Below are 144,179 nucleotides of genomic sequence, written 5' to 3'. Positions count from 1 at the left end.
AAACTCATAGTCATTTGTATAAGATTCTAATGGGAGATCAATTAGCCGATTTATTTCCTAACACAGAAATAGCTCTTCGGAGCACAAATTGTTCTGCCGAACGATCCTTCTCGCAATTAAAAAGAATCAAAGCTGCTGAGAAGAGCTACAACGCTACAAGAGCGACTCGAGTTGTTAGATATACTTTGCATTGAGTCAGATTAATTGAACAAAATCGATATTGATGATATAATTGATTAATTTGCCGAAAACAAATGTAGAAAACGACATTTTTAAAATGTAGATAGTAATTTTATTGATATTATTACATTGTGACAATAAAATTTGTATCAAAGATATAAGTTTGTATTTTTTAATCGAAAAAAGAAAGAAACGGCCGCGAAAAAAGGGCCCCCAATTGATGGTTGCCTGGGGCCCCGTTGAGGGTTACTCCGACCCGGTTTATGAGGAAGTTTGCCCAAAAACTTCCTAAAGCTATAATGGGCCGAGTGAATAACATAATTAGCATTTATTTCAATTCTTATTTCTGAGAACTAGAGGAAAAAGCTTTTGTTTGTTTTTTATGCACAAAACAAAATTTTGTATAAATAGCGCCCAGAAAATTTAACTTGCTTCATTTTAAACTCAATAATCGACGAAAAGTCTAAATTAAAATGTATTTACGCAATTTTTTCTCAATCGTGTTTGTCGTCTTTAGCTTTCTTCTGAATAATACGAATTGCCAATATCGCTTTGTGGGTAGCAGGGATGCGAATATGGAGGATAACAAACATGTGGTATCAATAAATGATACCATGTCATATAAATGCACTGGTGCATTAATCAGTATGCGGAGGGTGCTTTCAATTGCGCATTGCCTGAAGAAGATAATAAGAAGTAGGATCTTTGTTGGAGCTGGTGTAACCGATTTACGTTATGTACGCCAATATGGACAATTTCGCGAGGCACAGCGGGTACATATTCCAGAGGATTTTGATGAAAAAACATGTCATCTGGATATAGCTTTGATTATACTGACTCAATCCTTCGAAAAGAGTGATAACATAAAAGTAATACCACTTTGTTGTACTGCATTAAACACGGACAAAGAAATGCAAGTTAGTGCATGGGGTTCGAAAACAGGTTCAGACATGGCGTCCGTATCATATATACCTTCGCCTATACTCCAATCTGCTGTCTTTAAAGTTACGTCAATGGTCGAATGTGTGGAACGTTATAAGAGCATAGGGGTGGTTTTTGGAGCATCATTGATTTGTGCTAAAAGTCCAGTAGCTTATACGTGTCAAGGAGATTCTGGTGGACCGGCCATTGTGGATGGACGACTTTGTGCTTTGGTATCAGCTAGGCAACGTTATTATACCCCCGATTTTCCAGCTTTATATACAGATATAAATAATGCAGATGTTCAAAATTTTTTAAATAAATATAAAATATAAATATAAAAATAAATGTTTATAATTGCGATTTAAAAAAATTTTGGTTGTATGCATTAAAGTGTGACGCATGCAAATGCCTTAGGTTGTGAGATCAAACTTTAATCATAGCTTTAAAGTTCCTTCGTTAATGAATAGAACATGAAAAAAAAAATAATATTACGAAATAAGGCGAACTTTACCGATCCATAACGGTACTAATCCAACCAAACTTATGGAAATCAATGTATTTGTTATTGTTATCATAGATACCGCTTTACCCTAGCCAATTAATTAGTTTTTGTTTTTCCGCCATATCGATCATCTATAAATTTTTGCTTTCGCTAATTACATGAATAGACGGGGACGAAAAAGCAAATGAACTAGCTAAAAATAGCGCATCCCTTGAAAATTGCTCCATAACGTCTAAATTAGATTGGGCGATATTAAGAGAAGGCGAGAGGTGCACATTATCGACCAAGCGGGGAAGGCGTGGGTTCAAGCGCGGAGCTGTAAAGTGTCGAAGATTATGTATAGGTCTTACAACCTTAGACTAATAAAGTTGCTTCTATCATTAAAAAGAGAGGACTGTAGACTCATGACGGGTATTCTGCTGGACACTGCCTTCTGGCGTCACATGCCTTTAAATTAGGCTTGGTCAGTGATAGCAGATGTAGAAAGTGCGGGTTGCAGGAGGAAACGATCGTGCACGTTTTGTGCTCGTGCCCTGCGCTTGCCAGGCTAAGAATCCAGCTATTAGGAGTGATACAGCTGTCGGATCTAGAAGCAGCAAATGACATAGGTCCTAGAAAGCTTCTGGTATTTGCCAAGAGGACGGAGTTGGATTACAACATAGGTCCTGGTTTTTGTCAGGGTTTTTCGGTTTGGTCGTTGAAATAAACTTCTGGTAGCACTACGGACTCGTTCAGTCTATGTGAGGTCCTCATGAACCGGCCAGTTCAACCTAACCTAACCGAACCTAACTAATGTAGGCAATAGGCTACCTCCATACCAAATTTCAGGCAAATCAAACCTTAATTAATAATAATTTATTCGAATAGATAATAATTTGTTGGAATAGATCGGTCCCTGGCCCAATCCGGGAAAAAATTGTTCGGAAACATTAATTTAGGCAAAGAGCTACCTAAAATGCAAACTTCAGTCAAATCGAACCATGAAAAGTGTTAGTTCTTCCTTTTCATAGGAAGGTCAAGAGGCCATAGATTTATCTACCGAATCATTTTCTGTAAGGATGTGGGCGGTTGTACCCATCCAGGTACAAAAAAGGATGGACCGTCTCGTTGAGAGATCTGCGGCATCAGTGATAGACTCTGTGTTGTCGACAAATGAGTCCATGTCCTTTAGTGTGGTCTGGCAGTCCGAGAAATTGATCACCCTTTTCCCGCCTTTAAGCACAGGTGCCTAATGATATACAGCACCGCGTATTGCTAACATTTCTGATTGATATGCGCTAGAATGACCGGGAAGGCGAAATGCGATCTCTAGTCTCAGGTCCGGTGAAAAGAGACCACCCTCACCTTCCCGTCAAGCTTAAAACCACCAGTAAATATATGTACATATCTGGCTTCTCGGCATAATCGAGAAAAGCAGCCTTAAAGCTTTTAAAGTAAACGTGATGTTGTTGTTGTTGTAGCAGTGCTTCGCCCCATCCAATAGGTGTGACCGATCACAATTGTCATCAATATCCTCTAACGGGAGTCAAAGGAAACTTGATGTTTCAACAGGGGTGGAGCATAATGAGAGAGGTGTTAGAGGCGTGGAACCATTACAATTAAAGAGAAGATGGTTGGTGTCATGTGGGGACACATTGCAGGCGGGGCATACATTTGGTATGTCGGGGTTGATTCTGGATAGGTAAGAGTTTAACCTGTTACAGTATCCAGATCGAAGTTGAGCTAAAGTGACTCCCGTTTCCCTAGGGAGAATGCGTTCCTCTTCCGCAAGTTTTGAGTACTGTTCTTTGAGTACTGGATTCACCGGGCAATTCCTGGCAAAAACTTGATCGCGCGGTTGTTTAGTCAGAAATGTCAATATTATGAACTGAGTGTTGGATATTACAGTGTAAATTAATATTTTCTGGAAAAACTAAGATTTACAAATATCCAATCGCGCGCTAACTTAATTTGGAGAAAAAAAGTGACTTTTTGGTCATGCCGGGAAGCCGCAGATATGTTGAAGGCACCCTGAATAGCATGTTGTCTATTTGACCATTCTTGTTGTTGTAGCATTCTTGTCGTGTGGGAATACTCACTGTACAATTGTTAGCAATAGTCAGTATGTACTGGTATTGAAACTGGGGCTTTCATGCTCAAGATAGTAGCATGACCACTTCCTCCATTCTTCCAACTCTCAAATTCTCGAATTCGCAGGGCCACGAATTAGGTTATTTCCTTCGCTTCCAAATCCAGTTGTGGTAGGTTCAGAATAGTGCTGAGTGCCACTTTGGGAAGGGAGATAACTGTCATCTCGAGCTTATGTAGAACTTCAATCTCTTCGGGATTCTGTTAGCGTTAAAGGTTCGTGGCCTCTTTGTAGCACCGGCAGCAAACCAGAACTACCATGCAGTATAATTGGGCATACAATGGCTATATGGATCCAACGTACTACTTTGGTAGAAAAAACCGACGAGACAACAACTGCTCTTTTACAGAAGAGCAACATAGTTGTTGCTTTCTTAACCCGGTGTGCTAAACTGCCACCCCAGGCAATCACCTTAAGGCCGTCCACCCCCATCAGTTGTAGTAGTCTGTTAATAGTGACCACCGAATGAAGCGGAGATAGAACAACCTCCTTGCAGGGTGCCTCTCTTTACTAGTCTAAGAAGCGTAGTTCCACCCAGCTCCATACTAATATTTTTGCGAGTAAGCAGTTTTGGCAGAACTCAACTAGACGTGCATCGACTTGCCGGTTCGTTAACCTCCTAAACAGTTATAATTAAATTTTCTCCAAATATGTACTACGTTTTGCACTTAACAGCCTTTTTGCCAAGGGTGGCAGAATAGGTAACACATTCACGCTGTCAACTCGTTTCTAGGAAATGAACCTGAACTAAAAGGTTTCAAGGGCCAGATAATACAGCCAAAACTTTCGTGAGAAATCGGAGCCTATGCAAAATAGTGTTGTGCCCAAACCTCCCTTTTTGGTTTATTTTAATGTTATTATCTTTTGACAGAAACCAAATTTTTGAATTTCCGCTTTCAGATTTTCGATACCAATGTTAAAAGCGTCTTTTGATACCCTCCCACCTTTTTTCGGACATGATTCAGCAGTCGTCTTCACCTCCTGTAAAATTTTACTTTATAATATTTTTGCAGCTTATTGCTCGCACCGAAAGTAAGGCTGAAATATTCTAGTGAGGTATCCAAGTACATCGATTTTAAAAAATAATTCCTGGCTGGCCCATTAATAAATAAATGTAAGACGCGATAACCTCCGAAGAGATTTTAGGACGCGCTTCTCTTCCAATCTGAGTCGTGCTCTTTTTAATTTTTCCTACAAATTGGCAGGACGGGACCTACTGCGCTATGCAATAAAATAAACGGCTACCTCCGTGATCTCTCCAGTTTTTTCGCCTCGCGAAACCTGGCACTATCACCGACTAAATCTTCCGCGACCTTATTTACAACATGGACGTCCCAAATGTCGACCATTTTGAACATCCACGCGATGGCACTACGCTATCGACTGTCCTACACCCCAAAATCTTGGGTGTGACGTTTGATCAGGATCTACATTTTGGTGAGCACGCAGCCGCAATTGTTCCGAGAATTCAGAGCCGTAACAAAATCCTCAAATCCCTCGCTGGCAGTACTTGGGGAAAAGATAAAGAAACGCTCATGACTACATACAAAGCAATTAGCCAGCCGATTACGTGCTACGCGTCACCCATATGGTCGCCTAGCCTAAAAATCACCCACTGGAAGAAACTACAGGCCTGCCAAAATACTGCTCTCAGAATCGCCACGGGCTGTCTTCTTTTGTCCCCAGAACACCATCTGCGTAATGAGGCGAGAATACTCCCCATCAGGGAGAGAAATGAGATGCTGACGAAACAGTTCCTGTTGAATACCCAGAAACCTGGGCATCCCAACAGACATATGTTTGATGAACCAGCACCGCCAAGGGGCTTAAGGAGTCATCTCCGTAAGCATTTTGAGGAAATACGGCGCCTGAGAACCCAGCCGTATGAAGTGAAAAAACACAAGCAGGTCCTTGGTGAACTCCATAAACAGGGGTCGGACCTTTATGCCGGGAATTGCCCGGTGAATCCAGTACTTAACGCATACTCCCCAGGGAAACGCGTGTCACTCTTGCTCAACTTCGTTCTGGATACTGTAACAGGTGAAACTCTTACCTATCCAGAATCAACCCCGACATACAAAATGTATGCCCCGCTTGCAATGTGTCCCCACATGACACCAACCATCTCTTCAATTGTAATGTGGAACCAACGCCTCTAACACCGCTTTCCTTATGGTCCACCCCTGTTGAAACGGCAAGTTTCCTTGGACTCCCGTTAGAGGATATTGATGACAATTTGTGATCGGTCGCGGCTATTAGGTGGGGCGAGCATTGCTACAACAACAACGGGACCTACTTGTTTTATGCCGATTGCGAACGGCATCTGCAAGCAGATGAGTTTTCACTGAGAGCTTTTCGTGGCAGAAATACACTCAGAGTTCTTGCCAAATACTGACGAGTGGCGACTCCGCTCGGAAACATGTTCTTCTAATTGAAAAACCATGTTTCTAAAATTTTGATGTTGCTTTGCCCAGGGCGTGAACCCAGGATCTTCAGTGTGGTAGGCGGAGCACGTTACCATCACATCACGGCGGCCGACAAGCTGGTCCATTAGCCAAGGTATTTTTGCACAGTGCCTCTTTCTGCTTCCGCCGCATTTTCGTGGATAACGTTTGAACATTTGAAAAACTTTTGGTTTACGCCTTCGAATCCTTTATCCTGACATTAGTATTCATCTTTGCATATCCCATTGGATCTCTCTCAGTGAGTCCAAAAAAGATTTTGATGATGGTTGCATCAAGGACCAGTATTATGAAAAATTAATAATTTCGAATGCTCTTAGATAGCCAGCGCCCTCGTATTTGTGCAACAGTGCTCCAGACAGGAGCACAATAACCAACCAACAATTGTAAATATGGCTGCGATTTCATACTCAACCACATACATACGCAAACATCCCGCGAGGACTAGTCTATGAATACTCTCAAGAGACAATACGACTACGTAAAAAATAGTTGATTACATACAATAGAACACATTTACATACATAACTTACCCGTCCATCCATTAATGCATAGTATACTTGTTAAGTTCAAACTTTTAGACTGTTCCAGATTTGTCACAGCACTTTGTCCACTAAATCGGGCTGCGGCTGCACCAACTATTGATGGAGTTATTCTCACGGATTTTGAGAGAAACATGTTTGCCGTGTTAAATTAAATATATTTGGCTATACAAAAATATCAAATGCTAATTATTCTTTTAGTGGAAATATTTCATGCAATAGAAAACATTTTACTTCTGAACCTCGTAATCCACAACCGGCAAAATTTGAGTTTGTATTACAGCGACGATTTGCGATGATGAAATCACTGATAGTGACAACCACTGTGGTGATCAGTGGTGAAAACGAAATTTTTCGCGCACTCTCTTGCTCAATGCAAATTTCACTCTTTTAATTGTGCGTTGGAATTTTTATTAATTGAAGCTTTATTTACTATGACTGCATTGGCTTTTGAGACGTTTTGTGTATATATTTTGTGCTTTTGACAAGTTTAAAATTTGAGTGCTTTTTATCTCAAGCTTTTGTCAATCGTATTTTCAGTTGATTTAAATTTCGATGGCTACTTTTTTCCTTGGTTTTAAAATTTTTTGGAGAAATAGGGTATTCAAATGAAAAAAAGGCGGGAGTACCAAATAATCGTGAAATTCGATGCGTAAACATACAGGCAAAGCGAATTCAACCAATTCGCCGTGCAGAAGAATGTCAACTAAAAAGAAAATTTTGATTGATTTCGATTAACTGACATATTAGCCGTCTTTTTTTTCACACGCGTATACGTTTACGTTTGCGCTTAAAAAAAAACGCCTATCCTCGCTTAGATAATGCTTAGGAGAGCCGTTTAGCGGCAGTGGTTAAATAATTACAGCTACAGCACAGGGTGTACCGAAAAGCGGAGACACAACCCTCTGATGGCCATAGGGTATAACTTATAGCTGAATCAGTTGCGATGAATTGTGGACACACATAGAATACATAGAATTAGTGTAGAGGGTGAAACAAAGACACATATTTCAGTTACATCTGAGTATAATGCGTATTGAAATTTAGTAGGACAAATTTTATGCGCAGCAATTTCAGAGGTGTATTTAAAGTTTGTCGCTTAGCAGTCCATATAAAGTTTAAGCGTAAACGTATACAGAAGTAAAAAAGAAAACACAGCTATTGTTGTACAAGGCTTTGTATGGAAAATAATCAAGAAGAAGCAATCAGCTGTTAGGAAAACACAACCTGGTACTGAATTCGCCTTGAATTCGTACGGAGAATTGGGTTGAATTCGCTTTTTCATCAACGTGTATCAAGCCGAATTCAGTACCAGGTGTTGTTATCCCAACAGCTGATTGCTTCTCCTTGATTATTTTCCATACAACGCCTTGTACAGCAATATGTCAGTTAATCGGAAACAATGAAAATTTTCCTTTAACTTGACATTCTTCTGCACGGCGAACTGGTTGAATTCGCTTTGCCACCACCTGGTATGGATTCGCCTTGACTTGTGTAGATTCGATGTGAGTTCAGTTACAGGTGTTGTTATTCCTAAATCTGATTGCTTCTTCTTGATAATTTTCCATACAACGCCTTGTACTACAATATGTCAGTTAATCGGAATCAATGAACATTTTCTTTTGATTTGACATTCTTCTGCACTGCGAATTGATTGAATTCGCTTTGCCACCACCTGGTATATATTCGGCTTGGGCCAAGTCAAAAGAAAATTTTCATTAATTTCGATTAACTGACATATTATTGTACAAGGCGTTGTATAGAAAATTATCAAGAAGAAGCAATCAGCTGTTGGGATAACAACACCTGTAGTGGAATTTTTTTGCCAGCGCTTTATTTGCTAATCGATAACTATAACGATTTCGTTATTCAGCAACTATTTTGTATCGATATTCGTTTATCGACGATCAGCTGGGTTGTTAAATAAACGGCAAGTAAATTGGCTGCGTTAAAAATCACTAAATTAACATTCATTGTAAATTTTACCAAGTAGCGCAACTAACAACTGATCGGTGAAAATTCGCACATTCACACGCACAGTTCTCGACTCAGTTTCAAAAAAAAAACTTTAGATTTATATTTAAGAATTCATGAGCTTAACACCGGCTTATAATAATTGAATTTCAATTATTATGTTTTTTCTAAGAGAAACTGAAAAGAAAGAAACATTTACTGGCATATTGCGATGAACCATTTCGAAAACCGACAACGTAATCATCATCAGGCAATTTTGTAATGTTATCAAAGGTTTCACCGGGATTCGAACCGTGAATCACATGGTGAAACTGCAGTAGCCTTTAACCACTAGGCCATCCTGCTGGAATTTGTTTTCTTGCTTAATTCAGGTTTTCTCATTTCTACACTAACAACACAATTGAGACATTTTGTCTCTATATTGATTTGTGTCCCATTCTTAAAGATAAGTATAAACTGAACACACCATTAAACAAACATACATAAATATGTACAACTGAGCCCGAGTTGACAAAGCTTCTCATTCGCAACGAAGAAGAACTTTACAAAAACAAATCTACATGGCACATTACGCTACAGCCTAGTTACTATACTTACGCTCTCATTCTTTGTTACTCTAAACAGCATGCCAATACCACACATTACGCCTACGGCAAATTCTCTAGTGCTCCATACAGTACAAATAGCAATATTACTCACTGTAGCTACATTTTCATTCTACATGTTTTGGTGGTTAACGAAATATTAAAAATATTTATTTTAGGTTTGAAGTATAAAATATTATTAATAAAAAATTTTCATTTTGATATATCCAAAATTTTCACTTACAAAACTAATTTTATAACAAAATATTTAAAATTTAAAGTATAAAATACAATGTTAATAATTTAAGAACAAATAATAAAGACTATACATGTATCCCCTCTCACAGAGACTAGGCTTGTGCATTCGCTTACACTTACATCTTACGCTTACATTTAGGATTCCGCTATACCGTGAGCAAAGATGTTTACACATCAATAACCAAATGATTATATAACATATTTATTACAACAAAGAGCGTATATCCATTCTCTTTGCCTATATATTGATCCGCAGAAAGTCTCGAAATGAATCAATCAAGGAAACAATCCCGAAATTGTTCCAAAACTGTACCTAAAAAAACGTTCCAAACCGATCCCGAAACCGTCACAAAAAATGCCCAAATTGATGGCGAAACAGTCCTCAAAACGGGTTCAATATTGTCCCGAAAACGATCCCGAAATAGTACTGATACAATGAAATTTTTCGGCTGTGACACTGTTCACCTTCCCACAATTGATCAGACTTTAATCTAAGTGACCTAGATACCAAAAATTTGTAGACCATATACCAGATGTTATTGGTAATTTAAAGTTATAGCAATTTCTAAAAATGCTAAAGGGGGAAGCAGGGAGGAAGAGGAGCGAGGCACTGCTTACTTTCCCAATATTGTTTTGACTTTTATCTGTATGGAATGCACTAGTTTGGGGCATCTAAATATTACCAAAGAGGATATATATTGTTACGAATATTAGCAAAACTAAGGAGTGCTGCCAGCTCTAAGCCGATCTAAGCAGTGACGTGAATGCACATCAATAATTCAATCATTATGTATCTACATAAACGAATCAATAATTGCGTCTACACATATGTACACATTCCGACGAGCAACATTTACATACAAGGCAGCGAGAGATGAGATGTCACACACCGATGAATTTACTTATACGCTTATGTGTGTGCGGGAGACTGTAAACTACAAACACATGCATATACCTTATCTGAGTTGTCACAAGAGAGAGCAATAATTTGTGCACGTAGTTGTGGCTGACGATTTTGTAGCCGAAACAACTAGTAACTTCTGGAAATCGAAGAGCCTAGAAGTATGCAGCGTAAACTATAAAAGCGATGCAGGCGAGTAAGAAGTAATTCAGTTTGATTTGAATTGTCAAGCAGTTACGAGTAAGACGATATCTAGCGAGCAATAGCACTATTATTTTGAAAGTCAGTTTCCTTTAAGCTATCAGTTTGGTTATTAAGCTATTCGTTGCACAGTTTGAGTGTTATTGTGAAGTATTTTAATAAAGGCCATTTTTCCATTATTCAATATTGGAGTTATTTATTCAACAGTTTAGCGATACGAACCTAGCAAAAGGGCAAATAAGAGGAATTTGCAGCAACTTCGTTACAATTGGTGTCAGAAGAGGAATTGTTGAATAAATTCCAGAGGACAACAACGACATGGCAAAGTTCAGTGAATTGAAGATCCAGCAACTAAAGAAGGAGTTGGAGAGCCGTGGATTGAATACAAGCGGCGTTAAACTTGAACTTCAGGCACGGCTACGAGAGGCAATGGAAGCGGAAGGAATTGATGTGGAAAAGTATGACTTTCATCTTGATGGCGAGGAAGTAACAAAAGTTGAAGAGAAAAACGAAACATCGCAGACAGTTACGAGCACAGACTTGAACATGATTTTGGCTGCAATATCTGCTCAAACATCGACAATGTCATCACAACTAGAATCGCAGGAGACACGCATAACATCCAAGATTGAAGCACAAGAAACGCGTATGTCAGAAATGTCGACACAGATTACATCGAAGATTGAAGCACAAGAAACGCGTATGTCAGAAATGTCGACACAGATTACATCGAAGATTGAAGCACAAGAAACGCGTATGGCAGAAATGTCGACACAGATTACATCAAAGATGGAGACACAATTGGAAGAACAGAAGACATATTTGGCATCTCAACTGGAAGCGCAAGAGGCACGTATATCTGAAATGTCGGCACAAATTTCGGAACAGGTATCAGCGCAGCTCTTTGTGAAACTGGAAGAGCAGGATGCAAAAATTTTACAACTCGAGGACAAAATTGATGACGAAATAGAAGCGTTAAAAGGTCGTATGGAGCAGTTACAACTAAACCACCCAGCTGTTTCAGCGAGTAATCCAAAGGTAAAGACACCATCCTTTGACGGTTCTGTTCCTTTTCAGGTCTTTAAGCTACAGTTTGAGAAGACCGCAGCAGTGAACCAATGGAATGCTGAAGATAAAGTTGCAGCTCTGTTCGTGGCACTGAAAGGGCCTGCCGCGGAAATCTTACAGACCATCCCAGAGTACGAGCGGAACCACTACGAAACATTGATGAGCGCTTTAGAGAGACGTTACGGAAGCGAGCATAGGAAACAGATATTCCAAATTGAGTTGCAAAACCGCTACCAAAAAGCAAATGAAACATTGCAGGAGTTTGCTTCAGATATTGAAAGATTGGCTCATCTTGCAAATGCGGACGCACCCGTGGAATACACTGAAAGGGTAAAAATCCAGAGTTTCATAAATGGCATACGGGACGTGGAAACGAAGCGAGCTACATACGCAAACCCAAAGCTGACATTTTCTGAAACGGTATCACATGCATTGACTCAGGAAACGGCCTCACTATTGAGTAAACCAGCATACAAAGCTCATCGTGTAGAAGTGGAAAGACCAGATTGGGTAGACACTATTTTGGAAGCACTGAAGGGATCACAACAGAAAAATGCAGGAGTTATTAAATGTTTCAAGTGCGGCAACCCAGGTCATATTGCACGACATTGCAGCAGCGGTCCCAATAGCTCCAACAATGTGGGTGGTCGTAAACGCAGAGCAGAAGGTGATGAGCAAATATCCAAGACCACTCAATCGTTAAACTAAATCGATTCAGCCGCAAGGGGCGACAGCTGGCTCCCGCAATTGAATGCCCCATAATCTCTATCTCGCAGATTGGAAGAAGATCGAGCAACCTTACTGTTGGAGGACATGTGGACGGAAAGGAACGGTTATTGACTGTAGATACGGGTGCATCTCATTCCATCATTCGAGCGGATTTAGTCAACAAAAAGATAAGACCATTGCTTGGAGCAAGATTACGTACAGCCACGGGAGAGGACACCCAGGTAATTGGAGAAGTAGAATGTGAAGTCGCAATTGGGAACGTCATGGTAGTACACAATTTTATAGTGGCAGAAATTGTTGATGAAATCATAATTGGAGTGGACTTCTTAATCGACCAGGGCATCAAGATCGACATGCAAAGCAAGACGATGCGATATAAAAACATGGATGTACCACTTAATTTCGGCTACGAGAGAGGCTACAGCAGTAAACGAGTGCTGGTGGAAGAGAGTCAGCAAATACCACCAAAATCCGAAGCAGTCATCTGGGCAAAGGTTGATGGAGATTGTGGGACAAACAAATTGTGGGTTGTCGAAGCAGCAAACAAATCAGCACTAAACATACTTGTAGGAAAAACCCTGGCTATGACAAAACAAGATGGACGTATTCCGGTAAGAGTACTCAATGAGTTCAAGTCACCACTCAAACTGACTAAAGGAGCTATTTTGGGAAGATGCCAAGAGGCTGAAGTGGTTATTAACTGTGAACAGCTCCAGGAACACGTTTCAGCTAGTAATACTGATCTTTCAAATGACATCACGGCATGGATGCAGGGACTAGAGGAAGCATATCAGAGTAAGGCAAAACAACTGCTCCTAAAGTACGCGAACATATTTGACCAGGATGATTCTAAACCAGGCCGCACCAACGTTGTGAAACATCAAATTGACACTGGAGATGCGAGACCGATCCGTCAAGCTCCACGTAGTGTTCCACTGGCGAAGCGGGAAGTTGTGAGTCAAATCATTCAAGAAATGAACGACAGCGGCGTCATCGAACCATCAGCTAGTCCATGGAGCTCACCGGTAGTACTTGTAAAAAAAAAGGATGGAAACATGAGGTTTTGCGTGGACTACCGGAAGTTGAATGACGTAACGAAAAAGGATAGCTACCCATTGCCAAGAATTGACGACACTCTGGACTCGCTATCTGGTACGAAATGGTTTTCCACGCTGGACTTGAAAAGCGGCTACTGGCAAGTGGAGGTGAAGGAGGAAGATAAAGAGAAAACAGCCTTCAGTGTCGGTGATGGTCTTTGGCAATTTACAGTGATGCCTTTTGGACTTTGTAATGCACCAGCTACTTTTGAGAGACTCATGGACCAGGTACTGAAAGGACTACATTGGAAAACATGCTTGGTGTACCTGGACGACATCATCGTATTGGGCAAGAACTTTGATGAACATCTTAAGAACTTGGAGGAAGTTTTCCAGAGAATAGCTGGCGCTGGTCTGAAGTTAAGTCCCAAAAAGTGTGCGCTGTTTAAAAAGGAAGTCAATTATTTGGGTCACAAGGTAACGACAGAGGGCATCTGCACTGCGAACGAAAAAATAGAGGCTGTACAGGATTGGCCAAGACCACAGAATCTACATGAATTGAGAAGTTTTCTTGGGCTGTGCACATATTACCGCCGATTTGTACCAAATTTTTCCAGCGTAGCCCATAGCCTCCATGAGCTTACAAGAAAAAACAAAGCTTTTGAATGGAAGAAGGAGCAAGAAGTGGCTTTCCAAACATTGAAGGAGCGTTTGTGCACTGCCCCAATGTTAGCATATCCGATTCCAGGAGCAACATTTATTCTAGATACAGATGCAAGTGGATATGCTATAGGAGGCGTTTTATCACAACTGGTCGATGGACAGGAGAAGGTAGTTGCATATTACAGCCGTTCGATTGGAAAACCAGAGAGGAACTACTGTGTTACGCGGAGAGAGCTGTTGGCATTGGTAGAGTGCATTAAACATTTTCACAAATACCTCTACGGCCAGCGATTCCATGTCAGGACAGATCACGCAGCATTGAAATGGCTTCTGCAGTTCCGTAATCCGGAAGGACAATTGGCACGGTGGATCGAGCGACTTCAAAGCTATGACTTTTCCATTGAGCATCGAAAAGGTAGTACCCATGGAAATGCCGATGCAATGTCACGAAGACCATGTAGTTTGGAATGCAAGCACTGTTCAAAGGCCGAGGCTAAAGAAGACATTATAGATGTCCGGCTAATGACTATAACGTGTACGGATGAATGGGACAAGGAACAACTAAGAAAGTGTCAGCTAGAAGATACAGATCTGTCACATGTTATGCAAGGGCTCGAACGAAACGAAAGACCAAGCAGAGAGGATATGTCAGCAGAGAGTCCCATTGCGAAGTCATATTGGGCACAGTGGAACAGTTTGGAATTGATATCCGGTTGCTTGCATCGAGTATGGGAGAGTGAGGATGGTCAGTGCAAGAAGAAACTTATAGTTGTTCCCAGAAAGAGGATTCCTGACGTGCTCAGCGAGTTGCACAATGGTCCAAGTGGAGGCCATCTTGGAATCACGAAGACACTCGAGAAAATTAAGCAGAGATTCTATTGGGTTGGTTGCCGTCAGTCGGTCACCGAGTGGATTGCCAATTGCGAGGTATGCAACAGAGCGAAAGGGCCCAAAACCCGAAGTCGTGGCCAGATGAAGCAGTATATTTCAGGTGCACCATTTGAAAGGATCGCCATGGATGTCGCAGGTCCATTTCCTACTAGCAACCGCGGAAACAAATACGTACTGGTGGTTATGGATTATTTCAGTAAATGGCCAGAGGTATACCCAATCCCAAACCAAGAAGCAGAAACAGTAGCAGAAGTGGTTAAAAACGAATGGGTTGCAAGGTATGGTGTACCAATGGAGTTACATTCTGACCAAGGCAGGAATTTTGAATCAGCTGTGTTCCAAGAACTGTGCAAGAAGTTGGGCATTCGAAAAACACGGACAACTGCATTGCATCCTCAGTCCGATGGTATGGTGGAACGTTTCAATAGAACATTGGAGGAGCATTTAAGGAAAGTAGTCGACAAGTACCATAAGGACTGGGATACACACATATCATTATTCTTGATGGCCTACCGATCGGCAGTACATGACACAACGGGCCAAACTCCCGCAAAGGTAATTTTTGACAATGACCTTCGACTGCCAGCTGATTTGAAGTATGGGATAGATGCCGATGCGGAGAGGAATGTCAAGAAATCCACTGATGTCTTAGAAGAAGAGCTGAGAGAGATACACGATCTGGTAAGGCAACGAGCAAAGATTATGAGTGACAAGATGAAAGCGAGGTACGATAAAGCAATTAATTCGGAAGGGTTTCAGGAAGGAGATTTGGTGCTGCTATACAACCCACAAAGAAAAAAAGGTTTGTCCCCGAAATTGCAGTGTAACTGGGAAGGCCCATACAAAGTTGTAAAACGGATCAACGATGTAGTGTACCGCATACAAACCACTACCAAACCACGAACCAAAATGAAAGTGGTTCATTTGGAGAGATTAGCAGCGTTTAGATCGAGAGATTTGTCTGATCGGGACGATCAGACTTAGGTGGAGGGCAGTGTTACGAATATTAGCAAAACTAAGGAGTGCTGCCAGCTCTAAGCCGATCTAAGCAGTGACGTGAATGCACATCAATAATTCAATCATTATGTATCTACATAAACGAATCAATAATTGCGTCTACACATATGTACACATTCCGACGAGCAACATTTACATACAAGGCAGCGAGAGATGAGATGTCACACACCGATGAATTTACTTATACGCTTATGTGTGTGCGGGAGACTGTAAACTACAAACACATGCATATACCTTATCTGAGTTGTCACAAGAGAGAGCAATAATTTGTGCACGTAGTTGTGGCTGACGATTTTGTAGCCGAAACAACTAGTAACTTCTGGAAATCGAAGAGCCTAGAAGTATGCAGCGTAAACTATAAAAGCGATGCAGGCGAGTAAGAAGTAATTCAGTTTGATTTGAATTGTCAAGCAGTTACGAGTAAGACGATATCTAGCGAGCAATAGCACTATTATTTTGAAAGTCAGTTTCCTTTAAGCTATCAGTTTGGTTATTAAGCTATTCGTTGCACAGTTTGAGTGTTATTGTGAAGTATTTTAATAAAGGCCATTTTTCCATTATTCAATATTGGAGTTATTTATTCAACAGTTTAGCGATACGAACCTAGCAAAAGGGCAAATAAGAGGAATTTGCAGCAACTTATAATAAGAGCCGTCACTCGTTATTTTTTAGGCATTTACTCGATGTAAACTGTGAGGTAGTCGCTACTTTTTTTTTGGGCGAGATGTTTATAAATGTCATTTTCATGGGGTATTTGTGTTTATTTTTCCGACTGTATTTAGGGCCTCATTCTCTATTTCGAAACGAACGTCCGTTTTGCCTCAGAGACGAATCGCAAGTGTATTTGCACTATGTAAAACGATGGTAACATATCATTTGACAATTGCTTTCGCTTTCCTGTTTCGACATATAGTAAGAAACGTAAAGACCGAACGAAAATGATAGGGAATTCCATTGCTAGACGAAATCGTTTGGAGACGAATCGTTCGTCTGAGCTATCGTTCGCAATACGAATGAAGCCCTTAATTAATTATTTAATTTTCTTTCCAAAAACCACGTTTGCATAAAGTGACAACACCGCATGGATAAATGGAAGGCAATTCAAAAATATCCCTCATAAAACAAAAGTAGCGACTACCTCATAGTTTACATCGAGTAAATGCCTAAAAAATAACGAGTGACGAGTACTTATACCAAAGAGGATAAATACAATAAGAGCCGTCAATCGTTATTTTGTGGCGAGTATCTCGCTGGAAATTGAAAAAATTGATGCCGAATGTTTTCTGAGAGGGACATTTTTAATTGTCTCGCATTTATCCATGCCGTGCAGGCCCCTTGTGCAACTGTGATTTTTGGAAAGAGAATTAAATAAATTAAGTAAATACAGTCGAGAAATAAACCCAAGTACCCCACGAAAATGTATAGGAGACATTTATAAACATCTCGCCCAAAAAAAAAGTAGCGACTACCCCTCAGTATACATCGAGTAAATGCCAAAAAAATAACGAGTGACGGCTCTTATTGTATTTATCCTCTTTGCTTATACAAAAGAGGATAAATATAATAAGAGCCGTCACTCGCTATTTTTTAGGCATTTACTCGATGTAAACTGTGAGGTAGTCGCTACTTTTGTTTTATGAGGGACATTTTTGAATTGCCTTCCATTTATCCATGCGGTGTTGTCACTTTATGCAAACGTGTTTTTTGGAAAGCGAATTAAATAATTAATTAAATACAGTCGGAAAAATAAACACAAATACCCCATGAAAATGTATAGAAGACATTTATAAACATCTCACCCAAAAAAAAGTAGCGACTACCTCATAGTTTACATCGAGTAAATGCCTAAAAAATAACGAGTGACGGCTCTTATTATATTTATCCTCTTTGCTTGTACACTGCACTACCAATTGCTCGCTGTTTTTTATGAGGTAGTCGTTGTTTGTGAGACATGCATAAAATATCTTCTATATATTTTCGTGGCCTATTTGTGATTATTTTAACGATTGTATTTAATTAATTTATTAATTCTCTTTTCAAAAATCACAATTGCACAAGCCAATTAAAAAAAACTGTGACATAGAAAACATTCGGCATGAATTTTTTGTTTTCAAGCGAGTTACTCGCCACTCGTGGCAAACTGGTAGCTCCTATTTTATTCTATTATCTTTGGCACTTCATAAAACATTTCGAAGATATACTCCACTTCCTTATATCTAAGAGGATAAATATGATAAGAGACGTCACTCGTTACTTTGAATAATGTTTTCGTTATGGTAGTCGTAGGTTTTTTTTTTGGCGAGATGTGCATAAATGTCTTCTAGACATTTTCGTGGGGTATTTGTGTTTATTTTTCTGACTGTATTTAATTAATTAATTATATTTTCAAAAAATGCCTACACGGTATGGATAAATGCGAGACAATTGAAAATGTCCCTCTTGGAAAAGATTAGGCATTCATGTTTTTAATTTCCAGCGAGTTACTCCCCACTCGTAGCAAACTAGTGGCTCTTTTTATATTTATCATCTTTGCTTATATATCTTTCAGTTTGTGGTGCATTTATCCGTAAGTTTTATTGTTACCTTTTCATAGAGTACATATGTACATTGGGTCGGGTCGATTTGTATGGACGAAAGTTAAGCGATATCGCGCCATCGATTTTTTTATAGGATTTAAGCTCAGGAAAAAAGTTCCACTACTCCATTGTGAATGATAACAAAGTGTGATATCTTCTGCATAGACGTCAAAATTCCAAAGTGATTGGATCACCTGATTTGTAATTGACTATCGCTGGCTCATTCTGTATCTCTTTCTATCACCCGCTGAAGATAGGCGCCGCTAAAAAGTAGCCATTTTGAACATCCTGTCGGGCAGTTGACAGATAAGATAACACACTTAGTTATCATTCACAATGCACTACTCATTAGAGGTTTATGCCGATCACTTTATCGGCGGCGGCGGCGTAGGCGGCGCGCCGGCATACGCCGGTGTTTTTACTTTAAAAAGCTTGATTTTTCGATTTAAAAAAATAATATTTAGGAGAGGTTATATTTGTATGTATTTAAGCAAATCAACGTTTTGGCCATTTCGGAAAGATCCGGGGTTTTTGCTTTAAAAACTCGCAGATCGTTCAAAAATTTTCAGGAATAGCTCTTTGTGGAGGGATTGTCCCTCGTTCACTTACTCCAGGGAGGCTTTGAACCTAAAGTGTGAATTAAACTTCCTTAACTCTAACGCCATAGTCGTAACCATACCCATATCCATAACCATCTCCAATGTGATCGATTAATGGTGCCGTAACCTAAAAGTCGTGAAAATTTCTGAAAAATTACGAAAACGCAAAAAATTAAAAACATATTCCACAAAAAATAAGTCTCTTAGTCATAACGTATCCAAAACAATAAATAAAATCTACAAAAAGTTATTAAATTCACCAACTCAAATATTTTTAGGTTATGGAAATGGCGAGAAACCAATTGGTTGGCTATGGTATGGTTATGGCGTTAGCGTTATGGTATGGCACAATTAATCGATTACATTCATTTCCCTAAGGTAGGTTCGATCAGCTGTTTTATCTGGTTATGGCTTTATGGTTATAAGTCACCATTAAATTGCCCTTAACGTCGGTCTTTGGAATCGGTACTGCTGCGTCTGCTGAAAAGAAATAGAGATACATAAAATGGTCACACTTTTGTCTGTATATCTTGTGCAAAGCGTAGTTTCACCTGGGGTTAACTCCTAATAATCGTGGCGAACACAATTTCTTTAAATCCTTTGTGCCTCCTTGGCGGTCACTCACAAGGGCGATTTACGGTTGCCATTAATGGTCCATTAATACTCATGACTCTCGTGGCACAAGGCGCATCCAGTTTTTTCGGCTGTTTTTAAGAGCTACAATTCCCGATGTGCAAACAGTAGCAATCCCGACCACCAGTCGCTACCACGCCTCCTAACCCTCACACCATATGCCAGCACATAAGCTATAGGACTGCGACTTCGAACTCATGTGTACCTTCGTCGACGTCACTTTCCTAGAAGTTCTAGGTGTAGTTCCGAAGACTTTCTAACTGATGTTTTTGTCGCGCTGTGCTGCCGAGCTACACCAGAGAACCACCTTGAAACGTTAGGGAGTGCCTATTCGGCCAAGGATGCCGCCCTCGAAATCATAAGCATGCTAAGTGGATGTCATTGCGTAACTCATGTGAAAATAGTATAATCCTCGGCGCATCTACATAATTAAAATTTTACAAGGACCCTGGATACAATTTTTAAAATGTAGACCAAGGTTTGCAGACGCTTGTGTTCACAACATTGATTTCAATAGACTTCGTTAAATCAATACGATATTTTAGAATGGATGACCGCGTAGCTTCAGTTTTCAGACTAGTTCGACTATCAACTACGTTAGGGTAGTAGCACACACGGTCATTAGTTCGACTGTCTCGGGAAAGCTTTTGCTTCACCACTTTGAGTGTTCTTGCGAAGGACAAGGCCTCACCTGGTAAATATATGTGCCTACGTATTCACATTTGTAAAAGGAGCCGTAACGCGTAGGTTAAATTTAAACTTCGTTGGTAGGCTATAAACAATGTGATTCACTGCAAAGGACTAGTTTTGGATAGGGCCGCCAACTTTAGGAAATGTCAAACCGGGAGACTTCGGTGTTGAAGGATGAAGTGTGAAAATCAAAATTAACATTTCAGACGCTATTCTAAAGTTTCGCAAATAAACAATATGTGTTTAAATGTAAGCCCAAGTGATTTTTCAAACCGTTCTAATACGTACATATATCCTCAATTGTAATGTAATTTTTTTTTAAATCGGCACCTTTTTTGGGTTATTTGCTTTTTTTAAAAACACACCATTAAACAAACTCAAAAACTTTATTATAAACTTTTCTTTTAGTGTTTTGTTTTAATAACTTGGACAATAAATGGCCTAAACAGTCTTAAGCGAGTCGCGCCGATATTTTTGACATTCGGCGGCGGCGTGCGAAAAACGACTAAATCGGCGGTGGCGGCGTTTATCGGCGGCGTATATCTCTACTACTATACCCAAAAAAATAATTTTCGAGCCTGTGAAAAACGAAAAAAAAAACAAAAACCCAAAAAATATTTTTTTTTTCTTCAAAAAGCTGTTGCTAAAACGTTGGCGATAACAGTTTTTTGAAAAAAAAAAAAATATTTTTTGGGTTTGGGGGAGTGTTTTGGTCGAAAAACTGACCCTTTCGCCTTTTTTCGCCAAATCCTATCGAAAAATCGATGGCGCGATATCGGTTAATAAATCGACATAGTCTAATGTACATAGTCTAATGTAATGTTTACGCCGGTCACTTAATCGGCGGCGGCGGCGTAGGCTCTATTGTATACCGGCGGCTGCGGCGTGTCCAGCGCGCCGAAAAAGTGATCGGCGTAAACTTCTGAATTGAATGGCTGGATTTCAGAGTATCACATTGTCCACAACTAATGAATATGGAAACATACTGCTGACGTCAATGGTATGTTTGACGATCTGGAACAACATCATTAACTTGCGGATGAGTATCTGGGAGGCTTTTAAAGCGAAAATTTAAAAAAAAAAATAATATTTGGAAAGGTTTTGTTTATATGTATTTAAGGAAATCGACGTTTCGGCGAGAGAGAGGGAGAAATACTTAAAATGGTAACACTTCTGTAGCGTAGTTTCACTGAAGGAGATGTTCTGGGCTAACTATAATACCCATCGTAGGCACGATTTCTTTAATTCATTTATGGCTCCTTGTTGGTTACGCACAAAGGCGACTGACGGTTGCTACTGGTGGTCTATTAAAAGTCATGACTTTCGTTTTTTCGTTTTTTGTTTCGTGATCGCACCAAAATGCGCCTTCAGTTTTTTCGGCGGTTTCTAGGAGCTACAATTCCCGACGTGAGAACAGTAGCAATCCCGACCACCAGTCGCTACCACGCATCCTGGCCCTTATACAATATGCCAGCGCAGAAGGTATAGGACTGCGACTTCGAACTCATACCTTCGTCGACGTCACTTTCCTATAACCTCTAGGTGTAGCTGCGAAGACTTTCTGATGTTTTTGTCACGCTATGCTTCCGAGCTACACCAAAAAACACCTTGCAACATTAGAAAGTAACTATTCTGCCAAGGATGCCGCCCTCGATATCATTACGTAACTCATGGGTGAAAATCGTATAATCCTTGGCGCATCAACATAATTTAAACTTGCAAGGACCGTGGATAAAAGTTTTAAGATGTAGACCAAAATTTCCATACGTTTGTGTTCGATAAATTTACTTCAATAGTCTTCATTTCCGGCCTTATGATATAAGAGCTCATTATGGACCGCCTTCAGTTTTCAGACTAGCTCCAACGTTAGGGTAGCAGAACACCCGGTCATCTGTTCGACTGTCTTGAGAAAGCTTTTGCTTCACCACTTTGAGTGTTCCTGCGAGGCAGAAAGCCTCACCTGGTAAATATATGTGCTTACGTATTCACATTTGTAACAGGAGGTGACATTTAAACACGGTGGATAGGCTATATCCAATGACATTCACTCCAAGGTACTACTTGGGGATAGGCCACCAACTTTACGAAATGTCAAACCGGGAGACTTGGGTGTCGAATGATGAAGTGTGAAACTCAAAATTAAGATTTCAGACGCTATTTTATAGTTAAGCAAATAAAGTGAGTTTTCCAACCCTTCTCATACATGTTGAAGATATGTACATGCAACTTAAGTATGAGCTGAAAATCATTTCAAAGCAGAATTTAAAACACTGGAGCATACTAAAGGATTTTGCATCACTGATTTCCCTTATTCTTTCAGCCACTCGGGATATACAATTCGGCATCTTTTTCGGGTAACTTGCTTTTTTAACAACTTGAGCACAATTTTGAAAATGTGTTCTACATTTTTTTTATTTAATTTCATTGTTCTTTATTAATTAAAAAAAAAAAATATGCGAAGTGAGCATTTAAAATTTATTATATGTATAACTTTTCTTTAAGTGTTTTGTTTTAATAACTTGGTGAATTCGGTAATGCGAATTCCGCCATTTTAAGCACCTGTGTTGCAAATAACTTTTGAACGGTTAGAACGTATTAAATTTCGCAATAGGATTTTTATAACCGGCAGTGACGCGCATCCCTTGATACCTCTTTCGACCATATCGGACCAATTTTCGAGACGAACAATAAATGGCCTAGAGAGTCTCAAAAGAGTAGAAAATATAGTAAGGCGTTGAACGCCGCCGCCGCCGCTCCGATTTTTTTGACATTCGGCGACGGCGTGCGAAAAACCACGCTAATCGGCGGCGGCGGCGGCGTTTACCGGCGGCGTATATCTCTAATACATACCTACGTACTAATTTGTCTACTCTAGCATTCATGAGTTAATGTACATGTATGACTTCGAGGCGGTAGATACATATAACTTTTGTCATGACTTTGTAGCGAACTACGAAAATTTTAATGGGATTTTTAAATAGAGCATACAATGCGGTTGTTAAACATTGCTTTTTTAATCGGCTCTAAGTTTTATAATAATTTTTGCAGACTACATGAAGCCGAAGATGCCATTATTATTTCGTGCCCTCGTTAGTCGACTCCTGCGACCAGCATGCAAGATCAAAAAGTTGGTATTAAAACGGTTTTCCAAATAAGCAGGTATGTACATATATTAAACACATCTCTTTTATACAAAAAAATCGATTTCTAAACCATATTAAATCTTTTCTTTTAATTACGTAAATATTTCCGTACAACTGTGAAACAGTCTCTATTATTTTGCACATAGCTTAACTGTGTGAAGGTTTCGTTATATTCTGTGTGTGCTAACTACTTTGAGGAATTACCAATATCTACTTACTTCTTAGTATTTCAGTGTTTTACATGCAAAGCTTTCACTTTTATTTATCACTTTTGTTTTTGTAGCAACACGTTTTAATGAAACACAACATAAATTACAATTTCTTTTTAAAACAAACTAATAAAACTGCACTTAAATAAATTTTTCACTTCGGCAAATCACTTCGCAATTTGAACTGTTTTCCGTTCCATAACGAGTGTTCTGTTCCGATAAAGTTATGCCAAGTTAATGCAAACTATAACATCATTCCCTCGACATGTGACATACTGCAGTCAAAATTGACAACAGTTACGTTCCAATGACGCGTGAACCAGATACGGATAGAAATTCAACATACAAATACAACAACAACGTTGTGATCCTGATATTTATCTGATTCAATTCGTGCGAAACTATTTAAATGTTAATAATTCTGTATCAGTATCCTCATTTTTTGTATACGTTTCTTCTTCTTATTTTCAACAAAAGTGGAATTCACTAACTTGTAACGATGCGATTTTTCGAGCTTTTAATTAACGATTTTCTCGCTTGCCTTATCGATTGTACTATTCACTAACTTATTTTTAACAACTCGAAATAAATGGCATTTAAATTCCGTTTTAATAGTAAAAAGATGGCAGCACAGCTTAACGAAACTTAAAAAAATGCGAAAAGCACAAAAGGAATGCCAAAAATCAATAAATTCCGTAAACTAACTGCTTTTAAAAGTCATATTGTGCAAGTTTTTACATATTTTAACAAAAGGTAAGTAAATGCGGTATTAATTTCTTTTTTTCTCTGTTGATATCGCAGTTATTCTTGTACCCCTTAATTGACCATCAAGTTGAGAAATAATACCATGAGCCAATTCTGGGGTTAGTCGGTACAACTTTCGAAACTCCGTTGCATTCAAGTGGTATGGGTTATCTACTTCTCTAAGAAGCTGTCTGTCCACTGGCGATGGACTTGGTAATTCTTCATCTTGTGATAAAACGTACGCCAAATACTCAAATACCATTTGATTTATAAATAAAGCAAATTTTCGTGTTTGAAAGTATTTAATTAAAGTTCCGATTTTCTTTTTTAATTAAAATTTCCAGAAAATTAATTTTTTAATTTCGTGATTTTTAACGCAGCCAATTTACTTGCCGTTTATTTGACAACACAGCTGATCGTCGATAAACGAATATCGATACAAAATAGTTACTAAATAATGAAATCGTTATAGTTATCGATTCGCGAATAAAGCGATGGCAAATATCGTTAAAAAAGTTAGTGAATTCCGCTACAGATGTTTTATATTAATGCTCTCATTAAGTTGATCCAGATCGTTCCAATGAGATTTGATCGTGAGCCAGAGCTCGATAACTCAATGGAACGGTCCTTTTAGCTTAACCCAACCGCTTTGGTCGCTTAAGGCGAATTTATGTAAATGCTTTGGTAGCTTCGAGGTGAAGAGAGTGGCAGCGTGCTTACGCGCTGTCAACGCTGCGACTATCAACAATTTGACAGGGACGTTGCAGTCTACGATATCCCCTAAAGGCTTGGTTTCCTCGGAAAGCGGTGCCGCTTTATTACGACCGCTAAAGAACGCCCGGCATACTCACAGTTTTCAGCGGCACCGCTTTGTTGGAAACTATGAACGCTTACGGCAGGCAATCCACAAAACTTTAATTTACATTTTCCTTTTTTTTTGAGCTCCTCTTGTTTTTCTAACTGCACATACAAAATTTAATATGTTAAAAAAAATTTAATTCAAAAATATTGTTTATTTTATAAATATTTGACAAAATGTTCACCGCTTTGACAATAGCGGTGGCAAAAAACGGTGATGAACAAGTTTCTACCGTCATGATGCCCGTAACATTTTATGCCCCGCCGCTATATTACATTATGGTGAACTTCACGGTCTTCTTAGTTTAAACATAATTACTTTTACACTGCAGCATTTTTGACAACATAACGACCGCTATATAGCGGCATCGCTTTCGAAGAAACCAAGCCTTAAGTAAGTTAAACCTATCGGATGTACGAATCTGTCACTTTTGTGAGCTGGAGGATGTAAAGCCGTTTCACATTCTGTGCGAATACGTTCCTTTGGCAAGGCAGGGACTCTTCCATCCAAGTGGCGTGACCCTTAATACCCTCGAGGTATGGAGTAAAAATTCGGAAGTACTTAAAAACACTAAAATCCTCCAATACTGCATTGGCACTACAGTAGTGGAATTCACTAACTTTTTTAACCACATTTACCATCGCTTTGTTTGCGAATCGAAAACTATAATGATTTGATTATTCCGTAACTATTTTGTATCGATATATGTTTATCGACAATCAACTGTAGGTGTATTTTTTTTCAAGCGAGCTTGAAGAAAACACTTCAACTAGCTAAACAGTTTCATTATGCCAAAACCATACAGATGGTGGAGGTTTATCAGCTAATTGTTACTTTTTTTCGCTGCTATGACATTTCTACTTCTAGCGCAGTATGTTTTTGACACTCAACCCGAGAATTACAAAAACAAAATACATGAAATGCGTGTGTTTGTTTGTATGTATGTCACCCTGCCGCCACGCTGTTATTTTGTTATTTTTGTTTATCTGCACATTCGTATGTTCATTTCATTCGCTCGTTCACAATAGTGCCCTATTTTTGAATATGCAACACTATACAACACTATTAATCAGGTCGACCATTTTAAACATCCACGTCGATGGCACTACGCTACCGACTGTCCTACACCCCAAAATCTTGGGTGTGACGTTTGATCAGGATCTACATTTTGGTGAGCACGCAGCCGCAATAGTTCCGAGAATTCAGAGCCGTAAAAAAAATCCTCATATCCCTCGCTGGCACTACCTGGGGAAAAGATAAAGAAACGCTCATGACTACATACAAAGCAATTAGCCAGCCGATTACGTGCTACGCGTCACTCATATGGTTGCCAAGCCTAAAAATTACCCACTGGAAGAAACTACAGGCCTGCCAAAATACTGCTCTCAGAATCGCCACGGGCTGTCTTCTTATGTCCCCAGAACACCATCTGCATAATGAGGCGAGAATACTCCCCATCAGGGAGAGAAATGAGATGCTGACCAAACAGTTCCTGTTGAATACCCAGAAACCTGGGCATCCCAACAGACATATGATTGATGAACCAGCACCGCCTAGGGGCTTAAGGAGTCGCCTCCGTAAGCATTTTGAGGAAATACGGCACCTGAGAACCCAGCCGTATGAAGCGAAAACACACAAGCAGGTCCTTGGTGAACCCCATAAACAGGCGTCGGACCTTTATGCCGGGAATTGCCCGGTGAATCCTGTACTTAAAGAAAAGTATCCAAAACTCGCGGAAGAGGAACGCATACTCCCCAGGGAAACGCGTGTCACTCTTGCTCAACTTCGTTCTGGATACTGTAACAGGTTAAACTCTTACCTATCCAGAATCAACCCCGACATACAAAATGTATGCCCCGCTTGCAATGTGTCCCCACATGACACCAACCATCTCTTTAATTGTAATTTCCTTATGGTCCACCCCTGTTGGAACGGCGAGTTTCCTTGGACTCCCGTTAGAGGATATTGATGTCAATTTGTGATCGGTCGCGGCTATTAGGTGGGGCGAGCATTGCTACAACAACAACAACATCAATCAGTTCGACAATTACCTAAGCGGTTTCAACTGAAAGTGCTTAGCCAACTCAACTCGATTACTTTTTATTGCTGCTTTCCATGCAATTCGGTAAGCTAGCTAGTGTTTTAATTATACTAGTTAGCAACGAAATACAGCTCATGTTGTTAAATAAACGGCAAGTAAATTGGCTGCGTTAAAAATCACGAAATTTATATATCTGCCAATTTTAGTTAAAAAAGAAAATTGGAAGTTTATTTAAATACTTTCAAACACGAAAATCTGCTCTATTTATAAATCAAATGGCATTATTACTATTACTTGTTGGCACCATTTTATTTTAATGTATGAAGTTGGTTATGTCGAGAAATATGAAATTAATACCGCATTTATTTACCTTTTATTAAAATATGTAAGAACTTGCACAATTAAAAGCAGTTAGTATGGGAATTTATTTATTTTTGGCATTCCTTTTGTGCTTTTCGCCTTTTTTAGGTTTCGTTAAGCCGTGCTGCCACCTTTCTACTATTAAAACGAAATTTAAATGTCAACTATTTCGAGTCGTTAAAGCTAAGTTAGTGAATAGTACAATCGATAAGGCAATGGACAAAGTCGTTTATTAAAATCTCGACAAATCGCATCGTTATAAGTTAGTGAATTCCAATACACATCGTTCCAATAAGATTTGATCTTGAGCCAGAGCTTGATAACTCAATGGGACGCTCTATTTGTATTTGCCAAAGCCTGAAAGCGAGGCGAGGCAACCAAAGTATTTATAAAAATCCATCATAACAAGATAAGACTGCAGTGATTAACTCGAATAAACTTTTATTGGAGTTTAAACTCGTGCTGTAAGTTGCTGTTTCCATACAAATATTTTTGTTGTTGAAACTCGTTACTTGAAGAAGAGGGGATAACCAGGAAAGCGGACGGGCACCGAGTTTCTTGTGCTCGGCGACTTGCTTTGTGTTGTCTTTCTTCTGTTGCCAAATTCTGGTTCTTCTAAATTTCTTTTATTCAATAATTTTTTGTTGATTTTGAACACAGTTTTAATTAATATTTCACAATGAATTTCAATAAATTAATGATTTGAACAACACAACTTTTTGTTTGTAAACGGTGACTAAGTATATGTTTTGCGCTGAAAGAAGCATGACGTTTTAGACGCTACTAAGAGGTTAATGTAAAGCTGTATTTCGTTTATTTCGTCAAAATGTGGGTGTTAAAAACTTCTTGGATGCCCTTAACGGTGTTTGGTGGTACCAATAAATTAGCGCTTTCAGCAAATTAATTCCTATTAGTCGTTGATTGATAATTTGCCGAAAACACCGTTGAGCTGTTAGAATTTCATGTCAACCACTGAGCAGAATTGTTTTTCGGTACAACTGCTCAACTTCCTTATTCGGCAATTCTTCGACACTACGAAGTGCTGTTCATGTATATAATTTATTTTTTTTTTAATATTATTATAGTGATGTGTGAACAATAATTTAAGAAGTCCATTTTCCCCCAATAAGAATTTTTATTTCATTTGGCAGTTATCTCATAAAACAAAACTTCAATCACTCAACACAAGTAGGACGTTCCATTGAGTTATCGAGCTCTGGCTCACGTCAAATCTCATTGGAACGATCTGGATCAACTTTATCAGAGCTGACAGCACTAATATAAAGCATCTGTTTTGTTGAAAATAAAAAGAAGAAATGTACACAAAAATTGAAGATACTGATTAACATTTAAATAGTTTCGCACGTAAACAAACTATTTATTTTCCTTACATTTTCTTCAAGTTGTTTACTCTTTCCGTGTTTTTGCTTTTAAATATGGCGAAATCTTTTATGTATACACATATGTACACATATTTATTTCAGTGCTACCATGGCTCAAATAAATGGTTGGCTAATTTCATCAGCTGATTTTTATTCATTTCACTGGAGTAGGGATTGTCAGAAGGAGATGGCAAACTCAAAATGAAACCAACATATTGACAACATCTTACTACACACACAAAATCTGCTAAGTTTTGCGTTTTCATTCCATTACATTCGTTTAACACCAACACGCTGATTTTAACAATCTGAACAAATGTATGTTGTTGCTGTAGACATGAGCCAACCAACATGACTGCCACCAACTCAAAAGTGGTAGCTGTCAAAAAAATCTACTACAGAAAACGAAACTAACAGAACTGCTATACGGATCAGAAATTGAACCAGATAAATGAATTGTCTATTTTCAAAACCGGCCATCTCCATTCAAGTCGTTTTTGAGAAAAATGCAAAAAACTGCTCTCAAGAAACCAATGGCTAAATCGATTTGTGTTTATTATTTTTATGTTGGTGATGATAATATAAATACATGTTACTATACAAAACAATTGGTTCCGTATATTACACCTAAAAATTATGAAAATAACTTAGGGATGGCGGGTTTTGAAACCAAGCTATGGAGTTAGCCTGGATTTGATGCTAACCTATATGGATATGGCTGGATTTGAAATTACCTGCCGATGTCCTTGGCCTATTATGGTAAAAGTAATAAGCCAAACATACTTTTATATATTAACTAATAATTCAAGGAAAACGTATACACTTTTAAATTTTATTTCAAAACTTAGCAAAAAATAAATCTTTCATTACATTGTTACATTAGAAACAAAATAAAATACGAAAAAGAATTCAAACAAAAATTCAAAACACAGATTATTCGTTCTGTGAAGATTTAAATATAAATAACGCTGCCAGACATGATTATTTTTTTATTTAATTGAAAATGTAATTAAAAAGAAATGGGGAAAAACAAAATAATTTTTTTTTTTTTACTTTTTTTCTGAAAAGAAGTTAAAATAATTATTACCGATTAAAAAATCGTCTAATCAATTGATTCATTTGAAGATTTCTTACAAAAAAAATTCTAAAAAATCTTCGTTTTGAAGATAAATTTGCCGTCTTTTTAGATTTTTAGATAAAAATATTCATTTTGAAGATAAATCTTCACTTATGGCAACGCTGCTCGTGACATGCAGAGTATGCGGGAATAACAAAATTGCATTGGTCGGTTGGAGATGGCCGGCTTTGAACGGAAGGCACCATTGGAGATGGCCGACTTTGAAACTAAGGGCAATTTAAATAGAGTAATTTCAAGTAATTTGACTTGAATATGGCAAGTTTTGTTAAGTAATTGTTTTAATGTGAAATACAGGTGATGTTTTAGAATTGGATGTGATACCTGGGTTAAAAAATTAAAATTTTGGAGATGGCCGGTTTTGAAAATAAACGATCCAAATATAAAGATCACAACGTTGTTGTTCCATTTGCATGTAAAATTTCTATCCATATCTGGTACATGCGTCATTGGAACGCCACAAACGTCGAAACATATTTGCAATGTATCAATAGCTATCATCCGGTGGCAAAATCCTGAGCCAGATAAATAATTTTGCATGTAAATGCAACAACAACGATTTGAGCCAGATAAATCCACATAGAAGTCTGGTTCAATTTGTGAGCCAGATAATTTGTTAATTACTTATTTTTAGTTTGGCAACGCTGCCTTTAATAAACCTACTTTTTCAAAAATAGATGTCGCTTAGCCTTTCGCCGTATGAGTTAAATGAAAAACAGCGGCGACATCTGCCTATAACATTTCACGTGTGCGAAAATTTCACGACATCTGCTTCTCAAGTCTCTCAATGATCCAAAGCATTCCCGTGAGCCGGAGCTGTAAAACTCATTGAAAGACGGCAAATGAAAATGCACAAATCACTCACACCAGATTGCGCATTGCGCATGTAAACAAAAGATCTGCTGTTTTTTATGGGCAATTTTTACGTAATTTTTCTTTAGCTCTTGTTTTTTTTTTCTTTCATTCGCTCAAGCAGTCAAGTGTGACGCAGATGCGCAGAACGGAGCTATTTTGAACTCGTGAATGCACAATCTTCTGATTTGTGACGAAATGAAATCACCCAATGTATCAAATAGCATTTCCTTTGCATTTACTTGGCAGCACTTTACCGGAACAGAACACTCGTTATGGAACGGAAAACAGTTCAAATTGTTCAAAGTGATTCGCCGAAGTGAAAAGTTGATTTGAGTGCAGTTTTATTAGTTCGTTTTAAATAGAAATTGTGATTTATATTGTGTTTTATTAAAATGTGTTATTACAAAAGTGAAAGTGATTAATAAAAGTGAAATATAAAGATGTAAGTTACTTTTGTAGATTTAACAAGTAAGTAAATTCTCTATGTAGTAAGCATACACAAAATACAACGAAACTCTTCATACAGTTAACTTTAGGTATATGGAAAATGTTTGTGACTATCTAGCAGTTGTGCGGAAATATTTACCAAATTAAAAGAAAAATATTTAATATAGTTTAGAAATCGTCTTTTTTTTATAAAATACATGTGTTTAATATACATACCTGTTTATTTGGAAAACTGTTTTAATACCAGTTTTTTTTATCATGCATGCATATGATGAAATATTGTGCTTGTCGAAAGAGTCGGCTAACGGTGGCACGAAATAGTAATGGCGTCTTCGGCAACAACCCAGCAAAAATGTGCCCGTAAATTGACTAGGAAAATGACTAACAGCTGTGTCGATGGAACACGTAAATCGTTAAGTAGCATTTGTACAGGGCAGCGGTAACTTTCGTGACCAGTCCATTTCGTCGTACCTATTTATGTGATTGTCCATACTGCTCACACATATACGGTTTTAGGTTATCGAAATGTAAACAAACTATAGTGCTGTACTGTTCTTACATTCACGTTCTGGCAATCATTTTTTGAGTTATATACCTGTAACTTTACGAGTATTTTTACGTTAATATGACCGTCATTTGACTAGTGTTATGACCGTTTTTTTACTTGGATTATACTGCTATATAAATAAAATATTTCTTTAATTCAAATCTATTAACATTTCTTTTATTAAACATTTTTACAATATATTACATTATTTATAATAGTTGTAAATTATTAACTATAAGTCTTAAGGAATAGTTTTTCAGTCTTGTTGGTGACCCATAAATACAAATTTTATTGTATGCGATTGTATGCGATTGTATGCATACAAAGTTAAGGGAAACTTAAATAAATTAATTAATGATATAGAAAACAAAAGAAAAGAACTAACAGAACTATTTGTTGCAGTAAACCATCAAATCGTGAGTAGGCAATTCACAATTTGGGTAAGTTGACTTGTAATTCGCCAATTTTAATGCTATAACTTTTTTATTTTAGTTCAGAAAGCTGCAATTGAGGTTCGAAAGTTACAATTGAAGTTCAAAAATTTCAATTCAAGTTCAGAAAATTAAATTCAAGCTCAGAATTTCAATTTGTAGTTCAGAAAATTAAAATTGAAGTTCAGAATTTCTGTTTGTAGTTCAGAAAATTATAATTGAACTTAAATTGTTATTTTCTGAACTTCAGTTGAAATTCCTGAGCTTCAATTATAATTTACTGAACTTCTATTGAAAATTGTGAACTTCAATTGTAATTATTTGAACTTCAATTGAAATTTCCGAGCTTTCAGAACTTCAATTGCAACTTTCAAATTTTTTTTACATAAAATGAACAATTTAACATTTTATTGACAGTTAAATTGGTGAATTGCCTACCAGTGGTTTGAAACCACTTACATTCGTATTGGCGCTTCTCTATATCATTAATATAACAATATCTTTTTAATAATTCAATTAATACACAAATATAAATTTTTTCCTGTGTACAAAAATATGTAATTTTACATATCACAACCTAAACCAAAAAGTATTTCAACTCATAATCAGAGAAGATTTGTGTTGAATGTTGATTTATACCACGAAAATAACAAAATTGGTAACAAAACCAGGCTAAACGATAACGTTAACTACCAAAAAAAAAGTTATTTCACGATGCTTTCATGGATCGATTTACACTTAAATACCGATCTGAAATTTTTTTAAGTTTTCATATTTTTTAGTTTAAAATGCGATATATGCATTCTGTGGCATAATTTTAGATTGAATGTACTTCATGCAATTTTCTTTCTTCGTGATTTTGCAATAATAAACGTAGGTACTCATAGTAATTTTTTGTTTTGAATTATGTGATTACAATATTTATAAGGACTATTTAGTTGATGGTATTGGTACTGTCAGTTAAATTCATCAGCAATTATTTATATTCAAAATATTTTTTTGTTATACATCTATTTTATAAATTTTGGTTAAAAATTATTGACAAATTCGTTGCAATTAGATTGCTTTAAAAATCTTTGCAAACTTTGTGCGATTGTTGAATATTCAGGCAGGTTCTGAAATTCGAGTATTATTTTAATTAGAGCATAAAAAGCTTAGTAACGTAGGAAAAAACTTATAATTATTTCAGTTAAGTTCATCACAAATATTTATATTCAAAATACTTTTTTCTTATACATCTAGTTTATAAATTTTTGGTTAAAAATTATTGACAAATTCGTTGCAATTAAATTGCTTTAAAATTCTTTGCAAACTTTGTGCGATTGTTGAATATTATTTTAATTAGAGCATAAAAAGCTTAGTAACGTAGGAAAAAACTTAGAATTATTTCAGTTAAGTTCATCACAAATATTTATATTCAAAATACTTTTTTCTTATACATCTAGTTTATAAATTTTTGGTTAAAAATTATTGACAAATTCGTTGCAATTAAATTGCTTTAAAATTCTTTGCAAACTTTGTGCGATTGTTGAATATTATTTTAATTAGAGCATAAAAAGCTTAGTAACGTAGGAGAAAACTTAGAATTATTTCAGTTAAGTTCATCACAAATATTTATATTCAAAATACTTTTTTCTTATACATCTAGTTTATAAATTTTTGGTTAAAAATTATTGACAAATTCGTTGCAATTAAATTGCTTTAAAATTCTTTGCAAACTTTGTGCGATTGTTGAATATTATTTTAATTAGAGCATAAAAAGCTGAGTAACGTAGGAAAAAACTTAGAATTATTTCAGTTAAGTTCATCACAAATATTTATATTCAAAATACTTTTTTCTTATACATCTAGTTTATAAATTTTTGGTTAAAATTATTGACAAATTCGTTGCAATTAAATTGCTTTAAAATTCTTTGCAAACTTTGTGCGATTGTTGAATATTATTTTAATTAGAGCATAAAAAGCTTAGTAACGTAGGAAAAAACTTAGAATTATTTCAGTTAAGTTCATCACAAATATTTATAGTCAAAATACTTTTTTGTTATACATTGCATTTAAATTGCTTTAAGAATCTTCGCAAACTTTGTGCGATTGTTGAATATTATTTTAATAAGAGCATAAAAAGCTTAGAATAGGAACGTAGGAAAAAAAGAATTATTAGGTTCTTATATAATTTTTAATCAAGATTATTTCAGTGTGTCTTGTTCGTTTGTTGTAGGTAGGTTTATGCTGTTTCAGAGCTGGATTTATGGGTCAGATACCGCCTTTGTTTATGCCGATTGTGGCTCAGCGTTAAACACCGTCTCATGCTGTCTTCGAAGTCGATCCTGCCTTGCAGTTTGAAAACGTCTAAATTAATAGGAATGGACAATGTTAGTAATAACATTTTAAAACTATTTAAATTACACTACCAAAAAGTACGCTGTTCACGAGTTTCAGTTTAGATAAAGATCGTTTGCCCTGTACTCCGTCCCAGTTAAAATTGAAAAGAACGTTGTCAGAGAAAAGTTTTTTCATTACTCCAATAATGTCTAATGATGCACCTTGCAGCATAAAGATATATGATTTCTAAATGAAAACCACCAATTTAAGTTATGAAACACAATTAAAAATATTCAAAAATACCATTGATTCTTGATAATCATCTGAGTCCAACTTTTTCTCAATGTCATAAACTGAATCCAGCGATGTTAGTGGCATAACGATAGAGAGCTCGGTGTGAGTACCATTTTCCGTTTCTCCGCTGATACGGCATACTATTTTGTGCGTTTTCTTAATCAGAACTTTTGAGTCACGCATGACCTTATAGATAGCCATGACTTCTGCCAATTCTGGAAGCAGAAATGATAGCATAAATAATAATTAAAGAGAATCAAGGTATTGCGGCTACAATTGCTAGGGTTTCACAAATAACAGTTCAATATTTCACTACGAACCTTTTCTTCAATCTTAGTCAATCTAAATTCCAGGTCGATATGCTTCTGTAATATTGTTTGTAGTATTGCCATTATATTTTCGTTTGTTGTAGGGAATGTCCCTTCGTTGGTTAAGGAAGTAGCCGCATTATTCAAAACGGTACTCGTTGTATTTAAGGAAGAGTGAAAGGACGCGCTGTGTTGTGCTACATCGATGAAATCGGCGTTTGCTGAATCGGAATTGGAGGGAAGTAAATCAATCAATTTGTTGTGTTTTTGGTTGGTACTAGAGCTGGACGAATTATTGAAATTGTTGTTTATAGCTTTTGAGCTAGATGGAAACGGTTCGCTGTGTAGTGCTACATCGACCAAATGCGCATTTGTTGCATTGAAGCCCTTTGACAAGTAAAACTTTCGGAATTTTGGCGTATATGGTTCGCTGGTTGTGGCGCTACACGGATGACGGAGATTGGCGTTCTTTGCATATAATTTAGATGGAAACGGTTCGCTGCGTTGTGCTACATCCACGACATGGGGGTTTGTTGCAATATAATTCGAAGCAAATTCATCGACCAAATTGGCATTTACTTTGCCCTTCACCAGCTTTACCTTTTTAATTCTTAGTTGGTTGGCTGTAGAGCCAGACGAACTATGCAAATTGGCGTTATTTGCATACAATTGAGATGGAAACGGTTCGCTGTGTTGTGCTACATCCACGAAATAGGGGTCCGTTGCATTGGGAGCGGAGGGAAGTACATCTACCATACCCTTGAATGTTTGGTTGGTAGTAGAGCTGGAAATATTTAAAAAGGCGTTGCTTTTCCTATTCGAAGTAGAGGTATACATATCTATGTCTTCTTCAAATATGTCCTGGCTCGCCATTCTTTCTGATCATATGTTCTCCATGAAAAAAAAGAAATACAATTACGAGTAGCATTTATAGTAATTTGTTTGAAAATATATGAGGAGGTCCTCACTGTAGGGTTATTATTTTTATTTAACTTTGTGTTTAAGTTACTTTGAACTTTGTAATTTTAGCAACATTCACATTTATGTATGTATATATTTTATCGATGACATTACAAAGCTGTTAATTTTGTCTCCACTTTCTGCGTAGCCGACAATTTCTTAAATTCTTCATCTGAACGACGAGCTACTTGTTTGAAATTATATGCTGCCTGCAAATTATCTGTACAATTTACTTGTTTGAAATTATATGCTGCTTGCAAATTATCTGTACAATTTATGCATATAATTTTTGGAAGATTATCAATTGATGTTGCGTGCAACTATGGTAAACGGAATGGCTGATTCGCAGAAAATTTTTGTGACGTATTTGAGGGTACATAGCATGTAAGAAAAGGCAAGCATATATGTATCGGGCATTTCAATTAGGCCATCTCATTCTGCCATACTAACAATTGTGGAACAATGTGGGATATTTTGTTGTTGGTCGCCATCTTTGGTCACTAGATTTTTGCTGGGAAGTAGTCGGTAAAAATTGTTATGAAGCTTAGGACCGTTTAAAGCCGGAGTCATTGGTGCCGTATGTCGTATCGCTGTATCCATGGCGCAACGATACAAGGTGGCAGCATGGGACAGCTGATTTTAAGCTTTTTTCATTTGATTTGATACATCAAAATACGGTGCAGTACGATTTTGACATTTGTCCATCGAATTTACAAAAACAAAGTACATGAAATTTTTATTTATGTTTGTAGGTACATATGTCACCATGCTGCCACCTTGTATCGTTCCGCTATGGCTGTATCCGTATCCCTAACGTAATCAGCTGTTTATCGTTACAACGGTAAACCAAAACCCAATTGGTTGGCTACGATACGGTTACGACCTTAGCGGCACCAATAATCGATTGCATTGATTCTCATAAGGTTGGCCGAATCAGCTGTTATAAGGTTACCGATACGGTTACCGATAAAGCACCAATGTCTCCAGCTAAAAAAAGCAATGTACACCATCCGCATATTTGAGCTCCGTTAAAACGTAGTTCGTGACGAAGTCATGGCAAAAATTATGCCATACATGTACATAAAAACATACATATATATACTTACATGAATACTCGATTAGGTGATCTAGTATGAAGATATGTACATATATACATATGTCGTCTTTATGAAACGGAAACAAGTAAAACTTACGAAAAAATGCAGCATAAAATATACTCAAGTTATTTTATATAGAGCAGATACCTGAAGCATTGAAAATAGTACTTAAGTATACAAAGCTAAGCTAATATTAGCCGTGTTTTTTTACACGCGATACGTTTCGTTTGCGCGTGAAAAAAAACCTATCCTCGCTTAGATAATGCTTAGGAGACCCATCTAGCGGCAGTGGTTAAACAACTAGCTACAGCACAGGGTGTACCCAAGTCAGAGGTGTATTTAAAGTTTGTCGCTTAGCAGTACATATAAAGTTTAAGCGTAGACGTATATAGATGTGGAAAAAAACACAGCTATTATTCTTTATGCATATAAGCGTACAGATAACACAGGCTGACAAAATTTAACCAACATTCAGACCCAGAAACCAGACTATATATTTCCGAAGGTTTTATGATGCGCTGAATCCAAATCTGGCCTCAGAATTGCTCTATCTGATCTTAATTGTTTATAAACATGAAAATTTCAAAATGCGATATCTGAGCGAAAAAAATGATATTTGAGCAAACTCAACGCCAGTTGGAAGAAGAAGACTTGTATTTAAAGACTTAATTTGGTGTAGGAAAACATCTCAAGGCTACATAACCTCAAATATGGGCAAAAACGGTGTTTTTGCACTTTTAGGTTCGTATATCTCGAAAACCAGAGCTGGTAGAGCCATTCTGAGGCCAGATTTGGATTCAGCGCATCATAAACCTTCGGAAATATATAGTCTGGTTTCTGGGTCTGAGATGCTGTCGGCCTGTAATTCTAGCGGAGTTATCTGCGTGTAAAATATCATAAAAAAGTACCAGAAAGTTCACTGGCAGACTTTGAAATGGTCTCGTGCTATTTGAAGTCTTCGGTTGAAATTGTACGATACGGCTTTGCGCATTGGTCGTAATGTACGTGTGTAGGTTATATGATTAGGAATCAATTGGTAAAAATTGTTGATAAACATTTTTGATCACTCATTCGGATTATTGCATTTTTGTGGAGTCGATCTCAAAATATTTCTCTAAATATTATTTCAACGCACTGATTTATGCGTTTTCAAAAAAAAGTCTGTTAGATATCTACATACAGCTACTCAAAAGTATTTTGCATAACTACTCGTATGTAAAAATTTCAGATTTCGTATCCAAACAATAATTTTAATGCATACACGCATTATTTAAAATCGTCTTAGGGAATGGGCTCCATAGCAGTCACAAAAATAGTACCGTTAGGTACATACAACAAAATACGTACGTAGCAATGAAAATTTGTGCTCACAAAAGTATTTTGCTTATTGTCCTTGAACCCGTTACTGGACGCAGTTAAATAAATTTTTCTATTTTCGCTGAAGTTTTCACAAGTATGAAGGCAAATATACGAAATACATTTGCAATATGTTCGAACGATGCCGTAAAACGATTGAAAATGTTATAAAACGGTGTAAATAACGCGGTAATTTGGAAAATTTAGCCGGTTTGTTCGACCAAAGTTGCTGATTGTGAGAGAACGCGAAATATTGACAGAAAATCGCGGAAACCCACATTTATCAGCCCCAAAAAGTAATAACAGAATAAAAACAACCCTTTCAATTCAAATATCTACTCATGGTCGTGCCGCAAGGAAAAAACTTCTTATTTCATAAGTAAATAAAGAAAAACGGCTTCCATTCGCCAACACCTATAAAACCTAAAGTTTGGAGTTTTGGAAAACCTTCATATTTAGTGATGAAAGCAAATACAGCATTTTTGGTCCGGACGGACGTCATAAGGTATGGCGGTAGCCAAATGAAGGGCTTCAAATCAAAAATGTTATACCTACTGTTAAGCACGGCGGAGGTTCAGTCATGGTGTTGGGTTGTGTCGGCTCAGGGAGCTTGCAAATTTGTGTTTATAGGTGGGACGATGGATAAACATTTTCATTTAGCCATTCTTAAAAATAATTTACATCAAAGTGCAGAAAAAATGGGTATGTCATCTAAAAAGTTCTTATTTCAACACGACAACGATCCGAAGCATACAGCTCACGATATCGAAATGTGGATACATTTCAACACAAGGTATTTGCCAACACCTCCCGAAAGTCGCGACATCAACCCCATAGAAAATCTTTGATCCTCTATCGTAGACAGAGGGCGATTTCATCAAAAACGGTTTAAAAGCTATTATGCTCGAAGAATGGGAAAAAATACCTATTGAATTTTGTCAAAAGTAGAATTCATACCAAGACGCTTGGAAGCAGTTGGAGAAGCAGCAAAAATAATAGTTACCATAAAAAATATTGAATCAATAGAAATTAGTATAGTATACCGTCTAGTCAAAAGCAAAATACTTTTGTGAGCAATGAATTCTGTTTTTTAAACGGTTTTATTTAGCTTGACTCTGTGTAGCGGCCGGCCCCTATGAACGAATTTTGCAATTAAAATTTAAGTAACTCTCCGATAAGCCACAAGCTAGAAACTTGGAATATAGTTCAGAATCCGATGACAATGCAATAATAAAAAATCTCTGATAGGTGGCACATGGATCGAAATATTTGAAAAAATCATATTTGTGCTCCGAATAGGCTCATATTTGGAACACATATTACATACAGTCCGGTAGAAGTGACACCAAAATACTTTGTTGTTCGAGGTGGAACAAGCATACGTGGCGCCGAATCGAGTAAAGTCTTTGGTAGAATTTAGTATTGAGGACTTAGATTGTAACAAATTGTCAGGAAAGAGTCCTTGTAATAATGAGTCACTAAATGAACTAAATAGAATGAGAAACAATAGGCAATTAAATAAAGACCAAAAACTTGAAAAAGAAAAAAATAATTATGTAAGTTAAACGGTTTTATTGAAAAAAATACTTCCATTAAGTAATAATAATACTAAAAGCTAGAAAATAATTAGGTAGGTCCTAGGTACTAGTCATCACACTCTAGGGCGTTAATCAGACAATTAAATAAAAGCGAGGGCCGTGTGAAATTTTTAAAAATGTGAGGCATAGCATAAACTTATTAAGGTTAAGTTGGTTTTACTTTTATTTAATTCTCTGATCAACGCCCTAGATTGATGAGGAGTGTGATGACTAGTACCTAGGACCTACCAAATTATTTTCTAACTTTTAGTATTATTATTACCTAACGTAAGTATTGTTTTCCGTGTTGGCGGCCACCGTGGTGTGATGGTAGCGTGCTCCGCCTATCATACCGTATGCCCTGGGTTCAACTCCCGGGCAAAGCAACATCAAAATTTTAGAAATAAGATTTTTCAATTAGAAGAAAATTTTTCTAAGCGGGGTCGCCCCTCGGCAGTGTCTGGCAAGCGCTCCGATTGTATTTCTGCCATGAAAAGCTCTCAGTGAAAACTCATCTGCCTTGCAGATGCCGTTCGGAGTCGGCATAAAACATGTAGGTCCCGTCCGGCCAATTTGTAGGGAAAAATCAAGAGGAGCAAAATTGTTTTTAAATTATTTTATTACTTTGCTACGTTTACATTAATACATATTTTTCTTTTGAAGTTGTAACATATTGTAACGAATTTTGGGAAAATTCCGCTTATTTGCAACCTTCTGCTAACGTCCGAATCGCTAAACTGTTGAATAAATCACTCCAATATTCAGTATTGCAAAATGCTTTTTATTATACTACGCTGGGAGTAGTACAATATACTTCACAATTAAACTTCACTTCGCAACTGATAACGTGTTTAAATCAAACTGATTAGTCATGCCTCAGCTTGCGCTGCTTTTATACTCTCGGGTTCCTCCTTCACCCATTTCTCCTAAGTCTAGTAATTTCGCGAACTTCATGCTTGGTTGCCTTGTATGTATGTGTGCAAATGATGATTGATTTGTTTACGTATTGTATTGTATTGTATTTATATAATCACATTAGTACATTAAGGTAATGAAATCTTTTAAGAGTACAACAACCAGGTATTACAATTGAATTATAAATTTGTATATGAAGCAAAATATGCCCAAACGTTAATTTAAGTTAGAGAAATGAACAGATAAAAAAATATTAAAAAAAAAACGAGTATAAGAAGAAGTATAGATAAGTAGTTTGAAATTATTTTAAATAGCCAATTTAAGTTTCAGGATTAGAAAAGTAGCTGTAAAAAATACGTCTACAGTTGTTTTGGTCTAGAGAGTTTCTCACAGAAGCAGGGATTGAATTCCAGAGACGCGTGGTGTTGACAAAAAACAGCCTAGTCGAAGGTGCATAATTAAAAGTAGGTACGGATAGAGTGCATGAGCGGAGAGACCTATTAAATACGATTTTATTATACAAGTATGCCGGTGTTTTTGTTAGGATCAGGCGAAACAGAAAAATGCAACTCCTTGCCTTCTGATAATCAGACAGGTTACAGCCCAGAAGTCTAGATCTCCAAGCGGATATATGTTCAAACTTATGTAAGCCATAGACATACCGAGTGACATAATTAAAGGCAACCTCCATTTTATGGGTAGATCTTGAGTCGAGCTTATTGTAGATCAGCTCCGAGTATGTAATAACGGGTATAACGAGTTGGATGGCAAGCTTTCTTTTGATATGTAATGGCGTAAAAGGCGCAAACTGCGCAGATTGCCATACACCTTTCCTACCACGGAGTTGATATGATCAGTCTCAGTAAGACTAGTATTCATTAGCTGTGTTTTTTTATTCTTCTATATACGTTTACGCTTAAACTTTATATGGACTGCTAAGCGACAAACTTTAAATACACCTCTGAAATTGCTGCGCATAAAATTTGTCCTGCTAAATTTTTTATACGCATTATACTCAGATGTAACTGAAATATGTGTCTCTGTTTCACCCTCTACACTAATTCTATGTATTCTATGTGTGTCCACAATTCATCGCAACTGATTCAGCTATATGTTATACCCTATGGCCATCAGAGGGTTGTGTATCCGCTTTTCGGTACACCCTGTGTTCTAGCTGTTGTTATTTAACCACTGCCGCTAGATGGGTCTCCTAAGCATTATCTAAGCGAGGATAGGCGTTTTTTTTTCACGCGCAAACGAAACGTATACGCGTATAACACGGCTATTATAACACCAAGGTTTCTAACTTTACTAACGGTCTTCACCGTAGCCGTCCCAATACTTAGGTCACGTATTGTAAGATTTGCGATACTTTTTCTGGCAATGGGCAAAACATATGATTTAGCTGCGTTTAGACAAAGTCCATTTTTATTCGCCCAACATAAAATAGCAGATAAATCGTTATTTAATTTAAGGCAGCGATCATGCATATTGCTAAAACCATCAGATAAATAAAGCTGAATATCATCAGCATATGCATGCATACTTACAAACTCGCAGACATAAAATACATCATTCAGGAAAAGACTGAAAAGCAATGGACCAAGCATGGACCCTTGCGGAACGCCAGTCACCACTTTCTTTGGCTCCGATACGTCTGATCCATTACTGACAAACCTGTCAGACAAATAACTTTCCATCAACCTCCGAGCGTTACTGCCAAAACCAAAATATACTGTAGCTTATGACATAGTAGTGTGTGATCGACTGAGTCAAATGCTTTCGAAAATTTAAGCAGACACAGAAGGGTTAAGTGGCCTTTATCAAATGATACGCGTATGTCATCAAGTATTTTTATCAAAGCTGTTGAACAGCTGTGTTTAGCTCTAAAACCTGACTGGTTTGGCGAAAGTAAGTTGTGTCCGGTAACATGCGAGCTGATCTGTTCAGCTAATAGGCTTTCAAACACTTTAGATAGCACTGGTAAAATACTTATGGGCCTAAAATCTCCCGAAGAGCTTGTTTTATTATTTTTGGGGCAGGGTCGAACCTTAGCTACTTTCCACAGTTCAAGAAAGCATGAGCTCATAATGGCATATTTGATATGTAAGTTATGGTGCTTATTACAAAATTATTTTGACGAATTTAATCACAATTCCAATTTTATATATGCACCTTATGACTTCAGGTTCCGACACCGTACAAAACTTAAAAATGAGAGATGGATAACGAGCGGATACGCAAGACGAAACATTCACAGGGTTTGAGGTACGCACACAATTTACGAAGGCAGTGTTAAGCACATCTGGGCTAAGGGTACATTCAGTGGGAGCCTTACCACACACACGTAGGTTTTTTAGATTTTTCCATAAAACGTTAGCGGGGAGATCTGGGTTCAGCCGCGCTGAAAAGAACTTGAGATTTTCTATTTTAATTATTTTAGTGGCATGATTCCTCGCATTTTTATAAAGCCCAGTCCACCTTACTCCCTTTTCTCTTCCAGTTCCCATACGCTTTATTACGAGCTTTAATAGCAACCAGAACATTACTATTGAACCATGGATATGATTGAGATTTTACTTTTCGAGTTCGAACGGCCTCCGTCCATACGAGTGGCTGCTTAGTATCAGCTTAGTGATGCTAATATTCGTCACAACACGATGTACATATGTAGCAATAAGGTTTATATTTGAGAATTTATAAAATAATATACAAGAATTCAATTGTGAAGTCTATTCTCTTCTCAAGCAAAATACTTTTGTGAGTAACTGTACATACATATGACAAGACACAAAGGCATAACAAAATCCCTACAACAAAATAACTCTACTGGGTAAAATCCCAACAACACATAATCCAGACACATTTATTTTCACATCAAGTGTGGTTTCCCAATTTAGATCTTGTCAGGATTTAATGTCGGAGTTTCATTGTGTCGGGATTATGAAAGTTATGGGTTTGGTAAAGCTGGGATTATGAATGGTGGTATTGAGCTGTCGGGATTTGATCTTGTCAAAATTTTGTAAGTCGGGATTATAATATATACTCATACGCGTCATTGAATAGAGAATTCAGTGAAGTTTAATCCATGTAACATACTTTGAAAACAATTTATTCCTAGAGGGAATGTTACACCGTACCGGTGTAAAAGTTTTAAAAGTCCGCCCCTAAATATGGAGCTTATGTTGAGAGGGTTTGGGAAGTTAAATTTTTTTATCTTTTGAAATACAGGCGAAATTGTTTTTTTTTACTGTAACTTAGTAATTTGCTGGGAAACCATGTGATACGCAAAGTTCGACTCTGTTATAATGGTCGGATTACCTGTTTTTCGGGTTTTTGTCTCTAATGTTTTATTTGAACCTTGTTCTTACTTGTCGTCCTGTTTGTCCTATTTAACATGTATATAGCGTAAAATATACGCCTTATTTAAACTTCTATTCTTTTATGTATTTTTTCACTTCACGAAAAAAAATTCGATTTACGCTTACGAATACGCTTATTAATGCCGCTCGAATCTTTGGAATATCTTTGCATCACCTTCAAAAACGATTGAAGATGTTATGTTGTGATGAAATTTAGCAGCCATCTTTCTTTTCAAAATATAACTGGTCCAGAAAAGAATTAAAAAAATGGTTGATTACCACGCCCACTTTCTATATAAAAATGAAAAATACACATATAAAAATACATTTACAGAGCAATTGCAGATATTAATTAACGGTGTGACGACTATAGACTTCACTATTTCTCGAAATGTAGTCATATCCCGCTCAAAGTTTAAACGCTCTCCCCCAGTTCCAGTTGGAGAGCATCCAACGCCTTCACAGGATCGTATGGTACACAGATGGCTCAGAGACGCAAGCGGGGATTGGAGCCGGAGTCTTCGGATCCAGAGCGAAAATATCCGTACATCTGGGAGCACAACCGAGCATTTTTCAAGCGGAACTATTCGCCATAAGTCAGTGCGTTGAAATTAACCTTCAGCGCGGATACTCCAATGAAACAATTGTAATACTCAGTGACTCAAGGCAATTTCGGCTTTCGAAATAAAGTCACTGGTTCTTGATTGCGTATAAAAGCTGAATCAATTAGGAGCACACAACGTAGTACTGTTGGCCTGGGTTCCAGGCCAGAGGGGAGTAGAGAGTAGAGGGCAATGAGCGGACAACCTGGCCAGAAAGGTAGCAACTGCACGATCCATCGGTCCCGAGCCGTTCCTGACAGTTAGCCCACAGTAAATAAGTTGGCATTTATAAGTAGAAGAGAGAGAAAAGAGAGCAGAACACTGGCGCAATACACAAGGTTTGAGACAATCTAAGTTACTGGTTAGAAGGTTATAGCCCATTTCGCTATAGGGCAATTATAGGTCTCTAAAGATAACCTAAGAATCCTAACAGCTTTTCTTACAAGACATTGTAAGCTGAACAGCCATATGCAGAAACTGGGCAAACTATCGAATAACACATGCCGATTTTGTGATCGATCAATCTCAAATCGTAGGGTTAAGTTTATGGGCTACCTATGGCCAGAGCATTCCCACATTCAATCCCTCAAGCCAAGGAGCTGATAGGATTCATCAAGGATGAGGTGCTGTGAAGGAGATGAGGGCTCAATAGAGCAATGGTCGCAGTGCAATCCTCAATAAATCTATCTATTTCCCCCAGTTCCCCTCCGTGGATCCGCCAATAGTGCTATTGATGGGAAAAGATCTTTGATGTCAAAAGATACCAATTTGTTCTTCTTTGTCAGCTCGATTGTCGCAGGTTTCACTTTTTGTAATTTTCTTCGCAATTCGGCAATACGAAAAAACTGCATTCATCACTGCCAGTTGATGTAAGCTCTTTCTCGCTCATAAATTAACATTTTTCTTCGCTCTTTAATATTTTACTTTATTTTAATGTAGACAAATGTATGTAATATAAAATATTTTGTACAGTAAAACTAAATTTGTAAAAAAAATATTTTATTCACTATCGTAAAAATATGTAATAATTAGTTATGAACTGAACATAAACGCATCTATCAATTTGTATTAGACCGTTTTAGTAAAATTACTTTTATTTTGCTTTGCTTATTTCTAAGAGGCTAAAAAAATGTTTGATTATAAAAAAATATGCTGCCCGATTCTAAAGAGCGACACTGTTTTTTTTTTTAGATTTCTTCAATCATGAATTTTAGCGTTAATTTGTCTATAAATCCAAGTTTTGATAATACAACATATACCAAACCAAATTAGGCATGAAAAATTTAGCTGCTAAAAACTTTTGCTTCCAAAAACGGTAATACGCTAAAAATCACTATGCATTTACCTCAAATATTAACATTAAGTTTATTTATGTATATTTTTAGAGCCTATTTTATAGAACCAAATGAAACTTTTAAACCTCTTAGAAAAAAATAAATAAATAGAAATTGTCAAGCAGCCTAATATGTAAATATGTATGCACTATTAATAGCAAGAATATGAGCATGTTACTTAAAATATATACTTTCTTCGTGTTTTTTAAAAATTGCTAAATGTCAAACAAAAAACTTAAATTTTTTATAGAAGGTATATTTGTATTATTGGTGTTCGAAAATTCTAATTTTTTTTATATGTAAATGGAATGCAAACAATTTATGGTTTAACACATAATATTTGTTAATTGTTAATATAAAGTTTGTTTTAAATTGTAACACTATACAAAAAAAAAAAAACAATTTTTTCTAGATGTTGGACGAAATCAATCATCTGAAGAGATCAAACTCTAATTTTTCCATTTTTCGAAGTTAGCCCCCAAAACATTGATATTGGCTTTTGAACTTCGAAGTTGGATTAAATAGTAAAATATTGGCGTGTTGTGTCCCCTTTTCTTACTTGAATTTTATATATATTTTTTTTGTTTTCAAGCTATTATAATAAATTAATATACAAATAAGGAACCGAAAGGAAAATCTTGGAACAAATTAAAAAGAACGTGCTGAATCAGAATCAACTATTAACTGGTTGTAGTTTGGCTTTAACCTCAAAAATCGCTTACCATATGTATATCTCCGTTTTTTTAGATAAGAGTCGATGCACAACCAGTTAGGTGCAGTCTGATAGCAAATTCGAATTCTGATTGGCGAAAAGCATGGAAATAGGAGTACTACTAGTTTCGAAAATTTTTATTTGTGTGGCGCAAGGTGAACCCATACCATGTGGTGGCAACCCAGTAAACATTTAGGCTTGAATTACATTAGAGCTGTAGTTTTTAACTGGCATACTTCTCAAACCCAACAGTGGCTCAACTTGAGAAGCATAGCGTTCTGAAAAAAGGCTTTCAAAAGCAAACATTTATGCTATGAAAGCTTACTTCGAAAAAGCCTTTAGTACAGTCGGAAAGTATTAAACAAGATGAAAAAAGGTGTTTTTGTCAGTTTATCGTATCATAATTTTTGATTTTTGATGGCCTTGTTTATTTAAAAAATGTAGGGTTTTGTGAGCTCGAGGCCTTGCTTTAAATAAAACACTGTGTTAGTATTCACACATTTATTTGGTCGATATTTCGACTTCAATCTGAAGTCATTTTCATTTCATTGCATGGAAATGCCTGATCGACTAAATCTTGAAAATGACTTCAGATTGAAGTGGAAATATCGACCAAATAAATGTGTGAATACTAACATAGTGTTTTATTTAAAGCAAGGCCTCGAGCTCACAAAACCCTACGTTTATCGTATCATTTCAACGTAGTTCTATGATCCGAAGACATTTTGATGGAAGTTTCGATAAAATTCAGTAAAAATGTGTAAAACAGTGAGTATGTTACTTTGAGCGATTTTCTTGAGAATGGCCACCTTTTTCTTTGATGACTGCTGCGCACAATTTCAGCATTCTTTCGATGAGTTTTTTAAGTGTTTGATGTGGAATATTATTCCACGCCTCGTTCAAACCATCCCAGAGGTCAGGAAGGCCTGTTGGCTTTAGATCTCTCACACGTCGATCCAATTCTTCCCACAATAGCTCGATGAGATTTAAATCGGGGGATTGTGGTGGCGACTCTATTGTATCAAGGCCATCTGCCACTTTTTTTTTGTTCTAAATAAGAAGGAGAAAGTTTTGATGTATGTTTTGGATCGTTATCTTGTTGGTAAATGAATCCACGACCAATCAAATTAATGCCAGATGGTATTACATGGCGTTGGAGTATACGGTGATACTGCTCTTTTTTCATAATTCCTTCAAAATTTTTGAATTGACCAACACCAGCATAGCTGAAACAGTCCCGAACCGTCACTGAGCCACCGCCATGTTTCACAGTTGGCACAATGCAATCTGCTTTAAATCTTTCATTGACGTTTCTGCAAACATATTGACGCCTATGGCTACCGAAACGTTCGAATTTTGATTCGTCTGACCATAAAACTGATTTCCACTGATCAATCGTTCAAAATGTTCTTGAGCGAACTTCAGTTTTTTCTGTTTATTTACTGGCCGTAGAAGTGGCTTTCCGACTGCAATGCGTCCAATCAGACCTTTTTCTTTAAGCCGGCCTTTGACTGTCGTTAGCGATTTGGTGAATCCAAGTCTTCATTGATTTCAGCACAAATTTCTGATGCAGATTTCGATCGATTGACCTTACTTATTGCATATATTTTGTTGTCGATTCTTTGATTTGTCTTTCTTGTTCGACCAGATCGTTTTCTGTAAGTATTTTGTCCAATTTCCCGATATCTTCTAATGGTCGTATGAACTGAACGCAGAGAAAAAGTTTGGCTATTTCTCGATAGTTTTTCCCTGTTTTTTTGCAAAATAGTGATTTGGGCTCGTATTTCAACGGATATTTCCTTTCACTTGACCATTTTCAATCTGGCGATGTATAATTCTGAGGCCAAAGTGACGACATCTTTTTTTATCTTGTTCTAATACTTTCCGACTGTACTGTACTTCTTTGTTTAGGAATCAACCTCTTCAAAACGGTTGACTTGGTCAAAACGCCGCTGGGTGCTGTATAGTGTTATGTACATATGTATATGTAAATTTTATTTCAATTATAAATATTATTTTTTTTTCAAATATGTAAAGACATGTAAAAATATTCCGAGGAATACAGAAAATAAAAATTCAGAAACAAGTTTGTACAGAAAACTGTATGTCGAGACCCATATATCGAGTGAGAAGTGTACTATCGCTCTATCTTAGAAATCGGCCGAAGAACGGACCGATCTCAGGGGTCATATTATGTAACTCGTTTCGAGAGAAATTTCTTTCGGATTGAAAAAAAATGTATGTGATTTGACAGCTTTCGAATCGCATTCTCTTTTGAATCGGGTTACAGAAAAAAGCCCCAGATTTGGTAAAGAAGACGTCCCAACACAAAATTTGGCTGAAGATTGCGTTATTCTTAACATGCTTTACTTGTATGTATGCTTGTTTGTAACACTCTAGTCTAGGCGGGTAAAGTAGAGTTATACCCATCTAGCGGCAATTATTGAAGTGGTTAAATAAATCGCTACAAAACGAGTTGTGTTTAATACCGCAGATACCTCAACACAACGGAGATAGACAACATCAAATATCTAAGTGGATTGTAGATACTAAAACGGCACCATATTTTCGTGTTTTTAAATTTTTTCAAACTATATTTTTATTTTGTTTGCTTTCAAAAATGTCATCTCTCCCCAGAAAATGTATTGAGTTCTGAGGTAATCTTTGGAAAAAAGTTGTGGAATAGAGCATTTTAAGTGAATTTTGAGCAAAGCTTGTAAAATAGAAAAAAATCCAGATTCTGATTCAACGTACCAAAAAGTTTTTGAAATTTATAAGCAAATTTTCAATTGTTACGCTTTTATGGAATCGTAAACTCAATAGATTACAAATCCTAATTGAAAACTAATAGTTCTAATTAACATATCGTCGCCCGCTAGCCAGAAGCATGAATGTGCAATTTTTCCGATTTGGTGTTAGAGGCCTCTTTGGATTGCCCTTTAGATTCTCTAGGTTCTATTTAAATCTAGAGCTTCCTACGTACATGGAAACCCCAATAATTTGCAATGCCATTTTCACGAATGTATAATTCAATCACACAAAGTTGAGCCAGAAAAATGAATGTGGCACATTGTATGACACATTCGTTGATATGGCTAAACAATTTTTGAAACAAAAATAAGAACAGCACATATTCGTATGTTCGAATGTTCGGGTATACGTGCTTGGTATTCTTCAAAAAAAAATTATACCGAATTTTTATTAGCTTAATATCTGAAAAAAATAGTTGTTTCATTGAAGGCAAACCGGTTTATTCGAAGCCGTTGCCTCTTCCCGAATCAAAACTAAAATACTTGGAAAAATTGTGTGTAAAACTGGTTATACCAAAATAATATCATTCTTTTTATAAAAATCTTGAGGGCAACGCTTTTCCCGCACCCAACATTTCAGAAGATTCTGATTCTGATGAGAATAAGAACTAGTTCTAAGTTTGCAATAATATCTTAAATAAAAACACATTAGTGTATATGAAATTGAATTGAATGTGTAACTTTTTTCCTTACATACATATTTTCGATAAGTCAAAGCCGCGGATGTTTTCCCAAGTACTGTGATGCTCCGAATCCCAATCCGCCAACGGAATTGGCCTAGCAGGTCTTGGCTTGGCCCTAAAGTTATTTAAAAATCAATCTGTAGTGATTTTTTTTAGGTCTTTAGAGGTTAAGGCCATACCATGATCAATTGGGCCAATTCTTATAGCTTATTCGGATTCAGCGCATCAAAATGCATAGAAAGCATGAGCCGATTTACCTGATCCGGCTACTTTTAATTTTCTGTATAGATGTGTTAACAAAAAATATATCAGCTTTTTAAATTTTTGTTGTGCCAGAAAAAATGAATATGCTGAATCTCGGAGAAGGTATGCGAGCAGAACAATTATCTCAGTTAAAAGAGCATAGTGCGAGTATAATATATAAGTACATTTTTACACTAGAAACTAATTCTTCTAATTTTGAGAGAGCAATAAACTTTGAAACTCGATTTCCTAACATTTTCATTTTGGCAAATTCATGCTTCTGGCAAGAGGGCAACGATATGTTATCGGATGAAGTCTTTGCCGATGTAATTTCAATCCTAATAACACATTTATTATACTGTTACATACCACTCCACTGTGAACAGTTCTGTTCCTAACTAATCAAATGTTTAAACATAAATCCCTCATTAAGAATATCTTGATTCTGGAAAAACAGATGCTGTAATTCCCATTCACCTGGGTTACAAGTAATTTATTTTGTTTTTGAGTATTTTATATTCAGGCAGGATTAGAGTACATACATAGCACATACGACGAATACGAGTACTTGCGAATTCCATAAATGTTGTAAACTTAGTAGAAGATTGAACCAGAAAACCTAGTTGAAAGGTAAACATGAAAGAGTTTCTGAAAGTTGATTTTCTGTATTCATGAAGACAAGCGATATTCGCTTCGTTTACAAAAGTATAGCGCGGATTACGTATGTAGGTGAATATAAATCCAAATTCCATATATGTATATATCTAAACATTTTCGTTTTCATTTTGTATAAATTTTTATCAATAAATATTTTCATTACGCACAATCAACTTCTTTTATACGACCAGAGCACATTATTGTCACTTATCATAAAAATTATAATTAGACTTTTGCGACTTTCGTTTTCTCTACTTAACTATCTAAATACAAAAGCTGCGAATTCCAAATTGCATTCTCAAGTAGTATTATAATACTTACATATGTATATTATACATTCATATATAATTTATTGTGTTCATGTTTATGCAAAATTAAAACAAAAAATCTTATCATTTCTTATAAATGATCTATGTACATACATATGTCTTTAGTAGTTTGCATTTAGATCATTTTCATGTACATAAATGAATATTTTTTATAAAGAGCTGGGCGATTTAGGATTACGTTAACGTTTTGATTCAATACTAAGTACTGCAATTACTGTAATTTTAATTTTTGAAAAATACCGTAACAATTATAGTAGACAATATTGAAATACATATGTGACCTGGAATCATAAAACGACCCTATTGTGCGAAAGTACCGTTCACCTTTTGAGTGATTCTTATAGGAACGCTCTGTCCAATGGAACAAACCGCAGTTTTCTAGTTTTTTCACAAATCGCATTTAAAGCCAAATTGGACCACAAATACGATTTTTTGAAAAATTTCGATCCATGCGCCACCTATTGGAGATTTTTTCTTATTATTGGATTGTCATCGGGTTCTGAACTATATTCCAAGTTTCAAGCTTGTACCTGATCGGGAAGTTACTTAAATTTTAATTACAAAATTCGTTCACAACGGCCGGCCGCTACACAGAGTCAAGCTAAACAACAACTTTAAACGCGTTTCTCTCGAAAACTTGTTTTCGCAAAATAGGGTCGTTTCATGATTCCAGGTCACATATGTGACCCGGTCTATGAAAAGATGGCTTATGACTAAAAAAAAAACAGCTATTAACAGCTGTTTCTCGCAAAAAAACAGCTGTTTCTCGCAATTTTTTCAGTCATAAGCCACCTTTTCATAGACCGGGTCACATATATCAAAATTGATATTTTAATAGCAATCCCAAAATCCTTGCGAATAATACTTTCCTATCGCAATCTTTCATTCTCAATTACAGTTACAAATATCGTAGTCTTTAAAGTTTAGGATTGTAATCCTAACAGTTCGAGGATTATAATTACAGTAATATTTCCCATAAAAAATCCATTACAAATAATTCAATTATTGCAATCTTAAGCGCCAATTAAACTTCCTTAACCCTAACGCCATAGTCGTAACCATACCCATATCCATAACCATCTCCAATGTGATCGATTAATGGTGCCTTAACTTAAAAATCGTGAAAATTTCATAAAAATGAAGAAAACGCAAATATTAAAAACATATTCCACAAAAAATAAGTATCTTAGTCATAATGTATCCAAAACAATGAATAAAATCTACAAAAAGTTATTAAATTCACGAACTCAAATATTTTTAGGTTATAGATATGGCGAGAAACCAAAAACCAATTGGTTGGCTATGGTATGGTTATGGCGTTAGCGTTATGGTATGGCACCATTAATCGATTACATTGATTTCCATAACGTAGGTTCGATCAGATGTTTTATCTGGTTATGGTTTTATGGTTATAAGTCACCATTAATTGGCCCTTTAGTTCTAAAAATTATGACCAAGATTGGACGAATAAACAAATTGACAAATTACTGTGATAAAAAGCTGAGTCTCGTTTACTTTAGCTGTAATATAAATCTAATTACTTTCGTTGCAAAATGTTTCCTGTCTTACACGTGAAATTGACTGGATGAAAATGCCGAAGGACTACTAACTTTCATAAAAGTGGTTAAGGTTCGTACCTACAAGGAGAGCGGAAGTGAGGCGCCGCGATTCGACAAACCGAATGTACGAGTACGTCTCAACCATTTTATCAACTGCAATTTGGAACAAACACCTCTGATACCCATATGCCTTTGGCTCTATCCTGTTGAAACTGCAATTGATTTTGCAATTTGGCAGAGCCCACATCTGCTGTCAACAGACTATTGTTGTTATGCAATCATCCACGCAGGGAAACGCAGGTTAGTGGGACATTTACGTTACACCATTCTGGAAGGATTTGAAATATCATATCGCTCGTATTATTGTAAACAGAAGTAATGGACAATTTTTATTTTTTGGGAAAACGTAAATGAAGTTATTTTTCATACAGTTTTGTTATACAAATTTGATTCAGAGATATGTATGTATTCATGGGTGCCAACTTTAAGTATTGTGTATGTATGATTATAATCTCACTAGACGTCTGTTTTGGGGTATCATAAAATCTAGGAATATGTAATTTTTGATTTGCATCATACTGAGTAATACTGTCCATGGGACCAAAGGTCTGAAATGAATTTCAAGCCTCCCTAATTTTGTTAGAAAGTTTTATATCCCAATCCGAATCTAAATTTGACATTTATTTTCATGTATTTTATTTGTGAGAACCGCTATTCGGATTGGGATATAAAATTGTCTAACAAAATTAGGGACGCTCGAAATTCATTTCAGACCTATGGTCCCATGGACAGTATTACTCAGTATGACCCATAGATTCAGAAACTGGATGTGCCATTTCAACAATAAATATGCCCCACCCTAAAGTACATATATGTATAACAATCATAAGTATGTGTGTGTGAAGCTTATTGAATCAAATATGATTTAAGCTAATTGTTCAAATTGAAACGATATGTTTTTAGAATTATTCCGAAAAGTTGTGTATAGATGGTGCCCAATTCTGTTCAGTTTTTTTCATTTAAACTAAATTTATAAGATTTCTTCCTCATTCCATTCCATTCATTACTTGGTTTATACGAGTTAGGCATCCAAATCGCTCAAGTGATATTTATGAAATTTTCGTCAGTAGGTTTATTGGATTCCTGGGCACAGCAAAGGTTTTTAAAACGTATTGGTGCCACTCTACTCTTCGTGCGTATCTGCTTGGCGCTGACTTTTTTACTGTTCATTGATATTTGGGTATCTCTGTCCTATTAATGAATCCGTACATACTGTTTTGCAAAAGTGTATCGGCCTACGCTGACGAGTATGTGTACGTGTCTTTGATAGTTCAAGGTTTTCAACTGCTCTTTATGAAATTTTCTGAATAAATTGATATGACCACTATGTAACTGTGTACATATCGATGTGCCATACAAAAAGTAGCACTTTCAAAACCCTTACATACAATTTCTTTGGAAAAAATTTTAAAGTGCTACTTTTTGTACAGCACGTCGATATATACCAAGGCTTACAACTACAGCAATTATAATTAAAATCTAATTGTAATCGTAAGCGCCCAGCTCTGTTATTTTTGTATCTATACATTTATTGCAAGAGCATTCAAATGTGTGAGAGCATCAATGATATTTAATGAAAACCAGTTGTTGAATTTTAGTTACAATAAATATACCGAGAGCACTTCTCTCTCCATTTGCAAATGTGCCATACGAAATTTAATTAAAAGCAAAACATATCAAATTACAAATAGATATCCATAAATGTGTAACTTAAAATAGTCCACAGTCTCTAAGATTGTTCTTAATGATAACATCAGTGACGGCATCAAATACAAAGCGTACATTGTTCGTATCTGTGGCGCATGTTAAATGCGTATAAATCTCTTTCTGGTCTTTTCGCTTATTAAGACTTTCAAATTTGATGCGTATATAGTTGGTAGCATCCTCATAGGTATTGGGACCTGTGGTAAATAATATTAATCATTAAATATTACGTTATTATTTAAATAATTGGTTTAATGCCACATTTCACATACCTGTGTATTCCGGAAAGCAGATAGTTAGTGGAGATCGTTTAATTTTTTCTTCAAATAAATCTTTCTTATTCAAGAATAATATAATTGAAGTTTCCACAAACCATTTGGAATTACAAATGGAATCGAATAGCTTGAGTGATTCAATCATACGATTCATTTCTTCGTCTTCGGCAAGTACCAAATCGTATCCTGTGGGAATAAGAAATTGAAAATAATATATTATAAAACTTCACTGTAAAAGAAAAATGTTTCAACCAGGGACGGAAACTGTTATTCCTTTTATAATATCTTTCCTTGAAAAACTATTAATTTTGGACTTTTAATATATTTGGATCAAGATAAAAATTATTTTCCTATTTTTATTAACTGAGTCCGATAGAACTAGTTAAGCTCGGACTTTTAAAAATAAAAGTCCGGAAATAAAAGTTAAATCCGGACTTTTATTTTTTAAGGCCAAAATAAAAGTCCGGCTTGAAAAATTTTTTTAATTCGGATAAGCCGTTTCTTTGTTATCAAGCCGGACATTTATTTTGGCCTTACAAAATAAAAGTCCGCATTTAACTTTTATTTCCGGACTTTTATTTTTAAAAGTCCGAGTTTAACTAGTTCTATCGGACTCAAAAAATAAAAATACAGATTTTAATTTTATATGTGGACTTTTATGGAAAAATTTCGAAAAATAAAAATGATGCATGATTCGACATGATATTGCTATAGGGATACCTGAGAACACAACTTTTTCGACTCCGAAAAAAAAAATAATTTTTTTCCGTCCCTAGTTTCAATAGAGTACAAATTGTATATTTCTTAAAGTAGTCAAATGATTAAGATTTTGATGTTTACATCAGAGGCTTTCTCTCAATTACTACAAGTGCTCTGGAAGTAATGCCGACCTGTATTGTAAACTTCAAGCAAGTTGTAAAGCAGTAAAAATCAGAGTTGGCCACTCCAGTATTCTTGAAGCCATGGCGTAGGTTTCATGTGGTCATACTAAATCTTTCTAGAGATGGTCGGGATGGTGCTTGTTACCGGAACGCACCGGATCTGCATCCAGCAAAGGAGCATTAACATCGATAACACTCCCTAAGGCCTTCGGGGAGTGTCCTTATCACTACAACAACAACAACCCTGTATCCACTGAGATGATCTTTATGTTATGCGTTATAGCAGTGATGTGCGTCATAGGTCACACCGGTGTACCTGGAAACTGAGCTGCCGATTAACTATTGAGCAAGGCAGGTTAGCTGTCCAGTTGAAGGATAGCTCACTTGGACTTTTTTTGGTCGGTAGTATCACCACATTCTTTAACGGTGAAACTGGCGTTCCATCATGATCTATATTATGGCGAATATGCAGCCGCAATTGCTTCTTAAGTCCAACAAACCGTAACAAAATCTTCAAAACTGTTGCAAGCAGCACTTGGAGGAAATTGCAGGCCAGTCAAAACACAGCGCTAAAAACTGCCACGGGATGTCTTCTTATGTCTCCATAACATTGTCTGCAGAGTGAGGCGAGAATAGTCCCCATAAATTAGAGAATCTAAATCCTAAACAAAAAGTTTCTGCCCAGAAACCTGGGCGTCTCAACAGACATCTGATTGAAGAGGTCCGCCTCCCAGGAAGTTAGAAAGTTATCTCTGTAAGCACATAAAGAAATCACTTAAGATTTCCCGTATGAAGAAAACGTGCATCGAACTACTATACCAGAGATAACCCGGTGAGCCCCGTTCATATGAGCACACACAGCTGGGGCTGACTAGTATATTAAGACGCACCCTGTAGACTCCAATTGATCAGTCAACATTCCCATAACCATGGATATACATATGAGCTTTTATACACCGTAATAGCTCCACCGATTACTTGATTTCAACAATTGGCCAAAGAGATCTCGTAACAAATCACGACGTGGTGTCTACCCGGCGATGTCTTACCTAGCTCGAGGCCCACATATCAGATATGTAGAAAGTGGCTAGTGGGATCCCAAACTCTTCAGTGGCAGACTCATTCAATTCAACAGTGCCTGCTCGGGACATGAGATGGGCATGGCAGTTGCCAGGGATAACTTTATGGACTACCACACAGATAATTTTGATCAACAATTAGTTAAATGCTACCGCAATCCTTCACAGTTCTCGACCTCACGGTGACAGAGCCTAGCACTTTAATATCCGTCTGGCTGAGTAAATGTTAAATTAAAATTGCAGCGGCGAATAGCATCCCATCTACCGCATGTTTTATAGCGGCGACCTACGCCTCGTAGACGCTGTAGTGATCGGGTAGCCTAAATTTCCGACGGACACAGAGCTCATAGTAGCGTCTTGTTCAGACTGGATTCTTCCGTAAACTGGTTTACCAGATTCCCGTCGCATTTTAATTCCACACCATATTCCTACCTTTAGGGAATATGAGTAATAAATGTGGTAACAGGAGCAGAAGTTGGCGCACAGTAGTTTGTGCTGCGACGTATTGAGTCGAATTCAGAGAGAATTGTGGTGTCCAAAATTCACAAGCTTAAAAGTTAAGACCGAGTTAAACCAGCTGAATGTTATTTCTCCTCGTCTTGTTGCGTGGGAATAATGGTTCGTGTGCGTTTTCACTAAGAAAGCTAATGCTAGATGGACCCTGAGACCCACGTTGTTTTCTTTACATACTTAGTCCCAAATACATGAGAACACCGAACTAGGTTTCTTAGCATCATATATATTATTTCTAATTGCTGTTTTTATGTACGGGTCCCTTTTTAGCTCTTATTTGGAATCCAAATCTATAAATAAAGTTTTGGTTGTAAAGATGGAGATTCGGGCTATTAGCGAGCTTTGGGCAATTTTGGTCGTAGGGCTTTTTTTACCTATATTTTATTAAAAGAATTTGTTAAAAATAAACGATTGTGAGCACACAAAGAAATCTATTTGTACTACGGCACTGCTGTGAATATTTGCACCGCATTACCGGCAGTAGCGCCCATCTGTAAGTTTTAATTGATCGATAGAACAGTTGATTTTTGTTGATATTTGATAAGAGACTTTGATATTGGTTGCGCAAGATGCGCACGGGTCCGGCTCGTTAAACTTAGTCTTCCTCCTTGTGCCCACTGTTTGGGATATTAACGAAACACTTTTTAAGGACGAGGGGCTCTAGCTCACCTAGTTTTAGAATGGGCCAGTCGGCCCAGGTGTGCTGCGAGACAACCTTTCTATACCATAGTAAATTAAAATTGATTTCCCAAATATGTATCTGTACCTGATAATGCGACACAAAATATGATTGCCGTTACACCCTCGAAGCAGTGTATCCATTTTTTACGTTCCGATCGCTGGCCACCAACATCAAACATTCTGAAATTTAGTAAATAATGATTTATAAAAAAAAAAAAAAAATCGAAAATTTTAAAAAGTAGATGCACAATTTCAGTTTTTCTTTTACTCACTTGAAATGCATTCCTTTACATGTGAAATGTGTCTCGACGATACCAGTAGTTTTGACGCGCGTACGCAGCACATCCTCCAATGTTGGAATGTAATTTGGCTTCGATATCTCATCCAATAAATTTAAATAATATGCTGCCGAATCATTTAATTGATATTCACGCGAACGTGAAAAAGACTGTTGCACACCAGCATCGGCCCAAAGTTTCTTCATTAGCAATACAATTTCAGGTAAAAGTATACCCTCTTCTGCTGTGGAAGCATATGTAAAGAATTGACGTGCTATTTCGGTTTTCGATGGATCCGCAAAATCAATTTTCAAATGACCCATTGCACGTATAATGGCCATCATGCTCTGTATGGTATTGCTATAGACAACTCGTCGATACTGTTCACATTCCTCTTGTGAGTAACCTTTATCATGGATAATTTTCATCTGTTTAACAATGGTGGATTTGCCTGATTCGCCAGCACCTGAAGTGAGATAAAGTGGGAGAATGGTTATAAGATTTGACAGATTATTTAATTTCCAAATTATTTGATTGATATTGTAACGAATTTGCTTGCAAATCCTCTTATTTGCAATCCTCTGCTAAGTTCGAATCACTAAACTGTTGAATAAATAACTCCAATTTGTAATAATGCAAAATGGCCTTTATTAAAGCACTTCACAATACACTCAAACTGTGCAACGAATAGCTTGCTTAATAACCACACTGACTGATAGCTCAATGAAACTCTACTATTCAAAATAGTACTGCTATTGCTCGCTAGATATCGTCTTAATCGCAACTGCTTGACAACTCAAATCAAACTGAATTACTTCTTACTCGCCTGCCCCGCTTTTATAGTTTACGCTGCATAATTCTAGGCTCTTCGATTTCCAGAAGTTACTAGTTAGTTCGGCTACAAAATTGCCAGCCACAACTACGTGCACAAATTATTGCTCTCTCTTGTGACAACTCAAATAAGATATATGCATGTGTTTGTGCATTGCCGCTCCGCTGCTCGTATACGTACATATGTGTAGACGCAATTATTTATTCGTTTATGTAGATACATAAAGATTGAATTATTGATGTGAATGTTTGTAGTTTACAGTCTCTCGCGCGCACATAGGCATATAAGTAAATGCATCTGTGTGTGACTTCTCTCTGGGTTGCCTTATATATGTGTATACTTGATTGAATTATTAACGTAAATACTGCTTGGTATGGCCTTAGCATCGCCTTAGTGATGGGATAATTTAGTGATGCTAATATCCGTGACACTGCCCTCCACCTAAGTCTGATCGTCCCGATCAGACAAATTTCTCGATCTAAACTTTGCTAGCCTTTCCAAATGGACCACTTTCATTTTGGTTCGTGGTTTACCGATGGTTTGTATGCGGTACACTACATCGTTGATCCGTTTTACAACTTTGTATGGGCCTTCCCAATTACATTGCAATTTCGGGGACAAACCTTTTTTTCGTTGCGGGTTGTATAACAGCACCAAATCTCCTTCCTGAAAACCTTCTGAATTAATTGCTTTATCATATCTGGCTTTCATCTTGTCACTCATAATCTTTGTTCGTTGCCTTATCAGATCATGTACTTCTCTTAGCTCTTCTTCCAAATCACTAGTGGATTTCCTGACATTTCTCTCCGCATTGGCATCTATCCCAAACTTCAAATCAGCTGGCAGTCTAAGGTCATTGCCAAAAATTACTTTTGCAGGGGTTTGGCCCGTTGTCTCATGCACTGCTGATCGGTAAGCCATCAAGAATAATGGTATGCGGGTATCCCATTCTTTATGGTACTTGTCCACTACTTTCCTTAAGTGCTCCTCCAATGTTCTATTGAATCGTTCTACCATACCATCGGATTGAGGATGCAATGCAGTTGTCCGTGTTTTTCGAATGCCCAATGACTTACACATTTCCTGGAACACAGCTGATTCGAAATTCCTGCCTTGGTCAGAATGTAACTCCATTGGTACACCATACCTTGCAACCCAATTGTTTATAAACACTTCTGCTACCGTTTCCGCTTCTTGATTTGGGATTGGGTATACCTCTGGCCATTTGCTGAAATAATCCATAACTACCAGTACATATTTGTTTCCGCCGTTGCTAGTAGGAAATGGACCGGCGACATCCATAGCGATCCTTTCAAATGGCGCACCTGAGTTATATTGCTTCATCTGGCCATGACTTCGTGTTCTGGGCCCTTTCGCTCCGCTGCAAACCTCGCAGTTCGCAATCCACTCAGTGACCGACTGACGGCAACCAACCCAATAGAATCTCTGTTTAATCTTCTCGAGCGTCTTCGTGATTCCAAGATGACCTCCGCTTGGACCATTATGCAGCTCGCTGAGAACATCAGGAATCCTCTTTCTGGGAACAACTATCAGTTTATTCTTGTATTTACCATCCTCACTCTCCCATGCTCGATGAAGGCAACCGGATGTCAATTCTAAACTGTTCCACTGTGCCCAATATGACTTCGCAATGGGACTCTCTGCTGACATCTCTTCTCTGGTTGGTCTTTCATTTCGTTCGAGCCCTTGCATAACACGTGACAGATCTGCATCTTCTAGCTGGCACTTTCTTAGCTGTTCCTTGTCCCATTCATCTGTACATGTTATAGTCATTAGCCGGACATCTATAATGTCTTCTTTAGCCTCGGCTTTTGAACAGTGCTTGCATTCCAAACTACATGGTCTTCGTGACATTGCATCGGCATTTCCATGGGTACTACCTTTTCGATGCTCAATGGAAAAGTCATAGCTTTGTAGTCGCTCGATCCACCGTGCCAATTGTCCTTCCGGATTACGGAACTGCAGTAGCCATTTTAAAGCTGCGTGATCTGTCCTGACACGGAATCGCTGGCCGTAGAGGTATTTGTGAAAATGTTTAACGCACTCTACCAATGCCAACAGCTCTCTCCGCGTAACGCAGTAGTTCCTCTCTGGTTTTCCAATCGAACGGCTGTAATATGCAACTACCTTCTCCTGTCCATCGACCAGTTGTGATAAAACGCCTCCTATAGCATATCCACTCGCATCTGTATCTAGAATAAATGTTGCTCCTGGAATCGGATATGCTAACATTGGGGCAGTGCACAAACGCTCCTTCAATGTTTGGAAAGCCACTTCTTGCTCCTTCTTCCATTCAAAAGCTTTATTTTTTCTTGTAAGCTCATGGAGGCTATGGGCTACGCTGGAAAAATTTTGTACAAATCGGCGGTAATATGTGCACAGCCCAAGGAAACTTCTTAATTCATGTAGGTTCTGCGGTCTTGGCCAATCCTTTACAGCCTCTATCTTTTCTTTCGCAGTGCAGATGCCCTCTGTCGTTACCTTGTGACCCAAATAATATACTTCCTTTTTAAACAGCGAACACTTTTTGGGACTTAACTTCAGACCAGCGCCAGCTATTCTTTGGAAAACTTCCTCCAAGTTCTTAAGATGTTCATCGAAATTCTTGCCCAATACGATGATGTCGTCCAGGTACACCAAGCATGTTTTCCAATGTAGACCTTTCAATACCTGATCCATGAGTCTCTCGAAAGTAGCTGGTGCATTACATAGTCCAAAGGGCATTACTGTAAATTGCCAAATACCATCTCCGACGCTGAAGGCTGTTTTCTCTTTGTCTTCCTCCTTTACCTCCACTTGCCAGTAGCCGCTTTTCAAGTCCAGTGTGGAAAACCATTTCGTACCAGAGAGCGAGTCCAGAGTGTCGTCAATTCTTGGCAATGGGTAGCTATCCTTTTTCGTAACGTCATTCAACTTCCGGTAGTCCACGCAAAACCTCATTTTTCCATCCTTCTTCTTTACAAGTACTACCGGTGAGCTCCAAGGACTAGCTGATGGTTCGATGACGCCGCTGTCGCTCATTTCTTGTATAATTTGACTCACAACTTCCCGCTTCGCCAGTGGAACACTACGTGGAGCTTGACGGATCGGCCTCGCATCTCCAGTGTCAATTTGATGTTTCACAACGTTGGTGCGGCCTGGTTTAGAACCATCCTGGTCAAATATGTTCGCGTACTTTAGGAGCAGTTGTTTTGCCTTACTCTGATACGCTTCCTCTAGCCCCTGCGTCCATGCCGTGATGTCATTTGAAAGATTAGTATTACTAGCTGAAACGTGTTCCTGGAGCTGTTCACAGTTAATAACTACTTCAGCCTCTTGGCATCTTCCCAAAATAGCTCCTTTAGTCAGTTTGAGTGGTGAATTGAACTCATTGAGTACTCTTACCGGAATACGTCCATCTTGTTTTGTCATAGCCAGGGTTTTTCCTACAAGTATGTTCAGTGCTGATTTGTTTGCTGCTTCGACAACCCACAATTTGTTTGTCCCACAATCTCCATCAACCTTTGCCCAGATGACTGCTTCGGATTTTGGTGGTATTCGCTGACTCTCTTCCACCAGCACTCGTTTACTGCTGTAGCCTCTCTCGTAGCCGAAATTAAGTGGTACATCCATGTTCTTATATCGCATCGTCTTGTTTTGCATGTCGATCTTGATGCCCTGGTCGATTAAGAAGTCCACTCCAATTATGATTTCATCAACAATCTCTGCCACTATAAAATTGTGTACTACCGTGACGTTCCCAATTGCGACTTCACATGATACTTCTCCTAGAACCGTGCTGTCTTCTCCAGTGGCTGTACGCAATCTTGCTCCATGCAATGGTCTTATCTTGTTGACTAAATCCGCTCGAATGATGGAATGAGATGCACCCGTATCTACAGTCAGTAAACGTTCCTTTCCATCCACATGTCCTCCGACAGTAAGATTGCTCGACCTTCTTCCAATTTGTGAGATAGAGATTATGGGGCATTCAATTGAGGGAGTCAGCTGTCGCCCCTTGCTGCTGACTCGCTTTAGTTTAACGAATGATTTGTCTTGGAGATTTGCTCATCTCCTTCTGCTCTGCGTTTACGACCACCCACATTGTTGGAACTGTTAGGGTTGGTGTTGCAATAACGCGCAATATGCCCTGGCTTTCCACACTTAAAGCATTTGACTGCATCATTATTCTTCTGCTGCGTACCCTTCAATGCTTCCAAAATTGCGTCTACCCAGTCTGGCTTTTCCACTTCCACGCGATGAGCTTTGTACGCTGGCTTACTCAAAAGTGAGGCTGTTTCCTGAGTCAGTGCATGCGATACCGTTTCAGCAAACGTTAGTTTTGGATTCGCATATGTAGCCCGCTTCGTTTCCACATCTCGTATGCCATTTATGAAGCTCTGGATTTTTACCCTTTCAGTGTATTCCACGGGTGCGTCTGCATTTGCAAGATGAGCCAATCTTTCAATATCTGAAGCAAACTCCTGTAATGTCTCATTTGCTTTTTGGTAGCGGTTTTGCAACTCAATTTGGAATATCTGTTTCCTATGCTCGCTTCCGTAACGTCTCTCTAAAGCGCTCATCAATGTTTCGTAGTAGTTCCGCTCGTACTCTGGGATGGTCTGTAAGATTTCCGCGGCAGGCCCTTTCAGTGCCACGAACAGAGCTGCAACTTTATCTTCAGCATTCCATTGGTTCACTGCTGCGGTCTTCTCAAACTGTAGCTTAAAGACCTGAAAAGGAACAGAACCGTCAAAGGATGGTGTCTTTACCTTTGGATTACTCGCTGAAACAGCTGGGCGGTTTAGTTGTAACTGCTCCATACGACCTTTTAACGCTTCTATTTCGGCATCAATTTTGTCCTCGAGTTGTAAAATTTTTGCATCCTGCTCTTCCAGTTTCACAAAGAGCTGCGCTGATACCTGTTCCGAAATTTGTGCCGACATTTCAGATATACGTGCCTCTTGCGCTTCCAGTTGAGATGCCAAATATGTCTTCTGTTCTTCCAATTGTGTCTCCATCTTTGATGTAATCTGTGTCGACATTTCTGCCATACGCGTTTCTTGTGCTTCAATTTTCGATGTTATTCGTGTCTCTTGGGATTCCATCTGTGATGACATTGTCGATGTTTGAGCAGATATTGCAGCCAAAATCATGTTCAAGTCTGTGCTCGTAACTGTCTGCGATGTTTCGTTTTTCTCTTCAACTTTTGTTACTTCCTCGCCATCAAGATGAAAGTCATACTTTTCCACATCAATTCCTTCCGCTTCCATTGCCTCTCGTAGCCGTGCCTGAAGATCAAGTTTAACGCCGCTTGTATTCAATCCACGGCTCTCCAACTCCTTCTTTAGTTGCTGGATCTTCAATTCACTGAACTTTGCCATGTCGTTGTTGTCCTCTGGAATTTATTCAACAATTCCTCTTCTGACACCAATTGTAACGAATTTGCTTGCAAATCCTCTTATTTGCAATCCTCTGCTAAGTTCGAATCACTAAACTGTTGAATAAATAACTCCAATTTGTAATAATGCAAAATGGCCTTTATTAAAGTACTTCACAATACACTCAAACTGTGCAACGAATAGCTTGCTTAATAACCACACTGACTGATAGCTCAATGAAACTCTACTATTCAAAATAGTACTGCTATTGCTCGCTAGATATCGATTTAATCGCAACTGCTTGACAACTCAAATCAAACTGAATTACTTCTTACTCGCCTGCCCCGCTTTTATAGTTTACGCTGCATAATTCTAGGCTCTTCGATTTCCAGAAGTTACTAGTTAGTTCGGCTACAAAATTGCCAGCCACAACTACGTGCACAAATTATTGCTCTCTCTTGTGACAACTCAAATAAGATATATGCATGTGTTTGTGCATTGCCGCTCCGCTGCTCGTATACGTACATATGTGTAGACGCAATTATTTATTCGTTTATGTAGATACATAAAGATTGAATTATTGATGTGAATGTTTGTAGTTTACAGTCTCTCGCGCGCACATAGGCATATAAGTAAATGCATCTGTGTGTGACTTCTCTCTGGGTTGCCTTATATATGTGTATACTTGATTTAATTATTAACGTAAATACTGCTTGGTATGGCCTTAGCATCGCCTTAGTGATGGGATAATTTAGTGATGCTAATATCCGTGACAATATGTTGATTAGTGTGAGGGATTCTTTACGAACTCCAATATTTTTTGAAAGAATCAACGAATATTTAAAAGCCAAAGTACGAGACCCGTTTAACTATATAACTCCCATTAAGGTCAAATATTTGAAAAGCTATTCATACTGTGACGAATATTAGTGACACTAAGTGATACTCACATCACTAATCTGATACTAAGTAAATAAAGCCACAACAACAATAAAGCAAGCTGACATACTTGTATGTACGTAAACAAATTAATCATTATGTCTTGTGTGAAGATTATAACTCTCACTCGAGAATAATTGATGTTTCGGACTCGCTCTTTGCCATAAAAAACGGTTCTATCTTCTCTTAACAATAAAAAAATTATATTTATACTTTTAATCCATTGTAGTTTGTGAATCTATATTTCTCAGCTGATGAGTTTCTCTGTAGCTGAGCAGTTTAGATCTCGGCGCTTAAGAAGCCACTGCCTCTCAAAGACTCGGTAACAAAAAAGTAGAAATTATAAATAAATAAATTATAAATGTCTACGCATATGTCCATACAAGCAGCGGAGGGAAACGCACAAACACATTCATATATCTGAGATACTCCCAAAAGAAAGCAATCATCGGTGGAAGTATCACTCACATATACACGCGCATATGGCTATGCGAGAAGCTATAATCGTGCATCTGTAGTTATAGCTGAGAAATTTATAGCTGGTAAACAAGTAGTAAATTCTAGAAATAGAAAAACCTAGAAATATGCCAACGAAGAAACCTAAGAGTATAAAAGCAGCACCAGCTGAAGCACGACCAATCAGTTTGATTTAAGCACGTTATCAGTTCCGAAGTATAAGTGTTATTGTGGAGTATTTTCAAAGTAGTCTAATAAAGATTTTGCACTATTGAATATTGGAGTTTTGTTATTCAACAATTTAGCGATACGAATAAAATAAGCGGAGTTTCACTAAATTCGTTACAATTGGTGTCAAAAGAAGAATTGTTGAATAAATTCCGAAGATTGGGAATACAACTTGGACATGGCAAAGTTGAGTGATTTGACGATCCAGCAACTGAAGGAGTTGGAAGTCCGTGGATTTGCTACTACTGGCAATAAATCCCAGCTGCAAAGACGACTAAGTGTAGCTATGGTATTTGAAGGAATCAATGCTGAGGAGTATATCTTTCATTCTGATATCGACAAAACAACAACAAAAATGGAAGAAAAAAACGAAACACCGCAGACAGTGACGAGCACAATATGGGATTCAAGGGGTTGTGTAGCGCAATATATAGCTTCTCCAACCCAATTGTCAACCTCACCTTCGAGCGGCGAATCCCGTTTCACTAACAGACGAGGCTCTGGCTACCCCAAGCTCCTCATGGAACTTGGGGGTGGGGAGGGAGGGATGGCCTGAAGGTTTAATGTGGCCATATAAATCGTTCCCGAGATGGTCGGGCCAGCACCTTAATGGTGCTGTGTTACCGGAGCGTATCGGATCTGTATCCGACAAAGGACCATCACATCGATAACACTCCCCAATGCCTTCGGGGAGTAACTAATCGCTACAACAACAACAACAACAACAACGAGCACAATATCTGCACAAACATCGACAATGGCATCTCAGCTGGAGTCACAGGAGGCACGCATTTCAGAAATGGCATCGCAAATGTCTTCTCAATTGGAAGAACAGAAGACATATACATATGTATGTCATCTCAACTGGAAGCGCAAGAGGCACGTATATCTGGAATGTAGACACAAATTTCGGAACAGGTATCATCGCAGCTCTTTGCGAAACTGGAAGAGCAGGATGCAAAAATTTTACAACTCGAGGACAAAATTGATGCCGAGATAGAAGCGTTGAAAGGTGTTAAGACCTAATTATGCAACAGTTACAACTAAATCGCCCAACTGTTCCAGCGAGCAATCCGAAGGTAAAAACTCCATCTTTTGGCTGTTCTGTTCCTTTCCAGGTATTTAAGCTTCAGTTTTAGAAGACGTCAGCAGTGAACAACTGGAATGTGGAAGATAAGGTTGCTGCACTGGTCGTGGCATTGAAAGGTCCTGCAGCTGAAATCTTACAGACTATTCCAGAGTACGGACGGAACAGTTATGAAGCATTGATGGCCTCTGTCGAGAGACGTTATGGAAGCGAGCATAGAAAACAGATATACCAAATTGAGTTGCAAAACCGTAACCAAAAAGCGAATGAGACTTTGCAGGAGTTTGCGTTAGATATCGAAAGGTTTGCACATTTGGCGAATGCCGACGTACCCGTGGAATACACCGAAAGGGTAAAAATTCAGAGCTTTATAAATGGCAAACGGGACGTCGAAACCAAGCGAGCCACATACGCAAACCCAAAGCCAACATTCGCAGAAACGGCATCCCATTAGCTGACTCAGGAAACAGCATCGCTTTTGTGTAAGCCAGTTTTCAAAGCACGCCGTGTGGAAGTAGAAAGACCAGAATGGGTGAACACAATATTGGCGCTGGAAGGATCGCAAAAGCGGAGTAATAGAGTAATGAAGTGTTTCAAGTGCGGTAACCCAGGTCACATTGCACGTCATTGCAGCACCGGTCCTGGTAGTTCCAACTTGGCTGGTCGTAAACGCAAAACTGGAGGAGATAAGCCAGAGCGAGTCAGATGTAAAGATCGAGAACCTGCCCCAGCTATTGAATGTTCTGTGATATCTATCTCGCAAATTGGAAGAAACTCGAGCAGTCTTACCATCAAAGGAAATGTGAATGGCAAGAAACGTGTACTGACTGTAGACACGGGCGCATCTCATTCCTTAATCTGATCTGATTTGGTCAACAGGATAGTAAAGCCATTACCTGGAGCAAGGTTGCGTACGGTCACTGTCGAGTATAACCAAGTCCAAGGGGAAGTGGTATGTGAGGTCTTAATTGGAAAGGTAACGATTCTACACAAATTCGTTGTGGCGGAGATTGTTGATGAAGTCATATTGGGAGTGGACTTCTTAGTTGACTATGACATCAGGATCGATATGCAGAGAAGGATTATGGAGTATAAGAACAAGGACGTGCACCTTAACTTCAGTTTTGAGCAAGGGTTCAGCAGTAAGCGAGTGCTGGTGAAAGAGATTCGTCAAAAACCACAAAAGTCAAAGGCAGCAGATCGGGCAAGGGTTGATGAAACGAATGGGCCAAACAAATCAAAACCGACGGTACCTGCGAGAAAAACACTGGCATTGACAAACCTTAATGGACGCACTAAAACGACTGAAAGAATTTTCCAGAAAGAATTCAAGGGTGGTTTCAAGCCAGCGCGCACTACTGTTGTGAAACGTCAACACGATACTGATTATGCAACGTCAAGATCAAACCCTACGAAGTAGTTCATTGGTCAAACAACAGAGTGTGAGGGAACCAACAACGGTAATGAGTAGTAAGATGAAACACAGGTTTGACAAGAACAACAATTCGGAAGGTTTCTTGGAGGGAGATTTGGTACTGTTATACAACCCTCACTGGCGGAAAGGTGTTCCATTCAAATTTTGGTGCAGTTGGGAAGGCCTGTGCAGAGTTGTGAGTTGTGATGTCATCTACAGCATACAAACAATTGGGAAACCATGAAATAGAAGGGTGGTTCATTTGGAGAGGCTAGCAGCAGTTAGATCGAGAGATTTATCTGATCGGGACGATCAGACTTAGGTGGAGGGCAGTGTGACGAATATTAGTGACACTAAGTGATACTCACATCACTAATCTGATACTAAGTATATAAAGCCACAACAACAATAAAGCAAGATGCCACACTTGTATGTACGTAAAAAAATTAATCATCATGTCTACGCATATGTCCATACAAGCAGCGGAGAGAAACGCACAAACGCATGCATATATCTGAGATACTACCAAAAGTAGGCAATCATCGGTGGAAGTAACACTCACATATACACGCGCTTATGGCTATGCGAGAAGCTTTAATCGGTCATCTGTAGTTATAGGTGAGAAATTTATAGCTGGTAAGCAAGTAGTAAATTCTAGAAATAGGAACGCCTAGAAATATGCCAACGAGGAAACCTAAGAGTATAAACGCAGCACTAGCTGAGGCACGACCAATCAGTTTGATTTAAACACGCTATCAGTTGCGAAGTATAAGTGTTATTGTGGAGTATTTTCAAAGTAGTCTAATAAAGACTCTTTTGTACTATTGAATATTGGAGTTTTGTTATTCAACAATTTAGCGATGCGAACGTTAAGTAGAAGGTGTAAAACAAGCGGAGTTTCACTACATTCGTTACAATACTTACTACTGTTAAAGATATAAGATGCCCGATTTCAAAACTCCCTCGATTGGAGGGGTACTGTGGGTACTTTCTGATAGGGTTAAATATTTGGGGATTGTTTTGGACAAGCAACTGGCCTCGAGACCCAATGTGAAAGATAGGGCCAGGAAGGCCGCGGTTGCCTTGTAATGCTGTAGGGGAGCTATAGGAAAGATATGGGGACTCTCGCCAGGATTAGTATGGCTTTATGAGATGGTGGTCAAACCGAAATTTTAGTGTCAGTGCAACGGACGGCGCTGATCGGTATCAGTGGCGCTCTCAGAACAACACCTACCTTGGCACTGAATGTCATGCTTAACATATATCCAGTAGATATTGCGGGAAAGGCAGCCGCGGCCCGGTCGTTGGTCATGCTTCGTGATATCAGCTATGGGCTTTCTGACTTCGGACACTCTAGCCTTCTTACCAGTTTCGGCTTTATACCGGACAGGACGGACTATTGTATGCCGATATCTGCTCCCTATAAAACCTTCACCCCAGTCATTCCTCCGGAAGAGGAGTGGGGAAGAGGAATTATCTGGGGCAGGGGACCGGTTAACTTGTTCTCGGATGGGTCGAAGTGGGACGGAAAGGTTGGGGGGTCTTTTGTCAAGAGCTAAATCTACGCCGCAAGTTCAAGTTGGCTGATCACTGCAGTGTATTCCAAGCGGAAGTTGCTGCGATTAAGGATGCGGTGGATGAAATGCTATCCAGTGCTACTACGGTTAGGTAATTTTACATCTACTCTGATAGCCTAGCGGCTATCAAGACCTTGAGTTCAACTACAGTGCGATCGAGGGTGGTCTGGGAGTGCCTGACCTCGCTTGCATCGAACTATTTTATAATTAATATTATCTGGGTCCCGGGCCGTAGTGATATCCCGTGTAACTATCAAGCGGATTTCTTAGCCCGCAGCGGTACAACTGAACCGGATGAAGAGGGCTGTAGGGATTTCGGGATTCCGCTGGCCATCTGTTGTTTGTTCCTCCATAGCTGGGCATCGAGTCAGCTCAGCAAACGTTGGGGGGACACCACCTCTTGCAGGCCGAAAACGGATGGCAGGAGGTCATCATCAATGGTCATTGGGGTTTTGACAGGGCACTGTCCCATGGGTATCCATGCGGTACGTCTTAATATACTGGAAACTCCATCCTGCTGTAGCTGTATGGAGGATGATGCTTTTGTCAGAACTAGGCGAAAGTCCTTCGGTCGCAACTCACTTGGATCTCCCGAGGATTTATCCAAGGTTGAGATCGGTATCATTCGGAACTTTATCGTTGCCACCCAACGATTCTCTAAGTAGCTAGATCTACGTCACCGTTATTTTAGGTGTATGTGCTATCACAACGGACCTTCGTTTTGTCCAAGCTTTCCTTATCAGGGCAGCTACCACAAAAACCTAACCTACTAGTGTTAAGCTCTACTAACCGAACCTGAGTGCCGAAGTTAATCTAAGTATGTGCCTTCCTTTCATTCATAGTTTTGTATAAACTCTCCAAGGCGCTTACACCTATTATTATCACCATTTAGCCATTGGTGTGAGATAATACCCGGGCAAAGTGCCAGTGGCGTATATTGGCGTTCTTCGCTACTTTGATGTCAAAAGCAGACCCACGCCGGGTGAGCTTATCCCGCTTTCCTGCATGTTATGATTCCAGCGTCTCCCTACTAAGAAAATCAACTCTACGTCAACTCTCTAAGTTTATGGCCTGCTCTCTACAACATCTAAGCCCCATGCTTTCCTTGCTAACCCGAGAGATTCAAGAACCTTGGATATCAAAAACTGGATGCTGACACCTAAGGCCTAGCGAAGATCTCGAACAGAAACAAGCTAGCTGAGTCCATGAGCCAAACAAGTTTGGTTATGGACACAAAAGTTGGACATCTTCTCGCACCTACTCCACAGATAATTTTGGATACGTCCGAGAAAACGAAAATGTTTAACCTCTCAATGAGTTCACCATATAATCTTTCTTAGATTTTATCAGATACTCTCTTAGGACGGATGGTTTTGCTTAGATATAAAAAAAAAAAAAATTAATAAATGTAAGGCGCTATAACCTCCGAAGAGTTTTTAGGCCGAGCTTCTCTTCCAGTTTGCGTCGTGCTCCTTTTTAAACAATCGGCGTGCTTGCCAAACACTGCCGAGGGGCGACCCCGCTTAGAAAAATTTTGTTCTAAATGAAAAACCTTATTTCTAAAATTTTGATGTTGCTTTGCCCGGGGTGTGAACCCAGGGCATTCGGTGTGGTAGGCGGAGCACGCTACCATCACACCACGGTGCTTAGATATAGAACCCACTAATAGTGAGGTCTCATGTGCTCTTTCCAGAGTGCCTTTCCGCACAGCCTAAAGGCATTTTGGCATGCCGTTTCCTTGATAAAGAAATCAGATGGTGGCATGTTGTTACTTACGTTCAGATCCTCTGAGGACATCCAAACAATTTTGGAAAGTTATTTCGGGAGAATTCTCTAGTTAATATGAATATAGTTGGCTGTTAATGTAGCGGTATCAATAACGATATGCATACAAAGCCTACATTTGAAGTGATACTGCACTAAAGCTATCCATTTCAATGTCGACGATTGAACCACCCTCACGATCGACTTACTTGTACAAACATTAAAACAACAAAAATGAAAAGTTGTAAATAATTTTATGAACGAAAAAATATTTCGTTTCTATGAATGAATACAGCGGTAATTGGTTAAATTGATGAGTTCAAAGGGGCCAATTCCAGCGGTCACGTAAACGAGAAGCATAATAAAAAAAAACACAAAAAATAATAGAACATACACTGAAAGAATCAACCGAAATAGGTACGAATCAATTCAAGCGAAATTTCTGTCAATTTTTATCCATCGCAACCAGATGTTGAATCAACTGCGCACAAATCGTTGATTCGTAATTGACCGTTTTAGTAGTCAAATAAACAAAAAAAGTTGTTTCATTATATTTTACCCACAGTTTGTTAAATTAACAATTATTACTGTCGCTCTAAGATTACCAATCAAAACTGTTAATATGAAAGGGATTTCCGTTCTTTTGATTTTATGTTAAGATGAGACTAACAGCGAAAGCCGTAGAAATGACAGAGATTTTTATTTTTTCTAGATTAATAGCGTAAACGTTTACATCAACAGAGTTTTCTGTTCATATGACATTAATACCTGTGGAAAAAATAAAAGCCGGATAAACATATATTTAAACTTACGTAGTTTTTTTTTTATTTGTATAAATTACACATAAGTACATTTCATTTCTAATCATTTTATTGCTATATTTAGTGATATTAATTAAAATAATAATAACTTAAATCTGAATTCAAATAAACAAAACTTGTTCCGCATTACCATCAACAGCTTTGTACGAAAGTATGTTGCCATATATATATACGCAAATATGTGAATACATAAATACGCATGTTTGCTAGATATGTAAATATTCACCCATGCGTTAGTACATGCTCTAGCGAAAATAATGTCACTGCACCGTTTGTTAATCCACATTGGCGTCGGTTTCAAGAACCTTATTCCAACTTTTTCTTCAAAAATTTTCACCATATTATTATATTATAATTGTATTTACATATATTTGTGTAGACACATGTTAATATATAAAAAACACGTGTCGCAAGTTTGAGGCCAATGGACTCCTAAACTACTGAACCGATTTTAAATTTGTTTTGCACCCCGTGTGTAGTTTGATCTAACTTGAAATATAGGATAGGTTATATCTCAGTTTATAATCACAATATTATTTTATTGCAATTTTTTTTATTTGTTTATAAGTAATATTAAAATGTTACGTATACGCAGTGGCACTCATATTTTCAGGTGGTGCGGATATACTTCCGTGTAATTGCTTGGTGTTTAATAAAAAAATATTATAGCGAATGATATCAAGTATCGCACATCACCAGGCCCGCCGAGAGGGGGGGAGGGGGAGGGGGGTTTCTGAGGGGGCCCGCGATTTAGAGAGAGTCAGACGGAAAAAGCTTATTAAAATGTATGCAGATAGGCCAAATTTAGGGCAGGACAACGTCTGCCGGGTCTTCTAGATTGATATAAAATGTTTCCGTTTTCTTTGAATTTAAATCAAAAATCGGACAAATAAGTACATACTTACATATGTATGTACTTACTTACCGAACTTCAATTGGGCGTACATCAAATATGCTGGCACACATTAAACATTATACACTTTATTACTTTGTTTTATGAAACGCACTTTCACCAAATTTTATTTTTTATAATTTATTTAATTTATAGTTTTGAAGTACCCACGAAACTGATTCTCAATTCTTTCAGTTGCAGCTCATTCTCAATCTCTTCTCTCGCATGTAGAGCTGCCACACTTGATTGTTTCGAACAAAACTTGTAGTATAAATGTTTGACATAACAATTTAAATAGAGAACTTGTAAGTTATAGAAAACTAAAGAATCAAATACGTGGGATGGTAATTCACCACTGGAGTAACTTTACATGTAATTCGCCAAGTTTAATTCTCGTAACACTTTATTTTGAAACGATTCCAAAACAACTCAAACTTTTATGCTGTCGGAAACATCACATTAAAAAAGGATGTTTTTTATTATCTTATTAGATTCGTTCCCGTGAGTGAAAATTCGTAAAAACTAGAACAAAATGTTACTAATTTTCGAAAAATCCTGTTCGTTCAAACAAAACTTTTGCAACAAGAGGGCGCAATTTTGCATCTTGCTTGGAGGAGAAGGAGCAAAATTGTACCCGATAAATAGGTGTCCCGGTATCGCATAATTTTTTGCTGTGTTATGCACAGTAGTAAATTCAAAAAAGGGTTTTTTCGTTTTGTATTGATAACTGAAAAACTACTTTTTTGTTGTTTTCCCAATTTGTGTGTCTTTTCGATATGGTGGTTTTCTTATTTTGGTGTTTTTGTTTTTAGCAAGTGGCATATCGTCATAAGTACAAAGTAGAGAGCGCAGTGAACGTTAAATGCTCTTTGAAATTTGCTCATGCATTGACTGTTGTTCGCAGTTTGACCAGTGAGGTCAGTTGTGTTTACAGAAAAATCAGTTAGATTGATTAGGAATCAGTAAATTTTAGAGAATTTTGTTAATTTAAGAGCGACAATTCTCTCTCTTCTGTTGAAATGACAAAACTAATTTGTTCGCTTTACAAAGAAATCGGTCGAATTAACCATAATTGGATCAATTTCACCGAATCTCCGTCAAGTCAAGAACAACAGAACCGATTTGTTGATTTTACTAACACCATTTCTTTCAGTGTACAGCTATGAAAGTGTCGAAAAGAGTATGATGTAAAATGTGCAGTATGGTCGTGAGTCAAAACAAAGCTGGAAGTGGGCGAATTTGTTAGAGCATCGAGCTAAACATAGGGGATACGAGCTTGATGGTTACAATTACAGTCCAAATAAAGAATACAAATTAGTCAGCAGCTTCTAAAATTGACTGATGCTTTCCACCAGTTAAACTCGTGTATGACTTAGCATTTGTGCGATGCTCATCGTAAAACAAAACAAAAGTTGCGCGTGATTCAGGATTGGGGTAGTCACAGAGCACAACAAAATTGATACGCATACACATATGAAGCAAGGAATGGGATCGATTCGATCGAAGAGCGATGATGAAACTTTTGTTCGTTAAAAAGTATGTTTAATGAAATGACTCAATTAACATAGTAAATTTATGCAAAACAATTTGTAGATAAGGTTATTGGCGCCAAGTAGTTATATAAGCGCCTATAGAAGGAAATATGGAACGGAAATGCGTTTACATCTATCTTTGAAAATGCGCACTAAAAGATAGTGGATTTTTTTTTAATAAAAAACTGTTTGGTTCGTTTGCCCAAAGTTAGCCCATGATAGCACACCGCTGGAAAAACAATTTCAGTTAAATAAAATGATAAAAAAACAAAAGTTTAAGTTAAACGGTTTTATTGAAAACAATACTTACATTAAGTAATAACGAGCCGGACCCGTGCGCATCTTGCGCAACGAATATAAAAGTCTTTTATCAAATACCAACAGAAATCAGCTGTTCTATCGATCAATTAAAACTTACAGCCTGCGCTGCCATCTAGCGTCTGGGAGCAACTGCCGGTAATGCAGTGTGAATATTCACAATAGTGCCACAGTACAAATAGATTTCTTTGTGTGCTCAACATCGTTAATTTTTCACAAATTGTTTTAATAAAATATAGCTAAACAAAAGCACTACGACCAAAATTGCCAAAAGCTCGCTAATAGCCCGAATCTCCATCTTTACAACCAAAACTTTACTTATAGATTTGGATTCCAAATAAGATCGAAAAAGGGACCCGTACATAAAAACAGCAATTAGAAATAATATTACTTACTTACTTAATTGGCGCTTAACCGTCTAAACGGTTATGGCCGTCCAACAAGGCGCGCCAGTCGCTCCTTCGTTCCGCCAACCGGCGCCAATTGGTCACACCAAGGGAGTTTAAATCGTTTTCCACCTGGTCCTTCCAACGGAGTGGGGGCCGCCCTCTACCTCTGCTTCCATAGGCGGGTTCCGATAGAAACACTTTCTTGGCCGGAGCATCATCTTTCATTCGCATAACATGGCCTAGCCAGCGCAGCCGCTGCGTTTTAATTCGCTGGACTATGTTGATGTCTGCGTATAGCTCGTACAGCTCATCATTAAATCTTCTTTGGTACTCGCCATCGCCAACGCGTAGAGGTCCATAAATCTTTCGAAGAACTTTTCTCTCGAACACTCCCAAAGCCGCTTCATCTGCTGTTGTCATGGTCCATGCTTCTGCCCCATATAGCAGGACGGGTATGATAAGTGACTTGTAGAGTATGATTTTCGTTCGCCGAGAGAGGACTTTACTTTTCAATTGCCTACCTAGTCCAAAGTAGCATTTATTGGCAAGATTGATTCTTCGCTGGATTTCAGTGCTGAAGTTGTTGCTAGTGTTGATGCTGGTTCCCAAATAAACTAAGTGTTTTACTATTTCGAAATTATGGCTGCCAACAGTAGCGTGGTTGCCAAGGCGCGTATGCGCTGACTCTTTGCTGGATGACAGCAGGTACTTCGTTTTGTCCTCGTTCACCATCAAACCCATCTTTACCGCTTCTTTTTCCAGTTTGGAGTAAGCATAACTAACAGCGCGGGTGTTTAGGCCGATGATATCAATGTCATCAGCATATGCCAGTAATTGCACGCTGTTATAGTATATTGTCCCAGTGGGGTTAAGTTCTGCAGCTAGTATAATTTTCTCCAGCATCAAATTAAAGAAATCGCACGATAGGGGGTCACCCTGTCTGAAACCTCGTTTAGTTTCGAACGGCTCGGAGAGGTCCTTCCCAATTCTGACTGAGCTGATGGTGTTGCTCAACGTCATTTTGCACAGCCGTATAAGTTTTGCGGGGAAACCAAATTCAGACATAGCGGCATATAGGCAGCTCCTTTTCGTGCTGTCGAAGGCGGCTTTGAAGTCGACGAAGAGGTGATGTGTGTCGATTCTCTTTTCACGGGTTTTTTCCAAAATTTGGCACATTGTGAAAATCGGGTCGTTGGTAGATTTACCAGGTCTGAAGCCGCACTGATAAGGTCCAATCAGCCGGTTCACGGTGGGCTTCAATCTTTCGCACAATACACTTGATAATGATAATACTAAAAGCTAGAAAATAATTAGGTAGGTTCTACATAGGTTCTAGTCATCACTCCCCATCTAGGGCGTTGATCAGACAATTAAATAAAAGCATTTTAGAATATTTCGATCCATGTGCCACCTATCGGAGTTTATTTTTCTTATTATTGCATTGCCATCGAGTTCTGAACTATATTCCAAGTTGTAACTTGTACCTTATCGGGAAGTTACTTAAATTTTAATTACAAAATTCGTTCACAACGGCCGGGCAAGCTAAATAAAACCGTTTACAAACACTCAGGGGCTGGGCTAACCTTGTGCAAACAAACCACAGTCTAAAAACAGTCATTTTGAATTTTTCGATTTTGGGTGGTTTCAACAATTTTTTTACGATAATTTTTTTCCTAGGATGGGCTAGCGAAAAAAGGGTGGGCAATCCTGGGCAAACGGTTCAATGTGAGAAAACAATAATTTTGAATTAATTTGTTTTTGAGAGTTTTTCAACTTGAAATTTTTGCTTACGATAATTTATTTTTAAAAAGCTGGGTTAACGAAAAAAAACAGCAGGCTATCTTGGGCAAATGAAACACATTATTTTTATTAAAAATTTCGAATTTCCTGGTAAAACTGAAAAATTTTGTTCCTGATAATTATACTCAGTTGAGCAGAGCTCACAGAGTATATTAAGTTTGATTGGATAACGGTTGGTTGTACATATATAAAGGAATCGAGATAGATATAGACTTCCATATATCAAAATAATCAGGATCGAAAAAAAATTTGATTGGGCTATGTCCGTCCGTCCGTCCGTCCGTTAACACGATAACTTGAGTAAATTTTGAGGTATCTTGATGAAATTTGGTATGTAGGTTCCTGAGCACTCATCTCAGATCGCTATTTAAAATGAACGATATCGGACTATAACCACGCCCACTTTTTCGATATCGAAAATTTCGAAAAACCGAAAAAGTGCGATAACTCATTACAAAAGACAGATAAAGCGACGAAACTTGGTAGATGGGTTGACGTTATGACGCAGAATAGAAAATTAGTAAGATTTTGGACAATGGGCGTGGCCCCGCCCACTTTTACAAGAAGGTAATTTAAAAGTTTTGCAAGCTGTAATTTGGCAGTCGTTGAAGATATCATGATGAAATTCGGCAGGAACGTTACTACTATTACTCTATATGTGCTAAATAAAAATTAGCAAAATTGGATTAAGAACACGCCCGCTTTTTAAAAAAAAATTTTTTTAAATTCAAATTTTAACAAAAAATTTAATATCTTTACTGTATATAAGTAAATTAAGTCAAAAATCAACTCCAGTAATGATATGATGCAACAAAATACAAAAATAAAAGAAAATTTCAAAATGGGCGTGGCTCCGCCCATTTTCATTTAGTTTGTCTAGAATACTTTTATTGCCATAAGTCGAACAAAAATTTACCAATCCTTCTCAAATTTGGTAGGAGCATAGATTCTATGACGGTAACTGTTCTCTGTGAAAATGGGCGAAATCGGTGGAAGCCACGCCCAGTTTTTATACACAGTCCACCGTCTGTCCTTCCGCTCGGCCATTAACACAATAACTTGAGCAAAATCCGATATATCTTTACTAAACTTAGCCCACGTACTTACCTGAGCTCACTTTTTCTTGGTATAAAAAATGGGCGAAATCTGGCCATAACCACGCCCACTTTATCGATATCGAAAATTACGAAAAATGAAAAAAATGCCATAATTCTATACCAAATACGAAAAAAGGGATGAAACATGGTAACTGGATTGGTTTGTTGACGCAAAATATAACTTTGGAAAAATCTTTGTAAAATGGGTGTGACACCTACCATATTAAGTAGAAGAAAATGAAAAAGTTCTACAAGGCGAAATCAACAGCCCTTGGAATCTTGGCAGGAATACTGTTAGTGGTATTGCATATATAAATAAATTAGCAGTACCCGACAGATGATTTTCTGGATCACCTGGTCCACATTTTGGTGGATATCACGAGAACGCCTTCACATATACATCTAAGGGCCACTCGCTTTTAAAACCCTCATTAATACCTTTAATTTGATATCCATATCGTACAAAACATACCAGAGTCACCCCTGTCCCACCCTAATGGCGATATCTCGAAAAGGCGTCCACCTATAGAACTAATGCCCCCTCTCTCTTAAAATGCTAGTAACACCTTTCGTTTGATACCCATATCGTACAAACATTCTAGAGTAACCCCTGGCCCACCCTAATGGCGATATCTCGAAAAGGCGTCCACCTATAGACCTAGTGTCCACTCCCTCTTAAAATGCTCAGTAACACCTTTCGTTTGATACCCATATCGTACAAACATTCTAGAGTCACCCCTGGCCCACCCTAATGGCAATATCTCGAAAAGGCGTCCACCTATACACCTAATGCCTACTCCCTCTTAAAATGCTCAGTAACAGCTTTCGTTTGATACCCATATCGTACAAACATTCTAGAGTCACACCTGGCCCACCCTAATGGCGATATTTCGAAAAGGCATCCACCTATAGAACTAAGGATTACTCCCTTTTAAAATACTCATTACCACCTTTCATTTGATACCCATATCGTACAAACACATTCTAGAGTCACCCTGGCCCACCCTAATGGCGATATCTCGAAAAGGCGTCCACCTATAGACCTAATGTCCACTCCCTCTTAAAATGCTCAGTAACACCTTTCGTTTGATACCCATATCCTACAAACATTCTAGAGTCACCCCTGGCCCACCCTAATGGCGATATCTCGAAAAGGCGTCCACCTATAGACCTAATGTACACTCCCTCTAAAAATGCTCAGTAACACCTTTCGTTTGATACCCATATCGTACAAACATTCTAGAGTCACCCCTGTCCCACCCTAATGGCGATATCTCGAAAAGGCGTCCACCTATAGACCTAATGCCCACTCCCTCTTAAAATGCTCAGTAACACCTTTCGTTTGATACCCATATCGTACAAACATTCTAGAGTCACACCTGGCCCACCCTAATGGCGATATCTCGAAAAGGCGTCCACCTATAGAACTAAGGATTACTCCCTTTTAAAATACTCATTACCACCTTTCATTTGATACCCATATCGTACAAACACATTCTAGAGTCCACCTGGCCCACCCTAATGGCGATATCTCGAAAAGGCGTCCACCTATAGACCTAATGCCCACTCCCTCTTAAAATGCTCAGTAACACCTTTCGTTTGATACCCATACCGTACAAACATTCTAGAGTCACCCTTGGTCCAGCTTTATGGCGACATCTCGAAAAGGCGTCCACCTATAGAACTAAGGATTACTTCCTTTTAAAATACTCATTACCACCTTTCATTTGATACCCATATCGTACAAACACATTCTAGAGTCACCCTGGCCCACCCTAATGGCGATATCTCGAAAAGGCGTCCACCTATAGACCTAATGCCCACTCCCTCTTAAAATGCTCAGTAACACCTTTCGTTTGATACCCATATCGTACAAACATTCTAGAGTCACCCTTGGTCCACCTTTATGGCGATATCTCGAAAAGGCGTCCACCTATAGAACTAAGGATTACTCCCTTTTAAAATACTCCTTACCACCTTTCATTTGATACCCATATCGTACAAACACATTCTAGAGTCACCCCTGGCCCACCCTAATGGCGATATCTCGAAAAGGCGTCCACCTATAGACCTAATGCCCACTCCCTCTTAAAATGCTCAGTAACACCTTTCGTTTGATACCCATATCGTACAAACATTCTAGAGTCACCCCTGGCCCACCCTAATGGCGATATCTCGAAAGGGCGTCCACCTATAGACCTAATGCCCACTCCCTCTTAAAATGCTCAGTAACACCTTTCGTTTGATGCACATATCGTACAAACACATTCTAGAGTCACCCCTGGCCCACCCTAATGACGATATCTCGAAAAGGCGTCCACCTATAGACCTCATGCCCACTCCCTCTTAAAATGCTCAGTAACACCTTTCGTTTGATACCCATACCGTACAAACATTCTAGAGTCACCCCTGGCCCACCCTAATGGCGATATCTCGAAAAGGCGCCACCTATAGACCTAATGCCCACTCCCTCTTAAAATGCTCAGTAACACCTTTCATTTGATTCCCATATCGTACAAACACATTCTAGAGACACCCCTGGTCCACCTTTATGGCGATATCTCGAAACGGCGTCCACCTATGGAACTAAGGATCACTCCTTTTCAAAATACTCATTAACAGCTTTCATTTGATACCCATATCGTACAAACACATTATAGAATCACCCCTGGTCCACCTTAATGGGGACATCTCGAAAAGGCGTCCACCGATAGACCTAAGGCCCACTCCCTCTTAAAATGCTCAGTAACACCTTTCATTTGATACCCATATCGTACAAACAAATTCTAGAGTCAGCCCTGGTCTACCTTTATGGCGATATCCCTAAATGGCGTTCATCCATAGAACTATGGCCTATTCTCTCTTAAAATACTCTTTAATACCTTTCATTTGATACACATGTTATACAACCACATTCCAGGGTTACCCCAGATTGATTTTCCTTATTTTGTCTCCATAGCTCTCAACTGAGTATGTTATGTTCGGTTACACCCGAACTTAGCCTTCCTTACTTGTTTTTATTTGGGTTTGATGGTGAATAGGAACAAAACTGTTGTCATCGAGCAAAGAGTCAGCGCATACGCGCTTTGGCAACCACGCTACTGTTGGCAGCCATAATTTCGAAATAGTAAAAGACTTCGTTTATTTGGCAATCAGCATTAACACTAACAACAACATCAGCTCTGAAATCCAGCGAGTAATCTATCTTGCCAATAAATGCTACTTTGGGCTAGGTAAGCAATGGGAAATAATGCTCTACAAGTCACTAATCGTACCCGTTCTGCTATATGGTGCAGAAGCATGGATCATGCCAACATCAGATGAAGCGGCTCTGGGAGTGTTCGAGAGAAATGTTCTTCGAAAGATTTATGGACCTTTATGCGTTGGCGAGGCCGAGTACCGAAGATTTAACGATGAGCTGTGCGAGATTTACGCAGACATCAAGCGAATTAAAATGAATTAAAACGCAGCGGCTGCGCTGGATAGGCCATGTTATGCGAATGAAAGATGACGATCCGACTAAGAAAGTATTTTTATCGGAACCCGCCTATAGAAGCAGGGAAGAGGGCGGCCCCCACTCCGTTGAAAGGGCCATGTGAAAAACGATTTAAACTGCCTGTGTGTGACCGATTGGCGCCAGTTGGCAGAGCGAAGAAGCGACTGGCGCGCCTTGTTGGGCAGCCATAACCGTTTAAACGGTTAACTGCCAATTAAGTAAGTAAGATAATTTTTATTCTAAGTTTGAGTGAACGAAAAAAAGGTTGTCAGAAACTCTATATTTAGAGCTTACTGGATGTGATCTTACCGATAAGGTGTTTGGGTCAACAGCGTATATTATTAAAGGATTATGGATGATGGTGCTCCTTGGACAGAGATTGATCCGGTATTTTCCGTAAATTAGCACGATTATGAAAATCTCGGTAAGAATTTCATATGGTCAAGTTAAAATTTATCGGTCTGTGGGCTTTATACGCCTCTTTACTCTTTACTCGCACATCGCGGAATATTGCACTACCCCTCGAACCATCGGTTTATAGTTGATATAACCGCAAACACACTTCACACGGTTAAGGGGTATTAGTAACTACCGGGATTACAGCGGAAGTGTTTTTTTGTACCGCTCGAGTCTGTGTATCTGTACATTTAAGTCGCCTCTTACGACAGACATGCATTCACGAAAGAATATTACCAGCCGCCTATCCATTGCACACCTTGCTGGTAACCCAAGAACAACCATACTTTGCTTATATGTCCTCCAAAAGATGATTTAGTTAACAGTGTGACTTTACTGGAAGGAAAGCGGGAGGTTGGTAGTGGAAGGTGAAGGGAGTCATATGCGTAGATCAACCATTGAGTTTCAATACCAGTCGCGGTGTCTATGTCGCAAACACCTCGCCCAAATACATGATATACCACAATCTTCTCACCAAAGTGAAAAAATCTTGCTTTACAGGGCAGGTTTAGACTACAGTTTAACTTAACTGTTGTTGTTATTGTTGTAGCGATAATGACACTCCCCGAAGGTTTAGGGAGTGTTATCGATGTTGATGGTTCTTTGCTGTTTATATAGATCCGGTACGTGCCGTTACAAGCGCTATTAAGTTGCAAACTCGACCATATCGGGAACAATTGAATATCCTCTACCGGGAGTCCAAGGAAACTTGCAGTTTCAAGAGGTGTGGACGAGAGTGAGAGGAGAGGTTGGTTCCACTCTGCAATTAAAAAGATGGTTGTTGGCATGTGGGGACACATTGCAAGCTGGATATACATTATGTACATATGTCGTGGTTGATTCTGGATAGGTAAGAGTTTAACCTGTTACAGTATCCAGATCGCAGTGGAGCTACTGCGACGAGCGTCTTCCTAGGGAGAGTTCTGGGTATTTTTCTTTAAGAACTGGGTTCGTCAGGCAATTCCTGGCATAGAGGACCGATGCCTTTTTGTGGATATCACTGAGGACCTGTTTCTGTTTTTTTCTTCATACGGCTGTGTTCTCAAGTGCCGTGTGTGGTTGCTTATAATGTTTACAGAGATGATTTCTTAAGCCCCTGAGAGGTGTGACCTCTTCAATTAGATGTTTGTTGGTATGCCCACCTTTATGGGTATTCAACAGAAACGTGTTTGTTCAGCATTTCATTTCTCTCCCTAATGGAGAGTACTCTCGCCTCATTGTGTAAGTGGTGTTCTAGGAACATAAGAAGACAACCCATAGAGGTTCTGAGGGCAGTATTTGGCAGGCCTGTATTTTCTTCCAGTGTGTAACTTTTAGGCTTGGCTACCATATCGGGGACGCATAGCATGCAATCGGACGGCCAATTGCCTTGTAAGTGGTAATGAGCGCGTCTTTACCCCAAATGCTGCCGGCGAGAGATTTGATAATTTTATTACGGCTCTGGATTTTAGATACAATTGCGGTTGCATGCTCGCCAAAATTTAGATCTTGGTCGAACGTCACACCCAGTTTTTTGGTTGTAAGACAGTAGCGTCATGACAACGACGTGGTTTTCCAATATGGTCGACATTTGCCGTGTCCATGTTATAAATAAGGTCGCCGATGATCTCGTCGGTGACAATGTCAAGTTTCGCGAGCCGAAAAAAGAAAGACGAACGAGATAGCTGTAGAAGGGAGGAACCCTTCCAAGTCTTGCAGTAAAGTGCCGTGGTTGACGGTATCAAACGCTTTTAATAGGTCTAGAGCTACGAGTCCTGTTTTGTGATGGGGTTTTTGATTCAATCGGAAATTTATATGCGTGTTGATGGCGTTTAGCGCGCTGGTAGTGCTATGTAGTTTTCTAAAGCCATGCTGATGATTGGCAAGACGTAAGTTTACAGTGAAATTGGGAAGCAGAATGCCTTCCAGTGCCTTGGCTACTGGCGATAGGAAAGATATCGGACGATAAGATTCTGCTACGTTAGCTGTTTTCCCAGGCTTTAGTAACGGTACCACCCTGGCCATGACGGGCATCAGTCGGGACAGGGAGGGCAGCAAAGCTACAACAACAACGAGCACATTGAACCTCCTAATAGTCTAGCTTTATTAGCTTTACAGAACAAGATCAAAGTTATGAATTCGTATTTATTTTTAAATTCGCTTAATACTAAATTCAGCAGAGTTCAAAACAATCAACAACCACATTACTCACTCAAATCCCATCATAAAATAGTCTACTGACATTGTTTACATTATGAATGAGTGTCAATTCGTGTCCACACAATGTGTGCCAGTTTTGATAGAAGAAAAAGAGCGTCTTTATTAAATTCCAACCTTACTATTATTATTTAATTACATGTCACGTATGAAATTGCCATACTTAGCGTACAATTAGCCAGTGTCAAAACAGCCGACCAACCAACAACTCAACTACTTAGTAGTCAGCAAATAAAAGTGGTCTTGCGACAAAATGATTCGACCGCACCATAAATACATACAGTTAGTACAAAAAGTACGCCTACAAGTCATAAGCTTAAGCGTAAGTGTAGTCGCTACACTGTAGCGTAATGTGGGAACAATGCGTGTGGTAAAGTTGAAATGAACGAAATCAGACAACAAATCAGTTAGTGGAATTTAACGAGTGCAGAACACCAAATCGATAATACATATAAAGGAGAAAGTGAAACACCAAAAGGCAGGGCCGGATTATGAAGTAGGCAGAATAGGCAGTTGCCCGGCCCCCGATTTTAGGGGGCGCACGAAAAATGAAAAAGACTTCTACAATTTTCTTACAACATAAAATTCTATAGAGAGAAAGAAAAATATGTATAATCAGAACTTAAAGTAATTTTTACTCAAATAAATAAAACTCAATTGACCGCATTCAAAAGGCGACGACCGACGAACTAGACAAGGTTCTTTAAAAGGACATTTCCTACTCATTTGACATATTGTATTAGTGTGCAAAGAAGTGTATCGAAGTGAAAGCAGAGTATATTGAATAATAAAAAAGAACTATCTCAAAATGTACACTGGTTGTTTTTATTTTGAAAAATTTAGGTTCTTTTTGGAACAGAGGGTGTAGAAGCCTTCAACTCTATTTTGACTGCTATGCGTTCAGTAAGTCATTGCAAAGTGAAAAAGCAGATTTGCAAACGTGTGCTTTTTTGTACGGATCGTTAGAAGAGAGTTTAGTTTCATTCCGTGAAAAGTTCAATGATTTCGAGGAAAAAACAAAACAATTATTACCTGGTGTAGGTTATACAGAAATCGTAAAACGTACTCCTCGTAGAAAAAACCCACCTAATGACGGAAATGCTCCAGAAGTCCAGAAGTAGAATTTTCGCCTCGCGATGATTTTAGGAGTTTCCTCGAAATCATCGACAATCTTCACAGTGAAATCAAACGACGTACGAAAGTGTATATGGAAGTTTCATAGAGATTTGCATTTCTCATCAACTTTTCTCTAAGCGATGGAGACCTCCACGAAGTTATAAATAACTTAGTTCGTTTTTATTCTACATATAGATTTGGAAGAATTTTTCATTGAAATGAAAATTCCAAAGTTACGAGAACTCCAGATACACTGATGCACAAAAAACTCAGTCATTTGTATAAGATTCTAATGGAAGATCAATTAGCCGATGTATTTCCTTACACAGAAATAGTTCTTTGGATTTTTTTAACAATAATGATCTCAAATTGTTCTGCCGAATGATGCTTCTCTCAATTAAAAAGAATCAAAGCTGTTGAAAGAGCTACAACGCGACAAGAGCGACTCGAGATGTTAGGTATACTTTGCATTGAGTCAGATTTATTTAACAAAATCAATATTGATGATATAATTGATGAATTTGCCGAAAACAAATGTAGAAAACCACATGTTTAAAATGTATATATTAATTTTATTGATATTATTGAAAGATATAAGTTTGTATTTTTTAATCGAAAAAAGAAGGTAACGGACGTGAAAAAATGGGGCCCCCAAATTGACGGTTGCCTAGGGCCCCGTTGAGGGTTAATCCGGCCCTGCCAAAAGGAAGGGAGTAAATGTAAGTAAAATAGAACAGAAGAAGAGGAGAAAGAAAAACAACACAATAGAAACAATGTCGATGTTAATGTGGATGTTAATAACAGTGTTTATGGTTACCGTCACGGCTGCGAGGCCAAGGCAGGGTAAGAAAAGGAAAAGAAAGGAACAGAGAGGAAAGGAAGGGAAAACAGAAAAGAAAATAAGGGGGAGATAAAGGAAAAAAATGGAAGTCAAGTCACTGACCGTATTATCAATTTGATAGACGAGGTATAGATTTTTTGCCGAAGTGTTATAAATGAGCCATCGATAAAAATGAGTCATCGGTTATCGATAGGTTATCGGATTATATTTAATTTCTTAAAGGTCCGTTATCGATTTATTTTTAAAAATGCATTGATTTATTATCGAAAATGTATGGATTATTTATCGAAAAGCTATCAAGTTATCGATTTGTTATGCAAAATTTATCGGAGAAATTTGTTATCGTTGCCGCCGTGTTATCAAAAAGTTATCAGAGTATTACCAACTTTTTATCGATTTGCTACCGACGGCTCAATAAAAATCGATGACATGTTCGTAGCTCATCGATAACTAGCCTATAAGAAACCAATAAAAAGCATCTCACTCAGCGATAACATACCGATAACACGTCGATAAATTAGTTGCTACCCGGTATTTGTTTCTGGTAACGTTGTTGTTTAACTTCCGCCCCTGGGGGAGCTCTCGATAATTTAAAAACTTTAGTTTTCTAGACGAGAGCCTGTATGTTTACACATCGAGCCATACGAGCACACACAAAAAATTGTTGGTGTCAAAACTGCACTTTGTGGCGTTGTTCGTTGTGAAAACCAAAATAGTGTAAATTTTATTCCCAAATAAAAAGGTTTATTTAAATAATTATGGTGTTGAATTTAAAAGTAGCAGCAAAATTAGTCTTGATATCACTTTGAAAATTGCTAATAATTCCCTTTACTATTTTGTGTATATTTAGTGCGTACACAGGTTTTTTTATACCCAGCTGTACTTGTACACAGGGTATTATAACTTTGATTGGATAACGTTTGTTGTACAGGTATAAAGAAATCGAGATAGATATATACTTCCATATATCAAAATCATCAGTATCGAAAAAAAATTTGATTGAGCCATGTCCGTCCATCCGTGTCCATTAACACGATAATTTGAGTAAATATTGAGATATCTTCACCAAAGAGCTTATCTGGACCCAGAATAGATTGGTATTGAAAATGAGAGAAATCGGATGATAATCACGCCCACTTTTTATATATATAACATTTTTCAAAACACAAAAAACCTGATTATTTAGTAAGTAATACACCTAGAATGTTGAATTTTGACGACTGGACTGATATTGAGACTCTTGATAAAAATTTGAAAAAAAAATTTTTTAATGGGCGCGATACCTTCCACTTGTGATAAAATCAATTTTACAAATATTATTAATCATAAATCAAAAATGGTTAAACCTATTATAATAAAATTCGGCAGAGAGGTTGCCTTTACTATAAGGAATGCTTTGAAGAAAAATTAACGCCCACTTTTATATAAAAGATTTTTAAAAGGGTCGTGGACGAATAAAATAAGCTATATCTTTGCAAAAAAGATATGGTATTTAATTTTTCAAGTGGATTTATAACAATAAATAGGAAAAACTTCAAATTTAAAAAAATGGGCGTGGCACCGCCTCTTTTGACTAAGCAATTTTCTATGTTTCGGGAGCCATAACTCGAAGAAAAATTGTTTCAGGATAGAACCATATGTATATGTATTATTGCGCAGCCTTGTAATACTATTAAGCACACAAAACAAACGATAACAGCATTTAAAGTGTACAGCTGGGTATGTAATGTTAGAACTTAATGTAATGTTAGAACTTAGACTTCCTTACTTGTTAGTTATAATTTTGCTTTTCGATGATGATATCACTATTAATCTCCTAATTCTGCATCAACGTCAATTTCAATTAACGACAAGTATCACTAAGTTCCATCGCTCAAGCATGTGAAGAAGCGCCTTTCCACAATGCGCATTAAAGAGAGAATTTCCTCCACATGCCGTTTATCTGCGATTATGCGACGATAAAGGAGCGACATTAATAAGAGAATCGACATTTACCACCTTCGGTTAGGTGGCAACCTTTTCCCTTTCATCTTACTCTCCCTATCTATTCCATGTTCTTCTAATTCTTAGTTTCTGCTGTCCCATTTTGTTTACGTACACTCCCTGAGCCTTTCTGTTGGTGTCTGACTGCGATGGGACCCGAAAATCAGTTGATTGGATATTGAAATAAAACCATAGAATTACAAAAACAAAATACACGGAATGTGTATGTTTTTTTTTTCTATGTATTTCGCGCTGCTGCTTTGTATGGTTCCGCCGTGATATCAAGTTTACCATTTATATACATAATAGAGGGATTAACGAGTTACACATAGAGTAATTAGCTGTATTCCCCCACACTGTGAGCTCAGTTGCTTTCAGCTGTTGTTGTTGTTGTCGTTGTAGCAGTGCTTCGCCCCGCCTAACAACCGCGACCGATCACAAATTGTCATCAATATCCTCTAACGGGAGTCCAAGGAAACTTGCTGTTTCAACAGCGGTGGACCATAATGAAAGGAGTGTTAGAGGCGTTGGTTCCACATTACAATTAAAGAGATGGTTGGTGTCATGTGGGGACACATTGCAAGCGGGGCATACATTTTGTATGTCGGGGTTGATTCTGTATAGGTAAGAGTTTAACCTGTTACAGTATCCAGAACGAAGTTGAGCAAGAGTGACACGCGTTTCCCTGGGGAGTATGCGTTCCTCTTCCACAAGTTTTGGGTAATTTTCTTTGAGTACTGGATTCACCGGGCAATTCCTGACATAAAGGTCCGACGCCTGTTTGTGGAGTTCACCAAGGACCTGCTTGTGTTTTTTTGCTTCATACGGTTGGGTTCTCAGGTGCCGTATTTCCTCAAAATGCTTACGGAGATGACTCCTTAAGCCCCTAGGCGGTGTTGGCTCATCAGTCAGATGTCTGTTTGGATGCCCAGGTTTCTGGGTATTCAACAGGAACTGTTTGGTTAGCATCTCATTTCTCTCCCTGATTGGGAGTATTCTCGCCTCATTATGTAGATGGTGTTCTGGGGACATAAGAAGATAGCCCGTGGCGATTCTGAGAGCATTATTTTGGCAGGGCTGTAGCTTCTTCCAGTGGGTAATTTTTAGGCTTGGCGACCATATGGGTGACGCGTAGCACGTAAACGGCTGGCCAATTGCTTTGTATGTAGTAATGAGCGTTTCTTTATCTTTTCCCCAGGTACTGCCAGCAAGGGATTTGATGATTTTATTACCGCTCTGGATTTTCGGAACAATTGCGGCTGCGTGCTCACCAAAATGTAGATCCTGATCAAACGTCACACTCAAGATTTTGGGGTGTAGGACAGTCGGTAGCGTAGTGCCATCGACGTGGATGTTCAAAATAGTCGACATTTGGGACGTCCATGTTGTAAATAAGGTCACGGAAGATTTAGTCGGCGATAATGCCAGGTTTCGCGAGGCGAAAAAACTGCAGGGATCAGGGAGGTAGCCGTTTATTCTGTTGCAGAGCTCATCGATCTGTGGGCCTGGGCCTGTGGCCATTATTGTGCAGTCATCGGCGTATGAAACGATAGTGACTCCTTCTGGTGGTGAAGGTAGCTTAGAAATGTAGCACTTAAACAAAAGTGGGGATAGGACACCACCCTGTGGCACCCCTTGTTTAATTCTTCTTGGTTTTGATGTTTCGTTTCTAAATTGCACCGATGCCTGCCGACCACCCAGATAATTTGCGGTCCACCTTTTAAGACATGGGGGAAGGGTAGACCCTTCCAGGTCTTGCAGTAACGTGCCATGGTTGACCGTATCAAAAGCTTTTGATAGGTCTAGCGCTACGAGTACTGTTCTATGGTGGGGGTATTGATTTAAACCGCAATTTATCTGGGTGCTGATGGCATTTAGCGCGGTGGTGGTGCTATGGGGTTTTCTGAAGCCATGCTGATGAAAGACTAGCTGCAAATTTGCTTGGAAGTAGGGGAGCAAAATAGCTTCAAGCGTCTTTGCTACTGGCGATAGGAGAGATATCGGACGATACGACTCTCCTATGTTAGCTGGTTTCCCAGGCTTTAGTAGCGGGACCACCTTGGCCATTTTCCATTTTTCTGGTATGACAAAGGTGGAAAGAGACAGGTTGAAGAAATGTGCTAAGTATATGAAACCCTCTTTCCTTAGGCTTTTAAGCATCGGCATGGCTATGCCGTCTGGCCCCACTGCTTTGGATGGTTTAGCGTGACCAATGGCATCTTCAACCTCTCTGGCGGTTATGGTAATTGGTGAAGCGCTGAATTTATGTTTATATGCGTGTCTGTTGGCCCTCCGCCTATCTTTGTCGACCGTAGAATGCATTACATATTGACGGCAGAAAGCGCTCGCACATTTTTTCGAATCTGACAGCACTTTATCGCCGAAGGCGATGGAAACTTTGTCATTGTACTTAGACGGATTCGATAGGGACTTTACGGTGGACCAAAGTTTACCCACAACGGCAGAGAGGTTACAACCTCTAAGGTGCTCCTCCCATTTCCCCCGCTTGTGTTCATCCACAAGCAATCTGATGCGTTGGTTTATATCCCTTATTTGGGATCGCCTGGGTCGAGCTGTCTTATAAGGTCACGTTCTCTCGCTAAATTTGCAGCCTCTGCCGGGAAGTGGGCCGAATTTCGGGAATTCTCCCGGCGGGAATGAAACGTGCCGAGGCGGATTCAATGACGTTGCGGAAAGCACGCTCCCCTTAGCGGGCACCAGTCGGGATAGAGAGGGCAGCAAAGAGGTTGTCTGTGAAAGATTTGTATTCGTCCCACTTTCCTTTTTTAAAGTTTATGAAAGTGCGTTTTTCTGTAACGATGAAGTCGGCGGTACGCTCGAACGAAATAAGTATAGGCAGGTGGTCGGATGCCAATGTTACCATCGGCTGCCAGTTGACGCAGTTTACGAGTTCTGCTCTCACGATTGAGATATCCGGCGAACTGTGACAGCTTCCTACCATACGTGTGGGGCGTCTCCGTTTATTGTGCAGAACGTCGTTTCTTCTCTTTGATCCGCCAACATCTCACCCCTACTGTCCGCCCGCAAGTTTGAATGCCATATATCGTGATGGGCATTAAAGTCGCCTAAGATAATGCGATTGTTGCCAGTGAGTAAGGCGCTAATATTAGGGCGGTATCCACTGGGGCAACAGGGGGCAGGAGGGATGTAGATGTTGATGATTTCTAGGTTTGCATCGCCTAACCGGACAGATAGGCCTTGACGTTCTAAGACATTGTCCCTGCGGTCGATGCCAGGATCAAATATATGATATTACACAGAGTGGTGTATGATAAACGCGAGGCCGCCTCCATTTCCGCTCATGCGATCTTTTCTGTGGACATTATACCCAGAACAGGTTTGCAGTGCAGATCTTGCTGTAAGTTTAGTCTCTTGAATCGCAGCAATGCGGATGTTGTGCCGCTTCATGAAATCGACTATCTCGGTGATCTTCCCAGTTAGTCCATTACAGTTTAACTGCAGAATTCTGAAGTGCATAGGGGGAGACGTCGCCACTCTCGGAGTAAGTGACGGGTGACTACGCCTGGGTTGAGGAAGGCCAGGACGCAACTGCTGTTGTGGCCCTGGGACTGGGCGTCCTTGGGCAAGCATTGGGGTACCCGGTAGATTGGGGTTTGCGACCTGGCAGCATGGCGCAATGAAACCCTTCAGGGGGTTGCCGTCGCGGAGACCAGAACATCTAGGAAAGTGGCACCGCCCAAGGCAGGAGCTGCATTGGGCGGATGTCGCAAACATATATATTCGGTGCAAACGGGGTTAGGGACTAAGAGTCTGTTTCCCTGACCTACACGATTGCTGCCGGAAAAGAGGGGGGGGGGGGGGGGGAGAGAAAAGACGGGGGCAGGGACTGATGCTCAGCATTGCTACCGACTCTACTACGAAGATAGTAGTTATGAGTGGTAGCAGCTGTTTGAGTTGTTGGCGCCGCGGGGCGCGAGCAGCAGCGGGTACTAGTTGTGGCTTGCTGAGCAGCTTGGCTGCTGGAAGGTAGTGGGGGGCGCTAAGACGTAGACTACGGGACGCCTTTGACGTGAACAGCAAGGAGCCACAAAAGATTTATAAAAGTTACGTGGACGTCGGGTTTTGGGATCAATCCCAGAACAACCTGTCCGATGCAACCATCCCTTGCACGAGACACACTGAACAGAGTATGACCGTCCTAAAAAGATTCTTTTCCGGCATATGAAGCAAAACCATTTCTCAGGACCGGGGTCAGGAGACGGACCCGGATTGGATTCGATACCTTCCCGGAGCAAGAGGATATGGAGCAGTCCCGCTGCAAGGAGCTGCTGGGAGGATGACAATTTGTGGGAGGGACGCAACAAATTAAATGGGGTTACACTGAAATGACAGTCCTTGGTCGGAAAAAATCCCGAGTCGCTCCGGTACATAGAACCGACTACCTTGGGAAGCGCAGTTGCTTTCAGCTCAAAAGTGTACGCAAACTGTTTCTACTAACTGTACATTCATAACTACAAGTGTATTTAGTGTTAAATTATTATGACCAATAAAGCACTCTTACAAGCTGGATGCCTTGGCGTAGGCAAATGTGACAAGTAGAGGCAATTTTCAGTAAATATGTACATGGCTATTTTCACTTTTGTTGCCATGGGCTTATGTACTATGTAAGAATGAATTCATATAAACGGGTTGTGGTTTGGTTTGCCGACTTTTCAATGCTCTGTACGTCGGCATAATTTAAATCGGCTCCTGGGCCACTATCAGCCCTTTTCTGTTTGCAAATGTCTTTCTTACTTTTAGTTTGCTTTCACTTTGTTTTCCATTTCATAGGCCTATGGATAATCTCCAACTTGTTTCTGAACAAGATTTACATAGCTATCTGCCTTAGTATTTTCTTTCCCCCTGCTGCATATAGGCAGCTCCTTATCGTGCTGTCGAAGGCGGCTTTAAAGTCGACGAAGAGGTGATGTGTGTCGATTCTCTTTTCACGGGTTTTTTTCCAAGATTTGGCGCATTGTGAAAATCTGGTCGATGGTAGATTTACCAGGTCTGAAGCCGCACTGATAAGGTCCAGTCAGCCGGTGGGCTTCAAGACCCGAGACCGTTTCGAGATAATTTGGGAACCATTATGAGATTTTTTAGGGATCATTTCAATCATACCAGAACTATTTTCGTATAATTGCCGAATTTTTTCGGGATCTACTTGAAGTCTCTTTCGCTATTAATTTGTAGTATTCCAGGATAATTTACTTTCAGGATAATTTGGGGCAGTTTTTAGACCATTTCGGGTTTGTTTTCAGGATCATTTGAAGACTGCTTCGGGACTATTCCAAGATAGTAGTAGGGATATATATATTACTTTCTTACACTTTTTTAGATACACATTTTGGCTCTGAGTTACCAAATGCTTTCGAATTTGCATTATTTAGAAAACGAACCCAGTGATGAAAACAGAAAGCCGAAGCATTCAAGAAAACAATGACAACTGCTCCTAGAAGGTAATCGAATCCACTACTCGTTCAACTCTTGGATGCAGAGTGGCAATTTTTTCTTCATCAAAAGAATGTGTTCTCGTAGTGGTCGGTTTTCACCAGTTCAACTTTTTTTTTTTGCGGGAACTCCGGCGCCCTGATGATACTATGCTCTTTCTAAGAACAAATGCTTCATTAAATTCATTCCTTTTGTAATCTGGTTACTTGGCGTCGTGCTAACACTTTCTATCTTAATGTTAAAATAAGCTTTTGTATGTCATGCTTGAAATCCACTAGCCGTTATAATACTTTCTACGATATCTCCGCTGGTCAGTTGGTTTCAGTTAATGAATAATTTGAACTTATTGTTGTTGTTTCGATTCTAACGTATCGTTTACAAACCATTCTGAGCCTACAGTAATTTCGATTTTCTTCAAAGAAAGTATACTTAAAATATTGTGGCGAATGTTAGCATCACTATGCTGTTAGTAAATAATCAAAACAACAAAAACCGCAAGCAGCCACACACAGGCAAGTTTGTGAAACTTCTAGACCTTAGGAGAAATATGAGACGAGGCAACAGAGAGTATAAAAGCAGCGCAAGCTGAGGAATAATAATCGGTTTTATTTAAACAGGCTATTAGTGAAGTATAATTGTTATTGTGAAGTACTACTCCCAAAGTAGTTTAAATTGAGACCATTTTGCAATACTGAGTATTGGATTTATTTATTCCACAGTTCAGCGATTCGAACGTTAGAAGAATGTGCAAAATATTCGGAATCCCCAAAAATTCGTGACAATATCCTTAAACTCGGAAAGCCCAAGTTATGCTGATTTCCTTCTCCACTTTGCTCTTTTTTCGATGTAAGCCGATACTTGCCGTTTGCCTTACAGAATTAAAGGTTGTGCTGCTAAGCGTTATGAATTGTTTTTTTTTTTTTTTTTGTATTGATTTTAGGAAACCCCGTCTCTATATATGCGGAAAGCAAGGTCACAGTCCCTGACAATTTGCGTTGATATACTACTGACATTGAAATTATTATGATTATGTTAAATCGGGATCATTCAGTATTAAGTCGTATCATCTCTAATACTGTACTGATCTGTGCTGCCCGAACAAGTACAATATGACTAACACTTGTGAATACATAATTATAACCGACAAAGTTTAAGTAGACCCTATTCGATTAATAGTTTGCTAATGCGTGTCCAGCATTTGAATACAAGAATTAAAATGAATAATAATCGACTTAGAGTAGTTAGTGTAGTGATATGCCCCTTTTGTTGGGCCAATGCTTGCAAACAGTGGATTCTTCACAACCCACAAACTCTGAATTCCATAATTAAGTCAAGGGTGTAACATGAATGCAACAAAAAATAGATATTTTACAAAACGTTACACTTGACCACAGACAAATTTGTTATCTCGTTTTTCTCAACATCTGCGCTGATTATAAATAATGAAAGCAAGTTCTTTTATGCAAACATGAGAACAATGTGTGAATTGTATATACAATAATAAAAGATCGAAATCGTATGCGTTAGGACACACAACTCTTAAGAACAACCGCTAGTTTCGAATAATTCGGCAATTGCTCAGTGAAGACTGAAAAGCTCCCTAATTCAGCAAGCGATTTAAAAACGATTTATCACAAAATTGTTTTAAAAACGTCTTATGTGAATGTTTTTAAAAATCGAGTTTTAATACAAGGGCGTGGATCAAAAATAAATGCAGATGTGTCAATTTAAACGTAACTTCTCCCAAGGCAAACTTAGATCCCATCAACTTCGTGTACGTTAACGTCTTCTTTTTCTACTTTTTGTAGCGATAAGATTTCCCAAAGGTTTTGGACTAGAAGGTTTAAAGTAGTCATATTACTGGTTCCCGAGATGGCCAGGCTAGTATCTTAATGGTGCTTGTTACCGGAAGGTACCGGATCTATATCCGGCAAAGGAACATCAACATCGATAACACTTCCAAAAATATTCGGTCAGTGTCTTTATCGTTGATAAAACAACAACAGTATGAAATGAGCGAGCTCTAGTAGCATTCGGTGGCTCCAGAAGGTATTCTTGTCGGCAGCCGGCTATGGAAGGAGCAGAAGAGGGACCCTAACTTCGTTGGAAGTACTAGGTGAAAAGCTATTTGAGTTCCCTAAGGGTTTCCAATTGGCGCCTGGTAGGCAGCAATTAAGCGACTGAGGTGCTCTGTTGGACATTCAAACCCGTTTAGACGGTTAAGCGGTTATATGCGGTTTGCTTTCGGTTTCAGGTTTCCAAATTTGTTCATTAAATGATCGGTTAGTTGGAAACTGTCAACGTATTTAAATGAATAGAAATGCAAGACGCGATAACCTCTGAAGAGATTTTAAGCCGAGCTTCTCTTACATGTTTTATGCCGACTCCGAACGGTATTTGCAAAGCAGATGAATTTTCACTGAGAAGCTTTTCATGGCAGAAATACACTCGGAGTGTTCGCCAAAACACTTCCGAGAGGCGACCCCGATTAGGAATTTTTATTTCTAAACGAAAATACTTATTTCTACATTTTTGATGCTACTTTGCCCAGAAGTTGAGCCCAGGACCCTCGGTGTGGGAGGCGGAGCACGCTACCACCATATCACGGCTACAACTTATTTAAAACTGAACTTTAAAAAAAAAATTTAAGAGCAAAAACTACCCTTTAATTGAAGAATTGGTGTCCTAGGAAAATACTAGCTGGGGAATTACGTGGCTGACCTGGTTCGGCGGTGATGAGCGGCGGCAACAGGTATGCTTGCATCTCAGGCTAGGTCGTCGCCTTAGGCGAGGTATTTGACAACCGTCCTCAACGACGAGCTAGCCCGGGATGAAAGCATACCTGTTTGCCCCCGCTCCTCACCACCCAACCAGTACGCCACGTAACAAGTTCTTCTGGAAAATTAACGCTTGCGGTCATTTGGCAGTGCTTGCTGTGAAGTCGTTGTTAAACTTATACTCTTCTAAGAGCTTTTAGTCTGTTTAAACAGTTTAGACATAGCAAGTACTATCACACAGTTGGAAACATGCAACAGACGGATCTGGTTTGCATCACTCATGGATCCATGTCATCTTAAAATACATTTGATTGCTGAAGATGTGGGCCGAGCTTTGTAACCCCTGGCTATGATTATGCTCCCAGTTTTAAGATCCAATGGAAGCGTCAAAACAGATTTGACTTATTTGGCACAGTTAAAGTTTTTAAGTGATGCGTCCCAGCGAGCTTTTTGCAGCATTATATAATCTAAATAAAAAATTTTTTAGTTAAACGTTGTTATTGAAAACAATGCTTGCATTAAGTACTAATAATACTAAAAGTTAGAAAATAATTAGGTGGGTCCTAGGTACTAGTCATCACACTGCTCATAGGGCGTTGATCAGACAAATAAATAAAAGCGTGGGCCGCATCAAATTTCTTTTGATAGTCAACAGCTCATATCTTTATAAATGATATTTTCATATATGCATAAGTAAGACCAACTGAACCTTAATTAGGTTATGCTACGCCTCACGTTTTTAGAAATTGCACGCGTCCAACGCTTTTATTTATTTTTTCTGATCAACGCCCTAGATTGATTAGGGGTGTAATGACTAGTACCTAAGACCTACCTAATTATTTTCTAGCTTTTAGTATTATTATTGTGACGAATATTAGCATCACTAAGCCGCTACTAAATAAATGCAAAACATCAATAAAGCTCCAACTCTTATGTAGAAGGCGACGAAGATATATATCACACACACAAATACGTAGTCATCAGCCGAAGTAGTTACTCACACATACACACGCATATGGCTATGGGAGAGGCGTGGACTACAGATATACATGTATATAGCTGGTAACTAACCAAGCATGAGATACAACTGTTCGCGAAATTACTAGAGCATAGGAGAAATGGGTGAACGAGGAAACCGAGAGTATAAAAGCAACGCGAGCTGAGTAATAACTAATCAGTTTTGATTCAAACACGCTATTGGTTGTGAGTATTAATTATAAAGTACTACTCCCAAAGTAATCTAAATAAAGAGCAGTTAGCTTACTGAATATTGGAGTGATTTATTCAACTTTAACGATTCGAACGTTAGCAGAAGGTGCATATATATCAGAAATCCCCAGAATTTGTTACATTATTAATTAATGTAAGTATTGTTTACAATAAAAAAATTAACCAAAAAAGAAATGTTTAAGTTAAACGGTTTTATTGTAAACAATACTTACATTAATTAATAATGTAACGAATTCTGGGGATTTCTGATATTTACGCACCTTCTGCTAACGTTTCAATCAATAATGTAATGCTGCAAAAAGCTCGCTGGGACGCATCACTGGAAAACGTTGACTGTGACAAATATGACTTATTCTTAACATATGAATTATTCTTAACATATGATGCACTTATTTGTCAAAGTGAAAGCCTGAAGAAAAAATTTTTATGTCAATGGTATACAATTCTGCTGTTTGATTATTTCTTATATGTATATACATATATACAAATAAAGATACATATGCATGTGTCGATGTTGCAATATTTTTTTTATTGATATTGGATATCAGAAACACTTAAGACAGCACTTTTTAGTCGTTTTCGCTTTGCTGTTCTCAAACTACATATTTGAGATAAGAATTTATTGACTTAAGTTTTTATTATTTTGTTTGTCTCAAGGGTATTGGGTAATCGGCTGAAAAAATTATTACACCTAATAATATCTATGTACATACTTTTATTTTTATAAGCTTTTATTTAGTTTCACTTGGCTGTTGTCTGTTATCAAATCTTGCAAGTTAAATTTGATACACTTCGCGGTGTCCGATTGAGCTGAAATTTTGCACGCATGTATAACTCCGATGACAATGCAATACTACTTTGCGAGAATTCGATAAATTAATCGATAACAGAGTTAGTAAAGATTTGTGCTCACCTTGGAATAAAAGCCTAAGTCATCAAGAACGCATGTAACTTCGCTTTGTTTGTGTATGCAACGAAGGTAGAAGTTAGGCTGTTATCGCTAAATGTTGCATACCTTTCTGCGCACTTGATTTTGTTTTACAGATTTTCGGCGATGGAATTTTAGCTAAGTGAAAGTTGTAATTTAATTTAAAACAGAGCAGAGATCTGCAAAGAGTAGTTGTAAACTGAACGCGACATAGGCAAAGTCACAATAAAATATAATTTTAAGTTAGTTAACACTAGAATCGAAGAACTTGACTGCTCAAAGATGACTTCGAAGAAACCTTGTAATGTTGATGCATTAAAAGAAATGGATAGGATGAGAAACGTTACAAATAACTAAGTAAAGATTACATAACTAATTTAAACAATATTTTACCCTACTAAAAATTAAAAAAAAAAATCATATTTAAATTAAATTTAAGAAAAAAGCTTTTCGAAGAACACGCTTTTATTACTTGTTAATAAAATGAACTAAAAAGTAAAAAATAAAATTAAAGAAAAAAAGAACTTTTTTAAAAATAAGCTTTTATTATTGGTTAATAAAATTAGCTAAAAAGTAAAAAATAAATAGACTGTAAAGAAATATAACACTTTATAAGTTCATTTTAACCTTTAACGATAATTAGCCTTCTTCGTCTGCGACAACAAAAATTCTATATTGTACATAATTATATATTTTTAACATTAAAACTTTACACCTAAATTATTAAATCTTACAGTTTATATCACAGTCCTAATTGTTCTAATAAAAGCGTGTTACATTGTGATAGCAAGAAAAGGAAGTCCTAAATGTTCTTAAATATACCATCAAATAATAACACGCTTTTATTAGAACAATTAGGACTGTGATTGATTTAAACTGTAAGATTTAATAATTTAGGTGTAAAGTTTTAATGTTAAAACTATATAATTATGTACAATATGGAATTTTTTTGTTGCAGAGGAAGAAGCCTAATTATCGTTGAAGGTTACAATGAACTTAGTGTTATATTCTTTATATATTTACAGTCAAATTTATTTTTAAACGGTTTTATTTAGCTTGACTTGACGCATGCCCGGCCGTTGTGAACGAATTTTGTAATTGAAATTTAAGTAACTTCCCGATAAGCTACAAGCTTGAAACTTGGAATATAGTTCAGAACCCGTTGATCACATAATTAAATAAAAGCGTTTGACGTCTCAAATTTCTATTGATAGTCATATATAAGACCAACTGAACCGTTATGCTACGCCTTACATTTTTAGAAATTTCACGCGCCCAACACTTTTATTTAATGGTCTGATCAACGCCCTAGATTGATGAGGAGTGTGATGACTAGTACCTAGGACCTACCTAATTATTTTCTAGTTTTTAGTATTATTATTATTTCATGTAAGTATTGTTTTCAATAAAGCCGTTTAACTTAAAAATTTTTTTTTACTTATTTTTACTTTTTAGTTAATCTTATTAACCAATAATAAAAGCTTATTTAAAAAAAAATTTTTTTTTCTTTAATTTTATTTTACTTTTATTTTAGCAGTTTTTTTATTTAATAGAATTATTAGGGGCCTTGGCCATATTCTGTAATTCAATTCGAATGGAAATGCAGTTCGAAAGCTGTCAAGTTATGCCAAGGTGCTATTAAAAGGTTCCATTTTAATTAACAGTCCCCCAATTACTCGGTTTTATATTAACTACTTAGAATTTTGCAAAAAAGTTGTTCAATGCAGAAACACACTCAAAGGGACGTGCGTAAAGCTGGCAGACCCAAGTGCTCAAAAATAAGTTTAAGTTGTTTGAGAATTAAGTGCATTTTAGGTGCTATTTAGGGCCACAAAAGATAACTTAGGTGCTCATTTGGTTTTCGAGATATTCGCAAAAAAGTGTTGGTCTGCTAGGTTAACGTCAAGCTAGCAGACCCACAACTTAAATTTCATTTTACTTTAAATAAAAAATATATCAAAATTAGGAGCTATTTAGGTGCTTTTTAGGGCCACAAAAGATAAATTAGGTTTTCATTTCGTTTTCGAGATATTCGCAAAAAAGTGTGGGTCTGCTAGGTTAACGTCAAGCTAGCAGACCCACAACTTAAATTTCTTTTTATTTTAAATAAAAAATATATCAAAATTAGGAGCTATTTAGGTGCTCTTTAGGGCCACAAAAGATAAATTAGGTTTTCATTTCGTTTTCGAGATATTCGCAAAAAAGTGTGGGTCTGCTAGGTTAACGTCAAGCTAGCAGACCCACAACTTAAATTTCATTTTATTTTAAATAAAAAATATATCAAAATTAGGAGCTATTTATGTACTTTTTAGGGCCACAAAAGATAATTTAGGTTTTCATTTAGTTTTCGAGATATTCGCAAAAGGTGTAGGTCTGCTAGGTTAACGTCAAGCTAGCAGACCCACAACTTAAATTTCATTTTATTTTAAATAAAAAATATATCAAAATTAGGAGCTTTTTAGGTGCTTTTTAAGGCCACAAAAGATAATTTAGGTTTTCATTTCGTTTTCGAGATATTCGCTAAAAAGTGTGGGTCTGCTAGGTTAACGTCAAGCTAGCAGACCCACAACTTAAATTTCATTTTATTTTAAATAAAAAATATATCAAAATTAGGAGCTATTTAGGTGCTTTTTGGGCCACAAAAGATAATTTAGGTTTTCATTTCGTTTTCGAGATATTCTCAAAAAAGTGTGGGTCTGCTAGGTTAACGTCAAGCTAGCAGACCCACAACTTAAATTTCATTTTATTTTAAATGAAAAATATATCAAATTTAGGAGCTATTTAGATGCTTTTTAGGGCCACAAAATATAATTTAGGTTTTCATTTCGTTTTCGAGATATTCGCAAAAAGGTGTGGGTCTGCTAGGTTAACGCCAAGCTAGCAGACCCACAATTTAAATTTTAATTTTTTTAAATAAAAAGTATATCAAAATCAGGAGCTATTTAGGTGCTTTTTAGGGCCACAAAATTTAATTCAGGTGTTCATTTCGTTTTCGAGATATTCGCAAAAAAGTGTGGGTCTGCTAGGTTAACGTCAAGCTAGCAGACCCACAACTTAAATTTCATTTTATTTTAAATAAAAAAATATATCAAAATTAGGAGCTATTTAGGTGCTTTTTAGGGCCACAAAAGATAATTTAGGTTTTCATTTAGTTTTCGAGATATTCGCAAAAAAGTGTGGGTCTGCTAGGTTAACGTCAAGCTAGCAGACCCACAACTTAAATTTCATTTTATTTTAAATGAAAAATATATCAAATTTAGGAGCTATTTAGGTGCTTTTTAGGGCCACAAAATATAATTTAGGTTTTCATTTCGTTTTCGAGATATTTGCAAAAAAGTGTGGGTCTGCTAGGTTAACGTCAAGCTAGCAGACCCACAACTTAAATTTCATTTTATTTTAAATAAAAAATATATCAAAATTAGGAGCTATTTAGGTGCATTTTAGGGCCACAAAATATAATTTAGGTTTTCATTTCGTTTTCGAGATATTCGCAAAAAAGTGTGGGTCTGCTAGGTTAACGTGAAGCTAGCAGAGCCACAACTTAAATTTCATTTTATTTTAAATAAAAAATATATCAAAATTAGGAGCTATTTAGGTGCTTTTTAGGGCCACAAAATATAATTTAGGTTTTCATTTCGTTTTCGAGATATTCGCAAAAAAGTGTGGGTCTGCTGGGTTAACGTCAAGCTAGCAGACCCACAACTTAAATTTCATTTTATTTTAAATAAAAGATATATCAAAATTAGGAGTTATTTAGGTGCTTTTTAGGGTCACAAAATATAATTTAGGTTTTCATTTCGTTTTCGAGATATTCGCAAAAAAGTGTGGGTCTGCTGGGTTAACGTCAAGCTAGCAGACCCACAACTTAAATTTCATTTTATTTTAAATAAAAAATATATCAAAATTAGGAGCTATTTAGGTGCTTTTTAGGGCCACAAAATATAATTTAGGTTTTCATTTTGTTTTCGAAATATTCGCAAAAAAGTGTGGGTCTGCTGGGTTAACGTCAAGCTAGCAGACCCACAACTTAAATTTCATTTTATTTTAAATAAAAAATATATCAAAATTAGGAGATATTTAGGTGCATTTTAGGGCCACAAAATATAATTTAGGTTTCCATTTCGTTTTCGAGATATTCGTAAAAAAAAGTGTGGGTCTGCTATGTTAACGTCAAGCTAGCAGACCCACAACTTAAATTTCATTTTATTTTAAATAAAAAATATATCAAAATTAGGAGCTATTTTGGTGGTTTTTAGGGCCACAAAATATAATTTAGGTTTTCATTTCGTTTTCGAGATATTTGCAAAAAAGTGTGGGTCTGCTAGGTTCGTAAAAAAGTGTGGGTTTGCTAGGTTAACGTCAAGCTAGCAGACCCACAACTTAAATATCATTTTATTTTAAATAAAAAATATATCAAAATTAGGAGCCATTTAGGTGCTTTTTAGGGCCACAAGATATAATTTAGGTGTTCATTTCGTTTTCGAGATATTCGCAAAAAGGTGTGGATCTGCTAGGTTAACGTCAAGCTAGCAGACCCACAACTTAAATTTCATTTTATTTTAAATAAAAAATTTATCAAAATTAGGAGCTATTTAGGTGCTTTTTAGGGCCACAAGATATAATTTAGGTGTTCATTTCGTTTTCGAGATATTCGCAAAAAATTGTGGGTCTGCTAGGTTAACGTCAAGCTTGCATACCCACAACTTAAATTTCACTTTATTTTAAATAAAAGATATATCAAAATTAGGAGCTATTTAGGTGCTTTTTAGGGCCCCAAAAGATAATTTAGTTTTCGAGATATCCGCAAAAAAGTGTGGGTCTGCTAGGTTAACGTCAAGCTAGCAGACCCACAACTTAAATTTCATTTTATTTTAAATAAAAAATATATCAAAATTAGGAGCTATTTAGGTGCTTTTTAGGGCCACAAAATATAATTTAGGTTTTCATTTCGTTTTCGAGATATTCGCAAAAAAGTGTGGGTCTGCTGGGTTAACGTCAATCTAGCAGACCCACAACTTAAATTTCACTTTATTTTAAATAAAAAATATATCAAAATTAGGAGCTATTTAGGTGCTTTTTAAGAACACAAAAGATTATTTAGGTTTTCATTTCGTTTTCGAGATATTCGCAAAAAGTGTGGGTCTGCTAGGTTAACGTCAAGCTAGCAGACCCACAACTTAAATTTTATTTTATTCTAAATAAAAAATATATCAAAATTAAGAGCTATTTATGTGCTTTTTAGGGCCACAAAATATAATTTAGGTTTTCATTTCGTTTTCGAGATATTCGTAAAAAAGTGTGGGTCTGCTAGGTTAACGTCAAGCTAGCAGACCCACAACTTAAATTTCATTTTATTTTAAATAAAAAATATATCAAAATTAGGAGCTATTTAGGTGCTTTTTAGGGCCACAAAATAAAATTTAGGTTTTCATTTAGTTTTCGAGATATTCGCAAAAAAGTGTGGGTCTGCTAGGTTAACGTCAAGCTATCAGACCCACAACTTAAATTTCATTTTATTTTAAATAAAAAATATATCAAAATTAGGAGCTATTTAGGTGCTTTTTAGGGCCACAAAATATAATTTAGGTTTTCATTTCGTTTTCGAGATATTCGTAAAAAAGTGTGGGTCTGCTAGGTTAACGTCAAGCTAGCAGACCCACAACTTAAATTTCATTTTATTTTAAATAAAAAATATATCAAAATTAGGAGCTATTTAGGTGCTTTTTAGGGCCACAAAAGATAATTTAGGTTTTCATTTCGTTTTCGAGATATTCGCAAAAAAGTGTGGGTCTGCTAGGTTAACGTCAAGCTATCAGACCCACAACTTAAATTTCATTTTATTTTAAATAAAAAATATATCAAAATTAGGAGCTATTTAGGTGCTTTTTAGGGCCACAAAATAAAATTTAGGTTTTCATTTAGTTTTCGAGATATTCGCAAAAAAGTGTGGGTCTGCTAGGTTAACGTCAAGCCTCAAAATTAAGAGCTATTTATGTGCTTTTTAGGGCCACAAAATATAATTTAGGTTTTCATTTCGTTTTCGAGATATTCGTAAAAAAGTGTGGGTCTGCTAGGTTAACGTCAAGCTAGCAGACTCACAACTTAAATTTCATTTTATTTTAAATAAAAAATATATCAAAATTAGGAGCTATTTAGGTGCTTTTTAGGGCCACAAAATAAAATTTAGGTTTTCATTTAGTTTTCGAGATATTCGCAAAAAAGTGTGGGTCTGCTAGGTTAACGTCAAGCCTCAAAATTAAGAGCTATTTATGTGCTTTTTAGGGCCACAAAATATAATTTAGGTTTTCATTTCGTTTTCGAGATATTCGTAAAAAAGTGTGGGTCTGCTAGGTTAACGTCAAGCTAGCAGACCCACAACTTAAATTTCATTTTATTTTAAATAAAAAATATATCAAAATTAGGAGCTATTTAGGTGCTTTTTAGGGCCACAAAAGATAATTTAGGTTTTCATTTCGTTTTCGAGATATTCGCAAAAAAGTGTGGGTCTGCTAGGTTAACGTCAAGCTATCAGACCCACAACTTAAATTTCATTTTATTTTAAATAAAAAATATATCAAAATTAGGAGCTATTTAGGTGCTTTTTAGGGCCACAAAATAAAATTTAGGTTTTCATTTAGTTTTCGAGTTATTCGCAAAAAAGTGTGGGTCTGCTAGGTTAACGTCAAGCCTCAAAATTAAGAGCTATTTATGTGCTTTTTAGGGCCACAAAATATAATTTAGGTTTTCATTTCGTTTTCGAGATATTCGTAAAAAAGTGTGGGTCTGCTAGGTTAACGTCAAGCTAGCAGACCCACAACTTAAATTTCATTTTATTTTAAATAAAAAATATATCAAAATTAGGAGCTATTTAGGTGCTTTTTAGGGCCACAAAAGATAATTTAGGTTTTCATTTCGTTTTCGAGATATTCGCAAAAAAGTGTGGGTCTGCTAGGTTAACGTCAAGCTATCAGACCCACAACTTAAATTTCATTTTATTTTAAATAAAAAATATATCAAAATTAGGAGCTATTTAGGTGCTTTTTAGGGCCACAAAATAAAATTTACGTTTTCATTTAGTTTTCGAGATATTCGCAAAAAAGTGTGGGTCTGCTAGGTTAACGTCAAGCTAGCAGACCCACACTTTTTTGCGAATATCTCGAAAACGAAATGAAAACCTAAATTATATTTTTGGCCCTAAAAAGCACCTAAATAGCTCCTAATTTTGATATACTTTTTATTTAAAAAAAATGAAATTTAAATTGTGGGTCTGCTAGCTTGACGTTAACCTAGCAGACCCACACCTTTTTGCGAATATCTCGAAAACGAAATGAAAACCTAAATTATCTTTTGTGGCCCTAAAAAGCACCTAAATAGCTCCTAATTTTGATATACTTTTTATTTAAAAAAAATGAAATTTAAGTTGTGGGTCTGCTAGCTTGACGTTAACCTAGCAGACCCACACTTTTTTGCGAATATCTCGAAAACGAAATGAAAACCTAAATTATCTTTTGTGGCCCTAAAAAGCACCCAAATAGCTCCTAATTTTGATATACTTTTTATTTAAAATAAAATGAAATTTCAGTTGTGGGTCTGCTAGCTTGACGTTAACCTAGCAGACCCACACTTTTTTGCGAATATCTCGAAAACGAAATGAAAACCTAAATTATCTTTTGTGGCCCTAAAAAGCACCCAAATAGCTCCTAATTTTGATATACTTTTTATTTAAAATAAAATGAAATTTAAGTTGTGGGTCTGCTAGCTTGACGTTAACCTAGTAGACCCACACTTTTTTGCGAATATCTCGAAAACGAAATGAAAACCTAAATTATCTTTTGTGGCCCTAAAAAGCACCTAAATAGCTCCTAATTTTGATATACTTTTTATTTAAAATAAAATGAAATTTAAGTTGTGGGTCTGCTAGCTTGACGTTAACCTAGCAGACCCACACTTTTTTGCGAATATCTCGAAAACGAAATGAAAACCTAAATTATCTTTTGTGGCCCTAAAAAGCACCCAAATAGCTCCTAATTTTGATATACTTTTTATTTAAAATAAAATGAAATTTAAGTTGTGGGTCTGCTAGCTTGACGTTAACCTAGCAGACCCACACTTTTTTGCGAATATCTCGAAAACGAAATGAAAACCTAAATTATCTTTTGTGGCCCTAAAAAGCACCTAAATAGCTCCTAATTTTGATATACTTTTTATTTAAAATAAAATGAAATTTAAGTTGTGGGTCTGCTAGCTTGACGTTAACCTAGCAGACCCACACTTTTTTGCGAATATCTCGAAAACGAAATGAAAACCTAAATTATCTTTTGTGGCCCTAAAAAGCACCTAAATAGCTCCTAAATTTGATATATTTTTTATTTAAAATAAAATGAAATTTAAGTTGTGGGTCTGCTAGCTTGACGTTAACCTAGCAGACCCACACTTTTTTGCGAATATCTCGAAAACGAAATGAAAACCTAAATTATCTTTTGTGGCCCTAAAAAGCACCCAAATAGCTCCTAATTTTGATATACTTTTTATTTAAAAAAAATGAAATTTAAGTTGTGGGTCTGCTAGCTTGACGTTAACCTAGCAGACCCACACTTTTTTGCGAATATCTCGAAAACGAAATGAAAACCTAAATTATCTTTTGTGGCCCTAAAAAGCACCCAAATAGATCCTAATTTTGATATACTTTTTATTTAAAAAAAATGAAATTTAAGTTGTGGGTCTGCTAGCTTGACGTTAACCTAGCAGACCCACACTTTTTTGCGAATATCTCGAAAACGAAATGAAAACCTAAATTATATTTTTGGCCCTAAAAAGCACCTAAATAGCTCCTAATTTTGATATACTTTTTATTTAAAAAAAATGAAATTTAAATTGTGGGTCTGCTAGCTTGACGTTAACCTAGCAGACCCACACCTTTTTGCGAATATCTCGAAAACGAAATGAAAACCTAAATTATCTTTTGTGGCCCTAAAAAGCACCTAAATAGCTCCTAATTTTGATATACTTTTTAATTAAAAAAAAATGAAATTTAAGTTGTGGGTCTGCTAGCTTGACGTTAACCTAGCAGACCCACACTTTTTTGCGAATATCTCGAAAACGAAATGAAAACCTAAATTATCTTTTGTGGCCCTAAAAAGCACCTAAATAGCTCCTCATTTTGATATACTTTTTATTTAAAAAAAAATTAAATTTAAGTTGTGGGTCTGCTAGCTTGACGTTAACCTAGCAGACCCACACTTTTTTGCGAACATCTCGAAAACGAAATGAAAACCTAAATTATCTTTTGGGCCCTAAAAAGCACCTAAATAGCTCCTAAATTTGATATATTTTTTATTTAAAATAAAATGAAATTTAAGTTGTGGGTCTGCTAGCTTGACGTTAACCTAGCAGACCCACACTTTTTTGCGAACATCTCGAAAACGAAATGAAAACCTAAATTATCTTTTGTGGCCCTAAAAAGCACCCAAATAGCTCCTAATTTTGATATACTTTTTATTTAAAAAAAATGAAATTTAAGTTGTGGGTCTGCTAGCTTGACGTTAACCTAGCAGACCCACACTTTTTTGCGAATATCTCGAAAACGAAATGAAAACCTAAATTATCTTTTGTGGCCCTAAAAAGCACCTAAATAGCTCCTCATTTTGATATACTTTTTATTTAAAAAAAAATTAAATTTAAGTTGTGGGTCTGCTAGCTTGACGTTAACCTAGCAGACCCACACTTTTTTGCGAATATCTCGAAAACTAAATGAAAACCTAAATTATCTTTTGTGCCCTAAAAAGCACCTAAATAGCTCCTAAATTTGATATATTTTTTATTTAAAATAAAATGAAATTTAAGTTGTGGGTCTGCTAGCTTGACGTTAACCTAGCAGACCCACACTTTTTTGCGAACATCTCGAAAACGAAATGAAAACCTAAATTATCTTTTGTGGCCCTAAAAAGCACCCAAATAGCTCCTAATTTTGATATACTTTTTATTTAAAAAAAATGAAATTTAAGTTGTGGGTCTGCTAGCTTGACGTTAACCTAGCAGACCCACACTTTTTTGCGAATATCTCGAAAACGAAATGAAAACCTAAATTATCTTTTGTGGCCCTAAAAAGCACCCAAATAGCTCCTAATTTTGATATACTTTTTATTTAAAAAAAATGAAATTTAAGTTGTGGGTCTGCTAGCTTGACGTTAACCTAGCAGACCCACACTTTTTTGCGAATATCTCGAAAACTAAATGAAAACCTAAATTATCTTTTGTGGCCCTAAAAAGCACCTAAATAGCTTCTAATTTGGATATATTTTTTATTTAAAATAAAATGAAATTTAAGTTGTGGGTCTGCTAGCTTGACGTTAACCTAGCAGACCCACACTTTTTTGCGAATATCTCGAAAACCAAATGAGCACCTAAATTATCTTTTGTGGCCCTAAATAGCACCTAAAATGCACTTAATTCTCAAACAACTTAAACTTATTTTTGAGCACTTGGGTCTGCCAGCTTTACGCACGTCTCAAAGGGCTTTGTCACCTCGATGCCGAGAAACCCGTTTCATAAAAAAGTTGTTAAGTATTTTGGTATTGGTTGTCCTGTCACTTGAGCTGGGGCCTTTGGTTAGTTAGGCCTATACACCATGAATGCCGCCAGATTAATTTTTAAGGGACAACCAATACTTTGAGTTGGCAATTGTCAGTAGTCAAGAGCTAGAATTCGGTTATTAGACTCAAATTTTTTGCAATTTTTGTGTACTCAAACTTATTTTATCATTTAATTAACCTAGAAGGTTGTTGAAAAATTTGCTTGACTACAATATCGAATTCCATGATGTAATAAACCAGACATGTGAAATCATTGATTTTTTCAATGTCATAACAAAATACTTATGTTTTTTTGTTTAATGGTGTGTTCAATTTACACTTATTATTTAAGAATTCATGACCTTAACACTCAATTATTATGTTTTCTAAGAGAAACTGAAAAGAAAGAAGGAAACAATTACTGGCATATTGCGATGGTACCATTTCGAAAACCGCCACGTCATCATCATCAGGCAATTTCGTAATGTTATCAAAGGTTTCACCGAGATTCGAACCGCGAATCACACGGTGAAACTGCAGTTGCCTTAAATAGTAGGCTATCCTGCTTGTATTTGTTTCCTTGCTTAATTCAGTTTATCTCATTTCTACACTAACAACACAATTGAAACATTGTAGATTTGGTTTTTGTAAAGTTTCTTTTTCGTTGCGAATGAGAAGCTTTGTAAACTCGAGCTCAGTTTACATATTTATGTTTGTTTGTTTAATGGTGTGTGATTCGCGGTTCGAATCTCGGTGAAACCTTTGATAACATTACGAAATTGCCTGATGATGATTACGTGGCGGTTTTCAAAATGGTACCACCCCAATATGCCAGTAAATATTTCTTTCTTTCTTTTCAGTTTCTCTTATAAAAACATAATAATTGAATATTCAATTATTATAAGCCGGTGTTAAGCTCATGAAATCTTAAATAATAAGTATAAAAAATACTACATTAATGCCATTCTGAAATATGAAGTAACGTTCAGGAAAACAATGCCTGTGGTCTGTATTTCCTTTTGTGGGAAGGTGTTATTTCCATTTCCTGAGTGGTAATGGAATAGTTTTAGTCTACGGAGCTGAATGGCTGGATCTTCAGAGTATCCCATTGAGCACAAGTAAGGAATGTGTAAACAGATTTTTGACGTCAATGACAATCTGGAACAATGTCATGAAATTTCGGGTGAGTAATTGGGAGGGTTGTAATACGAAAAATTGGGATTGGTGGTAAACGGTCCCAAGGCACAACATTTATCTATTGGCGTTATCCTTTCTGGAAAAAGTGTTACACTGGTGTTACCCTCACTTTTGAATTGGGTTACTTGGCGCTCTGTAAAATGAGTAATATTGTTCTTTTTCTTTTTCAGATGTGAATACTTCCTGAAATGAATACACATACTTCTGAGAGAACCGAGAAAAGGTAACAAGGTAACATTATTTTAAGAATAGAAAATGTCATACGAGTATGTAAACGAAGCGTTAAGAGATAGGCTCATTAAGCAGAAAAAGCTGGGTGGCGTAAAAATATGAAGCGGCAGAGGTTTTACAGCGACGATGCTTCAAAATATCAGTGCTTATAGAAATTCATTAATGGCAAACAAGCAATATGTAGCCTATTTGAACTTTATTTTAAACAGCTGGCTCGCCCTGGAAACGTCTAGACAGACATGAAATAGTCGTATGATCAAACCGGACAGACATGATTCCGACTTTCTCTGTCTATGCACCTGCCTTTCCTCTGGATAACCTTTTCCCTCCCCTCTCAATTTTCTAGTTTACCTTATCCAAGACTAACTATCACTATTACTCTTATTCTTACTCTTCCTGGTAACCTCTTTTTACTAATTTGTCTCAAACCATTACCCTTATTCGTACTTTTACTTTCACTCTCCCTCTTCTTTTTTCTCTTTACTTTTACTCTCCAATTTTATCTACGTTTCCTTCCCATTTCCTCTGTTTTCTCTTCCCTTTTCTTTCATGCCCCTGTTTCCATTATGGAGATATATAGAGTTTGGTTTTTTTCTGTACAGTACATTATTAAGGTTGTAAAAAAAGTAACAAGATATACCAAAAATTCCCCTCCCTACTACTTTAAAATGCATTACCGGATTATGAGGACCGTCAAATTTTAGTTGTGTTTATAATGACTTCACCTGTCTGGTTTTATTGCGTCATGATCGATTTCAAAGTAATAATTGCCTTATCTGGTCGAACTTGCTAGACAAAAGGAGCAATGAACACAGGGTTGAGAAAGTAAAAAGCCTAACGTGCCTGGGCATGCCACGCGCAGTGAGCAGCGCACCTCAGGAGGGTTTAAGTGGAGGATTTTCCTTCAAATGGTAGGGGCATAAAAATACATACAGACTGCTCCAAAATGGAAAAGGGAACTGGAGCTAGAATTTACTCAAAACATCTGCAGTCACGATGGATTTGCCGACTTCCTGACTCATGTAGTGTATCCCAGGCGGAAGTCAATGCCAATGAGAGAGAGATCAGATAGACTACTCCAGGATTGTAGGGTCCCAGGCATCAACGCAACGATCTTTGTCGACAGCCAGGCTGCCCTAAAGGCATTTGAATCCAACGTTATGAAGTCGGTTATCATGCGGAAGTGTCGAACCTTACCTGCGTCCATAAGGCACCTAAATGTCTAGCTTTACTTGGAAGGGGAATGAATTTGCAGATGAAATGACCAGGAAAAGTTCCGAAATTTATAGAAGCGAGGCGGACAGCTCCTTATGATCACCGCTGGGTTATCTACTAAGGAATATGAGAACTGGCAACGGACTTGCTGTGAAACAACAAATCTACAGTGCGACTACTTACGCTTGTCATTACTGGTCTTTGCGCTATTGCACCAACGATCCAACGGTGGCGTATTCCACAAACACCCTGTAGAAGCTGTCATTATGAAAGGAAAAGGAGTCGATTTATCACTTTCTCTGCCAATATCTAGCACTGCAAACAAGACGACTCAGATTTATGAGCGCACGGTTTTTCAACAATTTGACTCCGGTTGGGAAGGTGGATCTTTCACTCCTATTTAAGTTCATGAGAGAAAGCAAGTCGTTCGTTGTGGACCACAACCAATCTGATTGGACCAATGTTCGGTCACCCGGCCCTCAAGGGGGGTAGTCACATGGACACAAATGTATCCGAGTGGAACTTCGGAAATTTCCACGCACGGCCTCTTAACCTAACCCAACCTATTGCGGATCTATAGCATGAGGTTACGACTACTTATATTCCAACTGCTTTGTATTAAATTCAATTTATTAAAAAGGGATTTTCCGTACAGACTTCATATATTACAAAAAAAAAAATTATAAATCCAGGATTTTAAGCCAACAACCTGTCAGTTTTTGTCATTTCTTTTAATTTATTTACCTAAGAATGAGATAACAAAGCATATCTTACAAATTATAATTTTTTCACATCAACACTAATTTGTGTCAAATACCATTGTTGTCTATATTCTAATAAGTCATTGACATTAAAATTGAAATATGAGTAATTTTACTTTCAAATGAATGGTATTACATACATACGTATGAACATATGTAAATTGATGCCGATGCCGCATACCGGCGATGATACGTGAATCACGTGACGTGATTATTTTTATCAGAGTGTGGCGCCGCGGTTACATTTAATCAGTTGAATGGAGTATCAGAAGTTAAAAAAGAGTTTTTGTATAAGATGGTTGTAATTTCTATATACAAATCGGTGTCAAAATTAATTATGAAAGATTGGTGACAACTGTTCATACATAGGTTAACATATTGTTACGATTTTTAGGAAATTCCTGATTGTTTTGTAGCTTCTGTTACCGTTCAAATCTCTGAACTGTCGAATAAATAAGTCAAATATTCCGTATAGCAATATTTCCTTTATTAAGACTACTTTGGGAGTAGTACAATTACAATACTCGCGTACTTCGCTAAAGCGTTTTAAAACCAAACTTGTATTGATTATCGCTTGCACCGCGCTGCTTTTATACTCTCAGTTAGACTCGTTTACCTACTTCTCCTAAGGTCTAGACTTTTCACGAACATGCCCTCTGGAACAGTTGTATCTCATATTTGGTTATTTAGCTATATGCATGTATGTATAGTTTATGTTTTACTCTAGCTGTGTCCGTGTGTATGTGTGAGTAACAGCCCTGCAAAAAATCGTGCGATCAATCCCTAAGGAAAGCAATCTGCTATTCATCTCTTTTGTCCACATTGGGGTATAATTGATCCCCTCTAGTCCCTTTTGGGTATATTTGGCATCGGTCAGTTTAAAATTTATGTAGCCAATTGAAAAAACAAACAGCAACGAAATGAATAAAATAAAAAGATTAATGTGATTGAATAGCATTATTTAAGAAAAATGGGGAGCAGTATCCAGTGGCCGTAAGAAATTCCGTACTCATAGGCGAACAAAAAAGAGACTTGTTTCACTGTGGCTGTAGAGGTACGCAGAGAATATGTCCGACACTACCCGTATGGATACAAAAAGATTTGTCCGACAGTACCTGTAGGGGTACAAAGAGGCCGTGTCGAACAGTACCCAAAGGGGTACAAAGAGGAAGTGTCGAACATTAAAAATAGGATCAGTCCGACAGTACCCGAAGGGGTAAAAAGAGGAAAAGTCCGACACTATCCGTTCAGGCATAAACAGGTACAATTAGTCTCTCCATAAGACATGCTCAAACAAAAGGGACCACTCCAACCCATATAAAGAGTTCAGAACTGGCTATAGTCGCATACTCCTTTGCGACTCATCCCGGATTCTTTCTAGATTAAGCGCATTTTTTGCAGGAACTTCTGCTCTTAGCTGATGATAACGTGATGTGTGATTGTTTCTCTTTCTTTTTCACTATTATCTGCTGACTACATATGTGTATGTGAAATAATCTCTTTGCCAGCAGCATGTGTATGAGATATTCTTCGTCGCCCTCTATGTATGTGTGTAACCGGCTTAGTGTTGTTGCGTTTATTAACTAACAGCATAATACTATGTTCAAACAGAAAAATAAATTGAGGCAGTTTCGATTTAAATTGAGTGATGTTCATACAACTCAATTCAGCTTACACAATAGTAATTTGATAGCTGGTTGGCTCATTTCTATAGCAACAACATACCTTCGTTCAGACTGTCAAAGTGTGCGTATTGGTATTAGACGAATGGAATGGAATGAAAACATAAAATTTTGAAATTTTTGTGTGTTGGAAGAAAATTTGTTCAATGTTTTGGTTTCATTTTGAGTTTGCCATCTTCTTTTGACAATTACTACACTAGTGAAATGAAAAAAATAAAATCAGCTGATGAGATGAGCCAACCATATAGTTGAGCCATGCGTAACTGACGTTCAAATCTACTCAATAAACACACTTTACAAGGTTATATTTGCAGCATGAAACAATTTATTACATTTTTTTTAATTGGCGATTTATTATTACAATTTATTATATGATAAATTGCGTAATAAATTGCGCAAATGGTATAAATTGCCAATTTGGTATGTGTTTGTACATAGTATAATGATGTTAGAAATGCTAATATTCGCCACAATATGTACATATATCAGAGAAACTAGTAAGCATACGGACAAATCTCGCTCGAAAAGGCTCAAACTAGTGAGTCGTGGTAATCACATATGTGACCTGGGGAGAATGCATACTCATAATATCTATAATTTTTGTTTTCAAAAAATGGTTCACAAGTTAATACATATCTATCTTCTGCGTGGTAATGTTTATTTAAATATGATAATGGTTTTTGTTCCATTATCCTAAAACGCAATAGTGACCGTGATTTTGAATTTGTCAATAAACTCTCATATGTATGTATATTAAGGTGTTACAGTTACTAAGGTTGGGTTAGATTGAGCTGGCTGCCGCGGCCGCCTACATAGGCCAGTCAGGGAGCCCATTGTGATGGGTGGCAAACACTTCGTCAGAGAACATTAGTCAGAACCCTTTTTTAAGAACGACAAAATTCAGAGGTAAAAATTCAGAAGTCAAATTTTGGAAGTCAAAATTCAGCAAGTAATCAGACGACAAAAAAAAAATTGATTTTTTCTCAAAATTAAGAAACGTTTATTTATTTGGGGGGTATTATGTACAAAGAAAAAGTAATACAACCTACAATTTTAAATTGTGTGCAATGGCGAGCATGCAATTAATTAAATCATTTTCGCGTTTATGTTTTACAAATGAATTTGCAATATTAAACAAATCGCTGATCGAAATCTTTCTATTTTTTCTTGCGTTTCGCCTCCAACTGAAAATTGCTGCAGTTTAGTTTCTGTTATTGCGTGTTTCTTTCTTGTTTTATTTATGAAAATAAATATGTTAGGGTGTGTCCCCAAAAAAATTCGAATAGCGTTGTGACACCTGCCATTATTTGTTCGGGCTTCAGCCAATTTGGTGATATTATACATATTCCATAATTCGATTAGGTATAACACCTTCTTTCGATGTTGCTGTGTTCCAGGAAATGGCAATCCAATATATGTTACCTCGAAGTAACTCAATAAGTTTTGTATTTCGGAATTATATACATTTTCTTCGCTATACACATAAAATTCTATTTTGGATATCAATACGTATGAATCAATTACCATTTTCTCTGGAACAAATGCAAGAGCTAAGAAATATTTCAATTTCATCGCGAAAATTGCACAATTTTTATAACTTGTATGCAGCCCTAATGATTGGATATGTCTCTAATGCTTCGGGACAGCCAGACAGCTGAAATAAGTTTCAGGAGCCAAAGTTCAGAAAATAATCAGACGCCAAAAAAAACCTTTAATTTTGCCCAAAATTTAATGTTTTTTCCGCCTGATTACTTTCTGAATTTTGACTTCTGGAATTTGAATTCTGAATTTTGATTTCCGAGTTCTTACTTCTAAATTTTGACTTTCTGTAAAAAGGGTTCTGACTAATGTTTTCTGAATTTACGGGAGGAATCCATTGTGATTCCATAAAAAGACTCCTTTACCTCTCGAATTTCGAGAACCCGACAAAGGCTACGTAGTCCTTTATTTACATATATAATTTTTTTTTTTAAATGGCTGGAAACCAGAAATTATAGTGATGCAATACGGGAACCATGCTCAAATTTTATCAATTTTGGCATTTCTCGGTTCTTAAAACCGAGATATAATGGAAAAATTTCATCAATTAAATTCTCTCTTTTTTCTTAATTTGATAATTTGGGAAAAATTTAAACAACGTGACATCAGAACGGACAAGGCGACAGCTGTTTCGATTATACCTTGAACCCACACTCCTACGACGGTTGAAGTGTTACAAACGCATTCAGCCACGTAATGCCTTAGTTGTTGTTTATCCCATTTGCATTCTTTGCATATTTTATTCTTTAAAGTTTCATTTCATTTTCCATATCATACATATATATTATTTCTAATTGCTGTGTTTATATACGGGTCCTTTTTTCGCTCTTATTTGGAATCTAAATCTATAAATAAAGTTTTTGTTGTAAAGATGGAGATTCGGGATATTAGCGAGCTTTGGTCAATTTTGGTCGTAGAGCTTTTGTTTAGCTATATTTTATTAAAATAATTTGAAAGAAATATATTTGTACTATGGCACTATTGTGAATATTTGCACTGCATTACCGGCAGTTGCTACCATACGCTAGATGACAGCGCAAGCTGTAAGTTTTAATTGATTGATAGAACAGCTGATTTCTGTTGATATTTGATAAGAGACTTTTATATTGGTTGCGCAACACGCGCACTGGTCCGGCTCGTTTTTAGAAAAAAAGTTTCTTTTGGCCATGCATAATTTGTTTTAGTCTATAATATGTATATTTTTAAAACTATAAATTTATTTTTACCCATATTGAATAAATTATTCACACACATTCGGGGGGTATATGCATATAAGTATGTAAGTAACTAGTAACTGTATGAGCACTTGAATTTATTATTCCTCAAAAAAGTCACATAAAACGACTTGCTCGTACAATTGCAAAAACTTAAATAAATTAATGGTTATAGTACATAGCAGAATCTACAACAATAAACAAGTGAAGTACAATATGTAAAGTGGTTGCACTATGTAAACTGAAAATATTTTTCATAAGCATGAAGTGAATGTAAATATTTTTGCTCCATTTTCGACACAAAAGGGGTGCAATCTGTCCAGAGGAACTACAATATCAGCCACCCACATAAACTTGCTTCGGATCCAACAGAGGCATTAAATGTTATTTTGAACCTGCTTCCAATTGAATGATAGCCATTAAGCTGGTTGCTAAGAGGCGTTGAGTGTCAAGTGGGGATACGGTGCAAGCGGGACATACATACGGTATGTCGGGGTTGATTCTGGATAAGTAGGAGGTTGCCTTAAGTGAGAAGGTTGCTTTTCTCAACTGCGAGTTTAGGGTATTTGTCTTTGAGAGCGGGGTTTACCGAACAATTGTTAGCATAGTAATTTTACCATTTTTTGTGAATGTATCTGAGTGCGTTTTTATGTTCCTCTTCTACATACGACTGACTTATTGAGTGCCGAATTCTTATTTCTTACGGAGATGACTTCTTAAGTTGCTGGGAGGCGGGGCATATTCAATCAGATGTCTGTTGGGATGCTCAGGTTTCTAGGTATCAACAGAAGCTACTTGTTCAGCATTTCATTTCTCTCGCTTATGGAGAGTATTCTCGCCTCACTGTCTAGATGATTTTGTAGATATAAGAACACAACCCGCAGTTCTGAGCGCGATGTTTTGACAAGCCTGCAGTTTCTTCTAGTTTATTTCTTTTAGGCTCGGCGACTATATTGGTGACGCGTAGCATACAAGCGTCACCGCAAAGCTGCACTTACACTAGACTTATAAAAAGCCTTTGAGACAGTCAATCACAGCACGTTACTGCAAGACTTGAAAGGGTCTACCCTTCCGCACAGTCGCAAGCATCGGTGCAGTTCGGAAACGTAACATCAAAACCCAGAAAAACTAAACAGGGCGGAGTCCTATCCCCACTTTTGTTTAATATTTACATGTCGTAGCTCTCTTCCCCACCAGAAAAAGTAACCATTCCGTAGCACGCTGATGATTCCATAATAATGGTAACAACTTTTGGCTCTTCCATTGGCAACTTTTACGTGGAAAAAAAATTACCTATTGGGAAAATTGCCGTAATTTATCCGTGAAACAAAAAAATTTGCCGTGGCCATATTTTAGAAAATACAGGGTGGCACGCCAACTTCACGTGAAGTAAGCGTGCCACCCTCAGAAAACCACCTTAGAGACCAGCTAGGAAAATAATTCTTGCACACGAATTTGCCGTAAATTTGCCGTAGATAAGTGACATATTTTATAAATTCGAAAAAAAAATTTAAAATTTTTTGTATGGTGGCATAGTTTATAAATTCGAAAAAAAAAATTCTAATTTTTTTTCACGTGAAGTTAGCGTGCCATCCTCAGAAAACCACCTGAGAGGCCAGCTAAGAAAATAATTCTTGCACACGAATTTGCCGTAAATTTTCCGTAGATAAGTGGCATATTTTATAAATTCGAAAAAAAAATACCAAAGTTTTTTTATGGTGCACCGCCAACTTCACGTGAAGTTAGCGTGCCACCCTCAGAAAACCACCTTAGAGGCCAGCTAGGAAAAAAATTCTTGCACATGAATTTGCCGTAAATTTGCCGTAGATAAGTGGCATATTTTATAAATTCGAAAAAAAAATTTTCAAAATTTAAAATTTTTTTTATGGTGCACCGCCAACTTCACGTGAAGTTAGCGTGCCACCCTCAGAAAACCACCTTAGAGGCCAGCTAGGAAAATAATTCTTGCACATGAAATTTTTAAAATTTTTTTTTCGAGTTTATAAAATTATACCACTTATCTACGGCAAATTCGTGTGCAAGAATTAGTTTCTTAGCTGGCCTCTCAGGTGGTTTTCTGAGGGTGGCACGCTAACTTCACGTGAAGTTAGCGTGCCACCCTGTATTTTCTAAAACATGGCCGCGGCAAATTTTTTTGTTTCACGGCTAATTCACGGCAAATTTACGGCAAATTCGTGTGCAAGAATTATTTTCCTAGCTGATGTCTAAGGTGGTTTTCTGAGGGTGGCACGCTAACTGCCACCCTGTATTTTCTAAAATATGGCCACGGCAATTTTTTTTTTCACGGATAAATTACGGCAAATTCACGGCAATTTTCCTAATAGGTAATTTTTTTCCACGTTAAAGTTGTCTTGCCAACTTCAGAGAGGTTTATCGACAGTCTCCGTCAGTCACCGGCCAAATCCTTGGCGACCTTATTTACAACGTGGACGAGGTAAAAGTCTGCAATATTGGACTTCATGTCCTACATTTTGTCAGGTGCATATCCGGGACCTTTGTTGTGGACAACTCGCTACAAGACTATGGACTCCTACAGCCTATGTGAGGTTCTCGTGGATCGCCCGGTTGAATACTGCAACCGTCTAATTGCATGAAGGCAAATCCCGCCACATCTTGACTTACTTAAATATATTTACCTGCGTCTGTATATTGGCACATAAATTTAATTGGAATTTATTAAACCCCCTTTTTTCAAGCAAATTCAAAGGGGCAGTGAAACGACAACGTTAAAGCGGTAATTCACATTGAATTATTTGTTTTGCGATGCAGAGGGGATAGGTTGGGGCGATAGGAGCATCGGAGTAGCAACTGAAAGTATGTAAACAACTGAAAACATGTATACCCAGCCAACATCTAGAGAACTATTCTGAGGCGATCACTTATGTGGAAGTCGCTAAGGAGTGATGTGGAAAATACTAATTTACAAAAAAAAAAAAGCGAGTTGTTTTTAACTCCCTAAAAGCGATTACAGAAATGAGTTTTTGCTATTGTAGCGAATATTAATCACTATGCTGTTAGTAAATAATCACAACAACAAAAACAGCAAGCAGCCACACTTATGCACAAGGCAACGAAGAATATGCCACACACATAACCAGCAGCTTCAAGCAAAGTGATTATTTCACATACATATATGTAGTCATCAGCTAAAAGCACAAGTTGTTACTCACATATACACACGCATATAGCTAAATATAAACACGCTATTAATGAAATATAATTGTGATTGTAAAGTACTACTCCCAAAGTAGTATAAATAAAAACCATTTTGCAATACTAAATATTGGAGTTCTTTATTCAACAGTTCAGCGATTCGAACGTTAGCAGAAGGTGTATAGTTATCAGGAATTTCTCAAAATTCGTTACAATATGCTATTTTCTGGATTATTGTAAAAGACCCTTACAGCCAGCTACCCTGAATGTTTAAAGATGCGTATGTCTAATTTTTGCTTTCGAGCTTTTCCAAAGGAAATTTTTCGAAATTAGATGGCTAACGAGATTCGTTTTCGATTCGTTTATGCTTCAAACTGCTAATCGGGAAATTGGCATACACACAAACAAATACATGTCGTATATACAAGTGAGCGTTTAATAATAAATTTAACTACAGGGGTTTGAACTTTTATACGACAAAACCGAAACAATGCAAAAATTGCACTGATATGGCAGATACAATAGCTAAGTGTGGAAGTGTGTATAGTAAACCACACAAAAAGTTCAAACAAAAGCATGTGACTAGAGAAATTATCGCAGTGTGAAATTTAAATGAACGTTGATATTTTCACAAAAAAATATGTATGTAGTATATATATGACATTCAGGATAGCCAGTAAAAATTATGCGGTATTTAAGCTGTGCGGTCATCAGCGAAACAACGCCTGGCTCACCAACTGTCTTGTGTAGGAGTACGTAAAGTAGTTGATTACGATGGTGTGGCGCATTTTCATTTAAGTTAATAATTCCTAATTAGTTATGTATGCGTTGCGAAGAATGCGTAAAAAAAAATTTTAGGATGTTCTTGGTGACGACACGCAAATATTGCAATGTTTCCAAATACTTAAAATCCCTTTTTCCACGATAGTACTATACGAGCCGAACCCGTGCGCATCTTGCTCAACCAATATAAAAGTCTTTTATCAAATGTCAACAAAAATTAGCTGTTCAATTAACTTGCATCTAGCGTATAATAGCAACTGCCGCCAATCAATTAAAACTTACAGCATGCGCTTCCATCTAGCGTGCAATAGCAACTGCCGGTAATACAGTGCCAATATTCACAATAGTCCCATAGTACAAATATATTTCTTTGTGTGCTCACAATCGTTTATTTTTGACAAATGATTTTAATAAAATATAGCTAAACAAAAGCTCTACGACCAAAATTGACCAAAGCTCGCTAATAGCCCGAATTTCCATCTTTACAACCAAAACTTTATTTATAGATTTAGATTCCAAATAAGAGCGAAAAAGGGACCCGTACATAAAAACAGCAATTAGAAATAGTATACACTAGCCTGAACCGTGCGCATCTTGCGAAACAAATATAAAAGTCTCTTATCAAATATCAACAGAAATCAGCTGTTCAATTAACTTACAGATTTCGCTGCCATCTAGCGTATAATAGCAACTGCCGTCAATCAAATAAAACTTACAGTTTGCGCTACCCTCTACCGTATGGTAGCCACTTCCGGTAATGCAGTGCAAATATTCACAATAGTGCCATAGTACAATATTTCTTTGTGTGCTCACTGTAGAGTTATCTACTTGTAACAAATATACTTGTTATATTTTAAATTTCTTATTATTAGATTATTTATTTTTTATTATCAAAAAATGAAAATATTTGAAGTCATCAAAAATATCTTTTAAAAAAATAAAGTTTTAAATATGTATATTAATCAAAATTAAATAGAAAATTATTGTTTTCTATAATGGCGATCCTACCAACGGACCTAAATTTATCTAAGTGAATGTGGTGCTTTACGTATCGTAAAGCTACTGACCAATGCAATACCGCAAATAGAAGTGTAGCTAAGTGACGTGCTACCAACGAAAATTTGTGTTAGCTGCCTGAACCAATTGCAGACTATCTCTGGTTTCAGCAAATGTGCACACGATCTTGCCTCGAATCATCACATCATTGAAGACTTTTTAATATTACTTTCAAAGAAATTTTAAAATTTTATTCAATGCGGTTTCATACAACTAGAAGAACCAATAAAATTTAAATAAAAAAGTGCTAATACTAAAAACTAAATTAAATTTTGTGAAATTTACAATTATTTGATTTGTACAATCTATTACAAACAAAAATCCAAATTAACAAGATAAAATACTACTAAGAACATTGTGTTTGTGCCATAATTTTAATCATAATTAAAATAAAAGAAATTTTTCAATATGGAAATGACATCCAATAGCAGTGATGAAGACTTAGTTCCAACGAATTATCATTGGGTGCGTTTCAAATGGATGGTTATGGGTGGATTATTGAAAACATTGGAATAAACGTAGACAATTTCTATTTGCAATACTAATGCCTACCATTTTGAGTCCCATTGTTATTCTTATGCGAGTCGAAATATCAGCCGAACATATTACAACTACAACGTATCCAACTTCTGATCTTGAAACAGCATGGAGAAAATTACTATATGTAATTAAAGACCGTCAAAATATACTTGAAGATTATTTTGGAACAACATTTTCTTCTATTCAAAATAACAGCATTCAAACCCAATTTCAATTTATGTTTTAACGCCAGCATCTACCTACCCTCAACTTTTGGTGAGCTATTTTGTTCAAAATTTCCATTTTTTGTTTAAATAGTACGTATTTTTTCAATAAAAGTTCGTTGTCTAAATCTTTCGTTGAACCAATTTACAAACAAAATACTAAATTTATATTTTAATACAAATGAATGATAAAATTATTAAATATATACAAAAATGTAATTAATTTTTCTAAATTATAGTTTAATTAATTACATTTGAATTATGTACACTTCCTCTCCAGTTTATATTCAAGAATATTTATCATCTACACATATAAGATATTTTACAACAACAGACATACATACTCCGCAATACAAATAAGTTCATTTTCAATTCGAAAGTAACACAATACTCTACAAAAAAAAGAAGAAACTATGATTTTTAAAAATCAAGCAAATTTCTACAATTTTAAAAAATCGATAAAGATTTTTTAAAATAGCTTTTAACGAAATATTTTCCTAAATACCAATATTTCACATTGAAATGTAAATCATGTTAAAAACGCAACAATATACCTATTAACATGAGTCAATGATAAATTCATATCACCCATGAACGAATAAAATATCCAACTTTTCATTCCTTATCAACAACTTGGACATACATTATGCAGTGTACAATTATAAATTGAACATATATTCTGCATAATACAAGTTTTTAAGTTTTGAGTGATTGTGCACACAAAGTTGCCATCTACTATCATTCAACCTCATTCTAGGTTCTTCAAACGCATCATTATAATTGACAATATTTCACAAACAACTATTAAGATATTTTAAGCCTCAACAACATAACAATAACACAACAAAATATTAATATACATAAATATATAAATAATAACAACACCTACCAAAAATTAAAAAATAAAAATAAACTATTAAGTACATCGAATCATCAAAAGATTGAGTACTTACATCAATACTGTAAATTAACATTAAAAAAATAAAACCGTTTAATAAATTTTTCGTTTCACTGGAGGGGGAGTATATGTAGAGTTATCTACTTGTAACAAATATACTTGTTATATTTTAAATTTCTTATTATTAGATTATTTATTTTTTATTATCAAAAAATGAAAATATTTGAAGTCATCAAAAATATCTTTTAAAAAAATAAAGTGTTAAATATGTATGTATATTAATCAAAATTAAATAGAAAATTATTGTTTTCTATACTCACAATCGTTTATTTTTAGCAAATTATTTTAATAAAATATAGCTAAAAAAAAGCACTACGACCAAAATTGCCCAAAGCTCGCTAATTTTCCGAATCTGCATCTTTACAACCAAAACTTTATTTATACATTTGGATTCCAAATAAGAGCGAGAAAGGGATCCATCATAAAAACAGCAATTAGAAATAATATATGTGGTGATATGTATCTTGAGGTATAATCAATGATCTTCACCTCCGATTTCGTATTTAAGGAAAAAGCAGCGTTTTCTTTCTCCTAAGCGTTTCGGCCCTTTTTTGCACCTTCTTCAGGAAGTCGACAACTTCAGCATTAAATATTTTACTTACATAGTATATTTTGGAAGTACTATTCTTCCTACAACCCCCATCGGTTAGGGAGCTCACAATATACCCGCGACAAGTATGGCTGTCGTAAGAAATGACTAAAATACCCAAAAGATTCTCCACCTCGTCTACCCGAGGAAAATTCTGATTCTTTAGCAGCTGAAGCTCTGTCGACCGCTAGTTCCTCATAGAACTAGTGGGTGATGGGCGGGATAGCCTAGAAGGTTCCTTAATGGTCCAACAAGGGACCATCAACATCGATAACTCACTCAAACCTTTTCGGAGTACCTTTATCGCTACAGCAACATTAACAACGAGTCTGCGTCTACCTGTCTCTCAGTGGAGGTCTAACCCTTCCTCTGATTCTAATTACGGGTGTTATTGTTGTTGTTGTTGTTGTAGCGATAAGGTTGCTCCCCGAAGGCTTTGGGGAGTGTTATCGATGTGATGGTCTTTTGCCGGATACAGATCCGGTACGCTCCGGTACCACAGCACCATTAAGGTGCTGGCCCGACCATCTCGGGAACGATTTATGTGGCAACATTAAACCTTCAAGCCATCCCCTCCCTCCCCACCCCCAAGTTCCATGAGGAGCTTGGGGCCGCCAGAGCCTCGCCTGTTAGTGAAACAGGATTCGCCGCGGATAGGTGAGGTTGACAATTGAGTTTGGAGGAGCTATATATTGCGCTGGCAATCTGGTATTTTAGTCGCCTCTTACGACAGGCATACCTACCGCGGGTATATTCTGACCCCCTTACCCGCTGGGGGTGTCAATAGAAATAGTTACTTACTGCGCCGGACTGTCTTCATACATGCGCATTGCAGGACCTGCTATTTAGCGATACTTCGGACTTATATTCTCTTTTGCTCGTGAAGCTCATATAACTCATTATTAAACCTCTTTCGAAACTCGCCGCTGGCATCACCGACTCTTAGACCCAATGATTCCGAGTTGAATATCAGAAACAGTAATACCACTTATAGATCGTGACTTTTGTCCGTCGATAGGCATTTACTTTTCAATTCCCTACACAGTCCAAATTAACACCTGTTGGCAAGAGTGATTCAATGCGGAACTTACTGCGAGTTTTGTTCGGGCCAGATTGTAGCTTGAAAGTTTAGGTTTCAATAATCTTCCCCTGTATCATATTAAATAAATTTCAACATAGCAAATTGTCTTGACTAAAGCCTCGTTTGGTTCCGAATGGCAATTATATGATGACCTTCATGCTTTCATGCAGTACCTTTTTTGCATGGAGAGGTTACCAGATTTCACCCTACTCCGTCTTAGTCGGTTGTCGGATCGTAAATTTCGTTGCTGTGCAACATGGTTCTGTGGGAAGCGTCCATTTTTTCCGACGCTGCCCGGGTTCGCTGCAAGCCTATAATATCCGCAGTGCGTATATAAGCGTATGCGTTTCTTGGCTGCCACAAATATCTTTGTTTGTGGAATAACCTCACTTTCATGAGTATCGCGGCCAATGTAATATAACTACCAAGCTTCAATCATCTTCTTGTTTTGTCCCGTCCCTCGCACTTTCAAAATAGCGTTGTCGGCCGGTCTGTGGCTCTGGACATTTCAGGTACATGCCTTCAAATCCTTAACATTTTGCAGGCTAATCATCTGAGTTTTACGAGTCAAACGTTCGACGCACACAACCCGTTTCACTCTCGACGACTATTATTTTTATGTATTCTGGGTAAATATCAGCTACTTATAGTTTTGAACATTATTCAGTTTATATTGTCTAACATACATACAACACTAAAACTATTTAACTTGTTCTGACACCGTTTGAGGTCAATATAATTTAAGCGGGGCAAACGTTATCTCTAACAACATCAAAGATTTGTCATAGTGACACCTTCACTGTAAATATTATAAGTCATTTGCTTAACAAAAAAGGCCAGTAGCATTTACTCAAGATTTAGCTAAGAAATTTCAAAGCAGGTAGGTATACATATAACGTACGTCTTCAAACAAAGCCTAGCCTTTTAGTCAAGCTTAAGTCGTCTTGAAGGTTTTGAAGAAGTATATAATGCAATAAGAATCATATGTATGTATAAGCATATGATGGTGATTATGACCAGTTAGTGGCGCATTCCAAGATTAAAATTCAATCTCGAACTGTTTACATATACATAACGATGTTACGGAAGTGAGTTTACCGGAACCGAATTCGAATTTCTGTTTTATCAAAATTGGAACCGCTATAGAAAGCATAAGAAAAGTATTAGAGACATCTAACTATTAAATGAGCGGCCGGCAATAAACAATGGATTTATTTTAAGACGAAAATTTAATAAAAACGAACTTGACCCGTGCGCATCTTGCGCAACCAATATAAAAGTCTCTTATCAAATATCAACAGAAATCAGCTGTTCTATTAACTTACAGTTTGCGCTGCCACCTAGCGTATAATAGCAACTGCCGTCAATCAATTAAAACTTACAGCTTGCGCTGCCATCTAGCGTATACTAGCAACTTCCGGTAATGCAGTGCAAATATTCACAATAGTGCCATAGTACAAATAGATTTCTTTGTGTGCCCGCAATCGTTTATTTTTCACAAATTATTTTAATAAAATATAGTTAAACAAAAGCACCACGACCAAAATTGCCCACAGCCCGCTAATAGCTCGCATATAGATTTGGATTCCAAATAAGAGCGAAAAAGGGACCTGTACATAAGAACAGTAATTAGAAATAATATATATGATATCCGTAAAGACCTCAGCATTATACTGTTTTTTGCGGATTGCAAGGCGAGAATTCTATGAAGCAATGTAAGGGGACCGGTTTGGCCCAGAACCGTCTGGTTTTCGCTTTACGCTCTCAGTCACCCATCAAAAGAGAAAAAATTTGTTGCCGTCGTTTTATTAAAAACCAATCAATAACACGGAAACACCCGTACCACCAAAAAGGCGGGTATCAGTGCGAAACGTAAATTTTTTTGTTATTTTTGGTATAAAAGGGGACAGTTGTATACATACAAACATACACAATAAGCTGTTAAGGCCCACTTGCAGAAGGGCAAGTTATCTATTAACTCAGAGTTAACTTGACATGCGGGGTTAAACTCATACATATTTAAAATTTTTTTTTATTTAACTCTGAGCCATGGCTCAATTATATGGTTGGCTCATGTCATCAGCTGATTTAATTTTTTTGATTTCACTGGTATAGGGATTATCAAAAGGAGATGGAAAACGCAAAATGTACCCAACACATTGACAACAATTTACTGCTGTCGTGGTAAATTTGTGATAAAAAATATTTTCGCATCACTTTAAGTTATTTTTTTAGTAAGTGCATCTAATTTAGTGCATTATTTTCGCACAACACACAGAAATTGCAAAATTGTATGTGTTCTCTCTATTCCATTCGCCTAACAACAACACGCAGATTTTGACAATCTAAACAAAGGTATGTCGTTGTTGTAGAGATGAGCCAACCATTTAGTTGAACCATGCTCTCAGCTAAGAACTAACTTGCCGTTATGCAATGGGCTAAAAATTCAATAAAACTATTTTGCTAGACCATAAAATTACAATCGCCTCATAATTGTCAAAAATTCCAAATGCAAAGTACTTTTACACCGACAAAGCGAACAGACACAGGTTCAAACAAAGCGAATTCGGACGAAATTCGCCATGCAATATAAAAATTATATTATTTCGTTTTACTGACATCCTGTTCTACTTTATTTTCCTAGGAGAATCCAGGGCGAATTCAGTACCAGGGGTTATTATCCCAACAGCTGAGAGCTCCTTTTTGATTATTTTCTATACAGCGCCTTGTACCACAATGTCAGTTAATCAAAATCAATAAAAAAATTGATATTTTTCTGCACTGCGAATTGGTTGAGTTCGCTTTGCCAATACCTTGTATAGATTCGCCTTGACTACTTTGCAAGAGCATAAAATTACATTCGACTCATAACTGCCAAAAATTCCAAAGGCAAAGTACTTTTATACCGACAAAGCGAACAGATACAAGGTGAAACAAAGCGAATTCTGACGAAATTCGCCGTACAATATAAAAATTATATTATTTCGTTTTACTGACATCATATTGTACTTTATTTTCTTAGGAAAATCCAAGACGGGGTCAGTACCAGGTGTTGTTGGGATTCAAGGGGTTGTGTAGCGCAATATACAGCTTCTCCAACCCAATTGTCAACCTCACCTTCGAGCGGCGAATCCCGTTTCACAAACAGACGAGGCTCTGGCGACCCCAAGCTCCTCATGGAACTTGGGGGTGGGGAGGGAGGGATGGCCTGAAGGTTTAATGTGGCCATATAAATCGTTCCCGAGATGGTCGGGCCAGCACCTTAATGGTGCTGTGTTACCGGAGCGTATCGGATCTGTATCCGACAAAGGACCATCACATCGATAACACTCCTCAAAGCCTTCGGGGAGTAACTAAACGCTACAACAACAACAACAACAACAACAACCAGGTGTTGTTATTCCAACCGCTGATTGCTTCTTTTTGAATATTTTACATAGCCTTGACATCAAGGCGAATCCATACCAGATGGTGGCAAAGCGAATTCAACCAATTCGCCGTGCAGAAGAATGTCAAGTCAAAAGAAAATTTTCATTGATTCCAATTAACTGACATATTGTAGTACAAGGCGTTGTATGGAAAATTATCAAGAAGAAGCAATCAGCTGTTACCACTATGATTTCAAACAGCCGGTACAGAGATCGGAAGCCATAAGATCGGAAGTTTCAACGTTTCGAAATGAAATGACGATCTATAACAGCCCTAGTAAATGCATATATGCATACATATGCATTTATCTGTACCACAAAACTTTTTTACCTTGTCTCTTCATCCCTCAAGTCAAACTTCAAATTATGTACCCATTGTATATTTGCAAAAAACTGTACAGTTTGTGTAGAAATTAAGCTATATAGTTATGTAGTATAAGGAGAAAGAAAACAATTTGTTTCTATTGTTTACAATTCGCTACTTAGCAATGAAATATTAAATTGTCGTTGTTAATCTTACATACATATTTGATTAAATTTATTGCTTGTAGTTTAATATAGTATTGTAAATTATAATAGCAGCATGAAAATAACAAAATAGTCGAAACTACATAAGTATCGTGACGAAGCGAACAAGAAATGTCACCCATTAGGACTTTTTTCAATATTTGTTGAAGATATATAACTATGACTATGGTCTGCGGTCGAGCTGCGTTAAGACATTGAGTTTCGGTGCAGTCCCAGACAGAGATATGCCCAAATCTTGTGAGCCCAGCTACATTGCTCGTAACATGGATAAAAACCATATCAAATTTGCAAGCAGGCAGAGTCTAGTTTGTTATGAATTAGATGTGAATAGCAAATAAACAGATATTTTCAGTCCACCTCCAAGGTACGTGACGTAGATAGTTTCAGATCAACCTACAAACGCTGATACCAGCCTTGTTGTTGTAGCGATAAGGACACTCCCAGAAAGTCCTGGGGTGTGTTATCGATGTTGACGGTCCTTTGCCGAATGCAGATCCGGTAACAAGCACTATGAAGATACTAGCCCAATCATTCCGGGAACGATTTGGTATGACCACATACCATCTCGCCCTCCCAGCCCATAGATCCATAAAGAACTTGGGGTCGCCAGAGCCTCGACTGTGAAAGAAACATGATTCGCCACGGGTAGGTGAGGTTGACAATTGGGGTGAAGAAGCTACATTTGCGCTGGCAATCACTTCAGAGGGTTGCGCTACACAACCCCTTGAATAAATTTGGTATTTTAGTTGCCTCTTACGACAGGTATACCGGCCGCGGGTATAGTCTAAGCCCGCTAACCAGCCTATATTGTTGTTGTTGTTGTTGTAGCAGTGCTTCGCCCCACCTAAAATAGCTGCGACCGATCACAAATTGTCATCAATATCCTCTACCGGGAGTCCAAGGAAACTTGCTGTTTCAACAGGGGTGGACCATAGTGAAAGGGGTGTTAGAGGCGTTGGTTCAACATTACAATTAAAGAGATGGTTGGTGTCATGTGGGACACATTGCAAGCTGGGCATACATTTTGTATGTCGGGTTGATTCTGGATAGGTAAGAGTTTAGCCTGTTACAGTATCCAGAACGAAGTTGAGCTAGAGAGACTCGCGTTTCCCTGGGGAGAATGCGTTCGTCTTCCGCAAGTTTTGGGTACTGTTCTTTGAGTACTGGATTCACCGCGCTATTCCTGTCATTAAGTTCCGACGCCTGTTTGTGGAGTTCACTGAGGACCTGCTTGTGTTTTTTGGCTTCATTCGGCTGAGTTCTCAGGTGCCGTATTTCCTCATAATGTTTACGGAGATTACTCCTTAAGCCCCTAGGTGTTGGCTCATCAATCAGATGTCTGTTGGGGTGCCCATGTTTCTGGGTCTTCAACAGGAACTCCTTGGTTAGCATCTCATTTCTCTCCCTGATGGGGAGTATTCTCGCCTCATTATGTAGATGGTGTTCTGGGGACATAAGAAGACAGCCCGTGGCTGTTTGAGAGCAGTATTTTGGCGGACCTGCAGCTTCTCCCAGTGAGTAATTTTTAGGCTTGGCGTCCATATAGGGGACGCGTAGCATGCAATCTGCTGGCCAATTGCTTTGTATGTGGTAATGAGCGTTTCTTTGTCTTTTCCCCAAGTACTGCCAGCAAGGAATTTGAGGATTTAATTACGGCTCTGGATTTTCGGTACAATTGCGGCTGCATGCTCACCAAAATGTAGATCCTGATCAAACGTCACACCCAAGATTTTTGGGTGTAGGACAGTCGGTAGCGTAGTGCCATCGACGTGGATGTTCAAAATGGTCGACATTTGGGATGTCTATGTTGTAAATAAGGTCGCGAGCTCTGTGAAGTTGGCAACTACTTGGGCGAATAATTAAAAAAACTATATCTCATTCGTTTGTCCACCATTTGTCCATGTTTGTCGAGGAAAAAATTTCGTTTGTCCACCTTTTGTTAAAAAATTAAAAAAAAAAAAAAATCGTGTGTGAAGTTGGCACCTCCATTTGCGAGTAATTAAAAAAATCAAATGCCATTCGCAGCTATGGCAGGTTGTCTGAAAAATGTTCTACAAACGAAAATTTTTCCTGGACAAACGTGGACAAACGAATGGTATTTGGTTTTTTTAATTACTCGTAAATGGAGGTGCCAACTTCACACACGATTTTTGTTTTTTTGAAATAACTTTTTAACAAAAGGTGGACAAACGAAAATTTTTCCTGGACAAACATGGACGAATGAGATATGGTTTTTTTAATTACTCGCCCAAGTAGGTGTCAACTTCACAGAGCTAAGGTCGCGGAGGATTTAGTCGGTGATAATGCCAGGTTTCGCGAGGCGAAAAAACTGGAGCGATCAGGGAGGTAGCCATTTATTCTGTTGCAAAGCTCATCGATATGTGGGCCTGGGCCTGTGGCCATTATTGTGCAGTCATCGGCGTAGGAAACGATAGTAACTCCTTCTGGTGGCAAATGTAGCTTAGATATGTAGAAATTAAACAAAAGTGGGAATAGGACACCATCCTGTGGCACCCCTTGTTTAATTCTTCTTGGTTTTGATGCTTCGTCTCTAAATTGCACCGATGCCTGCCGACCACCCAGATAATTTGCGGTCCACCTTTTAAGACATGGGGGAAGATTATACCCTTCCAGGCCTTGCAGTAACGTGCCATGGTTGACCGTATCAAAAGCTTTTGATAGGTCTAGCGCAACGAGAACTGTTCTATGGTGGGGGTTTTTTAATTTAAACCGCAATTTATCTGGGTGCTAATGGCATTTAGCGCGGTGGTGGTGCTATGGAGTTTTCTGAAGCCATGCTGATGACAGGCTAGCTGCAAATTTGCTTTGAAGTAGGGGACCAAAATGGCTTCAAGCGTCTTGGCTACTGGCGATAGGAGAGATATCGGGCGATATGACTCTCCTATGTTAGCTCGTTTCCCAGGCTTTAGTAGCGGGACCACCTTGGCTATTTTCCATTTTTCGGGAATGATAAAGGTGGAAAGAGACAGGTTGACGACATGCGCTAAATATTTGAAACCCTCTTTCCAGCCTATCACATGAGACTTCTTTAGTTGCACTGCATATGGGCTGAATCCAAATTTATTTTGTAGTTGAAGGAAAAAAAATGCCATGATCAAAAGGGCTAAGGGCTTTAAAGAAAAGTAGTAAACAGCGGAATTATCCTGCTTATAAATAAAAAGTAATGAAGTAGTATTTGGGCGAGTGGGATTGCGAGAGTGAAACCAATAGGAAGGTAAAATTAATAGTTAGATTAGGAGGAAAAGGATGAAAATGCGAGATACAACTTTTCAAATGGAGACAAGCAGCTTTTGGGAAAGCAGGCGCAGTATTCATAAGTATATATGTACTCAGTAACTTAAGAAAAGGCTGCCAATATGTATACTGATTTATCGAAAGTGAATGAAGTTAACAGCCGATTGGCTTTTAGTAAGCTTAAAGGGATTTCCTTACCAATAACTAAGGGAGAATAATTTCTATGTTTTTTTCCACATCAACTCCAGACTTCCACCAAAATCAAACAGCTGGCCTGAGGGAGTATTGTGTTGTTGTTGTAGCGATAGAGACACTCGATGTGGAGGTCCTTTGTGGGATATAGATTTGGTACGCTTCGGCAAAAAGCACCGTTAAGGTATAAGCGCGGTCATCTCGGGAACGATTTCATACAACCACATGGAACCTTCTAGGCCATAGGAAATAGAACCGGTACGTTCTGGTCACAAGCATCATAAAGCTCCAAGCCCGACCATCTCGACAACGATGTAATATAACCACCTTCTAGGCCATCCCGCTACCCACGACCTACTAACATGGGGAGCGTTTTATCGTTACAAGAACATGTGGAGCTTGGTGTCGCCAGAACATAGGCTGTTAAAGAAACAGGATTCGCCACGGGTAGGTGGCTTTGAAAATCGAGTTTAATTGTGTTGGCAACTCCTTGAACGGGTTGCGATACACAACACCTTCCATAATTTGGGTATTTTAGTCGCCTCTTACACAGTCATACCTGCCGCGGGTATATTCTAAGCCCCCTAACCCGCTGGGGGAACAAATCCGGTTCTCGCGCGTTATAATTAATGTGGTTTCATTTCTGATAAATTTAAGAGTATTTCAAATTTTCAATTGGTTTCGTCCACTGATAAAACGATAACAACTGACTCGAAACAACCATTAAATGTTTCAACGTATGTACTGCTTATATTTCTTTCAATACTGCAACTTGAGGTAAATTATGTGAACACATTTTTTATAGCTCATTATGTGTTGAGAAATAACCAGCTACTATATTTGTATTTGATAATCAGCAATACATCTGAGGTCAAAGTTGATAGTTGCAGTATATAATAGGTTCATATTGTTGCAAAGGTGTGAATCTAATGTAACAATAGGTGAATGTGCAGTTGTGAAGAAATTGGTGGTGTTTAGATGGGGTATATTTGTGTGTGTGTGTATTGACGGTTAATATACTTAATTTACTTACATCTTATTTCCGTTGAACCTAATGACCGAAGTTCCTATGCCTCTCATACAGGTATCGATGGAAATACTTACTTGACCAAGACGGCCCGCCTCATAGCCTCTCATGCAGGACATGCTAATGAAGCTTATAGAGTTCATCATTAAATCTCTCTTGAAACACGCCGTTGGCATCAAGAACACAAACTTAAATTTTCGGAAGAACTTTTCTGTCGCAGAATCAATGATTCCGAACTATACATCAGGACCGGTATTATACTTATAGAACGCGGGTTTTGTCCGTCGATAGGCATTTACTTTTCTACTGCCTAATAGTTCAATCTCTATTATATAGCACAATCGTAAAGCTTATTTTATACGGAAACTGTTGCGTGATTGTTTTCCCCTTGAAATTCGTTCAAAGTCTTGTCAGAAGCCACTTATGCACTATTTTTATGCTTTGTCTAAGCTTAAATGTTTATTTTAGGCATATGTGACTTATTATTAAAAAGTTATTCGTGATTTACGTGACAATTTATGTGAAAAGGGCAGCAATTAAAAAAAAAGTGTGGCTGAGCATAAACAAATTTGGTGTTGATAAAAATTCTTAACATTGACAATGCGATAAACATACGCACACACTAACGTATTGCACGCCTAGAACCAAAGAGCTATAAACTAAAAGAACACGTCCAATAATTGTGAAAGAATGGCTGCCTTTAAGTAGGATCTATGGGCAATTTTATTTTCACCAGGTAAGTATTTTATGGCTTAGTAGTGGAACTATTGATGTGCAAACATCTTTGTTTACGGAAGCGCGACCCAACTTGGAATGAAACTATCAAGTAATTTCATCGATATATGAGCTTTAACCGGACCGACCCCCAAATCGAAATCGAAACTAAAACTGCAATCGAATCCGAATTTGAATCTGGCTCGAAACGGAAACCAAATCCTTATGCGAAGCAAAGCCGAACACGGACCGAAACCGATGCTGAAACCAGATTCGAATATCAAACTAAAACTAATATTGCAAATGCAAGAAGCCCAACTGAGACGGGGGTTAAATAACCGATTGCCTCACCGAAACAGAGACCAAACCCAGACTGAAACCAGAAAAGTAATTTATCGATATCTGAACCGGAACTGGACTGATTGCCAAACCCAAAATTCAAATCGAAACTGCAGCCGAATCTGAATTTAAGTCTGGACGGAACCGAAACAAAAAGGCGAAACTGGATTAAAATCTAAACTAAAACCACAAATGAATATCAAACTAAAACTGATACTGCTAATGGCAACAAAATCTCAACCGCTTTACCGAAATCAAATGCAAATCAGAATCTTATCAGAAGAAGAAAATCTAGATCGGAACCTCTATGCTAGCCTCAGCTGAGCTTAAATTATACATCAATAGAGATATTAGTCATAGGTAATAATAATTTAGAAGCATGTACTTAACTGAAACTGGAGCTGAAAATGTTTAAGTAGCACGCTATGCTACGGTCTTTTAACTCTCTCCGGGGTACTGAAAGAAATCGCTAAAAATTAAACACAAAGATTATTTTATTTCATTTATTTAGGATATTTAGTGAAGAAAATGTAAAAAAAAAAAATTTTATCCGTGCAGGATTTTGCACAAGGATGTGGTACGATTTTTATACCATCGCGCATAGAATGCGAGGATTACTTATGAAACTCATTGAAGCAAGTTTTTGTTTTGCTGAGGCAAAGTGGCACATTACAAGTGGAGCACATCCACTGAATCCTTCTTTGGTGGCTTGTCGTGCTGCAGTACGAACATCTACGTAAGGTTGATCTGACTGGTTGGTGGGATGTTGTTGTTGTTTTTGGTTGTTTTTCTTTATGCGGACTCTAGCTTGCTTTTTATTTTTGGTTCCAAGAGTAGGTGGTGATGCTGAACTGCATAGTATTGAAATCAAATCAAGTTTAAAGTCCTTAAGGGGTAAGTGGTACCCTAGACTTTTAGAAATAATAAAAGAATTCAACACTGCAACATCAAGAAAGTGAAAAAATATTCGGTGCCACCACTTACGGCTTTTTCTGTTCAGCTCGTAGTACTTCTTTAGCTGATCTAACTTGTCAACGTTATTCATGTGCATGTTATAGTCGTGTATTATTTCAGCCTTCCAATATTTTGCATATATCACCCTGCTTAAGTTTTTTAGCCATTGTCATTCAAGTACGTATATAATGCGCGGTGGTATACTTTTTATACCAGCAAATTTAAACACTTTCCACGCTAACACTTTTGTTTATTTTTATTCCACTGGCTGAGTAATTAATTCAAAACACTTTATTTTTCTTAAATAGCAGGATACCGATGCTGTACGTGCTTTTATTTACAAAATATGATAAATTCTGAGTAACACTTCAATACTTCACTATTTTACTCATTTTGTACATAAAAAACATATATATGTATATCTTTCACACACTTGTTATATTTTTTTTTAGAAAATATAAGCTTAAATTTGCCTGCATAAGTGGTAAAATAAGTATACCAATGCGCATAAAATGCAGGAAAAATATTTGAATAAGTGGTATAAATTTCATACCACCGCCCCGGAAAGAGTTAAGTAACTGGGTTTCTGACATTTTAAGATTTACAAGTAAGATCGGTATGTACCAGCTGTTCGATCACAGCTTGGCGCAGGTCTGTCGTTGTTGTAGCGATAAGGACATTCCCCGAAGGCTTGGGGAGTGTCATCGATGTTGATGGTCTTTTGCCGGATGCAGACCCGGTACGTTGCGGTACCTAGCACCATAAATGTACTAGCCCGACCATCTCGGCAACGATTGGGTGTGAGCACTTGAAACCTTTTAGACCATAACGCCCTCCCACCTCTTAGATGTTTCAGGAGTTCGTGGTCGTCAGAGCCTCGGCTGTTATGAAACAGGATTCGCCACGGGCAGAGAGGGTTGTGCTACGCAAGCGCTTGAATCAATTTGGTATTTTTGTCGCCTCTTACGACAGGCATACCTACCGCGGATATATTCTGGGCCCCCTAACCCGCTGGGACGGCGCATATGATCGAAATGCGTTTCTCCGACCTTATAGTATACAATATCACTCGACTGCTACCCCATACCACAGCGGGTTAGGGGGTCAGAATATACCCGCAGTAGGTATGCCTGTCGTAAGAGGCGACTAAAGTACCAGAACAAGGGGCTGTAATCCCAATCCTTCAGGTTGCCAGCGCAATATTAAGCTTATCCAAACCCAATTGTCAACCTCACCTATCCGCGGAGAATCCTATTTCACTCACAGACGAGGCTCTGGCGACCTCAAGCTCCTCATGGAACTTGGAGGTGGGCACGGAGGGATGGCCTGAAGGTTTAATGTGGCCATATAAATCGTTCCCGAGATGGTCGGGCTAGCACCTTAATGGTGCTGTGTTACCGGAGCGTACCAGATCTGTATCGGGCAAAGGCTCATCACATCGATAACACTCCCCAAAGCCCTCGGGGAGTAAACTTATCACTACAACAAAACAACAACAAGCGGAAAAAACGCCCCATACTGCTCCGAAACCGGCGGTTAGATTCAGAGAATTTTTGGGAGGGGAAAATTTCTGCATTAGCCACCTTGGAGCATTTAGATTGAACCCCCGCCATATAGTTAACAGCAACATCTTTTCTTCCCGCCTATCGAGTTCGAAACGCGTTTTTTTAAACATCTTTTAAGGGCGTGTATTAAGAGTCGACGCTGTCTACAATAAACAAAACGAGTCAATTAGTTTAAAACAAATAGCCAAACAGCGGCAACAATATTAGGGTACTACAATGTTAAAGAAATAATCCGACCGTGAAACACCAGACCCGGTCTCTGATACCTATAAGTTCACTTTTGAAGACCTGAAGTGAGATTATGAGAATTTATAAAGATAACGTTAGTCCTATGAGTCAACAAAGAGAATTGTAACCACATGATGAGTGTTCCCCGACGTGGAAGACGTTGCGGTGTCTAAGAATTAAAACGACGGATCCGGCAAGAAACCACCAACCTTTCACAATCATACTCCTTAAGGCGGAATGGTCCTTTTTGACTGCAAATTTAGATAAGATAATAAAGTTTTATAAGTTCCTCAAATAATAAGACACCAAACCAGATGAAGATGAAATTATCACGTTCTTTGAAACGGGATGAGTAATATCGGCTTTCGGTGTTATTTCACAATCATACAAAAATACAAATTAGGAACGAAACCCAAATATACATTGCGCTGAAAAGTAGTAAATAGATACGCACCCAAGAGTAAAAGTTTCACCTCTGCTGCTGCACGCTCTCCATCCATTCGCAACGCTCGATCGATACTTTTCGAACGTTCGACTGCCTCCTTATCGCGCGATGCACTCACAGCACAGCCCATTTTGTATTTTTTTTTTTTTCTTGTTATTAACACCAACTAGACAGCACTTTTTAATTATAAGCGTCACTTTGCACTTCACCCACTAACAACGAAACTTGCACTCGGAAATCCTCCAGAGCAACGAGATCACTGACGTTGTAATTATTGCAGCAGCGTGAATTTTCACAAAAAAAGATTACCAATTTGCAATTAGCACGTCGCTTATAAATGTTGTCGATCTTTTTGTTTTGCTCACTTTTACATCAAATTCTTTTTCACAGACGCATGCGGTTCCTCTGGCGTTTTCTTTTGCGTCTGCGTGAATTCACTTTTCTTTGTTTATGCTGCTGCTGCTGCACTGCAATTCACTATTTTTATTATTTCGTCGCCACAATTTTATAAATATTTTTATTTTGCCCGTAATTTATTTATATTTTATAAAATACAGTCACACAATTTATGATTCACCATTAAATTATTGCTTCTGCTTCTTCTTCGGCTTGGTGATCGAAACAAATCATCCGTCAACAATCACACCACACTACAACTTTGTCAAATGCTCTCGTTAAACTGACATCAAAAGCAGTGGTGACAATAACTTTGGGGTAAAATTAAGGCCAGTGATGAGCAATAAGACGTTTGTTTAACTTTATTGAGAAATTTCGTTCAGCTTAGTGGTCTTGAAATAATTTGAATTTGAACTAAAAGATTTAAAAATTTTAAAACTTCTAAATAAAAGCAATTTTTGCGATACAGATAATTTGTAGAAAAGCAACGTAGCTATATATACATATAAGCCAACGCAGGGGGGAGAAATCTTTTGTTTGTATCAGCACTATTGATCGCAAAAAAGTTGGCATCACTGTCACCCTATGTTCACCACTTTTGAAATGTCATCGATGGCTGGTGGATTGTCGAAACATTTTTGGTTGTAATCTCCACTAATTTTCCGTTTGATTCAACTCGATTGTGGTGGGTGGAGAATACTTACAAAGTGAAGTTGGCTGCTATTTTGATTGGTGTGTTCTCCTACGCCTCGCAGTGTAAAAATATGTTAACGTTTGGTCCAAATTTTGTTTATGAGGCACTTTGCAGTTTAAAATTAAAAAAATTCGACTTAATGACACAATGCATTGAGTACAACAGCACGTTGTATGCAATTTTCGTAGACTATGAGAAGGCTTTTGATTCTATTAAAAGGGACTGCATCTGGCTCTTCTTGCAGAGAATTGGAGTTCCTCAAAAAATTATTAACATTATGAGGAAAAGCTATGAAAATGCAAATGGCAGAGTGTTGCATAATGGGAAACTAAGCAATGCATTTGAATCGACTACAGGTGTCGAGCAGGGGTGGATATTATCACCACTGTTGTTTATTGTGGTCTTGGACTGGGTACTTGAAATATTCGACTCGCAAAATAGGGGCATACTCTGTAGACTTAACTCCAGCCTTGAGGATTTGGATTACGCAGATGACATTGTCCTGCTATCACACACACACTAGCACATGCAGGCGAAACTCGACCAGTCAAATGCCTTGGCTATAACTCGTCGACTAATTGATATTTTTTCAATCTGTTAAAGCCAATTAAAATTAAAAAAAATTGATTTAGAAAATTTGTGTAGTGCATATGAAGCAAAATGTTGGATATTTTTAAAATTTTCTTCAAATTTCCAATATTTTGCTTCATAGGGACTTCAAAAATTTCAAAATCATTTTTTTTTTTTAATTTTATTTGTTGCACATGTCTCTAGCAATAACTTGGCTTTAACAGATTGGAAAAATATCAATTAGTCGACGAGTTATAACAAAAAAAGCCGTACAAGCGATATGGTGAAAATCGGCATTTGACTGCAAAGTTCGAAGGTCGATTAAAAAATAATTCGAACTAACATAAACAAACGCCGCGCTACGGTTTTCTAATTTAGCCTCTATTTTCACCCCTCACTCTCAGAATCGACCTACTTTTGCTAACCTGAATTTTTTCCACAGTGTAATAGCAGTGTGTTTTTACATCTATATACGTTTACGCTTAAACTTTATATGGACTTCTTAGCGTTAAACTTTATCTGAAATGTAAGGCGCGATAGCCTCCGAAGAGATTTTGGGCCGAGCTTCTCTTCTAATTTGCGTCGTGCTCCTTTTAAATTTTTTCTGCATTTTAGCGGGACGGGACCTACTTGTTTATTGCTGACTCCGAACGGCATCTGCAAGGCAGATGAGTTTTCACTGAGAGCTGTTCAGGGCAGAAATTCACTCGCAGTGCTTGCCAAAGACTGCCGAGGGGCGACCCCGCTTACAAAAATTTTCTTCTAATTGAAAAACCTTATTTCTAAAATTTTGATATTGCTTTGCCCGGGGTGTGAAACCAGGGCATACGGTGTGGTAGGCGGAGCACGCTACCATCACACCACGATGGCCGCCGTTGGACGCCTCTTCTGAAATTGCTGCGCATAAAATTAGTACTTCTAAACTCAGTACACATTATATTCAGATACAACTGAAATATGTGTCTATGTTTCACCCCTACATTAATTCTATGTATTACCTCTACAAATGGTGTGTGTTCACTATTCACCGCAACCGATTCAACTATCCTCGTGTTACAATGGTACATGAACCAGATACGGATGGAGATTTAACATGCAAATGCAACAATAATGTGAACCATATGGATCACATTGTTATTGCATTTGCATGTTAAATCTCCATCCGTATCTGGTTCACGTACCATTGGAACACGAGGTATAGGTTATGCACAGACATGCAACAGAGGTTTGTGTCTCCGCTTTTCGTACAAGATGTTATGTAGCTAGTTGCCCCTAGATGGGTCTCCAAGCATTATCTAAGTGATGGTAACAAGCCAACCTAATAAAACCGCAATGCGTTTTTTTAGCGGACGCAAACAACCGGCGTTTTTTGCCCTAACCCAAATAAGCATGCGTTGCGACAATGTAAAGCATGTGTGCAAACTTCAAATCTAAATGTCACGCAGAACAAAAATTGGAAATCGAGTTAGGTTTTCACGCAGCAAATTCAATTTGAGTTGCTCTCATACAAGTTGTATGTGCATGAGACATTTTTGACAAAAAATGACTTGCGTGCGTTTATATTAAGTTGGCTTGTAAGCGTTTGTTTTTTATGCGCAAACGTAGACGTATATATGTGTTAAAAACACGACTAATATTAAAAATGGAGATGAAACAATTTTTTTGTTAACAGTGAAAAACAAATGTAAAAAATATTTCAATTCGTCACAAATTAAAAAAATTACGGTATCAAATCAAACGAATTTTATTTTGTAAATATTAGCCATGTTTTTTTACACTTATATACGTCTACGTTTGCGCATAAAAAACAAACGCTTATCCTCACTTAGATAATGCTTAGGAGACCCATTTAGCGGGCTGGTCATCCCAGTGGATTGGAGGCCGCGCTCTTCCTCTGCTTCCATAAGCGGGTTTCGATAAGGATACTTTTTTGACGGAACATAATCGTTTGTTATCATAACATGACCTACCCACCGTAGCCACTGTGTTTTAATTCGCTGGATAATATTGTAACGAATTTACTTGCAAATCCTCTTATTTGCAATCCTCTGCTAAGTTCGAATCACTAAACTGTTGAATAAATAACTCCAATATTGAATAATGGAAAAATGGCCTTTATTAAAGTACTTCACAATAACACTTATACTTTGCTACTCGCTGGCTTAATAACCAAACTGATTGATAACTCAAATTAAACTCTACTATTGGCCGCCAGATCGCGTGCTTAATCAATAACTGATTGATTGCTCAACTCAAACTGAATTGCAGCGCCTCTACATCTGTTGCCTTTTATACCCTTTGGTTTCCTCGTTCGCATTTTTCCAGAATGTACTAGCATTGTCCATGAGCTCTCAAACTTCTCAGATATATGCATGTGTTTGCGCATTGACTCTCCGCTGCTCGTTTTCGTAGATGGTACATATGTGTAGACGCAATTATTTATTCGTTTATGTAGATACATAAAGATTGAATTATTGATGTGAATGTTTGTAGTTTACAGTCTCTCGCGCGCACATAGGCGTATAAGTAAATGCATCTGTGTGTGACATCTCTCTGAGCTGCCTTATATATGTGTATACTTGATTTGATTATTAACGTAAATACTGCTTGGCATGGCCTTAGCATCGCCTTAGTGATGGTAATATCCGTGACAATATTGATGTTTGCGTAAAGCTCGTACAGCTCATCAATAAATCTTCATCAGCACTCGCCGTCGCCAATGCGT

The 144,179-nt window shown here is 37.6% G+C and overlaps 1 protein-coding gene, 1 long non-coding RNA gene and 1 pseudogene across 2 annotated transcripts; all 3 read right to left on the bottom strand.

Moving 5' to 3' along the window:
* Positions 1-7,349, bottom strand: part of LOC137254369 (uncharacterized) — a 66,258-nt pseudogene extending 58,909 nt beyond the window's left edge.
* A 27,238-nt stretch (positions 7,350-34,587) lies between these two features.
* On the bottom strand, positions 34,588-35,508 carry LOC137254592 (uncharacterized). Its single transcript, XR_010954038.1, has 3 exons — positions 35,338-35,508; positions 35,124-35,280; positions 34,588-35,061 (listed from the first exon to the last, which is right to left on the bottom strand). It is a non-coding gene; the product is annotated as an uncharacterized lncRNA (long non-coding RNA).
* Positions 35,509-55,502: 19,994 nt separating this feature from the next.
* Positions 55,503-140,451, bottom strand: Galphai (G protein alpha i subunit). The gene is made up of 5 exons (XM_067787650.1): positions 139,804-140,451; positions 59,298-59,769; positions 59,111-59,205; positions 55,869-56,057; positions 55,503-55,793 (listed from the first exon to the last, which is right to left on the bottom strand). The coding sequence occupies exons 1-5, from the start codon at positions 139,922-139,924 to the stop codon at positions 55,603-55,605; spliced, it is 1,068 nt and encodes a 355-aa protein (XP_067643751.1). The 5' UTR covers positions 139,925-140,451; the 3' UTR covers positions 55,503-55,602.
* Positions 140,452-144,179: the final 3,728 nt, after the last annotated feature.

The sequence above is a fragment of the Eurosta solidaginis genome, chromosome 5 (genome assembly GCF_040869045.1).
Source record: "Eurosta solidaginis isolate ZX-2024a chromosome 5, ASM4086904v1, whole genome shotgun sequence".
Lineage (NCBI taxonomy): Eukaryota > Metazoa > Arthropoda > Insecta > Diptera > Tephritidae > Eurosta > Eurosta solidaginis.
This window is presented reverse-complemented; position numbering and strand designations above follow the sequence as displayed.

What these genes read in the sequence shown, in the direction of transcription:
- Galphai (XM_067787650.1), bottom strand. Translation starts at nt 139,924, where the DNA reads ATGGGCTGTGCTGTGAGTGCATCGCGCGATAAGGAGGCAGTCGAACGT. An exon ending in GGTGAAACTTTTACTCTTGG is followed by an intron (nt 59,770 to 139,803) that starts GTGCGTATCTAT and finishes ATCTCACTTCAG; the next exon opens with GTGCTGGCGAATCAGGCAAA. An exon ending in TGTAAAGGAATGCATTTCAA is followed by an intron (nt 59,206 to 59,297) that starts GTGAGTAAAAGA and finishes ACTAAATTTCAG; the next exon opens with AATGTTTGATGTTGGTGGCC.